The 144,179-nt window shown below is 36.5% G+C and overlaps 4 protein-coding genes across 6 annotated transcripts; 3 read left to right on the top strand and 1 right to left on the bottom strand.

The window, feature by feature from the left end:
- Positions 1-42,417: 42,417 nt before the first annotated feature.
- Positions 42,418-56,714, top strand: snx7 (sorting nexin 7). Of its 2 annotated transcripts, XM_066692587.1 has the most exons (10): positions 42,418-42,603; positions 44,100-44,282; positions 44,715-44,825; positions 45,045-45,209; positions 45,481-45,679; positions 45,868-46,067; positions 46,351-46,437; positions 47,097-47,201; positions 49,984-50,136; positions 55,032-56,714. In XM_066692587.1, the coding sequence occupies exons 1-10, from the start codon at positions 42,484-42,486 to the stop codon at positions 55,110-55,112; spliced, it is 1,404 nt and encodes a 467-aa protein (XP_066548684.1). In that variant the 5' UTR covers positions 42,418-42,483; the 3' UTR covers positions 55,113-56,714. The 2 variants fall into 2 exon arrangements, with proteins under 2 accessions (XP_066548684.1, XP_066548685.1); XM_066692588.1 differs by lacking the exon at positions 47,097-47,201.
- A 2,778-nt stretch (positions 56,715-59,492) lies between these two features.
- LOC136714939 (uncharacterized) lies at positions 59,493-64,746 on the top strand. The gene is made up of 2 exons (XM_066692584.1): positions 59,493-60,087; positions 62,851-64,746. The coding sequence occupies exons 1-2, from the start codon at positions 59,925-59,927 to the stop codon at positions 63,723-63,725; spliced, it is 1,038 nt and encodes a 345-aa protein (XP_066548681.1). The 5' UTR covers positions 59,493-59,924; the 3' UTR covers positions 63,726-64,746.
- A 106-nt stretch (positions 64,747-64,852) lies between these two features.
- Positions 64,853-118,627, bottom strand: LOC136714941 (phospholipid phosphatase-related protein type 5-like). Of its 2 annotated transcripts, XM_066692585.1 has the most exons (8): positions 118,402-118,627; positions 113,001-113,084; positions 94,562-94,750; positions 84,749-84,881; positions 81,570-81,820; positions 75,848-76,024; positions 72,627-72,761; positions 64,853-67,759 (listed from the first exon to the last, which is right to left on the bottom strand). In XM_066692585.1, the coding sequence occupies exons 2-8, from the start codon at positions 113,061-113,063 to the stop codon at positions 67,730-67,732; spliced, it is 978 nt and encodes a 325-aa protein (XP_066548682.1). In that variant the 5' UTR covers positions 113,064-113,084; positions 118,402-118,627; the 3' UTR covers positions 64,853-67,729. The 2 variants fall into 2 exon arrangements, with proteins under 2 accessions (XP_066548682.1, XP_066548683.1); XM_066692586.1 differs by lacking the exons at positions 113,001-113,084; positions 118,402-118,627 and having other exon boundaries at positions 94,562-95,082.
- Positions 118,628-121,930: 3,303 nt separating this feature from the next.
- plppr4a (phospholipid phosphatase related 4a) lies at positions 121,931-143,668 on the top strand. The gene is made up of 7 exons (XM_066692338.1): positions 121,931-122,563; positions 129,194-129,379; positions 134,203-134,332; positions 135,144-135,339; positions 137,132-137,189; positions 137,706-137,879; positions 139,146-143,668. Exons 1-7 carry the CDS (start codon positions 122,486-122,488, stop codon positions 140,490-140,492), a joined length of 2,169 nt encoding a protein of 722 aa, XP_066548435.1. The 5' UTR covers positions 121,931-122,485; the 3' UTR covers positions 140,493-143,668.
- Positions 143,669-144,179: the final 511 nt, after the last annotated feature.

The raw sequence follows: 144,179 nt of genomic DNA, 5'->3' as shown, positions 1-144,179 counted from the left end.
TAAAAGACTTGGCATTTCAGCATTCCACCGCTCACAGTTTTGTGCGGGTGTATGTGTGTGCCTGTTGTAATTATTCAAGTCAAATGCATTACTTCATTAGCAAATGTTATGCAGTCATTATAACTCTCTCAAGACTGTTGTAAAGGACATATTCCTTGGAATGTTATTGTTCTCATTTTTTCCACCACATTATAATGTTCCTGGTTTCATGGGGGGGTTTGCATTTGCATGGTAAACCCAGAAGAAATACAACCACTGCAAACCTTATTTATCAGCACACATAGAGATGATGGTCACATACACATAGACAAGAGGATATGGGCAAATTAACATATCCCTTTGTTTGCTGAATATAAGACAAACAGTTATGTTTTGGATCCAGTTTTTAATTATATACTACTAGAATACAGCCTCTAAAAGCAGTGCTCGGATTCAGAACACATGGAAATCGTTGAAAATGAAGAAGATGATATTTACAGCAGACATGCTAAATAATTTTTTTTACAACTTTACATCAATTGTGTGATTCTTTGCTTTACTTGTGTCAGTGGCACACAATATTAAAAAGAAAATGCAGTATTTGTTTTAGTTTATTGACAATTTATTATAATAATAAGTATGAACCACTCAAGATATTTCAGAAGATTGAGGAGGAAGGTTTTGATGTGTGTGTGTGTGTGTGTGTGTGTGTGTGTGTGCGCATTAATTGATGGGTAGTACGTGGAAGAGAATAAATGATTTGAACAGGTCTTTCAACAGGCATTTTTCCTGCTCAGACAGGACGCTGGGGCCCTCTGGCTGTCAGGCAAGAAGTAGCACACAGACGAAAGCCTGCCACGCACAAGACTTCTCCACCTTTGCCTATCAGGGATGTAAAATAAAATTAATATATGTGAAGTGAACATTGGCAATAAGCACGTTTTCCCAGACGGCGCTGAAATGTATTGAATTTCATTTTTTCATTTTGCATTTAGACGGGAAATATATTCCAATATCAAAATAACTACTGCTCTTTAGTTCCAAAACTCACAATCAGTGGTAGGATGATGTGTTATTGACAATACGAACGCTCTTGATTTACAAACTGTATTCTGTGTGCCGATATTTGGCAGCCTGGGTATAACAGTCCATGTCTTCAGTGCACCCCAAACTACTGTGCATCAAATGTATCAATGTGACCAGATGCATCCTATAGTAGCAGATTCCCAAAGGTATTATGTAAAATAAATAAGAGATAAGGACTGAAGAGGACCTATGTGGGATTAAAATAGTTAAATTAACATAAGTAATGTAATAATGCAGTACACTGTCATTTTTTGTAAACAGTGTGAATAATTTGGCTGTACAGATGTGTTCCTGAGCCAAGACCAAATATTTGCATCAATTACAACTTAAACTACCGTTTACCTTATCTGAACTGTAAACTACAGTCTACTGCAATTGCTTATGGCATAATAAACACGCTATGAACACTTAAGTATAATTTAAGGACACATTTATAAATGTTAACAACTAAATTGTGACAATAAGAATGAGTCAATGAAAGTCTTAAGTATGCGCTTACACTGTTAATACTCCTAATGTATTGAAACTTACGGACCATTTAAAATTGTAATTTGCAACCCCTGGAGTGGTACCAGCTATGCTGCCTGATACCATAGAGGAAGTATAAACACTCGCAATCAGCAAATAATGTCTGGAGAGCAATATCTGCGGAGGAATATGTAAATGACTTTGAATATAAAATAAATAAAAGAAAATGCATAGAAAATAAGTGTGTAAAAACATAGCTACCTCTGAGGCATTCCTGTCCTTCGGGACGGCATTGTTCTAGAATGCAATCTACAAAATGTAATAATATATACAGATTAAAGACTTTTTTTTTTTTTTGCATTAGGGGACTAATACGAGAATAGCATATGAAAGCTGTGTAAATGTTAGAATAACCTACCAATATATTCCTTCAGCAGAGCTCCTTCAATTCTGTCAGGGAGGGCTTTCTTTGAGAAGAAGGCTAAGGGCAGAAACAGCGTGATGTTATTTTGTATGGCTGACAAGGCCTTTCCAAAAGCACAAGCCCTTTCGTCTGATCAGTATGAACTACGAGGAATGAAAATTTGACATTGGGGACCCTTACAATGTAAATAATTTGCACTTTCATACCAATTATTTAAGAGTTATGAAGAATGATGGTTATGACTGGATGTAGAGTTCTGAATTTTCAATTTGTTGGCTAGGCGTGTGTGCAAAACCAACCAAGTGGGAAAATTTAAAAAATATATTATAATAATACAAACGTTATTTACATGTGCAATGATTGAGCTTAAAAAGCAGAGTTTAAAGCAAAGTATCAATTGAACATTTTAAATCGGGTATCTTTAGAAGATTAGAGAAGGAAACAATTGTTTTGCTACAACAAGTATACAACAAAAAGGACTCCTCTGCATAACTGAATGCATTTAGTGTCACGGTGTAGTGGGGAAAAAACTACGAACGCATTGTAAGTGTAATACTGACAGATTTTTGAGAGCATCACTCGAGTGCTTTCACCTATCAATTATGCAACATGTTTTGTCAAGCTACCTAACTGATCTCATATCTGTATATCTGTCAAGACTGACAAAGCAAAATTATTGCATGTCACTAAATATTTATGGTGAGTAAGCTTTAACCGGACAGGGTTTTTCCATATTATTTGTGTGTCCTGTCCGTAAATTGACCTACAGATTGACCTCCTGTTGCTGTTGTAAGTTGCACTACTCAGGGTAGCAGAGGCATTTCATTTCAGAGAGATTGCTCCCATAAATCAGAGCAACAAAATTAAAACCTGAAATGCTCCACGGAGGAGCCGCAGGAATGAGTAAAATATTGCCACTGTCGCTGAACAAAAGAAAGAAAGAAGGTGTAATTATAATTTGTAATGTTGCGAGAGAGCTCATAACAAATAGCAACTTTTATTGTCGTTCCTCGAAGTCTGAACTCCTGGTTGATTTTGATCTGTTGAATATGTATGCAATTATTAATTACTTAAATAAGCTGTACTAATGTTTGTTTAAATATTGTTGCAAAATAAATCCTAGACTCTTCGAATCATCTGATAAAATACATTTTAAAAGATAAGTTGAATATTTGGAGTGAAGTGCAAAAATACAAGTATATAAAATCATGATCTTACCTCGTTTGTTTTTCAAATCCACATCGCTTTTAAATCCATGTGTAAACCCTGTGATAGACAGGAGAGAAATTAAATGATGAAATGTAAATCTCAAGTCATATACTTTTCAGTTGTTTTTTTTTTGGTGGTGGTGGTGGTGTTTTTTCAACTTATTTGTATTCGGATAGGTTCTCACCACTCATGGTGTTGAAGATAAGCAAAGAAACAAGAGTGATACTTAAGGCCCACTTCATGTTAAATTTCTTCAGTACTTGTGTTGAATTGAGGCACAATAGTTCTCTATATATCTCTCACAGACCATAGACGTAGCAAATACATTTCCGTAGCATTAAAATTGCAACATGGAACTATATTGGAGATTCAAGAATCAATTCTTTGAGAGAGGGGAAAAAGGAAGCCTGAAGCCCACCTTCCAGTATTGATTACGGTTCCTTCTTACTTGATTCAAAGTGTCATCTCTCTAATAGTTGTTTTCTAGGATCAGTTTAGCTCTGTTTGTCCTCAGAAACATGCATTTTCCTTAACCACGTCTAATATTATTGTAATGAAAGGTTTCCATTTTAGTTAATTTCAACTTTTCCTTTTATTTACATTGGAAAAAGGACATGAATAAATTAATTTGAAAACACAACTAAAAACATTCCCTCCTATGTTTACATTTTAATATATTTGCCTGCAAATTTATAATGAACTGGGTAGATTTTCATAGATGTGTCTTTTCCATATACATTGCGGTAAAAGCTCAGTATAACAAGCCATAAGTACAGCTGATTTTCATGACTTAAACCATACTAGCCACTTCAATTATCTCTCCCTTAACACCTTGTTTGCATCAGTTGGCAGATCGGTTTTATAATGAGTTGTGAATGAAGCAAGTAGTGTATGAAATGGCACTATGGCACATTTATGCAATATATGTATATAATGCACCTTGTATTCAATACTATATGTATATCTTATGGATTTGCTATTTTAGCTATTCAAACAATAATAAATGAAGGATGGACTTCCCTAGAAATTGCAAATTACAGTTACATTACTTGAAGGATTTACGTGTTATTTTGTGACTTTCACTTCATGTAAACCTGCCATTTGCATCTGGATTTGATCAGAGCCAAAATTCAGAAACCACGTGGGAATGTCTGCATGTAATCAGAGACCCACATTCAGATCTCCTCTGCTCGAGATGTGATGGCCTTGTGTTTGCTCAAAGGTTGGGTGCAAGAATGTGTGGCACTCATGTGCACACGTTGGCTAATTGTACCTACAGATATTCAGAAAGATTTCATTGCTCCCAAGATCAGATACATCCTTATGAACTCAACCTCCTGAACCATCACATAACTCTATTATTTCCGATGAGATTGGTTCGGCAATCAATGCAGGAAGGATGCAGAATAGGATCACTGAATCAAAACAGTGTAAAAAAAAATCGCCAATAAGTAAAAAGCGATTTGAGTCTTGAATAGACGTTATTGACTAGGATGCTACTTGCGGTTTGTTGAACTATTGCAGGTCAGAACACATCTGTGTTTGCCCCGTTGCTACCTGTCAACCAAATAATTGTTCAGACACATTTTTAAACCATTGTGACACCGTGTTAGAATTAGAAAGACATATTTATTCCCTTTTCAGGTATTACTCTGTTGCAAGTTGTCAGCTTTAATAAGTGTAAAGAACTATAATCTTGCCGTTTTTTGTTTAAAATTAAAAGTTTGAAACCTGCATGTTTGAGTAATGGACAAAATATGGATTTGTTTGTTGAATTATTGAATATACCTGTATATCACTGTAAAATGTAGATTTAGCCCAAATGTTCCATCATTAAACCCCAAATAACCACACGCAAAAAGAAAATTTAAGAAAAGTGTTAATTTAATTTGCAGAACCTGCCATGGTAATTAATTGAACATGCCTTTGATGTGAGGGGGGAAAAAAACACCTTTTGGCATTCCCAAGATTTACCAGCATAAATTATATTTGTCAACACCCTTTTTTTTCTCAACACATCACTCATTTACAGTCCTAAGAAAAAACAAAAACAACAACTACACAATCCTATTTAATGGACGTTATTAAAAAGCTTTAATCTGAGAATATGGAGCACTCTGCTTTCCTGGAGACGAGCTCCCAAATCTTTCTCCCGATCGTCTCTAGCTCTGTCATGAACGCAGCTCCTAATTGATATTGCACGGCGGTGTTGTCATGATGATGTGAGCCTCTTTACTGTAACTCACTAGTGACTCATTCTCCTGAAGTGACAGAAACACGGCACCTGTGGGATTATCCTGCTATGATCATCGTTTACTGGAGTTGGACTGGCACGCATCCGCCTGAGTTGTTCTCTTATATCTCACATTTTTGGTTGCTTCAGAGGTGTGATTTTGTATTTCGCATGATTTCAGGCCGAAACGATACCTGACCTTCCCTCTGGCTTAACCTATATTGACATTTCCCTCGTTTCCCCTTATAGACCTCACTGAGAACTTCAAATGAGGTGTTTGTGTCTTAGTTTTTCCATCTGAATATCCCCATCAGACTGGATCATATCCTAATAAAACCAGGAATAACTGAATGATCTAAGTAAGTGTAAAATGGAAGCTCGTTGCAGCTGATGAAAACATTATAGCTGTATCAATACTTCGGTGTTAAACAGGGATCACAGTCACTCATTGTATTTGAATTGTACTGCATCATAAACACGTTGAACATTACTGCAGCCTGCAGATGTACATTTTAATAGTATATTGAAGGCAAACCCCAAGAATGAGGCTCCCATGCTCAGGCAGCTATCCTTTGTGATTGATTTTAATTGTTTTATCACTTCTAATTAAACATTTACGCCCACAGGCTTGCTATTGTTGTATTTAATTCCCCCTAAATGTAAGTCTCATAGCTAAGAAATCTGTATTATTGGCAATAAACATGGCGTGGCAATGAGAAAATAGGATCAAATTCCAAGTTTAGCATAAAAAGCTGAACTTGTGCATTATATGTGAAAGATTACTGTTGAGAAGGGGGGTGGATAATATAAAGGCTTAGTTATGTTTCTGGTGCCATAAAGAGAATAATGAGGCTAAATTACAGTATTACCACAGGATAAGAACGTGTTTAAAACCACTCCTCTATGTAGATGAAAGACTACATGTAATAATAATAATAATAATAATATGGTCTTAAGTAATGATGTTACGGTATTGTCATAATAGTAAGGTGTGAGTTCATGGGGTGCATGGATGTATGGTTTATTGTTTTTAATATTTTTTTTGATCCTATAGCATCTCCGTAGCCTTGACACAAGACACTTGCTTTATGTCCCTTACTGTGATCAAACAAAGCTAAAACTTGATGTATCTGTCACTCCACACTGCATGAGTTTTCCGTTTTTGTCTTTGTCTGCAGTTACATGATCCGACACAAAGCAACAGCATATAGGCCTTTAAACTGTCGGTTGGAGGGTTTAAAAAATAAAACAACAACGTGGAGCAACACTAAAAACTATCCGAGCCATATTTATCTGAGGATTTTTTATTTTTTATTTTTTTAAAGGGACGGCCTTGTCAAACGACCCCTAGGTGAAGTCAGTGTAAGTAAAACATCTACTAAATAACTGCAATCTATATTGTAATTAAAATCAATAATGCTAGCAGTCTTATTTGATTTTCCTTTTGGTCACTGTGTATCACCATTTTTCATCGTCAAATATGATCTTTCTAGACATTGTGCATCACGTTATAAGCTTACAGTAAGGAAGAAAATAGGTTTAACAAGGATGTCTGGTTTGTAAATCTGACATTTATAAATTAAGCTGAATCTCATGTTCCTGTGATCCCAGCCTAACAAAATATATTTTTTAGTAATATGCTTCAGCCTAGATATCTGTCGAAGTAAGTTTTCAGCCTCAGGAAGGATAGAAATGGAGATCCCTATAAAGGAAGACAACATACGCCACTAATGTTTTAACTTCGCTGTCAAAATTAAAAGTTATTTAGTGCGAAACCTATTCCACAAGACAAAGAGATGAACATTTACTGAAATAAAATGCACAGTAACTAATGATGGTGTAGAATCTGTGTAAATCGCTTCTATGTATGTAAGCATTTTAAAATGCGTCAATAAAGATACAATATTTCCATATTCAGCTGGCGCTCCTACCCTTTGGCATGTTAAAAAGACTTTTGGTTACTGGTAGAGTATTTATTTGGGTGAAGCTCTGTTGTCATTCCGATACGCGCCTGAAACGCTCGGTGTATATTACTCAGTTTCCACAGTCAAACAAAGTTGTTGTTTTTGTCACTTGAGAGCATTATTGGGGAGCGTTCTGTATCTCCTGGCACTAGACTGGTTGTCAGATTATTTAAAGCCTGCTTAAGCTTTTTCATTTATCAAAATGCACACCAAGATGAATGGGGAAGTGAACGTACCGCTTTCATGTTTAAACCAGAGTACCTTTTTCAGTTGACAAAGCACAACATGGTTCTAAACCACTGACAACAAGTGCTGAAGCAGCGGAAGAGTTTGTGATATGAAACGCATCACTCATTGCTGATTAAATGATGGGAGCTTTAGAGACCACAGGCGCTACAGTGGATATCATTTTACTGATAGCCGTACTCCATTTAATTGAATTAGTGAGGTGTGACTTATGAATGTGCAAATTAAGTTCTTATTTTTATGTTTTTAATGTAATATTTTTAGGTTGCCACAGTAAACATGTCCCAGAAAATAGAAACATATTTTCCATCAATCCCATAACATTTTATTCTCTTGAACCTCTGAATGGTCATGGAAAGCAAAGTTTCACTGTTAGACAAAAGCTCTGTATGTACATATTGATTATTTTTAAGTAAATAAAACATGCAAATATGGTGAGACATGCAATTGTGGTTATCTAATAATTCATGCATTTACTGTCTATTATTGCAATTATGTCAAACGCTAGTATTACAGCCTGTTTTGAGGTACGGCCTCCAAAAATAATCCACGCAGCATCATGGTGAGTGAAAGACCGCTCTTCAGACAATTCTATACCTTGTGAAAAGTGTATGGAGCTCCAAGGATAAGATCAGTTGAGATCTGTGGAGCTCATTGTGATGTAAAACCCTTTATGAAAGTGCCATAGAAAATGTGGGATGGTAGTCTGGGGATAGCACATGCTAAATAGACAAGCTTTTTATTGAGTTAGGCCAAGAGTCTCATGTCTTGGCGAATAACGTTTTAATTTCCGCAGCTGTCTCAGCAAAAGGCCTGTCTCCTGTTTGTGGACGGGTAGATAGCTGGGACAAAGTGAAGGCTGGCCTTAATAAGCCCAAGCGTCAGTGTGGGGTGTGAACTGACACACGCTGCTATGAGTGAGAAGGCCCAAGGCCATTTACAGCCAAACAGGTGAATAAACTATTGTTTATCAACAATCCTGTACTTCACCGGCAACCGGAGAAACTTTCTCAAGACCGACATCCTGACACTTAGATTGAGAATTGTGTCACTAGCTGGGAAAGCAATTCCACAGCAAATCTCTGCACAGCCTGCAGGGTTACACTTTAAAATAAGGTGGTGCGATTCCTCATTAAATCATATGCGAAGATCACAGGATTAACACATAATTACATGCATGTCCCCTGAGTTTTGATGCCAAGCACGTGAACCCTAACCCTTATCCTTACCATAAACCTAACCCTAAACCTGGGTAAATTGACCATGGTTGCGACCATCAGTGCAAAACCACAGTGTCAGAAATAAAGAAAGAGATGCGTATCATACCGAAAACCTAATTCAGCACCAAGTTCAATAAACATCTATTTCTGCGGAAGAAAGCAAGTCTATAATCCTGGAAACGCATTCTTCGCACAGATCCAAAAAAATCATGTTAATGAATTCCGGTTATTTAGAGAACTGTAATATCATTGTTCTGATTTTAGTTTAAAAGCTGTTAAACTGTAAAATACACCATAATGCTCCCAGGCTGCAGATGCTTCAGTCATTACTTGTTTCCCTGTGTTTTATTACAGCATGCGAGTCCCTTGCTAGTGTTATTCTTTTTAATATTTTATGCATCACAAATGTTCACGGCAACTGTGACCATCCACAATTCACAAAATGGAAAAGAATACTTTTTTTTTTTTTTTTCCCCAACATGCTTATACATTAATAATATTACAGGGCAATCTGATGTTTCAGGATGGAGAGTGAATTACTCATTTAAGAAGCATATACCGTTATCTGGCTTTATCTCTCTCTCAGTGTGGGGCTTAATGGCTCTGATTGTTTTCAAAATTACATTTAGACAGGATATTACTGTTACATGAGCTCTTTCAAACAATGCCATTTCCCTTGCTTACACAGTACATTACCCAGCAATGCTCATCTCTACAAACCCTTTACCAAAATAATTCTGAAATCTTATGGCTCCATGAACAATAGGAGTGTGATCTGTGATTTCAAAATGTATTTAAAAAGAAGTAATTCAAATCCTGCTACAAGTATGTTGCAAATGGGCTTATTTATTGGTTCCCTTAAAGCGTACCGTGAGAGATGTTATTCCATTATAACAAAATAATCATTAGTTAGAAAAAGATATGCATCAGTCATTATTCATTGTGTCCATCAGCATTAAAGGTTGGGCTTTTTGAAAATGGTGAGTTAAATGATACCGTGGCTAGACTATTATGAACAATATTTGCAGAGTGGCAGCTCTGTCTATCAAGGCGCACCGTTGATGGCAAATCATTTATGAGATGTTTTGCACGTTTTCAATGAAGGCTTTTGATTTTAAAGGTATTCAGCCCCAGTAATGGTAATCAATGTAGCCACTTCATGACTTCGCTCTGCATTATGGCTCATCCCGCACGTTGCCTAGGCTAGGCCGGCGCTGATTATTTAACAAAATGCATGCCTATTCAAACCCCGGGAAGGTTTTCAATGACAGCTCGCATGACAAAAGGTCAGAAGGAGGCTGGCCGGCGTTAATTAAGGGAAATTGGTGAATGTCAGAACTGTAAAGGTCACTCTTAATCTCCTGTTATTGTCTCTGTCACTGAATGCAACTGTTACGAACACCTAGTCATACAAAAATGTTTTTTCCTGCAATTTTATCAGGATTATGGGTGAATCATAATATTGAACTAGTACGATAAACAAAAATACAGATCCTTCAGTTCAGTGTGCTAGCAGGCCTAGTTCTGATTGCTGGGTATGAGTTTGAGGGGAAAACGTGCATCTTGTAAGCATTACACCCTGTTTTGGTTTTGTGTAAAATGAAAACGAAAATGAAAATCTTTAATAAGTAACATAAAGACACCTAACCAAAAAAAAAGCATATATTCAGTCATTATAGAACTGCAATGATATGCTGGAATTGCAGCAGTGAACCAGTTTGATAGCTGTGTTTCACAGGCATTTTAAAAGTCACTTTTCCATTCTCCATATCATTTTGAATGTTATGGTTCCTTATCCGTTTTGTTAAAACATCTTTATGGTGTCTCTAACAATTCTACCCAAATACTCACTGAACGTGTTGTAATTATATAGTTCTATATTGAAATCTATATCCTAAATATGAGTCCATGTGAAATATAATTAGAGTATGGCACCTATTTATCCAAAGTCAGTATTGAAAAAATAATTGCATAATTGTATTAAGTACGCCTCTGTACTCCGAGTAACCGAGTATTGCTAAGTCAGTTAGTGAGTTAATATTACAAATAATAGAGTAAAAGATGAGCTAGATAACATTAGTAATATCTTAAATCACAATTATAATAATGTAATACTCCAGTTAAGGAATTTGTGTGACTGTACAGTGTGTTCATTGTGCACTGCTCAGACACTGTGCTGTGCTAAAATGTATACTGCACTATATCTCTAAGGTCCCTGGTGTCCCTTCCTATTGATCATTAGCTTTTAATGTAAAGTGGATTTTAATATAATTTATTTTTGTTGAAGACTGTATGAGTGTTTATGGACGTTTATAAAAGTAATACAATTCTGCAATCCCTATTTTGCATAAAAAGTTATTTCTGCCTTTTAGTTATTTAAAAATCAGAGCTCAGATTATTAAAGTGTGATATTATTCTAGCATGCAAATATTACTGCTATGTATTGTGGTTCTCTATACATTAAATGTTGTGTATGTATGTGTATTTTTTGTTTGTCCTTTTAATGATACTGTTAGCTAGCTTTTGGCCTAGTCTACTAGTTATTTTAAAGTCCTGTAATTGATCTTTGAACTGATTACTTCTAACTGACTTAAAACATGTATTTATTTATTTCAAATATTTCTGGCATTAATTATGTTTTTTATAATAATAACAATGCCAGTTTCTGGTCATTAAAAGTGTTAAACAACCTTATTAAAATAAACTGTATACAAGAAAAGAGCTTAAATATGTCAGCATGAATATTTCAGAAATCTACAATTTCCTGGCATTCAACATAATTTGTATATTGCTTCTGCTTGATCTTGGTGATTCCCCACATTAGTGTATATTTAGAAATTTAAAAAGACCGTTTGTCTTTCGCAGTGTGCTTTAAACGTCTAATCAATGTACTACAGAACGATAAATAAACAGCCATCGCGGTACTAAATGAAATTCACAGCTAACACCCGACTCCTGCTCAGTGCATCAAGAATACAGTGAAATGACCTGCTTGTCAAGCAGAAAATGCATTTTGTCAAGTGATATCACTGTCTGCCCTGTCAGACGTTACATTTATTGGTTCTGAATGTGGCTGTATTGCAAGATCATGAAGTATTGTTTGATAGTACAGCTGGGTGCCCCAACAGCTCACAGACCAAGTATTAACTTGTCAAGCTTGCTGACAATTACACAATGCTGTAATACCAGCTGCTGTCCAGGCCTTCCCTGCTTCTTACTTGTAGAAATACAATTTACATTACAATTAAAACATTTCTAATGGATGCAGGTTGATGTTTCCTCTGCAGGGGGCTAATACAGCTCCCTCACAATCCCATATTAAATTATGTATTTGAATCTGCTTCTGCAATCGCTGGAGTCGTTTTTGATTTAATTGCTTAGACTTTATCGTTTACACTTTTCTCAACAGATTATATGAAATGAGTCGGTTATTTATTTATTTTTAAAACAGGTGAATCGAAGAAATGTTTAATACATTAATTAAGCATAATTGGCATTCTGAATATCATACATGGATTTGGTTAATTTTGCAGTGGTTTGCATTTGTTTCCAGGCTGCTTTTAAAACACGCACACACTGAATTGCCTTTTACACACAAGATCAAATCCCTTCACATACGTATTCAAGTTTCCACTGTATAAATGCCCACATTGGCGTACTCTCCAATTCCCAGCTTTGATCTGTAATTCAAATATTTGTATTTAATTTGGTGTAATTAGTAAATCTGTAAAATTTAAAGAGTGAATGCTTGGTTTAGCCTTCTTAAAATAACAGCCAATTATTCTATAAAATAATAATGGTAGTAACATCAGATTTAAAAAATATACTATTGAATTATTTCTGATCTGTTGTCAGTGCACAATAAATTACATAAAAATAAAGAAAATAACAATTGCCAATGAGAAAATCAAGATTAAACAATAGTGATAAGACGTTAAGGGGAAAAGTACAGTATATACAATAAGATGTTTTATTTATATTGTTCTTTGTCCTGCTAAGCATTTATAGTACTTTATGGTAGATGTATTTCTCATAATAAAACAATTATTGATTAGATTATGACAAATATGCTGAATTACAATCAATCTACCATTTTAATAACTAAGCATTTTCACCACACTGAATTGTTAATAAAACATACCTGGGAAAAGCAGGGTGCCTATCGATATACCAAACGCAAAGCACTGAAAAACTGTTCTATGAGTGTATGTTTAGGATCCCTGACTGGACAAGAGTCTGGTCTTAGGGGTGTCTTTAGCTAGGATGTTTCCACTGTGTCATATTTACACTTTACTTTGGGTCTCCTGGCTGTTTTAAAATCATTAATGTTTTTTAAATGCTCCAGTGCCTGCAAAGCTCATGGTGTACGCTGAACTGTAACACATCGCCTGCAGGGAGACAGATAAAGGAAGGAGCTGTAGGATTTTAAAATAAAATCAAAGACTGCCTTTACGAGTGCAGTGCAGATTTTCTGCCGTTATGAAAAGGAACTTCGAAAATCTCGCTTCTTGGTAGATCGGGACCACAAGGTGTCATGGACACCAGATAATGAAATTTCATGATGTGGCCAGAGATGAGTTCTCTGATACCATCTCTAAACCTAGACGTGTTTGCAGCTATCTTTGAATCTACTTGTTGTTGTTGTTCATGTATAGGAGATGAATCATATATTTGAAAAATATCAGACATGGTGAACAGGTGGACAAAAAAGTAATGGAAAATGCATTGTCAACATGAAGGGCAAAAATAAAAAATTGTTTGCAGTGCTTTCTGAATTAAATTTTTTTTAATTCAGCAGGCAAAGCAAGCAAAAACGATTACTATAAAGAGGAAAAGCGCAAAAGTCATCATGTTCACACCACGCATCCTCCTTTTTTAGCATGTTTAAATATAATCTTTCATGTCTCGGTGAAATAATTTCATAATTTCTCAGATAATAGACCGGAATACAAATTGTTGTGGATGTCATTCTAATTACTCTAAGCAAACATTTTCAGTCTGAGAGTCCAAATATAGGCAACAAACAAGCTATTTAATTGTATTCCATATACTGTCGCTTCTCCTATCATTCATTCACTCTTTAATTGCATCATTCTTTTGAGGACTTCACCAGCCTTTGCATTATATCCATATGTAGTGATGATGGTCAATATATTATCTCCAAACTCTGCCTCTCAAATTGGGAAGAAGACGACAGGGGGAAATGGTGATGTACTGCTTTTCAAACCCAGGGAGATCATGGGAAAAGAAGGAATGTGTTGCATTGGATTAATCAAATGTTAACAAGCTGCCAAGACTATAACATGAGAAACCCTGAGAGTTGTTAGTAAGTGGCATTGTTTAAAAAAAAAAAAAAACTGGAAGTGGACCAAGTGAATTGAGTCACCTGTAGAGATCTTTAAGAGCTGCGATGACAAACTATTCGATCCATTACACTGAAACCATTTGCCAAAGATAAATAGGCAGCTCTATTCATAGCAAAACAGAAATAAAATACTTTCATTTTAACCTCGAAAGCAACACTTATCGCGATGCTCATCAGAAACTATTGTTATTTAAAAATATATTTTTATGAAGACTGTTACCAATAGATTTTGAATGCACAACCGCTGTTAGGAGTTTGGAATTGAAAAATGGCTTGTCCTCTTTATATAATGGAATGTACCCCCACTCACACAAACGTAATGGTGTCTACAAATGGCAAAACCATCCATTACTATAGCACAGAGAGAAGAAAGGGAAAAGGCTTTCATTGAAGTCATATAAAACATAATTCAGCCTCTTGATCCGTGTTTACAGCCCTCAAAAAACCAGAGAGTATTTTGGTTGATGAAAATGTCCATTTGGTCGGAGGGAGAGGGAGTGACTGGCAGAGGCCCCCGTGAACTTTGTCCTCCTTCGGCTTCAAGACTGACGACGCCAAAGTCGGCGTACTGGTGTAAGCAGGCTACCCTGTTAAGTATGCAAAGCAGTACTGATAAGCACTTCATTTGGGTGAACTCAAAAGCCCATAACTGTGTCTCTTACATGCACTGTTAATCTTGCAATGACAAAATATTTCATTGATGAAGAACTAAAATGAATATTGGTAGTCTACATGAAGAGAGACCATGGCAGCTTGATAGTGCTTTAAATACAATGTTTATATTAAATACCTTTATTGGTCATACACCAAAATAATGCCTACTGAATTAATGTACACATAGCACAGGAATAACGCCTCCATATCTCGCATACATCCACTGAGTTCTGGTGTAAAAGCACATGGACACCAGTTAACTAGGGTTAGGGAACGTGTTACCAGAAAGTGCATGAAATATTCTGCTCTTCCTTTATTTTTGGTATTTTTTCCTTCTTCTACATTTAAATATACAAACTAAAATGAAATGCATTGCTTGCCTCATGATGAGATATGAGGAGAGAACAACATTTCTCCTGAGGAATGGAAGCAGCATCTCAACTCATACTCGCAACATAATATATTTCTTTGTGGAAATAAGGAAAAGGAAATGCATTATATTCAAACTACTATTGCATGTTTTTTTTTTAATTTAGCTGTCATCTTAGGAAAGTTGGTGCAAGGATTTCCAGTGCCTTTTAATAAGAGGATGAACAGATGAAAGTCATTTAAGATCATGACCAATATTACAAATATCACATTTTCATGTATAAATTCTCATTCAAATCAATTATTTAAATAATTTCCAAGGTAAAATAGTAAATAAGTATTATATTGTTTATCCCTTGAAACAAAGTTGTTTCTGTATTTGTCTGAATTATAATTATATATGACTGCAGATAAATTCGATTTAAAATGTCCTCTTACATTAGTGTTGCCATATTATATACTAATATAGTAATTTTAAAAGTATAACAATGCCATTTTGAATAGAAAAACGCACCTTTTTATAGTGTGAATGTATAGTCTGAAAAGGATTGTATAAGATGGACAGTCCTGAACCATGTCTGTGGTTGCTTTCCTTCATAACGTATGCACAGATATGCTCTCCTCATTTCCATCTGAGATAGCCCTGCGTTAGAAAGTGCACGGGGACGGATCAACTAATTGCAATAAACAGGAGTGGTGTTTTATGCAGTGGACACTTTAATAAGGAAAACGGTCCTAATTAGTGAGTGTAACTGATGTGACAGCGGCTTCCACAGAGTTCCTTATTCATCAATGGGGGGGCCGAAGCTTATGGCAGCTTTCTGATCATCTCCCTCACCGCAAGACCTGAAAGCACCTTCAAAACACTTTTCTCCCATTGATCTCCAGTCACTGCCTGACTGAGAGGCGAGCTCCTCTGCCAGGAACAAGATGGATAGGCCTGACGCTGTCATGAAAAATGCTCCCCTTTTAACAACCCAACATGTTCAGCAAAGGCAAGACTACAGATACATACAAGAAAAGTGCACCGTGATTCCTGCAAAGCTTTCAGTGTGGCAGCACTTTAAGATATCTGGGCTGTGCACTAAATGGATGCAGGCATGGCTTTGCAATATAGGACACAACTACTGGGCTGAGGGCAGGCAGGATTGCATGATTGTAACATGTTGCTGTGCCCAGTACATGGCTTGAATGCTGGGGAAATAATACAGCACTTCAGGAAAGAGAAACACATCTTCCAACTCGATAAAGCCTTGAAGTGGTCCTGGCAGGAGTTTGCAGAACACGGTTCATCTCTGATTAGAGAGTGCTTTAGACTCCCCTTTACACTGTGTTGGGCAAATGCTGTATCATTTATTTTCTTGATAGCCTAAAGCTGTGTTTTTATCAATTCACTCTTTGGGACGAGCTATTTTTTGAGCCAGGGAATATTTAATTATTTTAGATACCAGTATTTCAGTTTTCCAGAGACACAAAGCGAAAGTCATGAGCCACATCAAATTTTATTCCACATAAATAAATATAAAGATATACCCACACCTCTAAATTGGACTATTATACTTCACCCAAACCTTTTCAATATAGCCTTCTCTTACTCACAATCCAATGGGCCACCCACACAAAAGCGACTGTATCATTAAAAAACAGCCTTAATATTTAGATTAAGGATACCAATGTTAACCCTTTTCTTAATTATACTATTATTCTATGTCCCTTAAAACGTGCCATAACATTATCCAAACCCCTGCAATTGTATCCATAATCAAAACTCTGTTCTTAAATTTGATTTGGAGTGTCAAGGCTATATAAACCAATTTCAAATAGCTAAACTCATACCTACTCGACTCCTATCCTAACCTTATAATCCTTAACGCTAACTATGATCCCAAACTGTAACTGATAACACTTGCATCTTAATCTCGACACTTTCTCTAACAACTAACCATCATTCTGTGTTTTTACCCACTGTGTTTGAAACCTATCAAATGTGACCACTTCTGTTATCTCCGAAACTTCTGTCAGATAAGCGGTGGCAACTATAATGTATTGTTAATCCTTTCCTAGGCATCAGTCTTCTTCGGAGACTGTGGGCTTGTTTCACAGTCTTGGACTACCCAACATTATTTTAGGGAGAGTAGTCCAACACTAGTCCTAATCAAGGTCTGTGAAACCTGCTGTAAGAGTCATGACCTTTGAAATCTGCTAAACCAATAGCATAAGGTTAAACATAATTCTGACAGTAATTTGAGGAATAGAGAGTGATAGTTAGTCAATACAGTCTGCAATGAGTATTGTAGTCAATGTCCCATGGCAGGTCCGGTGTCCTCTCCAAGGCAAATTGTTAATCTTAACTAAACAAAAGGGTAATCTGATTTAATTTGGAGCTTCTTGTCCTATGAAAACGGCCACCTTTCCACGGGATTAAACAAAGCAAACTAAGTGCTGATGTTGGAATGGTAAATACCAATTTAGTTGACTAATAATTGTAATGCAGGTTGCATTTTGCTAAAAATGTACAAGCAAAACCCCAGTGGACATGTTGGGTCGCAGTGTTGCAGATTAACATAACGGAGACAACACCAACTTATGAATGTTCAGAAGTATGCTAATTAAAGCCCAAGTTTAAATCAATACCTCTGAGGAAACACTGCTACAAAATCTCCCCAAATTGCTATGCTCATACAAGGGGCTCATTATAGTAAGTCAGTGCTATCATTGTGTTACTGCTGAATTTGTTCTATTTACTGAAATCTCGCAATGGCCTGCTAATGCACTGCTTTAAATTTTAATGCTCTGTTCACACTCGAGGGTCCGGGGCCATCAAGCATATCCAAGCCAGATGCCCATCTCTCCCAAAGATGTAGAAGTATTACATTAGACAGTAAATCAACACGGCTTGTTAATTATTTAGGAAAACAAAGTGCTGTAGTCATAGACACTCCAGTGTGCAGCTGCAATGTTTAATCTACATAATGTATCTGGAAGAAGGAAAAGCATCCGTGTTAAGGCCTGTGTCTAAAGCCTCTCAGTGCAAACAGCAGTAACCTTTCATTTAAAAGCAGTCATAAGGTCGGACTCGCATTCAAAACCACGACTACTACTGCTACTACTAATTAAGAAGGAATTTTATAGACAGTATAGTAATTAATGTGTTGCTGTTGTGTATGTACTATATAGCTTCTCTTTACTACTGTAACCCAAATATAATGGTTGTTTTGTATGTAAACAAGTTCTACATTGAGTTATTGAAGTCCCTTGTATTTTAAATAGGTCTCAACATAATCAAGGTTGATGTCCCAAAGTAGTAGATAAATAGTGATTTAATGTAGGTATTTGTTCATATTAATTTGTTGTCTTTAAAAACCTACACGTATAGGGAACTCGAATAAAAATGTGTGTTTGTAAAAGCTGCTGGAATCACTACTGTTTGTTAAAATTATGCACACACGAATTTAGAAAAAAATAATAATAAGTGGGAGGATTTGGCATAAGGTCAAGAAATAATAGGGGAATGTGAGAATGTGTACTGCACAGCAGCCATAAGCCTAATTATTTAAATAAGCTCTTTTTTCCCTGGGAAGCACAGTGCTATGCAGTGTCTGGATACATGTAGCAGGATCCTTCTGTTCGCTAGCTTTTCCACGCTTGCCGTGACCTCTTCCTTCTGTCACTCATTAAAACAACACCGGCTAATTGAGAAAAAAATAAGGTGCAGTTTGTCTGCCTGAATGCATTATTACACTTTGTAAACTTATAAGTCTTTTAATGTGCAGCACACATTACCAGATGACACATGACCGTGTTCGCCCAACTTCCTCCACTCGGTTAAGTGTTAACTAATGCGATGCTTGAACCTACAGGATTCAGTCAAACGGATCGTACTCGACATAAAGCAGGCCACCTCTGTTCCTTAGTATGAAAATATATATATATATATTGTTTCAATGCATGAGGGATACTGTTATACTGCAGGATGTTTTAACCTTGTGTGTATTTGTATTTTAATATGAACGACACCATTTAACAACAGGGTTATAATTCAGAAAAAAAAAAACAGGATCAATGTACACAATTACAAGCAATCTTGTGTTTTGTTTGATTTTCCATCTGTATTTGTACATTTGTGTTATTAGTTCTAGACTGGATAGGATCCTTGGATCACTCGGTTATTAATGGACACCAAACAAGCATGATGGGGCGAATGGCCTAATCTCATTTGTAAACTTTGTTCTTATGTTCTTAGTTCAACTATTTGCCCTGTTCTCATTGCCCACATCACCATGTAGTAATTGGCACAAATCCAGTTTACTGTACTTTAGATTTATAACTTTAATTTAGAAATGTATACTGTATTTACAAAATATTTTGGAGGGCATTCTTTAATTTCTGCATTCTGTTTGATTCTGTCCTATTGTACAATTTAGTTTGGTAACATCATATCAGCATTACAATATACAGTAAATGCACAGCGACTTGCCAATATAGGTATTAAAATGTTCAGTTACTTCCATAAACTGTCATGTGAGTTATTATAATTATTATTTGTAAAGATAATGTATACCAAGTTAAACAATATTTCAAAACTAAGATAGCCTAGTGCAAACATTGAATTTCATACATTTAAATACTTTGTGCCAAATGATTTGTACTGTTTTAATTATTTGTATATAATCTGGTATAGTCTTGACAAACCATTCAAATAGCATTAGGACAGAGGGATGCAAAAAACTGTCCTATATTCACTGTAAATTCAAGAAGTACAATAAGTGTATTCCTACATTGAATGCAGCATACTGTGAACAATATATCATCCTACTACATTGTATGTACTGTAAATATGTGAAAGATAATGTAGATTCTATGGAAATATATTTGACTGTCAACTCCATCCTTTTGTTTTTACAGATGTATGCTATACTTACGAAATACAGCAAGCACACTGGAGAAACGAATCTGTTTCTATATGGATTGTAATGTGTATGCTCCATAGTTACAGCAATGCTTCTAAACAACTGGAATACAAGGGTCATATAACTATTTTATGGTTAGTAAACAAAGCCTTTCATTACCAAAAAATCTTCACATTGTCGGGTGAATACGCAGCACGCATAGATATGAGTGATAACTTTTTACGAATGTGTCGGAAAATAAGGAAACCTACTCCATTTACTTCATATTCCTGTAGGGTTACTTCTTAACCACATATGAAATTCCTCTTGGTATGTCTTCCTTGGATAGGAAACAAGCGCAATCTATAATGCATAGGCCTTTCTTTGTTAATAGGTTCATTTCAGAGCAGGAAAGAGGAAATGTCTGGCAGCTCCTTTAGGCCGGCACCATCCAGAGCTGACGACGTGACGGTTATTATAAAATACTGTTCAGTAGAAACAACTTAATCTAAACTCTGTCTAAGCAATTTTACAACTCGCTTTTCCCTTCATCGGCAGTCATTAGAATGCTAATATTTGATAATACAGCACAAGGAAAATGTTATAATCCCAAATCCCTTCAGAGAGCAACTTTCAAATACATACTTTTAAAAAATACTTGGTTTTAGCATATCACTGGAAAAAAAAACAGGCCAGCCGCAAGTTCACGACTTTGTCCAAGGTGAACAAAGTTGAAATAAACTCCAGATAACAAGCAGTACAGCATGTGTACCTGTTTATGATTATTTATGAGAAAAAATGTATTTAATAACTGCACCTTTAGCCCCTTTCCTTAAACTAAACAGAGCTGAAAAGAATAACACTTAAAAGTGCATTTTGCAAGCAAATAAAATGTTTAGATAGGCAATACATGGCATTTTTCATCTGTGATAATATTCAATGTGGTTTGACATTACTGTATATACACACACATACATACTTCTATCTGGAGAATACTTCAAAAAACAGATTTCACTGTTTATGCCTTTTTTCCTGCTCTGATTTAGTTTTCATCTGACCAACACTTTCAGCCCCCTTTTTATGATGTTCTGGGGTTGTAGCTGTGTGACATGTTTTTAATAAAAGCTGTATATTTTAACTTTCTCTGTTATTTGAATACACTTGATTTGTTTGCGTATATATGAGATCTGCAAAGGTGAAATTAAATATAAACTTATGTTTTCAGATTTATTTTTAGCTTCGCTCTCTTCTGCATTGACATTATTTTTCATTTCTCAAATTTTTCAGTGATTGGCTTGTATCTGTTTTTTTTTTTTTTGGTTACTTGAGACATTTAATTGGATTTCACAGGTTAAAGGTCTACATGCTGAAAGTTCAAGATAATTCTTTTTAATTAGTGGCAGCAATTAAATTGCACATGTTTTAGGGGAACGTGTCAATCCATGTGTGTGATCGCTGTCACCGACTCTATGATAGAAAGAGGTCGAGATACGCAAGCAGGAGCAACGTAATAAGAAACAATTTAAGGAGGGGGAGGTGTGTGGGGGTGTATGTGTGCGTTTGTGCTTGTGTAGCAGTGTGTAGGATTTGTAAGTGTTAGACAGAAAATGCCTAAAGAAAGGATCTACACTTTCGCAAACTTTTTGTGCATTTATTACATTTGAAGCCCTTAATACTATTAACACCTCCACAGACATCCACCATAACATAAATATAATGGCTCATAAAATCCTAAGGAGCCATCATTTGCATTTTGAATTTAACTCTTAGCATATAGTTAATGAGTTTTCTTGACTGTGTGTCTTTCCCAGAGCCTCCTGTGAATGTTCTGCTGTCTGTCTATTCACTACCGAGAGACAATAAACAAAAGACTAAGCAGTAACTAGGGGAGCAGTAATATTTGGTTTAATACTGTCAAAGGAAACATACTGTTTATTATAGAGGGACCTTTTCAGTCTAAAAATTAAGTTGCATTTAACTTTTTTTTTTTTTTTTTTTTTAAATAGTGGATTTCCCAGTCCGTTGTTTATATGGGCGTCTGTCACTGCAATCTGACGAGCCAAGAATAGGACATTTTTGCATTTCTGTTTGTTTGTTTTACCTGATGATTATTTTTCCTAAAGCTAAAACAGAAAAAGCATCCTGGCAGGGTTTCAAACGTTCTGGAAATGTTATTTCAAAAATGTTGAATTAATATTCATTCTGGAACACAATTCTGCAGGCTTTTGTTTGAGAAGTTAAACTTGGGTTCTGACTACTTGTGGTCATTAAAGATCCTATGGAATGGGATTTTTCAGTTTATATAAACCTATAGCTTACGCCAATACATTTTCCATCTAATTTTATAGGCAAAGTACTCCCCTTGTCTGCAATGTACTGCTAACATTGATGTGTGTATGTATGCATTTATGTTACAAGATGTATACTGCTGGTAAACAAACTGAAGTATAGGCATTGCTTTAACCATCTTCAGTGCATTCAAATGAACTTGTTTTCCTTGCACACAGTTTACAAAGACAAACATGGTTTTGCTTTGACAGAAACACCGACTGCTTTTACAAAGAACTGCGTATAATCGCGTATAATGTTTTCTCGGGTCGAATTTTCATGCAGAATTCAGGCAAAATCGTAAAACGTATTAAAAAAAATATATATATATGTAGTTATCTTCATCACTAAAATCTGTATCGCTTATTTTCAATTCTATATATATAATGTATATTCCCAGACAGAAAAGACCTACTCTGAATGTTTCCAAGGTAACAAACAGCTGACGAGCAAGCTGTGAACTGCTCTCTGTACTCGGGAGCTGCTGGAATTTGTGAGTGAGAGGGAGAGAGTGAAGGCAGACCGACAATAGAAGGAGGGGTGGACAGAGCCAAGGAATGCCACTGGGATTGAAATATCCATTTCGCATGAAGAAAGGCGTAGTGGGTTAGGAAGAGCTAGTGATCCCATAGTACAAGGAAGCCAGTGGCACAGTGGATGGAGAGAACAGGATGCTGTGACCAACGCAGTGAACTGGGACTCTCAAAATAAACGTCAGCCACACATCATGCTGTTTTCTGTGAATTCAGATGTAAAGCAGAAAATATCCAAATAAATCCAAGTATATCAAATGGTAATCTTTTTCTAGCTATGCATCTACATCATGTCTCCCCAGGCCTGATCCTGGAGGCTTGCATTCTAGCAGTGTTTCCAGATTTCTTCACGTTGCCAACACTGTCTGAACTGGGAAGAGCTTTTAAATGGGTTGCATTGAGACAATTATTACTGAGTTAGGTAGGTGCTCAGGTGTAATGAAAAACTGATGACACTGTGGCCCTCCGGGACCAGGACTAGGGATCCCTGATCTCTCTCTCTCTTTCTCCACATACACTCACCTAAAGGATTATTAGGAACACCATACTAATACTGTGTTTGACCCCCTTTCGCCTTCAGAACTGCCTTAATTCTACGTGGCATTGATTCAACAAGGTGCTGAAAGCATTCTTTAGAAATGTTGGCCCATATTGATAGGATAGCATCTTGCAGTTGATGGAGATTTGTGGGATGCACATCCAGGGCACGAAGCTCCCGTTCCACCACATCCCAAAGATGCTCTATTGGGTTGAGATCTGGTGACTGTGGGGGCCAGTTTAGTACAGTGAACTCATTGTCATGTTCAAGAAACCAATTTGAAATGATTCGACCTTTGTGACATGGTGCATTATCCTGCTGGAAGTAGTCATCAGAGGATGGGTACATGGTGGTCATAAAGGGATGGACATGGTCAGAAACAATGCTAAGGTAGGCCGTGGCATTTAAACCATGCCCAATTGGCACTAAGGGGCCTAAAGTGTGCCAAGAAAACATCCCCCACACCATTACACCACCACCACCAGCCTGCACAGTGGTAACAAGGCATGATGGATCCATGTTCTCATTCTGTTTACGCCAAATTCTGACTCTACCATCTGAATGTCTCAACAGAAATCGAGACTCATCAGACCAGGCAACATTTTTCCAGTCTTCAACTGTCCAATTTTGGTGAGCTTGTGCAAATTGTAGCCTCTTTTTCCTATTTGTAGTGGAGATGAGTGGTACCCGGTGGGGTCTTCTGCTGTTGTAGCCCATCCGCCTCAAGGTTGTACGTGTTGTAGCTTCACAAATGCTTTGCTGCATACCTCGGTTGTAACGAGTGGTTATTTCAGTCAAAGTTGCTCTTCTATCAGCTTGAATCAGTCGGCCCATTCTCCTCTGACCTCTAGCATCAACAAGGCATTTCCGCCCACAGGACTGCCGCATACTGGATGTTTTTCCCTTTTCACACCATTCTTTGTAAACCCTAGAAATGGTTGTGCGTGAAAATCCCAGTAACTGAGCAGATTGTGAAATACTCAGACCGGCCCGTCTGGCACCAACAACCATGCCACGCTCAAAATTGCTTAAATCACCTTTCTTTCCCATTCAGACATTCAGTTTGGAGTTCAGGAGATTGTCTTGACCAGGACCACACCCCTAAATGCATTGAAGCAACTGCCATGTGATTGGTTGGTTAGATAATTGCATTAATGAGAAATTGAACAGGTGTTCCTAATAATCCTTTAGGTGAGTGTATATACATACATATAGCATTAGTGAGAGAGAAGAAAGAACTGATAATTTCAGACTAAAATAAAACATTTAAGATATGCAACAGTTGTAAAATGTTTTTATTTGACAAAGTAAGTTTAAATAAATTGGCTGTGCTTTGATATCAACTGTTATCAATACAAATTTAGTTTGCATAGTTTCTTGCCATGGATGGAAAGATTGGTAGAATGAAGCACAAACCACGCTTTTCAACAGCAGCCTCAGATCTCCCAGCATTGGGCTTGAAAACACTAAAGATTGAACTCATTGATAATGCACCAAAATCCACCCACAAAAAAGTAAAAAGTGCTACTCCAATTTACGTATCTGTGCAGCTGTATTCTGTCAAAACTTATTCTAGTTTGTATCAAGTTGATCATGAACAAGACTCAAAGTGCTACGCCATTCTTTAGAAACACTTCTGTATATTCCCACTAAAACTGGCCTCCTTTGGCCCTCCAAAATAGTATATGTTGCTGAGTCTCAAATAACTAATTGTAAACTTTTAAAATGTAATTTTCTTTCTAATCATCACATTATTGCGCTTTACTGAATATACTAATGCACAATGCCTCAGTGTTTATGTAGCGCTATTGTTTCGTGTTTATGTAGCAGTGTAGTTGTGAATTGAAAATGGGCAATCCTGCTATATCCTCTCCTCCTCCCCCTCTTCTTTTCAGCAGAGTTCAGTAAAATCTATGTAGGGTGCAGTTTAATAATGAATCATGTTCACTTTCCTGAAAAACTAAATTAAATTTAAAATACTAATCAATAATAATGAAAAAAATGTTAGTATTTAGACTCAAAGGCACATCCTGGTAGCTGTACTACTAGTGTCTTAAATAAAAAACTGATTATTTATAGCTGCACTGTCTACTTGCTTCCATCAAATGCTAACCTTCAGTTTGTAGTTTGATTGACAGGTGGTTCAAAGTTTTGATATAATCTGGGCCTATGACTCTTTCTGGAGTATACCAATGATAAGATACATCATCTAGGCTTTTACTATAGCTCATCAAAGATGAATTCTCCCAGATTCCCCTGTGTTAGGGTGTGTATAATTCAATAGCCTTTTAAACAACACTATACTTCCATATTTGGGAATGTTGATAATAGTATTTTGTAAAACCAAATACAATAATATGCATTACCACTGGATATAATTGTCTGGTTTGGATAACACAAAGGTACTTGACGAATTGACGAAAAATTTAATAATCTTACAAAAATGACAAAATATGACATTCATTTGTAAAAGGTGTATAACCAGTGTCTCTATTTTATTATGGTTTTTACAACTCAGTTGTCTTCATAATTAGAAGCAGTGTGTTTGACAGCGAAGGGGAATTTGTAATTGTTTTCTCTCCCATTTATTCGTGTGACCAAGCATTCTTCTTTCCAGTGCACTGTGAGCTGCTATAGACTCAGAGTTGGCTGCGTTTTCTTAAGCACAGATTCTACAAAAATGATCGCTAGAGAGTTTTGACATAATTGGCTCTAATGCGTCCTACATTATCCATTTTAGAAGCTGCATTCAGAAACAGCCGCAATAAGGGATTTTCTAAAGACAGTCTGGTTTGCAACACTAATGGACCTAGCAGGAAGGAAATGCAATTTGAAAGAAGCTGATCTATGTAACCTATTGTTGAGGGGTAATGTTGATCTAATTATTAACTGTCAGTGATGGAACAGTAGTACGCAATGGCTTCCAGTTAGACAGCTTTTGGGACTCTGCCATGAAGTGAAATGGTGAGGTGAATGTACAGGATTCATGGGTTTTCTGCACACTATTGGCATGTACAACCGTCCTGTCTGGAACTTATTCATCTTAATATCCTTTGTCGTACATTAACAACATTGAGTCCCTGTGCCTTCGAGGAAGACACTTTCTATTAATTTTAAATATGATAGGGCGATACATGCGCCAATGCAATTTGTTAGGTGCAGATGAAAGCAAAGCCCATCTAAATCAATGGAACTTCTGTGTTGTGGAGCCAGAATGCAACCACAGCTTTGTGTGCAGTAAAATGCTAGTTGTTTATGTGACAAAAATATTGCAGAGTTGACCAGATTGCCAAAGCTCCTGCAGTGCAACAGAGACCCCTGTTGGCCAGAGAGGCCCTTGCGCCTATGAATACCTACTAAACCACTAAGAAGGAACTTTATGTAAAGCAGATTTGATGTGATTTCTGTCTTGTCATAAGGAGGCAATGAGATAAATGCCAAGACAGGAGGGAAATGATTCTTAATGGAGGATGGAGGTAAATGAGTCGCCCCAGTAGAAACTAATATTTTTGATTATACTGGTACAGAAATCTACGCCTGAAGTTTCTAGGATTATCACTGCACTGGTATTGTCAATAGCTTCACGTTTACTTTCGGGCTGGCTGTCCACATGGATATTATATTCTGCTCTCTGGGTTACGCCTGTATTTCTTCCTGTCTGTGTTGTGTACTTGTTACAGAAATTGCAGAGGGCAAAGTATATTTCTCATTCTGCTATCTTAAATGTACTGAAAATCGAGTACAATTTGGTTTGTCCTTTAGTTCCAATCTAAACATTTCAAAACACTGCAATATACAAATACAGATGCATTTTGCTTATTGTTTACAGGCATTATATATTGATGTTTTTTTAAATTAAATAATCTGTATAGCTACATAAAGAATAATTAAGTATTAATACTGATACTACTGCTGCTGCTAATACTGATACTAACAGTCAAATGATTCTGAGATGTTTTCTTTTATCAGTCTTTTTTTTTCACAATGGTATTGTTATAGCCCCAGTGACCCAGAGGAAAATCAGTGCTGTTCTTCACTGTGAATCTGAGTGGCAGCTGTTAACTCGTTGATATTGCAAGTGGTGACATTTTTAATCTTCCCTCTGATGACTGTCCATGTAATACAATAAGCCAGCTTCTGACATTAAACGGTGCTGAGGTTTTTATCACATCGTCATCATCAATATGTGTAGTGGAGTACCAGCTGTAAGTTTGTATACATTTCTGGTGAGAAAAGAATGACGGCTTGCATTAGTTTTACAGCTTACAATAAAAACTAAAGCAGCCACAGTATTTCTACTGTAGCAGTTAATGTTATAATAAAACCCCTCAGCCCCTGTAATATGTTATAAGGCCTACAATCAGGCCCTACTTAATGCACGGGCTTACTGGGGCTCGAGCCTGGGGGCCCGAGCCAGCAAAGGGTCCATGCACTTGGGAAAAATGTTACAAAGTATTATCTATCGATCGTCTTTGCTCAAGGTCGGATTGCTCTTGTGAGGCACGCAGCATGGTGTCTGTGCCGCCTGCCAACCTGCGATCCACTTGGGGGAGGGGCGGGGGCAGAGAGGTGCAGATGTTTGATCTGGGCAGTTTGATTTCCTTGTCAGGGTGGAAGAAGCCTGATACGAAAAAAAAAAAAAATGTATATGATTGTGATTGGTGTACGGTAATGCATCATTGTTACGGTCCAGTGGACATGCCATATTGTTCTTCAAAATCAGGGCAGTCAGGGAACGTTGACTCCATGATATACAGGGCTGGCTCATCCATTGAGCAAGTTTCCCTCTCCAAGTTTACTAACCTGTCAAAACTAAGGTCACGTCATACATGTCCTGCCTTCTGCAAGTAACCAATCAGACGCACAATATACATTCTGCCCCCGGAGCAGTTCTGTCCTAACAGAGTTGGTTTCCAAAACCTTGCTACTGATTTGGTCATTTACTTCTGCTTGAATATGGGACTAAACAGAGTGACAGTCCAGAGGGCCTTTGCCAAAAGCAGCGATCAGCTGTAAGAACTTCATCAGTAAACCGTGAAATATGAGTTAAATTTAAAAAAATAGAACAAAACTGCAAGGGCCTTGCTTCAGTTATTGCATAAAAGAAGCTTGCAATCTATGTTCCCAAATGTGGACATTGCATTTCTCATATATCTACAGCTCACCTGTGGTGATGCAACCCTGCAGGCGGAAGCTTGGACACTGGACTGGGGGATGGCATTTTAATTATATTATTGTGCCATAACGTTTGTATTCCATGTTTTCAGAAGATGTTGGAAGAAGACACTTAAAAGCATGCTACTGCTACTCTGAGCAGTACGGTGAGACCATTTGGACAAAAATGTTCAGGACTTAATTCTAGCACCTGTTTGAAATGTTTTATGTATGTATTGAAAGAAATGTAAGGGCAAAACATGTTAAAATATCAGCCAGCAGATCACGAGTTCATTCACTGTCACACGGATTTCGAGGCTGTATCTGGATGTGAGTAAGTCTCTTTTCTTACAGTGTATCTGTACCCTAGAAGCATATACAGTAACGAACTCACCGCAGATTGAATGTATATCTAATGTGTATCTAACGTTCGCATTTTGTAACCAAGTTTGGACGTATCATGTTTTCAATAATTGATGCATCTCTCTCTATATGGACTGAATGCAACTTTTAAGATACGAACACTGCATTGAGTGACACGGCTGTCAAAGAGGCTGTTGCGTAAACATACAGTATAATTGCAATTATTTTTATTTACATGAATAGGTAAAGCATGGAGACGTCTGGATGATATTTATGGAATATGTACAGGCATACGTGGTTGCATAACTTGCAAGCCAGTACATCCAGTGTATGAGGTTTGTGCATTGCACATTGGGTGGATTAAATAAATAAATACATTTACAATGAGGCATTGTACAATGCACATTTTTAGGATTGGAAACAAATATAATCTTTATGACAGATAATCTTCTTGTGTATAACCTTCACATTATACAAAGTGAAAGTGATAACTATACATGTTACATTGACACACACAGTACACAAAGCGGGCTCGGTGGGCAGTTGGATCGCACACACACAGCCGGACATATTGCAAGGTGTACTGTAAAGAGTATTTATGTATGGAAATGCAATTTAGACAATGGTAAAAGTGTAAATATATCTGTGTATCACGGCTGAAGAGTTGCAGAAATCCAGAGAGAGATGTACCTCCAATCAAAAGATTTTTATTACAAGCAGCTGCAAGGAAGAGGTTCAAGAGGCGGTCTCAAGATCAGTCAAACTACAGGCACTTGTATGCAGACCAGACAGGAGAGAAAGATAATAGGGCCACATGTCTGTCCTGTGATGAGTGTAAGTTCAGTTTCTGCCTGACAACTGCTCAGGAAGACCTATAGTCAAACCGGGGAGAATTAAGGCATACGTAATGTTTAATATAAGGGGGGTTTGTATGATGTATCAAGCCCAAATTGCTGGTGAAAACTGGTTCTTATCAGACTTATCAGACTGGGTGCTCAAGTCTGTGCTTTGTAGAATGAGTTGGAGATGCTGAGAAAAGTGAGTACCAAAGGTTTTTGGTGATTTGAGGTTGTATCTCACCCCTTAAGCGCATACCAGGGACAGAATTTCATTGTTTGCACTTCTTAACTCATTTGTACTAGGATGCTTTCTTGTATTTTGTACTAATTGTATTGACTGCCCTTTGGCACGTTTTAAAAATGCTTCTTGTGAAAACTGTTGCCAAGAAAATAAATCCTGGCCATCCGTGAGGCAGGGCTGGGGGCGTTATACCACGTTTTTAAGTCGATATATTATTTTGGGCGAACTGCAAAATACTTGCATCGTGAGTATCGAGTTTTTGTCCTTTTTAAGCAAAAGTATGTATCGCTGCAGACCCAGAGACGATGGGATGTGGGAGGAGTAACTGTCAATTGTTGTTGCATGCAGAAGGCAGGAGAAGAAATGAAAAGGAAGGAGCAAATGTGTCTGAGTGGTGTTACTATCAAATACTTTGCGTTATTGTTAGTAAATCCGTTGTTTTGAGATCGTTAATCAGGAGATGCAAATGCTTATGAAGTTGCATGTTATTTACAATTAGATGTGTTCGTGGAGTTAAGTTCTTGAACAACATTTTCTGATATACAAATCCATCACCCAATAAGAACAATCATGAATTATTTATTAATCATATGTATTTTGGGTTTTAAACAATGAAACTCCTATATTATCAATAACAAATGTTGCTTTTTCAAAGAGTTTTTTTCATTTAAAATGTTGCTGAAAAGCAGATATTCCTATAAAGAGATTTGGGCTTTGGCCGTGCAAAAATAAATCCTTGAATATCAAGTTTAAATCAATCTGGCTAATAAATTAAATTATATGGCGACAAGATAATACAATTTGTTCGAAATGACCTTTTCCGCATTCTGTGCATTACCAGTCTAGAATTCACATAGAGACCTGACCTTTGTAATATTATAATAATATTGTCTAATCTGGATAACTGTGGGAAAAAATGATTTTCAGTTTTGTACTAAAGGTTACATAAACCACATATTAAAATTTAATATTTCAAGGACATTTTGCATGTGTGAATCTAAATCACATTTAAATCCAGTGTTATCATGTGTATTTCAAGGTCAGCTTCAAAGACAGCTTTTGTGTGTATTTGTATGGCTTTGTATTAAATTGGGTGGTACCTAATTAGGACAAAAAGTGTATCTCTATATTACTGTACCATGTGCTGTTTTGATTTTCAGTTCGTCATTATTTTGGAAATACTCACTGGGATTACCTTGAATGGAATAAAATATTTAAAAGTGGATTAAAGGGTTATGTGTGTGTGTGTGTTTGTGTGTGTGTGTGTGTGTATGTATATATATACAGTGAGGGGGAAAAAAGTATTTGATCCCCTGCTGATTTTGTACGTTTGCCCACTGACAAAGAAATGATTAGTCTATAATTTTAATGGTAGGTGTATTTTAACAGTGAGAGACAGAATAACAACAAAAAAATCCAATTTCAAAAAAGTTATAAATTGATTTGCATGTTAATGAGGGAAATAAATATTTGATCCCCTATCAATCGGCATGATTTCTGGCTCCCAGGTGTCTCTTAAAGGGAGTGCTCCTAATCTCAGCTCGTTACCTGTATAAAAGACACCTGTCCACAGAAGCAATCAATCAATCAGATTCCAAACTCTCCACCATGGCCAAGACCAAAGAGCTGTCCAAGGATGTCAGGGAGAAGATTGTAGACCTACACAAGGCTGGAATGGGCTACAAGACCATCGCCAAGCAGCTTGGTGAGAAGGTGACAACAGTTGGTGCGATTATGATGGATGGAAGAAACACAAAATAACTGTCAGTCTCCCTCGGTCTGGGGCTCCATGCAAGATCTCACCTCGTGGAGTTTCAATGATCATGAGAACGGTGAGGAATCAGCCCAGAACTACACGGGAGGATCTTGTTAATTATCTCAAGGCAGCTGGGACCATAGTCACCAAGAAAACAATTGGTAGCACACTACGCCGTGAAGGACTGAAATCCTACAGCACCCGCAAGGTCCCCCTGCTCAAGAAAGCAAATGTACAGGCCCGTCTGAAGTTTGCCAATGAACATCTGAATGATTCAGAGGAGAACTGGGTGAAAGTGTTGTGGTCAGATGAGACCAAATTCGAGCTCTTTGGCATCAACTCAACTTGTTGTGTTTGGAGGAGGAGGAATGACCCCAAGAACACCATCCCCACCGTCAAACATGGAGGTGGAAACATTATGCTTTGGGGGTGTTTTTCTGCTAAGGGGACAGGAAAACTGCACTGCATCAAAGGGACGATGGACGGGGCCATGTACCGTCAAATCTTGGGTGAGAACCTCCTTCCCTCAGCCAGGGCATTGAAAATGGGTCGTGGATGGATATTCCAGCATGACAATGACCCAAAACACACAGCCAAGGCAACAACGGAGTGGCTCAAGAAGAAGCACATTAAGGTCCTGGAGTGGCCTAGCCAGTCTCCAGACCTTAATCCCATAGAAAATCTGTGGAGGGAGCTGAAGGTTCGAGTTGCCAAACGTCAGCCTCGAAACCTTAATGACTTGGAGAGGATCTGCAAAGAGGAGTGGGACAAAATCCCTGCTGAGATGTGTGCAAACCTGGTGGCCAACAACAAGAAACGTCTGACCTCTGTGATTGCCAACAAGGGTTTTGCCACCAAGTACTAAGTCGAAGGGGTCAAATACTTATTTCCCTCATTAACATGCAAATCAATTTATAACTTTTTTGAAATGTGTTTTTCTGGATTTTTTTGTTGTTATTCTGTCTCTCACTGTTAAAATACACCTACCATTAAAATTATAGACTGATCATTTCTTTGTCAGTGGGCAAACGTACAAAATCAGCAGGGGATCAAATACTTTTTTCCCTCACTAATATATATATATATATGTGTGTGTGTGTGTGTATATACACTCACCTAAAGGATTATTAGGAACACCTGTTCAATTTCTCATTAATGCAATTATCTAACCAACCAATCACATGGCAGTTGCTTCAATGCATTTAGGGGTGTGGTCCTGGTCAAGACAATCTCCTGAACTCCAAACTGAATGTCTGAATGGGAAAGAAAGGTGATTTAAGCAATTTTGAGCGTGGCATGGTTGTTGGTGCCAGACGGGCCGGTCTGAGTATTTCACAATCTGCTCAGTTACTGGGATTTTCACGCACAACCATTTCTAGGGTTTACAAAGAATGGTGTGAAAAGGGAAAAACATCCAGTATGCGGCAGTCCTGTGGGTGAAAATGCCTTGTTGATGCTAGAGGTCAGAGGAGAATGGGCCGACTGATTCAAGCTGATAGAAGAGCAACTTTGACTGAAATAACCACTCGTTACAACCGAGGTATGCAGCAAAGCATTTGTGAAGCCACAACACGTACAACCTTGAGGCGGATGGGCTACAACAGCAGAAGACCCCACCGGGTACCACTCATCTCCACTACAAATAGGAAAAAGAGGCTACAATTTGCACAAGCTCACCAAAATTGGACAGTTGAAGACTGGAAAAATGTTGCCTGGTCTGATGAGTCTCGATTTCTGTTGAGACATTCAGATGGTAGAGTCAGAATTTGGCGTAAACAGAATGAGAACATGGATCCATCATGCCTTGTTACCACTGTGCAGGCTGGTGGTGGTGGTGTAATGGTGTGGGGGATGTTTTCTTGGCACACTTTAGGCCCCCTAGTGCCAATTGGGCATCGTTTAAATGCCACGGCCTACCTGAGCATTGTTTCTGACCATGTCCATCCCTTTATGACCACCACGTACCCATCCTCTGATGGCTACTTCCAGCAGGATAATGCACCATGTCACAAAGGTCGAATCATTTCAAATTGGTTTCTTGAACATGACAATGAGTTCACTGTACTAAACTGGCCCCCACAGTCACCAGATCTCAACCCAATAGAGCATCTTTGGGATGTGGTGGAACGGGAGCTTCGTGCCCTGGATGTGCATCCCACAAATCTCCATCAACTGCAAGATGCTATCCTATCAATATGGGCCAACATTTCTAAAGAATGCTTTCAGCACCTTGTTGAATCAATGCCACGTAGAATTAAGGCAGTTCTGAAGGCGAAAGGGGGTCAAACACAGTATTAGTATGGTGTTCCTAATAATCCTTTAGGTGAGTGTATATATATATGTATATGTATGTATGTATATATATGTGTGTATGTATGTATGTTTGTATGTATGTTTGTATGTATGTGTATATATATATATATATATATATATATATATATATATATATATATATATATATATATATATATATATATATATATATATATAAATATAATCACCCTCACCTAAAGGATTATTAGGAACACCTGTTCAATTTCTCATTAATGCAATTATCTAACCAACCAATCACATGGCAGTTGCTTCAATGCATTTAGGGGTGTGGTCCTGGTCAAGACAATCTCCTGAACTCCAAACTGAATGTCTGAATGGGAAAGAAAGGTGATTTAAGCAATTTTGAGCGTGGCATGTTTGTTGGTGCCAGACGGGCCGGTCTGAGTATTTCACAATCTGCTCAGTTACTGGGTTTTTCACGCACAACCATTTCTAGGATTTACAAAGAATGGTGTGAAAAGGGAAAAACATCCAGTATGCGGCAGTCCTGTGGGCGAAAATGCCTTGTTGATGCTAGAGGTCAGAGGAGAATGGGCCGACTGATTCAAGCTGATAGAAGAGCAACTTTGACTGAAATAACCACTCGTTACAACCGAGGTATGCAGCAAAGCATTTGTGAAGCCACAACACGTACAACCTTGAGGCGGATGGGCTACAACAGCAGAAGACCCCACCGGGTACCACTCATCTCCACTACAAATAGGAAAAAGAGGCTACAATTTGCACAAGCGCACCAAAATTGGACAGTTGAAGACTGGAAAAATGTTGCCTGGTCTGATGAGTCTCGATTTCTGTTAAGACATTCAGATGGTAGAGTCAGAATTTGGCGTAAACAGAATGAGAACATGGATCCATCATGCCTTGTTACCACTGTGCAGGCTGGTGGTGGTGGTGTAATGGTGTGGGGGATGTTTTCTTGGCACACTTTAGGCCCCTTAGTGCCAATTGGGCATCGTTTAAATGCCACGGCCTACCTGAGCATTGTTTCTGACCATGTCCATCCCTTTATGACCACCATGTACCAATCCTCTGATGGCTACTTCCAGCAGGATAATGCACCATGTCACAAAGGTCGAATCATTTCAAATTGGTTTCTTGAACATGACAATGAGTTCACTGTACTAAACTGGCCCCCACAGTCACCAGATCTCAACCCAATAGAGCATCTTTGGGATGTGGTGGAACGGGAGCTTCGTGCCCTGGATGTGCATCCCACAAATCTCCATCAACTGCAAGATGCTATCCTATCAATATGGGCCAACATTTCTAAAGAATGCTTTCAGCACCTTGTTGAATCAATGCCACGTAGAATTAAGGCAGTTCTGAAGGCGAAAGGGGGTCAAACACAGTATTAGTATGGTGTTCCTAATAATCCTTTAGGTGAGTGTGTGTATATATATATATATATATATATATATATATAATGTTTCTTATATATTTCTTATGGGTGTAATAATATACACACATTGTTTATAACTCAATATTAATGTTATTTATAAATTAAATATGTTACATTACTGATATTGTATTTGCTGTCTGTCATATTGTCTCTGCTATGGAAAAGTAAGGACCAGACAAAAGCAGTTATTAAGTAACAATATTAGGTTCCATACATACACAATCATAGGATTGCAAAATATTATTACATGTATTATATAATTTAACATGAAACATTTGTTTATTTGTTTGTTTATTGTGTACCTTTTGAAAACACTTCAATCTATTTCCAAAATCTAATCAAAGTAAACTTTTTTCAAACAAGTAAACTAAAACTATTATTAAAATGTTTGGGTTAAGGGCTATAGGGAAAATAATGAGACCTGGAATATCCAATACTCCCTTTCTGCTGCTTCTACATGTTGTGGAAACTAAATTATGTAACCATACAATTATTGCTCTCTCTCTCATATTATTTATTTATTTATTTTTCTATTTTCTTCTGTACAACAGTGACATCTTTTGGTTATTCCGTGACTTAAACACATATAGATACTGTCAAACTACACACTGTGTCTAGAACATTTCATATTATTACATAATCTTATGTCAGACTACACATGCAATACATGATGTATATAACCTCACTTTATTTCTTTTTACAATGTGAAAATATCTGTATTTCTCCACAATAAACAGTCTTTAAATACTGTACACACAAAATAGTTTTGTAGAATAGTAGCATTGTGCATCATTCTTTACCTGCTCATATATGAATGTTTTAATTTACAACAGTGAAACCTTTTTGTAACCCATTACATTTTTTGGTTTAATTTTGGTGTTGCTTTTGTATCAGAATCATGATTATTTACCTGAATAAAAAACATGAAAAGTAGGGCTGTAATGCACGAAAATACAAAATAGTGCTGCTGTGATGACAAACTGCTTGTTCGAGGAAATGTAATATGTGGAAAAGACATTTAAAGAATGCAAAATAGACCTAGTGGCCCAAGCCTATTAGATTGAATGTTTTTTACATTGAGATATTTTGTATTGGAGAATGCCAAGACAAAAAGAAGAATGTTTCCAAATATTAGACGAGGGTGAAAAAATAAAATAACAAGATTGTTTATTTAACACAACAAATAACACCAATGTAAGCATTTCTCCAAATAACAGACTACTGTGTATGTATAATTTAGGAAATTAGGTAGAAAGTGCTACAATAAACATATCTGAGGGACTATTGATTCTCGATTCTGCCCTTGGACTATAAGAACATAAGAAAATGTACAAACGAGAGGAGGCCATTCGACCCATTGTGCTCGTTTGGTGTCCATTAATAACTAAGCGATCCAAGGATCCTCTCCAGTCTGTTTTTAAATGTAAATTTAAATGTCAGTTTTAAAATGTATTATTTTGAATTGCTATGTTTTAGCTAAATTGAATTTGTAATGATTGATGCCTTTGTACTTAACTGTATTTTTGCACTTTGTTTGCACTTATGTTGTAAGTCGCCCTGGATAAGGGCGTCTGCCAAGAAATAAAAATAATAATAATAATAATAAATGTTCACAAATTTTCAGCTTCTACCACATCGCTGTGGAGTTTGTTCCAGATTGTGACGACTCTCTGTGTAAAGAAGTGTCTCCTGTTTTCTGTTTTGAATGCCTTGAAGCCCAATTTCCATTTGTGTCCCCGGGTGCGTGTGTCCCTGCTGATCTGGAAAAGCTCCTCTGGATTGATGTGGTCGATGCCTTTCATGATTCTGGAGACTTGAATCAAGTCCCCATGTCGTTTCCTCTGTTCCAGGGTGAAAAGGTTCAGTTCCTCAGTCTCTCAGTAGGACATTCCTACAAGGATGTCTGGCATCTGCAAATTTGACAAGTTTGCTAACTATCCCAGAGTCCAGATCATGAATATAGATTAGAAAAAGCACAGGCCCTAGTACTGATCCCTGTGGAACTCCACTAACAACCTCACTCCAGTTAGAAGCAACTCCTCTAATCGACACCCTCTGTTTCCTACACATCAACCAGTTCATAATCCATCTACTTACATTACCCTGAAAGCCTACAGCTTCCAATTTGAGGATCAGTCTTTGGTGTGGAACCTTATCAAAAGCTTTCTGAGAATCTAAGTATATCATAAGTAGAATTATCATATCATATGCTTTTACATGATCTACAGCTGCAGTTGCATGTTCAAAAAATTCTAATCGACATGACATGATCTGCCTCGTCTAAACCCATGTTGACTATCTCCAAGAATATGGTTTTCATTAAGATGCTCCTCTATTTTCTGTCTAATCATTTTTTCCAACATTTTACAGGTGATGCAGGTGAGACTGATTGGTCTGTAAGTTTCTGGCTCAGTTTTGTCCCCTTTCTTGTGGATTGGTTTGACATTTGCTGTCTTCCAGTCAGTCGGCACATCCCCTGTCATTTGGAATATTTGAGTTAGCGGCCTTTAAATAATGTCCATCATTTCTTTAATTACTGTTGGAAATATACCATCTGGCCCAGGTGATTTGTTTGTTTTTAATTCTAGTCCCTTTAGTACCTCCTCCTCATTTATCCTGATCTCTCTTAGGGTTTGACTGCACTGGTTGTTAACCTGTGGCATGTTATAAAGGTATGTTTCTTTTGTAAATACCTCTGTGAAATACTCATTTAGAACATTTGCCACATCTTGTTCATTTTCCAAGATACTTCCATTTTTGTCCTTTATCTGTTTCACTTCCTCCTTTATTGTCCTCTTGCTGTTGCAGTATTGAAATAAAATATTTGCATTAGTTTTAGCTCCAATAGCTATGTTTCTTTTTATTTCCCTATTTGCCTTTCTGATCCCTTTCTTAAGATCTCTATGCAGTTCAGCATATTATTTGTAATTTGTTTCATCTCTATCCCTTTTGTATGCACTATACAACATTTTCTTTCTCTTGATATTTTTTGCATAATTCTAATAAACCAATTTGGCCAATGTTTTTGGTCCTCAATTTGCGAGGTTTGGTACAAACTTCACTCGCTCACAAACTCTAGCAGTAACATCCGTCTCCTGGTTTCTGTAGAAACCGTAAAAATCTATTTAAACTCAAAGAACTATTGATTTCTGTGGTTTGTTTATTTATTTATTTGTTTATTTATTTTCATATACCAACTTTACAACACTGAAGCTCACATGAAATAGCATAGTATCAGTGGAAGCTTGCCAAAGACAGAGTAACAGTGACAACTGGGGGAGGAGGGACATGTAAACACCCACACTGTTAAAAGACTAGCTATCGTTGAATGACTTGGTCTAATTTCAGAAATTGCACCATATCTTCCACCTTAATATTCATATAATGGGACATTGTTTCTTGTAAACTAAAGAGTTACTATGTGTGATTGATGAGGACAGAACAACAGTGCTCTAAACATCTTAAGGGGTGGGGGGTTGCTCCCTGCGTGTGACATAGTCTGACAAAGAGAGAAGTCTACAACCGAGTGCAGATTGTGACATTTATTTCTTTAGTAATCATTAAAAGCAGTTCTCCTGAATGCAATATAAAAACATTACATAATTTAATGCCAGTAAGGAAATAGAATGTTTTTTGATAATTACGTTTTCATAGAACTCTGTTCCGCTGACCTTTAAAACGGCACTGAGATTTGACATATTTGCAACAGATGGAAGCCAGAGGGATATTCAGGCATCATGAAGCATTGAACCTTACTGCTGGCAGTGAAACCCTATTCCTGGAGAGTTTTCCGTTTTTGGTTCCTGTCAACCTCTTAACCACTAAATTGGACTGATTGTTTGCTAATTGTTACAAATTACCCCTCCACTTGTTCAGATCTCAACTCGATTGTTTATTGTTACCTCTAAAGCCTGCAGAATAGTGTTTCTCTCCGAGCAGGGCTGTGTACTGGTGGTGTGAAGTGAATGGATAGAAATAACCATTTTGTCGAATTCAAGTTACAATATGTTGAAATTATCATTTCCCATAAACATTATCACTCTATTTTCAGAGACAAGACCGTTAAGGTGACCTTTGCTGCACTTCACTATCGATACATATTTAATTGGGCTGATCCAAACACATCCACTTAAATCCCAGAGGCCTCTATCACTGATTTAATTGTCAAATGGAAATCCTAGCATAACTTCTTATCAGTTTTGTCTTTTTTTTTTTTTTGTGTATACCAAAAAAAAAGTTGAAAGAATGAATTAGCCCAGCCAACATAAAAAAAAAAAGTTTTAAAAGGAATCTTCTGATTACCTGCCTTAATCTTAATTGTTTTTTTTTTTATTATTTGTACTTTATCAACTAATGTAATAATCTTCACTAAGGAAGTGAAATACTCTTTCCTGAATAACTCGAGATGCATGTAAAATATACAGGCCAAGAAATTGTGCGTGATTTCTGAAAAGCTGCAAGATCTCTACATAATTCATATTCCAAGAGAATTACTTCATTACTTCATTTTAACCTGCAGTTTTAGGTGAAACTATATTGATGCATAATGTTTGATTTCCTTTTAGAAAACATGCTTTGAATGTTTAGATAGTAGAATGGTCACAAATTGACATAAGTCCACTTCCCTCCCTTTTTAAGAACAGTCAACTGGCATTTATAATTCATTAGACCAACACGTTGCACAATAACTTATTTCAGCTAGTTAGCTTTAAGAATATAGAAGTGCCCAGATTGAATGCTGACAGTTGTATGGAGTATATGATGAGGGAGCACTGTGGGGGGCATTGGTGTGAACAGGGGGTTAAATTAGAGAGAGGTTCTTTTATAAGTGCATTGTATTTAAAGTCCTTTAGAAAAGTGCACTTTCAGATCATTAAAGCCAAGGCTTTTTCCAATATTAAGTCGGAGAAAGCGGTTGTGTAAACAGTTCATTGCTTTTCCCTATGTTTGAAAAACCTATAATTACATTAAACATTAAAAAGATATTGTCAGCGATTTACAACTGTAGAACTTACCCAAATATGCATTGGTTTGGCACACATTACATTATATTAAGAGACCGCACTATTTTTTTTAAAGAAAGCATAGATTTATAAATGTTATAAGACACTGAATATCTGAAATGCGACTCTAGTTCATGCATTAAAGTCTCATTTTATTTTCACATAAACCTAATTTAGATGTGGCTGTACCCGTGTGAAAACTACAACATTTATTTTGTAATTTTCAATATTTTAAGGGTTATTTCATCTACACCTGACGCATGCAAGGTACGGGGCTGTGGTTTTATGTATTTTACCAATATGCTTTAATTATGTTTTTTGACATTATCACTAGCTTGCATTAACATCTGACATTAATAAAATGTCAAGGATAAATATAGGGATTTACTACTGAGCGCAACCCATATTGCAGTGTACTCGAGAGGTCTGCAGCTCTGTTTTTGAAGCACAATGTCTTCTGTCTTTTTGGTCCTGATAAATTCTAATCTACTTAAACTGGACTACTCATTTGTTTAATTAGTAGGGATTAACATGTTTTTTGGGGTCTCTACCCCTGACACATCAGTTCATTGTGACCATGATAGCTTGCATGCGTGGAAGAACATGTTACAGTACTGCAGTGAACTGTTCAGTGTTCAGGAGGATGATATAATGTTGCATGGCATGTGCCCCAGGAGTACCACAAGGTGCGCCAAATTTAATTATTCCCCGTTGCACTGTTTGTTTCAGACTCCCAGACAAGGATGGGATTTCAGTCCAAGAAAAATTGATTCTTGATTCTGCTTCGTCCCAATTTGGGAATTGATTCTATCCTTGTAGAGTGGATATGATGTACCGGTACATGGTGTACCATGATATGTTTAGTACCATGGTAAACTTTCTTATGGGTGTCTACACAGGTATATTTTGTAGCCCCTATCCTGCTGCAAACTGTGGACAGACAATTCACTGAACGGTGCAAATAAAAATAGTCGTTTCATCATTCATTTGCAGGTCTGCAACTGATCAATCAGTTAATATAATTACACTGGAATAACTTTTTAATCCAAAATGTATGCTGTAAACAACCCCTCTCCCCCCCCCCCAAAAAAAACAAAACATAGGGGGGAATTCACAAGTTTTGAATAATTTTGATAATTACCAGTCTCTATTCCTCTGGTCAGTGTGTCATGTATGGCAGACTGTGTGTGTGTGTGTGTGTCAGCTTCTGCTTTGTCAATGGCAGTATCTGAAATGTTCAAACTGTTAATAACAGTGTTATAAATAAGTAATTGTGGATTATATCGTGTAAAAGAAAAAAAAGGCATAAGCAACCTGATGTGCATGATTAGAATAACTTTATGAAGTTACAAAGATGTGGTAGTTGTCAAACTAATAACAACAACAATAATAATGTTAATATAAGTAAGCTTCAGGAGCGTTTATTATTATTTTTAGTAGTAGTAGTATAATAGTAGTAGTCATAGTAGGTGTACTTCTCGGTGTTTTTTAAATAGTCTGAATTTGTTAAACGACTTGTACGTACATGGCCTGCAAACCACCATTGTATATTCTTCTTTAAATCGATGCAACAATAAAGAGTATAGAAACTAATAAGTAACTCAAACTCAAATGGTAGAACTCCCGCCCCCTCAAACTACACAGGTCGCGTTCATGTCGCTCAGAGGTCCGCAGTTCTGCGCAGCTCTGCGGTATTCCGCCAATGGGGTCGCGGCGATCCTGCAGATCTGCGCAGAGCTGCGGACATCTGCGCTGCACGACCGTGACCCGCGTTTCTTTCCTGTCTGTGGGATTTCCGGTGTTGCGCAGTGCGAGAGGTAGCCGAAATAAAGAAAGTCTGGGCGCAGAGAGAAGTTGGTGCTGTCTGGTGAAGTCCGGACCTCGCTGGCATGGACAGCCATCCCCTCCCAGAGCCCGGCGTCTGCGCCGCCCCGGCCCCCGCCGCCGCAGACCTGGCCGGGCAGATGCTGGAGCTGGATGAGGATGACGACTTGGAAGTTTTCAGTAAGGTAAACCAAATACAAAAAAGTTTATAGACAAGAGACTGGGAAACAGTGTAAACGGAGTATGGAGACTGAAGTGTTGCAGATCCGCGACGTGGTTCTACCTGGCAGCGACTATTGTATTGTTTTAATTCAATCCAACTTGTGCAGTTTGTTGCAAAAGTTGCTTTGGAAGAAATCAGGGTCATTTCTCATCGTGTGAACGGCTTCTCCGACCACAGGTTTATAAAAGAAAAGGCAGGAGGAGGGAATCAAATAGAAAAACAGCCCCAAGTGAGCCGCACTTTACTGGGTGTAAAGGTCATGACATGTTGTTTTCCGTGTAAAGAGTATCAATCCGCACAGGAGGGCCTGAGATCCAGCCGTGAGGAAATGTTTGATCATCCTCTCTTGCTCCGTAATGCTCCTACCCAGCAATAAGGTCATTTTGTTAAAGGGTAGGCGCGTCATCGTTTTGTTTTTACTTTCCACAAAAGCAAGATTACAAAAAACGGTTTCTAGTTGAGCTGATCCGGACTGTTAAACTTGTTCTGCAGGATTTGGGCTGTCTGGCACTTTTGGCAAACTGCACAATGTATATTTTTTCCGGATTGGACATGTCTGGCTGGTGGGATGCGGGTTTGATGTGCATCACCGGTGGGGGGGTGCAGGCTGCCTTTATTGTGAAAGGACAATGATTGAGCAGTGTCTGCAAAACAGAAGGCATGTGCTCAAAATGAAGTCTTTTGCATACCACACCTACTCTGGATTTGACTATAAAGAAAGCATCTTTTGTAGCAGTCAAACTTATGTAAAGATCAAAATGCTCCAGTGATTTGACTGGCCAAGTGATGACAACTAAACGTGGCTGCATAGATAGATGCATACAGTAACTAAATCAGCATTGGCGACTGGCTTTGGGAAAGTAAAGGATTTTTCCTGTTTTACCAAGTTAATAATTGTGAAACCTCACTATTGTGTGGAAACAAAATGTTGATAGGTTTAGTAATGCATGTTGACAAGCTCTTTTAGCATCAGTTTTGTGCAATGTGTGCACAAACTCAGAATATGATTTGGTTAATGTGTATAACATATTAACACTGTTTCCATTGCTCACAAAACTCAGTGACAACAACAAAATATTGTTCATGTATCTACTACTTTATGTGACAGAGGACACCAAAGATCTGCAATATTTGTGCTTTTAGGTCACTTTCAAAAACAACAATAATGGTTGCATCCTCACCTCAATCCTCAGGTTATTATAATTTTTTTTTAATCACCTGACAGTTCAGTACAATGGGTTGTTGTTTCCTTCTTGAAGGAAGGGTGTGCAGTGGGGGGCGTCATTACCTCATGAGTGAGTGTAGGGAAATGGCGACGAACAACTTAAGATAAAGGGTGCTGGAAAGAAGACGTCAAGACCTGCTAAAGTTAGATAAAACACTGCTGAGAACTATACTGTCCGTTCAGCAACTTTCTTCAGTATTTTTTTTTTAACATTTTCCTCCTCTTTTCATCAGGATGCCACACTGACTGATTGCAGTTCCTTCAATACCTCTATGCCAACATCCCCAGCATCCATGATTAATCAGTATAAATTTGAAGAGGAGCCAGATGCCAAAGACATATTCATCACAGTGGATAATCCCGAGAGTCATGTGACCGCCATAGAGACCTTTATTACATACAGGGTTTCAACTAAGGTAAAATCACAGCTTCTCCTTATTGTCTTGCTAACGTTGAGGCCTGTTTATTTAGATAGTGGAAGTGTTCCACCCAAATCCAAAATGTGGCTTTTCTGGTCCTGCTTTATGCAGGTAGGATAAGCGCATACTGCACATTTTTGTTGGATGTCTGTAATTACTATCTGTATTAGTTCTTAAAAGGTTGTATTCACTTTGTCATATAAACAGTGATCTCCTGTCTATTTGTATTAGATTTGTTTAATCAGTTATAATGAATCTGATTCTTATAACAAAACATTTGAAATCACTACCTTTTATGTAAGTTAGTTGGCATCACACACATTGTTCTATATAAACAAGTAAAAGCTGCATGGCAAATTTGAAAGGAAATTCACTTTTTAAAACTGATAAGACCTAATTCTCTGAATCTTTGTTGATTATTTTTTTCAGACCACTCGCAGTGAATTTGACTCCTGTGAATATGAAGTCCGTAGGCGTTATCAGGATTTCCTTTGGTTAAAAGGCAAACTTGAGGAGGCAAATCCTACTTTAATCATCCATGTAAGTACAGTGTTCTGAGTTTCCTTAACTGACTCGCACCAACAGTGTTGTACAGCAGTTTCCAAAAGCAAGTCTTTTGAGAGGCTTTTTTAAAATTCCATACATTCTCTATGAAATTTGGTCCTCAGTGTAATATGTGTTCATTATAGGGTATTTTACAAAGATGACATTCAAATAGTTTTATTATGATAAGTGACCTTTATGGACTTTTTCTTCTAGCCGCTGCCAGAGAAATTTGTGATGAAGGGAATGGTCGAGAGATTCAATGAAGATTTTATTGAGACTCGTAGGAAAGGCCTTCACAAGTTTTTAAACAGAATCGCAGATCACCCTATTCTTTCTTTTAATGAAGACTTCAAAGTTTTTCTCACAGCACAAGCCTGGGTAAGTTAATGAACTACAGCTTAAAATCATTATTGCTGTGTTTACATCATGCAGCTCATAATGATATCTCAATATGTGTTATAGAAAATGTTTGTTTCACAATTTTATTGGTAAATGTGTTTAAATTGTATACGTTTCTGAATCTGTACAGTTCTAAGTGATATCATATTTCTATATATATCATATTTCTTGACATGCTTTTGCCATCTTGTCTTCAGTAAATATGCAATATGCAGCACTTTTATCTTCTTACCATTTCACCGCTTTCCAGGAGCTTACTTCCCACAAGAAGCAGGGTCCTGGCTTCCTGAGCCGGATGGGGGACACCGTACGGGCAGTCGCGGCCTCCGTGCGCGGCGTCAAGAGCCGACCAGAGGAGTTCGACACGCTCAATGACTACGTAGAAGTTTTCGGCCAAAAAATGTCTGTGATGGATAAAATTGCACAGAGAGTTGTCAAAGAACAAAAAGGTATAGTGAGAACATATCACTACGTTAGATTCATTTAAAAAATAAAAACTTGGTGTATTTTAATTCTGTAGAAAAATGTTGTGATGGTGTTTTCATTCGCCATATATCATCCAAACTGTACTGATTATAACAGTTTTTAACCATATTATAAATCGAATTTGCACTCTTCACCAAGTACTTTATTGTAGAGTATCTGGAAGAGATGAAGGAGTATGGCCCAATTTACACTCTTTGGTCTGGGTCTGAAGAAGAGCTCGGGGAACCTCTGACAGCAGTTGCTAGCTGCGTTGACAAGTGCTGCAGAGAGGCTGAGGAGCACGTGAACTCGCTGTCTGAAAACCTGGTTCCCGTGCTCCACGAGTACGTTCTTTGTGCTGAGACTCTAAAGGTACGCAGGGTTGTATTCAATAGTTACGTGGATTTATTGCAGGAAGCCAAGCATTTTCTGTGTTTTAATAGGATGAAGGATTGTGATTAATTTTGTATGGTAAAATATTGCACATGAATGGTTTTATACCATCTTCATTTTCCCAATTGGCAGTTTTACCCTTGAACTGGCAGTTGTGCTCTGAGTGTCTTGATCTTTTCAGGGTAACAGCTTGATTCTCGCTATAAATAAATAAGCAGATTATAATGCTTCCTCACCTTGTTAACAAGCTCTCAGTTTTTAGGCGGTACTGAGAAGACGGGACAACATCCAAGCAGAATGCGAAGCTAAAAACGACGCTCTGGCAAGTAAGAGAACCGATAGAGACGCGGTAAGTACTTAATAGATTTTTCTGTTTTTTTTTGGCCCATCCGATTTAGACTGTAGTACTTATCATTTTTATGTACACTTTTTTTTCTATACAATAGGAGTTTCACCGTGTTTGGAAGTCAGTTCTAAGGATTATATAAATGTTATGCAAGAAACTTTTGATATTTAATGTAATATCAACAACATAAACACATTTTGGGGCTTTATAAGTGTTATCATGCAGATGCGTGCTTCCAAAGCAGAAGGTTGATAGAGGATTGGAATTGAAATGGAACTGCCACTTCTAAGCCATTGTTGGACATTTCCCATAATTAAAGTAGACGTAGGGCCTAATATTATTATTATTATTATTATTATTATTATTATTATTATTAATACTTTAAGTATATGCATCCCTATACATATTTCCACTTATTTCTATCCAAAGGTATTTCCATTTCTAATAATCCAAACTTGGACTCAAAAGAAGTGGAAGGAAACTTTTTTTTGTTATTATTATTTTTTAATATGCAGCTTATCAACGCTTTTGGGAAGTCATGTCAAAAAATGAACTTTAATAATTTACTATGTAGTGCTTTAGTATTTAATAGTTGTACACATACTGGTGTTAAGATTCCACACTGTAATCACAACAAATTAACACATCCACTGTGTCACTAGCTGACGGATTCTGATCTAAGCTTTGTGTTTGGGGGGTTCCTTGGCAAAAACCCTGAAGAAGCCAAACTGCAGAAAGAGCAGAGACTTGATGGTGAAATTGAAGAGGTACATTAACAGCACAGAAAGTACTGCTGAGCGGCTAGTCTTTGGCTTTGGCTTTCTTATGACAAGTTAACTTGAGATGGTAACATTTTAAATCTGTTCTTTCCAATCTGACAAGGGACTTAATTAAAATAAACCTCCATGCTTTTGACATCTGCGTGATGTGCCAGAGAACGTGGTAGGGTTACATTAGTAGTGGACATGGCTGTGGTGTTCCTTGCCACTGATGCTGTAATGCATGCAGCAATATGTTGTCTGTTCTGCTTCAACACGGCTCATGGTTTTCAAACAAATCATTGTACAATTCAGGAATAACCGCAAACAGGGTGACTGCTTCTTGTGAATAACAAACGTTGAATGGAAAAATTGTTCCATCAAAAAAAAAAAAAAAATGATTCATAACTTTTGTAATCTATTTTTAACTTGTTGATATTTATAGTTCAGTATTTTCTCAGTACTATAAAATGTTACCAGCTCATGAGGAAGAAAATGAGAACCCCATCGGTAAAACAGGGAGTCAAGCAAGAGAAATCCAAATTCAAATGTACGACTGACTTTTTTTCATGTACGATTATAATTTAAAGTAATGTATTTCATAAAATCTTCTAGGAACAAGGTGAAGTGCAAGCAGCACATGCATTTATCTTAAATTGGTGTTCCTTGTTTTTTTTTTAATTGAGTTACATTACAATTTGCACAGTAATATGTAAATGAGGTTCACCTATTGTATGTTGAGATGCATTTGATGTCAAACATGAAAATTTGGATTTGCGCTTCACTCCCGGCTCTTATATATGGGGCCCTTCTCATGACCAGTTCTAATGGAGGGGCTGTCCTACTTCCTTTAACATGGCTTTGCTTCCCTCGTCCTCGTGAGTTACTTTCAGGGTGTTTCACAGCAAGTACTTGACAATACTGTTTCTCCAGCACTGACTCATATTCTAATATCTCTAAACTTTGCTTCATATGTGTGTTTAAGCAAACATAAATACACATTTAAGCCAGTTTAAGCAAAACAATTGTGCAAGAGTTATTCTAGGTGTATGTTTGCAAACTGTTGTTCTAATACTTCTGAGGTGATATCTAGTTTAGATCTGTTTTGTATGAATGAATGTAATACTGTTGGCATCCATTAGATGGCAGCTAAGTTAAAGGTAAGTATTGAACACCCTAAACAATAAGCCCCAGTGTATTTTCACATACATGTTTAGCATTTGTTTACCTATACATTTTATTACACAGGTTCAGAAGTGAAAAATATATTTTCTAATATAAAATCCATTTCATTCCATTGACGCATATGAATGCTATTGATTTTTACATGCAATTTGTGAAGCCTGTTTCTCAGGAGATATTGACATTTGGAGATTTTCCCGGACTGTGTTACGACATTGTTACTAATGAACAGTCTTTTATATCACTGGGGGTATTGAAAATAGCCATATTGACCAATTGCAGGAGCAGAGCTTCTCTGTACTAGGAGAGTAAAGCCTTCTGTTCCACTTGACATATTGAGATAAACACTAAAAGCTTTGTGTTCAGTTTTAAATGGGTATTTTAAGCCCCTTTGTTTCATGTTGAGCACCTGGATGGGAAATAAGTAGCAGTTGGCGGCAGCATTCGGTAGTGATTGTTATAGCTGTTCATGAATGCCAAATGCAGATGATTTTCTCTTTATTTAGTTGGAAGAATTGCTGGTAGTATAGAGTGAATTTATGTAGTCAAATATTTACCTGTGAAATGGACCAGTCATCTAATATAAAGGTGGTTTTAGTATTCTTGAGATAAACACATTTGTTGGTACATTATAAAGTGTATAAAGATAAATTGGGGACCTATCAAGAAACTGCTTGATGAGTCAAACTGTGAGCATGGTGTCCTTAAGAGCCTCTTCTCTTTAGTTGGCAAATCATTATCCAGCCCTGTTTTTTGTCTTCATTCGTTGACGCCTCACCAACCTGACACTTTTGCTGAGGTGCGCCAGGACCGCACCTTTAACTGCTGTGCCATGTGGACTCAATCCAGACGTGTTTCACAGGAAGTCCTCTGTTTGGTCTGAATCTGTAACATTGAAGCCCTAATCTCCTGGCTTCAGCATCATGAATTAATGAATGAGCATTTTAGCGAGTTAAATATTTAATTTTAAGGATGTGTTCTAGGAGAAGATTGTTCCTTTATGAATTTAAAAAGCACCAACATTCATACGTATTAAATGTTAAACTTGATTTTGCCCTATTACATACTGTAATCTGTTTAAGCATTTATTTTGTATCATTCCATTGAATGTTTGGCATTGAATCCAGTTCTGTCTGGTCATGTGACTGTTTTGTGTGTTGCATTACACTTGCTACTGTATATTGGTGTTTCTACAAAGTGTAGCCTTTTGTTTTCTTTGATTAATCAATTTAAATTGTATAAATATTGCACTGGTTTTACAATCTATTTATTAGTAATGCAGTGCTAATTTCTTCTTCAGTATTATGATGGCACCTTTACTTAGCCAAGCAACAAATCATCTAAAGTAGGATGGTGCATATACTCTATTTCAGCAGAATGAGAGATTGTAATCTATTATCAAAGGATAAGACTAAGATGAGTCAAATGATTGCTAACATCACACATAATGCAGTCTTGTAGATTGTATGCTCTGTGGCATGACTACACTTATACCAGGTTAAGTATTCTGACTTTAAACTCTTGCAGTTTTGTTTTGTGACACACCTGTGCTTATTTTGATGTGTCAAAGAATTTCTACACCACTGTTCAGATTTTTTTTCTCTTTCAGCTCAAAGACGAAATTGAGAAGCTGGAAGACAAAGCTGAGTGTGCCAACACTGCTTTAAAAGTGGACTGGGAACGGTGGCACAGAAACATGCAAAGAGATATCAAATCTTCATTCCTGTACATGGCTGAAAGGAATGTTGACTATTATGAAAAGGTGAGATTATAGGAATTTATTTGCTAAGTTACTATATGCACTGTTTTGTCAGCATGCAGTTTTCAATGATTCCATGCTATATAAAAAAGAAAAAGATGATGATCATAATATAATAGTATAACCATAATATCATCTATCTCATCATTATGAAATATATTATGCTATACATTTTTGAACTGATGATGTTATTCACATGTAAAACATGTTATGTTGGAATGATCCGAATCACTCTTTACCATGTGTGACACTTATACGACTTCCTGGGAAAAAAAAAGAGATTACACCCTGGGTGCATATCTGTAGATGTTGTGTTGCCCCTGCAGTTTGTGTGTTCACCAGAAGAGGGATTCTCTTGTTGCATTTATTATCTGGGGGGGAAAAAATCAGGAAAAAAAAGGACAGTAACAAAATACTTGTTACTCTTGCATCTGACTGAGTCTTTATTGATGTTTTACTTCTTAATTAACCACACTTTTTTTGTTGTCTAAAGTCTGAACTTTTGTTTTTAATTTTGCGTGATTATCTATATGTATGAGTGAGGGGGAGGGGTGTAGCTGCATAGAACAAGTGCCAGGGTAGTTGGCAAATGGGAGCAAGGGGCAGACAAGCATTTGTTTGGACATGCAGCACCAATTTTTGTCCAGTTTGCATTATAAGCATGTCCAAAATCACTAAGGAGTTACTGTGTAAGGTAGAATAATAATTTATTGCAATCAAAAATTGCAGAGCTATAAAATATGCATCTGAAAAATGGTGAACTGAAAGATAATGTATGCGGAGTCACAAAGTTCTCTGGACAAAAACTGTATTCTTTATTTAATGGTCTTGAATCCCATATTGATATGCTTCAGCAATGAGGGATGTGTGAATTGCTGGTTAGCAATTGATAATTTAATGCTGGTTCCAGTGTTTAGATGTTTACAGCTACTGCAATAATATTTTCTAAAGGCTTTGCAATACAGGTAGCTATGGCTGAAGTCTTTAGCAATAAATAGCTGAAAGCATTTCATGATTTATGTAAGCTGATTTGACCCCAATAATGAGAAGCACAGAGCTGTTTGTGAAGAATCCTGGATTAGAGACATGGTTCACAGAATTCTTAAACCTCCAAGGAAATGCAATGCTTTCTGTATACCACTGTCATTGCAATAATGTGCCTTGCTTAGCTTGAAGAGAAGGCAGTGGCAGTGCGTTGCTTTGAGGTCATGGTGATGTGTGTACTGTGCCAGCACCACAATGTTAAGGACATAAATAAAACGCCCATCTCCATGTTGTTGTTTTTGCCGTTACTAGAACAGCTATAAAACCTACAGCATTTAACATGCTTAACATGTAAATGTTAAATGTGTAACCAATGAAGATTCATGAATATAATGCCATTTAAAGGTCTGATTGGGAGGTAGGTGTTGTCCACAATTTCCCTTATTGTACTACCGTGGCAAGCTGCTTTTCTCATTACTTTACTGTAGTACGTTACTGTAACTTCATTGTAAATCACTGTGCAGTGAAGCAGTTATGGCAGGTGATCGTTGTTGCTGGAATGACAGATGCGTCTCTGGTATAATGTCGATGTACATTGTTTCACTTGTACAGCTGAAAGGTTTTTAACTTTTCTTAGGGAATCTGTTATTTCTGCCAATCATTTGTTGGTGGTGGCACTATTTAAACAAAACATGGACAGATGAGACGAACATAACTAGCTACATTTCTGAAGAGTGGCCTGTAGTTTTAGTTAGTTATGTGTTAATAGGTGTCAGGATTACGGAATATAGATTAGACATTTAGTTGTTTGGTCAACCAGAATATTCTCATTGATACTTATTTGATTAAAATTCAAGCTTTGTACACAGATTTGCAATGTTGTTTTATAAGCATTGTATCCTGCATTTTCTACTTCTATATAAGATAGCAACTTCAGGGGATTGCCATGGAGACTCCATAGCAACAAGACTGTTGCCAGAAGATTGGGAATTTTAAAGAGAAGTGTCTCTTATTAAATACATGATTGTATAATACTGTTCACATTTTTGCTCTCAGGATTTGGTGTGTGTATGTATGTATGTGTATATATATATATATATATATATATATATATATATATATATATGTGTGTGTGTGTGTGTGTGTGTGTGTGTATATATATATAACACACACACACACATATGGTTGGAAGTATTCACACCCAGATATTAAAGATATATTTTTAGTATTTGGTGAACTCAAACCTGTGAATATTACAGTAGAAGTGACTTAAGATGGGGGGTGGGAGGTGGTGTAAAACCAAGAGAGGGGCAGTCAGAGCTGAGTCTGTGTGTTTTTTAGAAAGGTGTCAAAGAACTGCAAAGCCATAGATGTAGTTTACTCATCATAACTGATGTTTAGCCTCGGGAATTTTGGCATTTAAAAGACCACATGACCAAAATAATCTTCACAAAAAACCCTGCAGCTGATGGTCACAGATGGGACATTGTTAAACGATCTTCATGTTTAAGAAAAGGTTTAATAAAAGGTCTTTTCTGCAGTCGTGTTGATCAGCATTGAAAGTAATGCATTATGATTGTTTTATCCATAAAGGAGATCCTTTCAGTTTGGTATCCCCTTACATTAATTATCAACAGACTTCTGCTCAATACTGTTGAAATTCTGGGAGTTGAATGGTTTGGCTTTTGCATTGAGAAGTGTAATACTCTAATAGATTTATTTTGGCAGTAACACTGCATGTTGCACATGATATGGCCTTTAGAGACCGGTTTGCATGTATTTGGATGGGTTGGAAGCATTGCTGGTGTGATCCTGCTGTTAGATGGAGGTCAAGGAATAATTATCCAGTCTTCTGATCACACTCTGGATAATAATGCGACTGGTCCAGTTCATAAGTAGTTATGTTAGGGGCTGGAAATTCATAATGAAGACAAGGTACCGCTTCCAGCTGTGTGATTGTGCTCATTTAAAACTCCAAAACTGAATTGGTTTGACCAGCTGGTTATCCATATGGCCCTGGCACAGACATCATCAACCTATGGGAAGAGCTGCACAAATCCAGTGCTTATTTTTAATTTCACTAATGTGAAAAAATATGAAATTAGCAGTGGTTAAATTCTCTGAAAGCTTATATTGCAGTCATTGATGTGTAATGAACTTCAGTATAGGATGTATAGAGATTCTTCTGACAGTTAGTTTATTACATTTGCTATTTTAAATAGAAGCACACAGCACACACTTAAAATGTGTATATGTTTGGCCAAAAAAGCAAAGCAATGTCTTTATGGTCTGTTCTTAAGTGTTGTTCTTAAGAGATCTGCATCCTTAAACAAGAGGGGGCAGACTTTTAAAACCCCAAAATGCTGTTGTCAGTTTGTTGTATAGCTACTAAAACTTCTGGGATATGATAATCACTTATCGGACACATCAGGAAGTATGTCTAAAACTGCCATATGTAGGATTATTGATTTTATTTTAAAAAAATGTTAAACTTGCCTTATTCATAGGGACAGGTCATGTTGCTTCTAGTCAATTCTTGATCCGTCTAATCTCTTCACATGAATGTTTCTCACATTTTGACTGGACTGCTAGGACATTGTCAGAAAATGCCAATACAGATTGGGAAGTGTCATAAATATGTGCATAGCCTACATTGTAATGTCAAATCCTGCTGGCTTTAATTGAAGTCTAAATCTCAACAGCCCCAAGCTTAAGAAAAACAAATATCTCACTTCACTTGCAATGAAATAGTGCTTTTTGTGGGTTTTCACTGTGTTCACTGTATCAGCACTGATTTCAGTATCTAGAGAGGTTTAAGGGAATCATCTAGCAGTCTGTTATTTTTATTGCTTAGCAGAAACCCTTATGCAGGGACAATTCTTTTTATATGGGCTATTACAAATGTATTGCTTGGTTGAGTCTTCCAAAATCAGGCTTTTCTTTGAAAATTATTGCACAGATGGTAAAGCAAGACCTGTTCAGACTAGTCATAATTGGTCACCTTTTCTCCATATATGTGTGTGTACACTATTTTATATAATAATAATAATAATAATATGCAAAGCTGTAATAATTAGGGTTTGTTTCCCAGTGCCAATAGCCATTTAGCAGGCACTGTCAGAAGCATCAGTAAAGGTCAGTAGCAGAGTCACATCCTGTGCTACACTGCCATCTTGATTAAATCTTTATGACAGTCTGTCAGCTGCCGCATCTTTGAATTGCTTCAGGTCTGCTCGTGATTTGAGAGCTTCAGAAGAGCCTGAAAACTTGTGGCGTCGAGTCAGTGCAGTGGGCTCTGTATGAATATTAATCAGCGGCTTGCTAAGTGACAAATACCAAGCTCGGGGCTGACCTGAGCTTGTGAATGGAATTAGGTACTAAAACAAAAGTAGCTCCGTGCATTACTTGCATCAGGTATTAAAAGGACTGGATTTATTTTGGTGTCTGATAGATTTATTCTTATGACAGTATTTTAGTCCAGAAGAGACCTGTCATTACTAGTGAAGCCTGCTCATACTTATTATCTGAATTTGGTGCTCCCCAGTGGGTTTCCACCCTGGTATTAAATTTGAAACCATAACATAGCTTACACCCCCAGTGAACCCTTCAGATTCTGTTTTCAGTGTGAAAGATTGCAGTTTCAAAAAGCAAAACTTGGATCAGTATCATCTTGTTCAGCTTTATGAGGTGAATTAGACAAATGGGCCTATAGTTAATCAGATATTTGTCTCTTTGTGAAGGGGGAGGATAGTTGCATTGTTGCATGTATCTGGTATCATTTTAAAATACATTTTCTACACATTTCGGGATTGTTTTATTTACTTGTGGGGTTGTGGGGTCGGTGGGGGGATAAATGGAGAAAACAACATCCCATTTTAATAATTCCACCTGAATCTGTGTTTCTTATATTGCAGTGCCTTGCCATATGGGAGTCTTTCCTCGTTTCACATAAAAATGACCTTATTGCGGAGACAGGCAGAGAAGAGAATTGCTAGGATGGCCTCCAGCACCACAGCAACTGACCAAAGACGCATCCCCAGGTTACTTAAGGACATTTCTACTGGATTTTTTTTTTTTTTTTTTTCTCATTTATTTTATATTGTAATATTACAGATATGTTGGGAGAGATTTTTATAAATCCACCTCAGGGTATTCAACTGCCATGATGCATTTGATCAATATACTATTAGTTGCACATAGTGGGCCTTGTTCATAAATAATGGAACCCATAACTGCTTTATTAAAAGAAACGAAAAATCCAGTGTTTAACATATACACACACGGGATATTTCTATTGTTTAAGGTATAGACATTTTCAAGGAATTAAATATATATTATATATTTTTCACAATTTCACGAAATGCTTTTAATGAAAATTCGGATCATATTTTGAAAAAATAAATATAAAGTAACTGGTTAAATATTCTTTAAAAATATTCTTCATAAAATAAAATGCTAATTGCAAAAAAAAAAAGTAGGTCTCAAAACAAAACCAGGTCAGTGATTTAATTATTTCTGTTGTACTTTTAATCTAGTGATTTATTTGCCACTATTGATCTGTCCTTCTTTGCCAAAAGCTTTTTTTGATGCCATGAGGGGATTTTTCTCCTTGTTATCAGTGGTTCATAGACTTTTTTTTTTTTTTTTTTTTTTTTGTAATGACTTCCCAAGTGTGTGATGACCTGTGTTTGAAAAACTGATGTTATAAAATGACCTGTAAAATATATAAGGGTGGCATTAAAGGGAATATTTAATGTGTTCCCCTAAGAATGTATCATGAACATCTTTCAGTTCACACTAAATTAGATGAAAACAGATCAATCGCATTAGAATATATTATTTGCCTAAAGACTCTGCTGCTTTCAAGGACTTCTCTATCAAAACATCCACCACTTGTTATGCATCTCATTACTTGCTGCTCGCCCCCAGCAGAGTATACAGTGTAACCACAATGAGAGAGTGGAAACCAATGCATCATTCGGGGGGTTGACGAATGGCATTAATTGTCCAGGAGAATGACTAAAACGTCCCAACGTAAAATTATGAATAACATAGTTCAGCATTTTATTATAAATGTTTTTGAATATGAAACACCCAGAATATAGATGTTTTTCATGGTTGTACTAATAACCATATAATCAACCTATTACAGCCACATACTGCAGGAATGTGTATTCACATGTCATGCATTTTCCATTGTGGTGGAAACTCATGTATTCCTTCCCATTTGGCCCTTTCTGCAATGGCCATGTGTGCATATTCATCATCAGTGGAAGTAGAGCATGCCAGATTCCCAAAATAGGTTACTGACGTGACTTAATCACATTAAATATTGAACTGCTTGCTTTAAACTACTTGGAGGCCTTCAATTGTTGTATTTGCCAGTATTTCTAATTAGTGTTATATCTTTGCTTAGATGTGCCTCCTGTCGATTATAAAATGTTAATTCCCGTGTCCCTAGAAGGTGACAGCATTCTGTAATAACATTCATTGGTTTATTATTGGAATTCGACACACTAAGGTATCAACAGCGATCTTTATAAATGGTTCATTATGGGCTATATCAATAAATAAAATGTTTGTTTACAAATATAAAATGTTTTTCTTTTGTTCTTTCAATATTTTCAGTGTGTAAATTAAAAATTGTGTGCTGAAGCATTTACTAGGATTACAAGGACCTAATCCCTACGTATGCAAATTAATATTCTAACAGACGAAGCTTGATTTTAAATGATGGGTAGATAGAGTGGGGCAGTGCATTCTAAGACCATCGATCAACGGTAAACGGTAGTTTTCTATCTTACCTCGAACATTGAAACCACATTCCTCTAATTAAAAGACTGGACATTTTAAAAGCAAATAAGGAGCGCAAGGTGCTGCACGTACAAGCATTCACTGCTGGCGGACAATGTGCATTGAGAATATGTTGGGCAGTGTCTGTGATGGCAGCGCTGCATGTGGCTTCCATTATATCAGCTGTGCACAACCTAAATTAAAGGTCTGTAATGCTTTGTGTAAATACTTCCTGTCACCTGTGTTGACACCGAATAATTTCCCCACATTGCAGCATATTTCGTTACCATAACACGTCCTGGGATTAAACGGCACCTGTTAAATAAGAACCTGGAAGAGCAGCCGGTGCTCCCTAGCATTCAGGGAATTAAGGCGCTTGTAATGACTCCACGGAGAGAGAGGGGAGGATAAACAGTAAAAATAAAAAACAAACTCATTTCAGTTTCCGGAAGATGGGACAGAAGGAATAGCATCAAACATGAGGGAATAGGCCACGCTTTTACCCAACAGGGCCGTTAGCACTGTTTATTAGTACCAGTTAAACAATTACCTGATGTATTGTAGTAGCTTTTTGATTACATGCTTTGTAATTTCAATTATCTCGTTGCTTTGTTTCCTTCACACACTAATGAGAATTCCTATTATGAATACTTCTACTGATTTTAAACCAGAATCCAGTTTGGGAATAAAATATAAATGCATATATATACATGGATAGATGGAAAAATACCAATTGGCTCGCATGCATAAATTATTTTAATTTGCCTGGTGCTGGGGATGTTGGAAAAATAACCTTGGTTCTTCCTAAGTGCAGATAAGCCTGCAAGCTCTGCACGTCTCTTCCCTCAAGGACAGTTGTAAATGCAGAGCTTCATGCTTCCAAGCAAAAATAACATGTATTTATGTTTTCATTCTAGACAGTTCAAGTAATATTCTCCTATTTTCTCACACGTAATACATCCTATGACTTTTTAAAATATATGTATTTTCAAATCATGAGTTGATTTCCTTCTTTCATTTTCCATTAAACTGAATTGGTAAGTTAAAGCTTATGTCCTTAATTCCAGATCCACTTGGTCAGTTTAATATCTACATAAGTCTTGGCAGTCAATTAGGTAATCTGTAATCATAATAGACTGGACTGTGTTTTGTAAACTTCATGGTAGTTTTAAACCACATGATGCAATATTTGCAATACAGATAAACTGTCGTCAACTTTCCTGGAATTTAGAAATAAGTGTCACATTTTATATTATTACAATGTTCAGGTTCTGGAAATGTAAATACAAATAAAAACTATTTTGGCACACTTAGTATCGGAAATGCAGTCTGATTTATATGTTTTACAGTGACTAGCAAGAAATTCTTTCTCTGTCACTAATTAGTCATTCTTAGGTTTACATACCTTTCCATTGAAATCGTCAATCCTTTCTAACATCTTAATTTACATCAAGGAAGTGCCTTTGTCCCGTTAATAAACCGGTCCCGAGTTCCTGGTTACAGTTGTGTACCATAATAATTACTCATGAGGGAGGGAAATCCATGTGTAAATATCATAGCTTGATCATGTGACTAAACAGTCATCATATTCTGAGCTGCTCTTCACAGAACAAGCAATATGAAGGATAGACTATACCCAAGAAAGCTAAATCCTGCTAGAAACAGGTAATGGATTGTATTTTTCCTTCAGTCATATGCGTTAAACTTACAGCACTTACCATTTCAGGTTTTTGTTTCTCTTGAAGAAAGCGGTGTGAATATTCAGGTTCACTGAATCGTAAAGAACCTACATTCATTAAAAAAAGGATTGTTTGTGAGCTAACAAACATTTTTCTTTTTGTTGCATTGTTTTTGCTTTGCGTACATTTTGGTTATAATTATGGATGTTTTTTTGTGAAAAAGTAGTTTGCTACTTGCACCACAGTTCTGAACTTCTAACTTAGATGTTTTGTAGAATAACACCAACAACAACACTGTCTGATCTGCAACCAATTCCATTACAATGCAGAAGCTTGGAGCTGACGAGCCAAAAGGGAATATTTAAAGCAATATGATCTAGCCAGAAGGCTGTTGTTTTATTAAAATCTTTCAGCTTATAAGTTCCTATAGGAAGTATTTACCTCCCTTGGACTTTTCACATGTTGTTATATTTATTCTGATATACACAACCTTCTCCACACTTTCAATCTGGGAATATATATATATATATAAGTTGTGCACTCTACAACTATAGCTAAAGTAATATACATATGTTTATGTAGCTGTGCTTAGGAAAAGTATTTTTATAACAATCTCCACGAATCTCTGAAATGCTTCTGAACAGCAAGCCTCCACATCATTTTATCACATACCGTGTCACTGTGAAACTTCCATCTGGGTTTAGATAACACAGTATAGAAAGACTTTCATCATAGCTAAGTTTACTGTAAGCTACAGGAAGATTCAATCCAAACTGCCACACAAGTTTCTTGATTTCAACAATGTGAAATGTTTCTGTGTTTTGACAGTATTACTTGTGGCATTCATTTTATGTGGGATATATCTACTCTTAGACAGATAATCATTACTAAGATTTTTTTTTTTTTCTAACACATTAAGGGTAACTTTCGTATCAATGCTAATTTGAGGTGCTAAGGATGAAAAGTGCATTAATTTATAATATATGATGATGTTAATGATGTTAAAACAATTGAGATTTCAGTTTTTCAGGCTATACACATTAAGGACGGGTTTGTGGTTGCGAAGAACTCTCCGGTTATTTAGCACTTGATGACAAATGACTTTTTAATAAATTAAAATGTGATCATGTTTTTCGGAAAATACTTTCTAGTCAAGATATGCCCTACTAACATTCCACTGAACATTTAACATTATAAGGGCTTTATTTCAGTTAAGCGTGTTACTTATTATGATAAGCTCTAAAAATAAATATTATGTAGAGAGTTGGTGTTATGGTGCAGCAATCCAGGAACAAAACTATGAAGGGATAAAAGTACAGTGTCTCCTATCACACAATGCTCTGTATGTATGTGCGGTCATTAATTGTCAAAATATACGTCATTACAAAGCCTAATATCAATGTTTTTACTTCATTTGTAAAATATATTTGCAGAATTGAAGAAAAAGAGCATTTCTGTAGCGGTTGGCAAGTGTTTGATGAAGGTGACCACTCCATAGGTAAGGAAACGCAACGGCCCATTTGTCTTTTCTTTTTTCCAAAAATGTAAAGGTTGACTTCATGTTCTTTGTAAATACATACTGATAAAATTCCTTTTTGAGGCTAAAAATTTGAGGCCTGAACCAAATCAAAACTTCGGCCCACCTGCCAACATTTCTTAACACAAAGTACTTCATGTTGGATAAAAAGGAGATCTTTGTGTCAAACAAAAAGCCACCACCAAGTATTGCAATCGTATTTTTTGATTGGCGAACTCTGAACATTACACTCGCTATAGTAAGATTTTTTAACTTTGTAAAGTGTGTTTTTGCAATCCCTTGACCGTGAGAAAGGCAAGGAAATTATGACCATCTATACCAAATCCAGCTCCCTGACACAGATGGAATCCCTATCAGAGGCACTTAATGACTAAGCTCAGATTTGAAACATTAACCATAGAGAATTATTATTATTAATAAAAGCAATTTTAAATTATTATTATGGTTATGACAGTAGCATTCCGTACACGTCTAAATAACTACTTAGCATTCTCTCGAGGAGCCGTCTCGGCCAGTGTGTGCTCAGAGGATTTGTTACTCTTAGTAAGCAGCTGATGGAATGGAATTTGATGCAATAAAATAAAAATAAAAAACATGTATTATTATTGATTGATTTATTCATCTTTTTTGCAGCATATGCTGTACCTTTGAAAATCTATAGCTTACTTTAACTCCTGTGTAGGTTTTATTGCAACATTACAAGACAATTTATACTTTTTTTGTATTCACATTTCCCGATACCTCTGGAAGCCTGGCATTATTAAATATTACCCAACGAATTCATGAAAATTGTGCTCAGATTGTCATATTTGAGAGTATTGTTGTAAACTATATAGTACCATATAATATATAAACTAATTTTGCAAAGTCTAGGCAAGTGTTGGATTTGATTATTTCATCATGTTCAACTTGCTGTCGGCAAACTGGTGTCTTTAAGTGTCTGTACAAGGTGCACGTAATGAAAATGCTGAACACTAAGCAGTTCAGCATTTATATTTCACAATGGCTTGCTCCCAGCGTCTGCTTCGTGGCAGATGGTTCTCATGTTCTAAGTCTAAATTCCTGGGGAGCAGAGGATGAGAGTGGAAGGTGATTACTCTGATTGAGTTCACCATTACAAAGCCATCCTCTCCATCAGCCAACTCCTTTCATTGAGCAGCAGAACTCCCCTGTTCTGTTTGCAAATACAACTGTGTTTAGTGAATCACCAGGGAGAAACCCAACCAAAAGCACTCATAGCAAGCATACAACTGAGCTGTAATATTTCTCAGCTTCAACATATGATTTATGATTGGAGACGTCCATCAAACAATAGGCAAAGATTATAAACCTCCCACGTATGTCATTTACTTTTGAAATGGGAATGCAGTGTCTTTTTGTTAGTCTCATGGGGGCTCTTTTCATTTTTGTTTGCAGCTAGAACTATGGAGATATTCTAGATAATATATACAGAAGTTGTGATTTTTTTGAATATTTCCTTCTTTCTGAGCAAACTGAACAAATTGCAGTAAGATATCAGCAGAATATTACACTCACACACACAGATCTGTTTCATAGAGTGGAATGGATGTGATTATGAACTTGTGCACGAACTTGTAATTTACCTTACAGTTTACAGCAAAGTCACATTAAAACAGTGGTGTTAGTAAAAATGTATAGAAAAAGACTTCGTTTTTGAATACATGCAACATTATATACTAAAATTGTAACACGTTCATTGCAATTGTAAATTATCCATGAGGAACATAAATTACATGCAGCACTCTGGAATGTTCTTAAAGTGATTAGCTTTGCTCTTGAAAATAACTATCTTTTGGTTAATTTATTTTTATAGTACAGAATCAAATCTCGTTTGTGACCAAAAAATGCTAGTGTGAAAGAAAAAGTAAGGGTTAATGTCCACTGCAGGGAGTGAAATCGCTGCAGTGAGACAGAGATGTGTGCATTGTTTAAAATAATTGTAAATGTTCATTACCGCGCTGATTCTTTCCCTTATGTTTTTTTAATTTTTGGCTGCAACAGTAGGGGTCAATGCACTAGAGGGCAGCTGGAAGTATATTATTGATCTGCTTTTGCGGGGATGTAGTGGGATCTGACATTTATAGTTATTGCTTCTGATTAATCATAGCCTTGACAGAGCCAAAGCCAGCTCAGCAATTCTAATGTGCCTGCTTTGTAGCTCATATGAGCTAGAACAGAAACCGTGCCATAAAGCAGATCTATTGCTCGATGATAATTAAGAGTACAGATTTGGCATGGGAAATGTTACATCCATGCCTACATTTATAAATACATATTGGCACAATTCACCTGGAAATATCCACAGCCTTCACTTATGACAATGTTATAGAAGTGATTGGCTGAGTTAAATAAATGCCAGCAATTAAACTATAATTAAACTACACTTATTGAAAAATTATGTATTTTGGGATTTTGATTAACGTTGACAATTCATAAACGGAAGATTGCGCAGTGCAGTGAAGTTTGTCATGGTAACACATGGTACAACTGTAGGCTGTGAAAATAGAGAGTGCAGTTTTTTCTCTCCATGAAAAGCTATCTTGTGTGTAAATTATACAATTGTAAACATAGCTTTGTGCTCTGGGATATAAAGTGGACTTATTTAAATGTGTATAGAAAAGCATTTGGCTAGGAAACCATGACAGGATTAAAATACCTAATTTTACATTTAGTCTGCATTTAGTATTTTTTTATTTATTTCAGATGAGATTGAATTTCATGGAATACAAAAACCTAAACTGGTAGGGAAACTGAAATGCAGAAGCCTAGATGAGAACAACATCGTCATTTCACCTCACTTACTCACCTCGTGCACCGAAGCGGGGTCTCTCAGTGAAGAGCTTCAAACAACACGACCGTTCTTCCCAGTGATCCGCAGCTCCTGTCCGAAAACATTCAGCACCCTCAACAGTAAGCAGTTAAGGAACACCCCCAGCACTGGAATGGTAACCAATTCATTTCATTCATCATCATCTGTGGCTCCTAAAGAACAGAGCGGCAAAACCTGCAATAACCCTGCTTTCAATATCTCACAAGTGAAGCGGTTCATATCTTTGACGCACAGCGGCCTATCAACCCCATTTATGAAACGCGCCGCACAATCTACTATCAGCAGAGATTTTAAAGTGACTCCTCACCATCTCCTCTCTGCTGCTGATCACACACTTCAGCAGTTCAAGATGTCGAGTCCAAAGGAAACATCATCCACTGAGCAGCTGGACAGAAACCAAACGATGTGCTCCACTGACGAGGCCTGGCGAAAGGCTCGGTCAGGAATGGCTTTGCTAACAGATGATATTAGGGCACTGGGTAGAACCTCACAAAGACACATCTCAGTGCTTCTTGGAATGCATTTTAATGAAGGTTGCCAGGTGGAGAATTGCTTTACAAATAGTGTGTCAGGCTATCAAACCTCAAGTTACTGGAGTCCAAATTGCCAGAAAGGATTATCTAAACACAACCCTGATCTGCACTACTTTCAATTTGTGTCTTCACCTCGAAATCGACTGATGAGCAAGAGTTCTCATCCAAATGAAGACCTTCAACTTCTGCAGCGAGACAAAATTAAACGAAGCTGACAGAATTAATGGGTGACTGAAATGTTTCGTAGAGAGATCAAAGGAGCATGGAACAGGTCCCAGGACATGGCGCTGATAGGGGCAAATTGGGACTGTAGCCCATGGTAAGCAGCTGTTCTGAGTGCACAGGCATTGCCACTTGACAGAGCATGGGCACACTTGAGTAAGATGCAGTTTTTAGATGTATCGCTGAACCAGAACAAACTAGAACAATCTGATAGACAAAAAAACCTTGCTATCAGCCAGGCCAGAAATGATGCGATATCATCAAAGACATTCTCCTCTATGAAACGCATAAAGCATATAACAGAAATATGGATTCAATCATTTATATCCCTATACTAATAGACGCTACAGTTTATAGAGTTCTGTGCCAAGCCTGAGATGCACAAATTAACATTAATATTTGGTTAAATTGAACTATACATTTAATACTGGGATTGATGTTTATTCATTATTGCTATTTTTAAATTGTAAACATTTAAAACTGTGTGAACAGAACAGGCAGTTCCCAGACAACAGTTCTCTTGCGGCTCAGTTTTCTTGTTGTTTGATGTGTATCATTTTTCTTCCCATGACTGTTTTTACCTTTTGTGCAAGTGCTTGGTCTATATGAATAAGATACGCTTTTCTCTTAGAGATATAACAGATGGAGCCCCCAAAATTAATAAGTTACAGTTAAAATACAGCACACGTTTAGTAGAGCGAGTTCATTAAAGAAGTTAAGCACAGACTGAACAGAACTGGTTTGCTCAATATCTTAGCAACAACACCCTTACAGCTGGGTGTTTCTGAAACAAAGGATTAGGAAAATGAATCACTTAAAAGCTCAATTACTAGAAGCAATTAAGAGTTTCACTAGAACAAAAACCAGATTGCACAGTGTCAGGACTGAGAAATGCTAACCAAATCCTTATTGTAATTCTCACTCCAGACTTGTAGTCACACTGAACAAGATTGTTGACAACTCGTACCTAGGCAGGACTCATGGAAATATAAAATATTTATGTGTTTGACCATATTCTGAGAATCCTTTTGTTTTATATTCTTGTTATCATTACTACTGCTTTTATCTACAAACCACATATACACATTTACTTCTAGATTTAGTTTTTTATTCAAATAAGTCTTCAAACTATGTCATTTTTATTTCTTTTACAGTGTAAAAGGTCATGATTTATTAAATTAACAAGGAAAGGGAATAAATATAATATGTGGAGCAATATTAAAATGACAACAAAGCATGAATTAGAATATTAACAGTAACATTACCAAATCACTAGCTGTCTAGGTGACCCTGTAATGTTTGAAATCATTGAACAAAATTCACCATTTGATAATGCCAAAAAACAAACTCTAAAACTCTACATGTTATATGGATACTTCATTCAACGACACAAAATCATTAAAAGATGTACAACGTGTCAAGTCTGACAAATTCATTCAGTAGCTGTAATACAAAATACAATGGAAAAATAAAAGCTTTATTCACAGGTTAGGCAATAAAAAGCTGCCCATAGCCAATGACTGCCATTGGTACTCAACATTAAAATAAACTCACGTTTAAATGAATAGAAGTAATGATGGAGATGTAACCATTGAAAAAAGTACATACAAAATAAATCAGTGGTACATGACTGATGCTCATGGTATATTAAAACGCCTGTAGTGGCACCCTTTTATATCTGTTAAGGACTGAAATGCGATCGCATGTTCACTGCACAAAAACAACGAGGGACAAAGGGGAAGGATACATAATTACTGTAATTACATCTCTGATTTTGTAGCAGCATTTTTAGGGATATTGATCTTCATTCCGGGTGTTGTGAAGCAGCAATAGAGACGCTCTGAGTTGCATTCGGCATCTTTAAAAGTGCGGTCATAGCAATATTCTCAGGCCAATCAGCTGTTGGCTGGAGGAGTTTATTAAAGAGATAATATTATATGTCAAAATACCTCCTTGGGGAAGGTAAAGTGGAGAAGTAGCTGTATGTTCTGCTTTTGTGTAATGGATGGTGTCAAAACCACTAATGTTATTGCTATACAGGTTCGTGTTAGGGCAATACAATTTGCGTAAACAAACCGTATCTTGTGAATATCACATGCCAATCCGAACTACGGCACTACTGAATCTCTATAAACTGATTTCTTCTTCTACACAAGGGGTTAGTCTTAAAGCCTGGTGTATTGTTTCAGGACTGAATTGTACATTGAGGTATTGCTAAACGTCATAATGTTCATGATGATGCAATTCTCACAGGCCTCACTAAACCACAAAGTGATGGGACAATGAAAATACAGAACTAAATTTGACCGTTCTGGCAAACCAGGCCCCCGACCAAATCAAAACGCCATTAAAAACAGCGCCGCGCTTGACGGCAGGTTGCTATAATGCATTGAAATCATACTTCACGATCTCCAGGTGGGTCACAGTCTTGATTTGGTCTGAGCCTGAACGGGTGTAACGCTTGGATTGCATTTAAAAGGCCCCTGGTGATAAAGATAGCTGTAGAATTTGGTTGAGAAATAGCGTATGTTTTTATAGGCCTTCCCAAGGGTGAGGTTATGGACAGTGCATGACAGTTCTCTGAAATAATTATGAAATATCCCCTAGCCAAACTCGGATTTTTTTTGTAAGTCTATCATAAAACACATTTAAAAATGCTATAATACATAATAATAATAATAATTAATACAAAACCTGCCTCGTATGAAAAAGGTGGAATCTGGAAATGCAGTAATGCCTCAATTATCGTTTCCTAGTAACCTGTAATTTAAGAGAAAATTATAAATATGAAGATGCAAAGATGAATAAATGCATATAATAATAATAATTTGTATTATCGTCATTATTATTGTTTTTATGATTATCATAAAGTTCACTGGTGTCACATTTTGTCTCCTCAAAGACAGTGATCCACAGCAATGTAGCACAGCTAAGATTTATTCCTAATCACCCTGACAATAAAAAAAGCTACAGTGATACTATTACTGGAGGATGCACGGCTCGAATCTCTGACACAGTCATATATCCTCACAGTCTGCCCATGCAGTAAGTATATTATACGCTGGGAACTTTAATTTGCCTCCTCCAAACTAGAATTACATAGGATTTCCTCAAGCAAAAAAAAACTGATTGTCTACCGCAGCCAATCCTTCATTAATTCATGAGTGTTGGAAATAGATTTTCAAAGCTAGAGGCGTAAGTCATATCGCTATATCTGACAATGGTGGACGGTATCTATTGCAAAATAAAGTGCAAACCTCTTTCTTTGTGTCTCTTATCAACACTTCCAGGATCGGTGTTTCTCACTGTGATGTGTGACAAACGTTTTGTGGTTGTTTTTGTTTTGTCAGATTGGAAATATTTCGTAGATCCCATCTCCGTTTTTTTCTAATTATGACTGATATGCTTCACTTAAAGCGGTTTCCTGTGGGCACTTTAAATCTCATCATTATTTTCTAATTATCTGCATGAATGAGATGTATTTAACATGGGTTGAGGAAATATAGTGCACCCTGCACATTTGAATATTCATGTTGTTTTAAATTAAAGAAAGCAATAGTCTGTATGGTTTTAGTTGTGTATAACATGAGAAAAAGTAATGAGAAAATAAATCAACAAAGAAAAACATGTCAAAAGTGGAATTTTTTAACTATTTAAAAAAACAGTGCTGTCAGTTTCCTTCCATGAATTCAATTCTGCCCAGAAAAGTCAAGGTGCATGTGTGACTGATGGCAATATGTACACAAAAAACAAAACCCTCCTGGAGAGAAAGTATTACGTATGGTCCAGTACAAAACTACGGGGAAAAGGGGTTATTGTCTCTTTTAAATTCTTTGCCGTTTCCCATCTGGACTTGAGTAGCTTTTTCTACGGATGCGGTTGAAGCTACTGTGATCATGAACGGATAATCTCGGGATTAGAACTGCACTCTGACTACGATGACTGAACAGTGAATAGTGATGACGTCCAATGTGTCGAACAGGAGGCCGCTTCAACGTCATGTGACTTCAGCGAAGGCGATGTGATTCTGGAGAGCAAAGGAACAACGTTAGACATTCAGGTATGCATTCATAATGTATTTATTGAAAGCAGTGGGATAAAAAGTGCTTAGCATTATGTTGCCTGCTGGTCACATGCTGGTGACTATGAACACATATATACAGCTTATAGACTTTGTTTTGTTGTTGTTTGCTTTTTATATTCCATTTGATATCTACCTACTTTTCTTTAGAATAAATTATTTCTCTGAGGATTTTTTTTTTGTAATAAGACACAAAACCACAGGGATTAGCACAGAGTATCCTGCTTTGAAAATGTAGTTGCGATACATTTCCAGCAAGATGCTTTTCATTTCGATTTCTTATTTTACTATTCCCATTGATCTGTTAATTTCTTCCTTTATTCTTAACAATACACTATAAAATCATCTCAAATCGGGAAACTAAGTTTGAAGTGAGACTATACCTATACCAACTGTCAAAATGTTGTGTATAGACGCATGTAAGTGTAGATGAATTGGCTGCCATTCTGACTTGGACTGGTTCTGTAAGCTGCCATTAAGGAGGCCAAGCCCAGCACTGTATTGAACTACACCTTTGCCTGTGAAAAGCTGGAGATGTGACTGTACGGTTGATGGGTGATGGTGCTGTTGCCTTGGAATAACCCATCATAGCAAGGGAAGCAGTCATGCATTGCGTGTAGAAATATCTTTGCTACCTTGATAATCTTGTTCAACTGGCTCATAACCTTTGTCTGCTCCCCAAATCTGAAACCAAATGAGGCCCTGTGAGATGCAAATGAACCATTTACAAAGAAAGGTGAGCCCAAAATTGCATAAATATGCACAGTATAAATTAAGAAATCAGTACCAACACTTCAGGAAACATTCACAAGGGTCAGATTTCTGACCACTTAAGTACACTATTGTATTTCCACAGATTATGACAAATGTTGGCACCAGCTGTAAATACTCAAATCTTTTAAAATGTGTACAATATATATATTGCTATTAAATGAATATAAACAACAACATTGTATTTCAAAGCCTGAATCTGGGAATGTTCAACTGATGCAACTTTTCCATTGATGTATTTATTATTTTGAACATATAAATATGTAGAAATCACATTACAAGTGTTATATATGATTGTGAGGACAAAACTTGTCACAGTTTACATGACAGTCTTTCTAGTTTTAGAAAGCTCTGTGCACATGAGCTCAACAAAGAACTTCATGTATTTCCTCTGTACTGACAGTATTGGATTGGATGGTAACAAACCTTTGTATATCAATCTGCAACGCTCATAGATGTGGAAATGTTTGGGAACAGTTTCCTTCGGCGTTCGGATGACAAAACAATTATGTTCTTGATAGTAATGATGATACATTTGAGAATTAATCCAACAGAGGAATTGTGAAACAAATACTTGAGTCTTATATTGCTACCAATGCTATTCTGGGTTTGCATTGGTCTGATATTAAAAAGTGCTGGGAGGTGTATCCACTTTATTAACATAGACAAATATCGTACTAATATAGTAAAGTGTATGAAGTTGTTTGCTTATGAAATGATGCCTTCAGTTGACATTTTATGTGATTACACCTACAAATACTATTATTGCTTATATCTAACATTTGGCAAAAAGTAGTAACAACTGTTCAGCTTTACAATTTAATGCATACTTTTGACTTTGCATGCATTTAAGTTCCACACAAATAAATGAAAAAGCAAAATACAAATGCATGCTTATTTTTTCAGCAAAGTAAATGAGTATGTCACATTAAATCATTTTAAATACCATGCATTGAAAGTAACACAGCAAACTAGATTGTAAATTATTTACTTATTTTAATGTGAAAACCATACGCTCAAATGTCACTTATTTACAATGCAAGCTGTGTTTTGCAAATAGTGTTGCTGTTCGGTAATTGTATTATGCTAATTTAAAGACATGTTGAATAACAAAATGTGTTACCATTATGGACTAACTGATAAAAACATTATAAAATAGTCTTTTCTTCCCCATATGCTCTAAAACATAAATTAGTGTGCGTTACCCTTTAGAAATGCATTTAAAAACTCAAAGAAGCCGGCTAGATGTGTAAATGTCAAGCTAGCAAGGTGACTACCCTTGGAGGAGGTGGGTGGCAAAATTAGCTGACTACAGGTCATTCATGTAATGTAATGCACTGAAGATACTTTTAACTTATTTCTTGCTTCATCACAAGCATCTTTGAGCACTAATGTATATTCTAATATATAATGCACCATGTAGGTTTTTGTTCAAAATATGGGAAAAAATATATAAGTATATATCTCTCTATATCTATATCTATCATATAGATATATATCTATATATATCTATATATCTCTATATATCTATCTATATCTATATCTATATCTATATCTAGAGAGAGAGAGAGGAGATGGAATCACAGTGGAGATCTTCAAATAAGCAGAAGAGATGGAAGAAAGCCTTGCAAACCTTTTCTGTAAGTCTTGGAATAAAACTAATCACAGATAAATGGAGACACAGAACTGTCATCCTTTTCACAAGAAAAGAGACGAAGAGGATCTGAAGAACTATAAGCCCATGAATCTACATTCTGTCATATAAAAAACATTTAAAAACACATCACTTTCAAGATACTCTGGATTTCGCCCAACCAAGAAAACAAGCAGGATTGAGAAGTGGATAAAACATGATGGGTCATATTCAAGTTGTCTAAGGAGTATTAGAAAGATGTAGAGAATATGAGCTATCATTGGGCATGGGCTTTGTCCATTACAACATTGCATTTAATTCAATACAACTCTTTTAAATGTATCTACAACAATGCTACATCAATAATCTGACTCCACCAAAACACTGACAAGATCAAGATGTGCAAAGGAGTTCAGCAAAGAGACAATCTCTCCAAAACTCCTCATGGCAACACTTGTAGACGTGTTCATGACTTTGGACAGGGAAGATAAAGGAATCAAGATAAACGGAGATTACTAGAAAAACCTGTGATTTGTCAATGACATCGTTATCTTTGCAAAAACACTTGCACCTGCAGCTTTAAATTCAAGAACTCTAGGATGCAAGTAAGAAAACTGAACTCAAAATAAACTCGAGTAGTGTTCAACAACTTTGTTAAAACTAAACAAATTGTCTACCTTGGACAACAAATGGAGATGCAGATGCATTTTGAAGAGCGGCATGCTATTGAAGGGAAATCTACCCATTTGCATGAAGACAAAAGTATTTGATCAATGCATACTACCAGTGCTCACTTATGGCTCTGAAACCTGGTCACTGAATGCAAAAATGATACAGAAACTGGAAACAAAACAAAGTAGCATTGAAAGGTGCATGCTTGGAATAACAAGAAGAGACAGAAAAAAATATAAATGGATCCAAGAACAAGCAAAACTAACAATGTGACACCATTGAAAGATGTTCAAATGGCAATGGGCTGGAAACATTTCAAGAAGCCAACTATGGACAAAAGAAGCTACAGAATCCCAGGAGATGAAAAAGATGCACATAAAAGATGGGAAGATGAAATAAGAGGATTTGCTGGTGTGGAAAACAGATGCTGTACATCAAAACAAATGGAAACATCTTGGGGAGGCCTTCATCCAGCAGTGGATCGATTGAGGCTGATGAGATTATATATATGTGTGTGCGTGTGTCTATATGATGACAGTGAATGTCCTATTCTAGATGCACATCAGGTGTTGCCCTGGGCTGTGTTCAGCCAGTACAGATGAAGCAATTAAAATGACCCCAAAGATAATGGTAAAAACTATACAAGAATTTAAACAAGGATTTCCAAAGACTATTGCTACCAATGTTCAGAATCTGAAATCATGGTATAAATTCCTCTGAATGCGGTGATTGTCTTCTTTATTTTTGAATGTAAAATAATGCTGCTAGACTTGATCAAAAATAAATAACATATTGAATTAGGTTAATAATAAAACAAAACAAAAATAAAGCAATCAAACAAGGACTGCCAACTGCTCTGGATATAAACAAGAAGCAACTACTTTTACTAATCATTTTCTAGAGCCAATTGGTTTTTGTTACCCAAGGTGGGAATCATCAGATTAGATAGCCTATCACCTGGCCGAATTAAGTTGTGCATTACATCTAACCTCCAGAGTTTTGGCAGCCCTGAGTCCTTCACACAGGTGCGCAGTGTAGCGCACATACGTTTATTGCCTTGTGTCATGAAGATGTTCAAAGTGGTTAATCCCTGTCATCCAGGTAAAGAACCGGACGAGGCGCGCTTTAAAGGTGTTGGATTGAAGCGTCTCTTGCCCAGTGTCTCCACGCATGCGGTGCTGGGAAACCGGATGCACATTTTATATCAAGAGCAATACATGCTGATGTTTCCTAGAATATAAGGTTTACTCAAAACTAACATGAGGTTTTAGACATGCTCTTAAACATAATTGCATTGCAGTTTGACCATGATAATAAATATAGAATTGGCACTTTTTCTCAAGTGATACCCTATATCATTGCTCATGTTATAGCTCCACAAATGCTAAAAACATTATGTGTCTCCAAGAAAAGTAACAGCTGGTTTAGTGTTTTTTTATAACAAGCTTTATGCAATACCCAAATTATCTTATAGTATCTTTATACATAGACATATAGTAGGTATGGCAACATCCCAGGGCCTCAATGTTTGCCATTAAAAAAAAGCTGTCATTAAAATTACACTACATTACAGAACAATCAGCCCGACACGTGACCTAAATCAAGGAATGGTGACCAACAGACACAGAATGTACAGCTTAACCAAAACATGATGATGCATTTGCTGTCCCGACACTAAATTGTAAGCCAGTTTGCCTAAACACATTTTCAGAAACATTTGCACGAAATGCTGGTTACCTGCGAAGCCGTGTACTTCTCCAAGGGGCTCTCTACTCTCGGGAGGTTGAGCATAGGCATGTTGGCTAAGTTGTCAGGTTGTGGCTGTTCACTCAGCAGGAGCTTCCCTTTGAAGTTGTGAACCACACAAACCACCTTTAAAAGGACAAGTAAGAAAAGAATGTAAAGGTTTCTTGGAAGAACGAATGCATTTTCAATCTTGTGTGAACAAAAATGTGCTGAGGCAAGCAATGCATCTCATGAGCTTCTGCTGTTTTATTTCTCTCACATGGCCAACCCTGTCCTGGGCTGTGTGTTACTGTTTGCTCTGCTCACAACATCGGTTGTCATTAGGGAAAACTTGCTTCCGGAAGTGTGAACGGACTGTTAATTAGTGTAGTACAAAGCATATCATTCTACTGTAGAATATTTTCAGCTATTGTGATATTAATCATCTTTATCTAAGCGTAATTTATTATAATTTTAAAATCTACTGTCAGTCAGAACAGTTATACATTAGCATATTGCAAAAAAAACAAAAAACACAAGAGTAATGATGCACGTGAATGACAAAAACTGAAAGGGTTTGCTTGTACTTTTAAAGAACCATATACTATCAAAAGATCCATTCTAACCTCAGAGAAATCCCATAGGGGGGATAACATTTTAAAGGAAAATGATAAATGATAAATACCTTATTTCTCACAACACAGCATTTTACTTTTCAGATAGTAGTCTATATTTTCGAAAACATTTTTCCTACAGAGGTCAAACCACAAAGCAAAGACACCTAAAAGCCGATGATGAATTGAACAAGCCTTACATCACCATTTTGTTGTTTTACACTCATTCATATCTTGCCCGTTATCTCAATAAACTCTCTTTAATACTAAGCTTTAAGAAGATTGTCTCCCATTTATACAGTAGGCTTTCAGAGCCATTAAAATCACTTCAGGCTGTAACTACAGAATGTCATTTGTGATCTGATTTCAAACTCAACACAGTGCTAGAGATATCGATGTTTTCTCGTTTCCAAAGCACCCTTGCAAAGAAAACATTTCCTCACTGATGTTGTTTAAAATGAACTCGTATGTGTCCATTTATCATCAGCTATTCAAATAGTGGCATCTAATCATTGGTCTCCGATTTTTATCTGTTCGTGCTGCAAAATAATCAAGTTTAATTAAAGGAAAGTAATAATTTGCTATAGGCTATATAGCATGTCATACTGGTGATATTTCTTCAGATTTGATTAAACTATATCAACAATAGCAGTAAAAAAAAACAACACTGACACCTCACATTTTTTCCCTAATACTATGCATTTTAAAAGTCTAATTTATTTAAACCATATCAGACGACCAGTCCAAGAACTGGCCGGTAGAACTGAAGATTTTATGCCTTTGATTCTCTTAAAATCAACATTTTCAATTGCATTTTTAATTGAAGTATCATAACTAGCTGGCCCATTCTATATATACTATAATTCAGACCAATCTTACAGATAGCTGGAGGAGGCATATCTGGAGATTTAAACAGTGTCTTCTGCTTCAAGTTTACTTTTAAAACACCACTTCCCACATCGCTATAGGAAATGTACTTTACAGTCTTTGAGCACAAAGAGTGACAGTGATACCCCAATGACACGCCATGTAAATATCCTTCAAAATCAATTAGACAATGTTTGACAATCTTGCCCTGTGTTTAACTATTTGCAAAGAGTGAGACGTCTTATGCATTTTCACCCGAGAGCCACATAAGGAGTCCTCTCTCTTATTAAATGAAACAAATCCCCCCTGCAGTGCTGTGTCACTGCATTCTGCTTTTCTTCTGCTCTCCGGCAAATAGGTGTTCTAGTCCTGTCAGGATGCATTTCAGTTTCATCTTATCTGATGGTTCACTCTTTTTTTTTTTTTGTCCTTCAACATGGCTGTTCTGAATAAGATGCTGATTACCATCATTTCACAGCACTTTCCTAAAACTACGCCAAGAAGGCATGCTTGATTACAAAGATCGTATCAGTAGTGACATCTTATTGCTCATGTGTGTCTGTGTGTGTGTGTGTGTGTATTAATATAAATTAACTGTTTATAGTATATTCACTTCTTCAGTGCTGCTTTGCAATGGACTGAGAATCCCTGCTGTCCACCCTGTACTCGTTAAAAAAAAGGTTCTTGAAAATGGACAGAGCCTTGGATATTCTTCAGCTGTTAAAATAGATATTTTTTCAGTTTCAAAAATTCTCTTCTGCTGGGTAGTAAACAGTCTTCACAGTGTTACACATGCCAAAAACAAACCGAGCAGCTTCACCCCGGCACAGCTACCCATTGACATTCCAGCTGGGGCCGTGGAGATATTGTGCCGTCTGAGTACAGATGTTTCTTTATCACTTACAGTACCAAGACTTATGTAGCCTGTAGGCAGGCAATCTGCAGCAATTTAATTTATAGGCTAAATATAGTCCTAGTTACCACTAGTGTAAGAATCAAAAGCACCACTTAAGGTGATTAATCTGTACACCTTGTGGTAGACTTCAGGTTTTTTTTGTTTTTTTGTTTTTGTGATTCATATATAAATACTGTTAAATACTACTTCCATCTACCTTTTCACATTATTTTACATTACATTAATATGCCAAAGAAAGGCAGGAGATAGTTCCTGTGTTTACTTTTTATCTGTGCTACCCATCTTTTGTTCTGTTTGCAAATTGAAAATGTTTAATGTTATGCCATACGGGTCTTATTTATGCCTGAGCAAAACACAATCTATTCGATTAAAATCAACATTTTCATTGAAAAGGAGAAACTGATAGAAAAAACATCTAGTAAGAATCAATTTCCGAAACATTTAACTTTGTGAAAATAGTAAAGAAATTCAACTCCACAGGTACAATAACTACTGGCAAGTGAAAAGTTAATTGGCACTGTCCGTTGTCCTATTACAAAATCACTTAAGCAAACTTATATTAATGCCAGTGCTAAAATTAAAGAGGGTTGGTGTCCTCTACCTTAAATTGGTTATTTGGCGAGTTCATTAATCATTCACAGTACAGTTTAATGACTTAATTTCCCAGTATCATACTGTACACTGTAGTAATCTGAACATTACTTATGGGACATTTACAACCGTGTGTCATGTCTGAGTTGTAAATGCAGCTGGCAGTTTATTCCAGGTTTTGAAAAGCAAGATGTGAAGAGTAACACAACATATTTAAACAACAACAATAACACAGTGATGCTTACCAGAAACGTTGCTATCGCCACTCCTATAATGAATCCAGCAATTACGTCTGACCAGTGGTTTCGGTATTCAGCTACCCTGTTAATTCCAGTAAGGAAGGCCAGACACATCAGCCCCAGGGACAGCACGGGTTTTGCTAGTCTTGATCCTTTGGCTTTTACTGTACTGGTGATGTACATCTAGGAGAAGACGTGAGGTTCAATTGAATTACTTTTCAGTTCGAACATTCAACTAACTTGATTTTCTGTGCTTCGTGTTGTGCCGTGTCGTGTCTCGTTCAAAACCATGGCGTAATGACTTATTATGTACGTGGGTAAAATGGCACAGCAATAACAGGGAATCACCTTGGTTACACATCCAATATCAAGTCTGATCTTCAGTCCTATGGAAATGACTGACAAAAGAGGTTAAAGAAATCATAGATAGATAGATGGATAGATAGAATGAACATACAAGGATATACAAGAATATACAGGATGCCTGGTATATTGGGAAATCATATTCTAAATGATTACACCTTGAAGGCGAATTATGTATATATCATTATTTATTGTTCTCCATAAACTATGTAAAGAGAACTATATTAAACTCTGAGTGCATTGTTTATGCAGGAATAACAAAGTGAATATCCCTATGTAATTTAAAGTATTATCTCACTCATTGAGACAACTATTAGGAAACGCAATGCAACAGTTTTTAACTACCAGAGTATTTGTACCAGAAACAGACAGGTTTTATCAGCCACAGCCCCACTCCCTGCTATAGGCCACTGGGAGCAACTAGTACACATAGGGATGAGCTGAAGCTAAAATAGGGAAACTGAATGAAACAGAAAGGAACTACCTGAAGTGGAGAAGTCTATGAGCCATGGAGGACTGATATATGGTGTCTAACATACTGTGTTTAAAGGCTTTACATTTTTTTGGTGCTGAATTAATTTAGACAATCTGCCCACTGTGTTCTACAAACGTATAATCCCACAAAATTAATTATATATTTTTGTCTTTCAACAATTTTAGAAACGTACTTATTAACAAAAGACGGAAGAGAGATAATTATGCAGGGTTGTGTCTGAGAGTTGTCTCCGCTCTCACACAACAGCCGCAGGTGAGTGTCCCTGTGTTGCCGTGCTAACCTTTTTATCTTTGCAATAAACTTGCAAATGTTGCTTTATGCCTCAAGATCAGCTATTCAATTGACAGCTGAAATCTGCCTTTTGTGGATAAAGAGAGTTTAAAAAGTCAGCGTGTATCTGGCGCATTGCCCATGCCTGTCATATCAAAAGACCTCAGCTTGTTTCTAGTTCACATCCCAGTAGTCTCTTTTCTGTTTCCAGTGTATGATCTCCAGCGGACATGTCAGAGATTCATATCACTATTCTTTAACAGGTGTAAATGATCATGTATGTATTTCACTTTGACAAATGCAATGTTTATATACACTGCAGAGGTCCTATCTAAACTTACAAAAGGTGACATAAGAGCTTTAGGTATTGGTTAAAACTAAACACATACACTAACGTTTGTCCATTAAAATAACGGCTGATTTGTAATGGAATCTCTACATAGGCATACAGAGGCCCATTATCAGCAACCATCAGCCCTGTGTTCCAATGACATGTTGTGTTTGCTAATCTAAGTTTATCATTTTAAAAGGCTAATTGATCATTAGAAACCCCTTTTGCATTATGTTATCACGGCTGAAAACTGTTGTGCTGATTAAAGAAGCAATAAAACTGGCCTTTTTCAGACTAGTTGAATATCTGGAGCATCAGCAATTGTGGGTTCGATTACAGGCTCAAAATGGCCAGAAACAAAGAACTTTCTTCTGAAACTCGTCAAAAAAACCCAGTGTACTACTCCCTTCACAGAACAGCGCAAACTGGCGCTAACCAGAATAGAAAGAGGAGTGGGAGGCCCCGGTGCACAACTGAGGACAAATACATTAGAGTGTCTAGTTTGACAAACAGACGCCTCAGAGGTCCTCAACTGGCAGCTTCATTAAATAATACCTGCAAAACACCAGTCTCAACATCAACAGTGAAGAGGCGACTCTGGGATTCTGGCCTTCTAGGCAGAGTTGCAAAGAAAAAGACATATCTCAGACTGGTCAATAAAAGGAAAAGATTAAGATGGGTGAAAGAACACAGACACTGGACAGAGGAAGATTGGAAAAAAGTGTTATGGACAGAAGAATCTAAGTTTGAGGTGTTCGGATCAAAAGAAGAACATTCGTGAGATGCAGACCAAATGGAGGAGCTGGAGGAGTGCTTGATGCCATCTGTCAAGCATGGTGGAGGCAATGTGAAGGTCTGGGGATGTTTTGGTGGTGGTGAAGTGGGAGATTTGTACAGGGTAAAAGGGATCTTGAAGAAGGAAGGTTATCACTCCATTTTGCAACGCCATGCCATACCCTGTGGACGGCGCTTGATTGGAGCCAATTTCCTCCTACAACAGGACAATGACCCAAAGCACAGCTCCAAACTATGCAAGAACTATTTAGGGAAGAAGCAGTCCGCTGGTATTCGGTCTATAATGGAGTGGCCAGCACAGTCACCGGATCTCAACCCTATTGAGCTGTTGTGGGAGCAGCTTGACCTTTTGCTATGCAAGAAGTGCCCATCAAACCAATCCAACTTGTGGGAGGTGCTTCAGGAGGCATGGGGTGAAATCTCTTCAGATTACCTCAACAAATTGACAACAAGAATACCAAAGGTCTGCAAGGCTGTAATTGCTGTGAATGGAGGATTCTATGACAAAAGCAAAGTTTGAAGGACATAATTATTATTTAAATTAAAAATCATTATATATTAGATAACATTACTATATTTCCAATTTATTTTGCTATATTTCCTATTCAAATTAATTTAATGCATGTTTTCATGGAAAACAAGGAAATTGACCCCAAACTTTTAAACGGTAGTGTACATACATACATACACACACACACACACACACACACACACACACACAAATATACATAATAGAGGTAGATGTGTTTGTTCAAATTGCTAAAGGATTTTCATGTTAAAGCAGAAACACATCTAAAGGAATACACCTGCATTTTCACTTATTTCATACTTTCATTCATTCAATCATTTATTTCAAAGCACTTTGAAGCTTCAAATTCTGCCAGTTTTGTGACATGAAGGGTACTGACAAGCAGATGTTGCCCGGGACGGGAAGGACCATGAGATTAGTTTTGCGGACCATACACGGTTATTAGCTTTTGCATTAAAATACATACGTCCTGGCATTCCTCTCAACCGAAATAATGAACAGAGACAGACTTTCACATCTGGAAATGTATCATTTATGTCTTTGTCTTAGATATTACTGCCTGCTCCCAAAACAGCAACAAAGTGCACTTATTTGAAAATATCCTTCTGTAAGTGTTATTCCTTGAGGAAGCTTCAAATGTGCCTAGTTTTTAAGTGCTGCCATTTTCTAGTTTTCCTGTCATTGACAAACTCCTTTCATTACCAAATTATATCATTTAATTCAGCTCTGATAAACACATAATGAAACTTGTAGGCTTTTAAAACCTTCCCGGTCTAAAAGTGTAAATGTCTGAGTGTTTTTCCAATACGGAATTTAATTTTAACATATCCACATAATATACATATTTCAGTACATTGGTCTGGAATAAGGAAACATACACAGTTAATTAATAGTTTCTGCAGCAGGTGATATTACAAATATTTAAAAATGTGCTGGCATTGTGTTCACTTTTTTTATGAATTATAATAGCACCTAGTAGGTTAGAAGGGAGGCCAACACAAATCATTAGAATGACTGACCTACTTTAAACTTGATCTCTTTGGTTGATAAGGATCAATAGTGCATGTAAATATTGCCTGTTGGGCAAGAACTCAGACAGAACATTATGTGTCCAAGGAATATGAGATGGAAAAGAAAATACAGGTTTTTATTTTTCTAATATTAATTTCAAACAACATTATTAGGTAGTCTTTCTTTGAAATGGAAGCATCCAATCAAACTAATCTTTTCTATCTTCTATTTTTTCCAAACAAATGGTTGAGTGAGCAAATCTTCAAAAAGTATAAGCTCAGATTAAAATTAAATCTACTCACGTGGAAGATAAATACATCAAATTACACCCTAAAGCACTCATGTTAGAAACATATATTGCTATATTAGGATATGGCTGCAAAACTATGAAATTACAATAAAAAAAATTATAGTTAAATATGTTTTAGACTCACAAACACATACATACTCACTAGCCAAACATCATGAAATCTTGCATTAAATGGTGCTGGGCCATTTTTTCTAGTCACCACTTGGTATGCATAGTACTGTGTATCCCATTTCTCTAACAGTCCAGAAATGCTAAAGTACTGTATCAAATTCTTCAACCCAACTGTGTACATATCTAACATGACAAGTAGCAATCCTCTTTGGTGCAGACATGGTCAATACAATGTGTGCACTCTCCCTGTGTGTTAGTCATGCTGCAGGTGAACATACACAATAAACACTTGACGACATGGACTGTATGTTTTCTGGCATGTGTGTAAAATATATAGACTGAGATAAGAGATTAGTGAAATCATTAGTGTTAGTGAATTAACTATTTCAAGATACAGGATGCAAAGATGTATGACTGAATCTACCAGAAATATAGTAAGTATTCTTAAACTTCCAGCTTAATCAATTCATAATTCATCAGAGCAGTTCAATGCTGCCATTTTAATTACGGTATCTATTAACACCAGAAACATTCTGTTGAGTATACGGTACATAGTCAGTACATGCCACTAAGATTCAGTTTATAAACTGAATGATGTCCTCATCTGTCACCTAAAGCTACTTTGTGAACTAGCTAGCTTTTGAGATTGAGGAAGCATCATCTAGATAATCTTCCAAAAAGCATTAGGCCCACTATATATTGAGTTTAAGGGTTTAGTGTGTTCAGATTAATATTAACCCAGATTTTGTTAATAGTGTGTTCTTCTTTAATCACTACAGCACTATATTTTGCGGTTCATTTGTGTTTATAGTTTTATTACTAAAGCTTTTCTTTAAATTGGTCTTATGACATAAGCCTGATAACATTATGTAAACAAGAGACTTCGGTTATCACGCATTGTCCATTTATGAAATGGTCTTTGTGCATTCAGTCGGAATGCTTTCTAAACAGAAATCAGAAAAAACGAAATCCTCTTGCTCTTGATGTTACAGTATGACAGCAGAGAAGAAAGTTTTGACGTGTTAAAAAGTAAGTTATGCTTCACGATTCACTTACCAAGATTTAGGATCTCAGCTGAGGGTAAGGTCCTTAAAATAACAATAAAACTGGAATGAAATACTGAAGCAAGATTGCTCTGGGAATTGGGGATTGGAGCTTTAAATTGCTACGCAGACCTTAAAGAATAAGTTGATAAAGGCCTTTTATAGATAAAACAATATAATGGCAGACTTCCCTTAATTCAATAAAATCTGCCAAAGATATATCCTGGTCATGCAAATCGTATTTCAGGAGCAGATTGATGCGCCTTACCAGAAACAAACCTTTACAACTAAAAGCCCTGCACCATGCTGAGAGTGTGAAGCCAATAAATGTGTATCTATAAATTGTATGACAGATGGTGAGTAAGTGTAAAAACTTGATTGAAACTACACATTTAGGAGGACAAACAAACTAGTGTTTATTGTACATGACATGTTTGTAGACAGCAGTGAAAATATAGTTTCTACTCACAGCTAGGTAGAGAGCTGCATAAACGCTGAGAGCTGCCTCTTTCGACGGGAATGTTTTCCTGGCTCTTAAGATGTCGTCTTCATTGCCAGTGCATGCCTCCTGGTGGCTAATGAACCGAATGGCCTGCTGGCAGCCCAGGGCAGTGTAATTGGGTTTACAGACTGTGAGGAAATGAGGCGAGAGGTTCCCCGTCACCACTTGCCCGGCATTTACGAATATATCGGTGGCGAAAAGTCCAAATGCATAAACACCTGTAAAGAAACAACATATTAAGAACAGTTTGCATATGATTTGTATTATCTACTTATCTACTGCATTCATCAATGGATGTATGGAAGACCTGCTGTGATCACATGACACATGAAGATGGCAACTACCTACAATTTCAACACAGTAGGAATAAAATAGATCATTATTTCATAACAGTACATCACGATCAAACACTACGCCATACCAGCCTTCCACAGATGATTTTATTCTATTTAAAACGTGGAAAAAAATGTATCCAGAGAAATACACCCTAGCATGTGTATCTGTGTGTACAATATAGTATTAATTCCCATTATAATTACTTTGGAATACTTTCAACATATATGTAATCAAATCTACTAAATTACTTTCTAACAAGTACACTTGAAACTATCCTTTCCTGAATTAAACATCTTTTACTTTTACTGTTGCCGATTCCTTCTTTATTTAACAGTTGATTAAAAAGTCCAAATGAAAATGTTTATGTTGATGCAGTTTCCTCAACCTGACTTATTTTTCTTCTTACATTAATAGATATTTGAAGAGAAAAAGGTACTTACAGAATAGAGACTGCCTAAAACAGTTACGCTAACACTATTCACTGGATTTCAGTTAAACACATAACTCTAATTCAATTATTTTTGCTGTCTATAGAAAAAATCTGAGATTTCACATCAAATATCCCCAGCTGCCATTTTGATGTATGAACATTTATGGTGCATTATTTACATCCACAGCACGAGCTTTTGCAATAGCTGTCATCTTGTGCTTCTGTGTTGAAAGTCGCTGTAACACGGCAACTCCTTTTACAGTCTCTACATAGCAAATCCTTGATAAGTATCAATTTAATTACATAGATTATAGATTGTGTGACAAATTCACATTAAAAACATTTTGGGAAATGTTGCTTTAACCAGATCTTTGTATTCGTTTTCCCTCATCAAGCGCCCTTCGATCTCAATTACTGCTTTTAATAAAGGGCCAAAAAAACGATACCACGTTAATTAAAAAATGACAAATATCACTGGGGAAAGCAGAACGCTCATATATAAAGATGTGTTTGTTGCTGTGGTGCCTCCATGTAATTAACTTGAAAACCGTAAACTTGGTGAAATTACAATTAAACACCACATAGAATAAACATCTAATGGAATTAAATATATGCATTTATTTTTTCTTTCTACAATGCTTTTAAATGTATTCAATTTAATCCAAATGGCTCAGAAATACACTTGTTACATATCTGTGCTAGTTCTTTGTTGCCAGGTTGCATTAAGTGAATTTCACAACTTTGATTCTGGGGTTTGGAACTCCAGGACAAATGTAACCACAGTGGAGTGCGTTTCCTGAAGGTCATGTTTACCCCACAGTGTGTGTATTGGATGGTATTTCTGTATTTATATAATGAATAAGTATATAGAGATTATCTGTTATATATATATCTTCATCATCATCATCAGTCCCAAAGGGCTCCCAAAGATGTTTCCACGTCTCTTTTCCAGCTCACGTCAGCAAAGCTTCTTACTTCATCTTCTCTTCTCTTATGTGGTCTTCGTCTAGGTCTTTTATAATCTCTACTAAAACTACTTTTTGGGAAATGATTTACATATTTTCACCTTTTGATTGTCAAGATATGTCAAGGTTAAGGTTGGAAAAAGTGCCTGCTTTAAAGCTTGTGAAACTCCACTGGTATAGCTATTTCCAAAATTAAATGTAATAGTCTGAGTCATTATGCAAAATCTAAAGACTGTAGGTCACAAAACAAACAATTTAATTTGAAGCATTTCAAAAAGAACACACTGAAAAAACCTGCCTGACTTGAGAATGCCAGATGCAATTATCTGCTTGGGAAGATGATTGACGTGCAAAGTCCAACAGTGAAGAAGCCGACAGGTGTGGTACAGTAAAAGTATAACTCGCTCTGTGTCTTAGATGTTTTTGTAGGTTTATCTGAAATTGAACTCCAGTAAACATCCACTAATTCTCTGTGTAGAATCAAAGGCTATAACTTCTTTCAGGTTCATTTCAAACTGCACTGAAGGATTTATTTCCTCAAATGTACGTGCCCTCGGATATTGCTCCTCAGAGGGGAAAATATGTCACCTGGAGTGCTGTTAGTGGGCTATAATGTATACTTTCCCACATGTCAACCACTGACTAATGCCTTTGGAAAGAAACCCACCTGCTCTCAAAGAGGATGCAGAAGACTCACCTCACAAGAACCCGAATCAGAATGACTTATTACAGACTACAGAAAGGAGCAAGGTCATCACACTGCCCAAGGTATTCTCGATAATACATAACTTATTCAGATGCCGTTTCCTTGCTTGAGAAATGTTAAGTGATTTTTGAATAACAAATTCAAATGAAGTTTTAGATATTTCATGACATGGTATGAGACACAAAGTGGAGCAAAAATACAATCTTAAAGTGGGATCCTCGGTTCATAAAAGATCGAGTCCCTTGTGCAGGACATAATTAAGGATTAAACAGGATCAGAGAAATAATCCTTGTGGTATTCCCATCTGAGCCAAGTATTTAACAAAGGGAACAGGCTCTGGGGGACAGCAATGCATTACAGTATCCTGCATTGCATTGCAAATGTTTACATCCATTGCTTTGATTTTCGTTTAGTCAACTGCTCCCGATTTATCGGTTTCGGCGGACATGGTATCACAAGACCGAAATGTGTATTTGCCTGATTTACTCAACATTAAAATATTTTTTACAGTAAAACAGTGTATGTATGTGTATGTGTGTATATATGTGTGCAACAATTTGTAAGCTATGTTATAAGCAATACAGATGTATGGCGATCTGATACATTAGATTAACAAATCACGGGCTGAGATCAGTGTGTGTATGTGTGTACTGTATACTGTATATATAAATCACAAGTTAATGTTAATTAAAAACAAAATTCTTCATACCAAGAAACCTCACAGTTCTGCGCACCAATGGGTTGAGGTAACAGCAGTCGCCTGTTGCTATGGTCTTCTCTCGGTTATCAAAATCTTTTGTGGCATACTGCAGGAAAAATAGCACAGATTCTGTAACGATTATCTAAAGAAACAGAGAGAAAAGAATACAATAATTAAGTTATTGACCAATAAAACAGTAACATGATACAAGTAGTAGTATGTTTACACTTTGAAATGCATTGCAGAACAGATACCTGAGTGAAAACAAATCCTCGCCCACTATTAACTGCCACATGTGATCACACACTACTCGAACGGAGGGAATTACTTTGCAAACCCTTAAACGCTTAAACCTTGTGAGCCAACTCAAATTGATCTGTGAAATACTCTCTCATTGTATCATAGACTGCAGGAAGATCCTGGAAAATCACATTGCGAGTGATCGCATCGATAATGGGCTTAAGCATCGTTGACAGTTTGCAGCCGACTCATGAGCAAAGGAGAGAATGCACACATGGGGAACTTTCACACCCAGAGGCGACATTATACCTGCAACGTTGATAAGAAAGAAACGGTGACTATAGTACTATAATACAGAATGTTGTGTACCTATCTTTATTTAATTATATTACAATAGAAGATGCCAGTCCTGACTTTAAAACCTTAATTTATACCATCATAAGGGTGCATGGGATGAGTATAATGCAGACCATGGCACTTGTTATTTATTGTATCAGCTAAGCTGTACAAATTAATGTATTAATGTGAACAAATAAGTCTTTGACAGCTTCATACGCATTTGGTGAAAAACCCATTCTCTCCCCTGTGGGGGGTGTAAGTGTGGGTGATTAAACCACAGTGCGTGTGCCGGTGAAGAATATTAGTTTACGACTACTAAAACAAATCTGCTGATAAAGAGTAAACACTTTCAGACCTTTGAAACCACAGATGTGCTTTCAGACTGATACGGCGTAATGGCACTTTTTATGTGGGTAATTCATTATCCTTTTCCTGTCTTTCACTTGAAATGTATTTAGCTATGATTGGGCCAAACTGCTGCTCTGTTTTATTCATATTTTACTTCAGCACATCTGAGTTAAACCATTCCAGTTAAAAGGGTAGTCACACCATCTGAGTCAGTTTACATACATGGATGCTCAGGCCTTTTCCATGTATAATTGTTCCAGATGAAATTCCAGTTTATTAAATTATATACTCTGGTTTTTATGTTTTTTATGGAGGGTGAAATAACACTTGATTGGGCTTTCTTGAGCTTATATTACAGATTGTGCAAGTTAATTGTTTATTGCACCTTCGTGAATGTAAACATAATCAAATGATTAGTCTCTAATGCGAACCTTGTTCTGCTGATGATCATTTAGTGAAGACCCTAATATTGTTAAATGTTTGTTTTTTATTTAATAGCTTTAAATACATTTTAAGTAAAAAAGGAAATTAATACAAAAGCTAATTAAAAGGAAGCAAATAGTTGTACAATTTGCATACCTTACGGGGATAGAGGATAATCCGTTAAATTAAGGCCGGCACTCTTAATAAACAAAATTAGCTGGTTTTGTTTGTTTTGGTATAATTTTTATTTTGTTTATTTTTCTTACTGAAATGAGCCATGCTATTCATCCCGAAGGCAAACACAGATGTACAGTACACAGTGAACACAACCGAAAAGTCACTTTGGTTTTTCCTCGCAATATTCTAAGTGGGCTACCTAAAGCTCGCTCCTGGCCCTGTCATGATAACATGGTTAGCTGGAGGCGAGCAGCTGTGTTGGAGAAGAGGTGCACAGCCAGCAGGAAAGAGATGCTCTTTTGAAAAATCACAGTTGGGCTGTAGCCGGCCCAGTGCTGCCCGCGAGTCATCCTTTGCCACGTTTAATAAGGCCCATCATCCATCGGGATGAATGGGCCAATTTAAAAACAGTATATTCTATCATCAAACGCACATTGGCAGCTGAGGAATGTAGTTTGACTGGACTGGATATGAAAATGCTGCTTGATTTTACAAAGTATTGATTAAATATTGCTGTGGGTAACAGCGATGTGTTCGGGATTTGTGTTTTACCGACATCAAATAAGATCTCTAAGCTTTCAAGCAATTAGACTTGTGTGGTACGCAATGATTCAAAACGTGAACAGCAAACTGGCCTGAAACGATGAAGAATGTGAAAATTGCTTTTAAATCATTTGTGATATACTGACTGGCAATTTCCTTAAAGCTCTAAATGGGTTTAGTCATCTTTACTGCAGAACATGTGAAAATACACATCTCCAGTTATCATTATTTATTTTTTCAGATTCAATTATTTTCACACTGTACAATTCGTGCATGATTATAATTTAGCACGAGAATGTGGATATGAACACCTGTCTTTCTTGTTGTTTGTATTATTTCAGCAATACTTATGTACTTATGTACTGACCTGTGGATCAAAAATAAATTCCGTTAAAGTCTTTGAAATTAACAAGGGATTAATAGGTATTTGATTAGCATGTTCAGCATATAAACCGACAGCCAGGAAATATATGAGTAATATGCTTAGTGTTTTTCCACTTTGAATAATAATCATAAACGCATCTTATATGTAACGTATATTCATTATACACCCAATATTTTTAAAATGTTATTTGACAATTAAGGAGTTAATGGATAAAGTTAAAGGATTTATGACGCCAAAATCATATTTAACAAGCAACAAGCAAGGTAAACTACATCCTCTGATTATGTGTAGCAGGCCTCACTGGTACATTAGCCTGTTAGAGTGATGTCATGCCTCTAAATTTGGAAGAGCATTTAAATCACCTGTGCCAGGGGTTGGTCTTTCGGTGTAGAAGATTTGTCGCATTTTTTGGGGATGTGCTGGAGATGGCTGTTTGGTCTAACTGTACATAATAAATATGTCTGAAAAACATGACCTGAAAATATATGTCTTATTTCTTTTGAAAATGCATATAGATAGATGCTGTAGTATGTGTATACACAATGTCCTAGCTAATAACAGTAAGCAAACATCAAAACCAATCTCAATTTTGTATAGTATAATCAAGTTGGGTACATTATCATTATCTGAAATTGATATTTCTGAAGAAAACCTTTTTTTCCCCTAAATGATTGAGCTGTAGCCTGTACTATCTATATTACAAAATATAATTGTAGTCTTCTTCACTTCAATGTGAACGCACATCTGCAGCATGGCCAAATTAGACCTAAGAGATTCATTTATCGTGTGCATCTGTTGGGGAACTGAAGCAGCTCTTACAGGCCCTGTCCTGTCAGAACAAGGAAATCTGTTTCTGGTGGCAGGAAGCTCACTGCTTGGCTTGAAACATTTAACATTTTCCCTTTTATCTGTTAATGGGCTTACTTCACAGAGTTAACGTTCTCCAGTTAGTTGAGAATTAAGCAATAACAGTAACAATACTCCTTTACAGATCCAACAGTAGTTCTAGACAATTACATGAATAATACTTTGTCGCTACGCTCCCGAAATCAGACTGAAACAGCATTAGGCTTCACTATACCAAACAAAGGACAATCTGGGCTGAATAAATGAGGGCAATTAAAAGAATAAACTGCTCTGAAAGACTTGATTTTTTCATTGCACTCATTGCCTTATTTACAAACAGTGATTTCTACGTACCTCTGTTTTTCTCTATCCAAAGTGGTCAATCCGTATCCCTTCATCTAATGAATCTAAGCTCCCTTCTAAAGTCCCATATGGGCCTTGTAATGGTGTGAGATCTCAAACCCTTTATCACTGGTTTGTCAAAGCAGTTCATGTTTTTTTTCTGTAAAACAGCAACTTCACAATATAATGCAATGCTATCATCAAAGGCATATTATTGAGCAGAGGCAATTAAGGTATAGTGTGGTATAAATTGAGCATTTACAGAGAGTGAGGTCTAATTAAGCAATCACTTTAGATGTGCCATACATGATTTTTACAGGTTGAACAGGATATACACATTTTAAAGACTGAGTGCTCAAATGTATCCTTTTAGTGTAACCTATAAACACATGTTTCACAATATACAATAATTAACATGGAAAAGGAACAAGCTACATTAAAATAACCAATTTTCTAAAGTTTGTTTTTATAAAACAGGTTTTAAATATCATTTTTGGACAGAAGCTTTTTAAAATTTTACATTTCCTTTTATTCCTTAAAGGGGTACATTGACGCGACATATACAATATAATAATAACCGTGTCTGTAAAATAAAATTACAGACTAAAGTGTCATATATACACATTATACAGTTGACTGTAACAAACTTCAGTGAGTGTCATTTCTTTTAAATAAAATATTCTACTAGTGGATGTTACACACAATGTCTAGTTGGCATTTCTCCCTTAATAAAACATAGAATATAATTATAAATACTTTCAATAAATATAATTTATTATTTATACTTTTAGAAAAAAACAAAAAGTGCGCTAATGGATGGAAAAGTAGCACACACTCAAAAGAAGCTGCACGAGCTCCTATGGGTCTTCTGCGTCCCATGATTACCCATCACATCTTGCGCTATTTATGCACGTTCCACTGAAACTACATCAAGGGTTTAAGAGTCATCAGTGTGGGTGAGATTCACTGGCTCTTCCTAAATAATAGGATTCGTGGCCTTATGGACCATTAACGTCAAACAATATACATCTGTTGAGATACACTGCCAGCAATAGTTACACACTACACAACTCGCTGTCAATTGTCTGCCTTTTTACTGTCACTAAAAGGACTGTTAACAATTCAATACTCAGCTGAAAGCAAATGAGTCTAAAGTACTTAAAAATTTCTCACGAGACTGGACATAAGAGAAATGTGTGAATTAAAGATGAGGAATCTACTCCCAGGTCATCCTAATCTTCACAAACTATGGGTGGATATAAAATAACAAATCTAACATGGATTATTTATTTATTTAATTATGTACTCATTCTGATCCAAACCTAATACTTTATACAGCAGTGATTTCATAGCTCTCAATAATTAATAACCTATTACTCATGTATTTTTCTTAGGTCACCAGATAAGCATATTTAAATATTAATTACAGTATATGACTGCATTGCTTCTACTACAAAGCTAATTGTTATTATTTTAAAAAATAATAAGAAAAAAACTATAAGCTATATCATATGCTTGACAGATTTCAACACTGTTGCCTAGCTACTTTAAACATTTCAATGATTGTGTCTTTATAAAAGTGAACATTTTGAAAACCTACCCAAACCATGGTAAAATATACTATATATTCAGATATATCATTGTTGTGTATAACATGATTATACTAATTTCACTAATGTGTGTGTGTATACATTAATATTCCAACTGTAGGAAAGAGATCAAGTGGGATTTAATAGCAGCTATCCAATCGGTTTGTACATCTTGACATTAAAAACAATTGCTATGAAGTCATGCAACAGCCAAGGTTTAATTCCATAACATCAGTCAAACGATTTAATACAATAGTTAGATTTCAGACCATATAATTAACATAACATATCTGGAAAAGATCCACCTAAACCAAGATGAAAGGTTTCATTTTGTTTAGCTGCTTGTTAGTGATTATATAATTGTCTATGTACTAATAACAACCTTTTCCTTTTACTGATTGTATTATACTGTTATCCCTATTCCTAGAGTCACTAATTCCTGACAGAGCACAACACATCACACCCCTGCTTGATTAACCAACTAACCAAATCTAGAAAAGCAGGATCTCCTTGCTACAGTTAAATAAAATAGACACTTTATGAACATGAAATAAAAATGTATGTTAATTATCATAAGTTATTCAAACAGTAACTTAAAGATGAATTACATTTGAGTAATTTCTTCCAAGACATTAGTTACTGTAATGCTGAAGAGGCCATTATAAATTAACAATGGCTTCAGACAACTGAAACTATTTTACTGTTCTCACCTACTCCATAACATGAAAAGGAACAAACTTCAACTTGATGCACTTGACCTATTTACAGTAAATGTATTGTGTAAAATGTTTAAAGTGCAATAATTCTGCCTAATTCCGAGGTTAAGGAGACCTCAGTCAATTTTAAAAATGACACATTTATGAGGAGCTGGCAGAATTAAATTGACAGGCTGAGAATGCCTCCAGGTATCAATTATTAATGATATACTTTTATGTGAAGTGAAGGGTGCCAAATGAGTGTTTACATCTGCTTCCTAAAGAGTAAAGGTATGAATAATAAGTAGAGAAACCGAATGACATTCCTATATCAAACATGCCTCAGTTTTAATTAAATGATTTACCAATGTTTGAAATGTGCAGATATGAAAAAAAAAAAAAGACTTTGAAGCCAAGAATATCTGTAAGATCAAACATTGACAGAATCATTCTTATAAAGCCTATTAGGGTATTTATATCACTGGCACTTTTTGTTGGATCTTTCATTTTCAGGGAACAACCATCTCCCAGATCATCACTCTTATTCATGAGCAACAGAACTGGGGGCTCCAGCAGGGCGTCGTCTAACAGGGTTGTAGCTTCTGCAATTCTGTTTCCTCAACACCTCTACTGCTCCTCCTACTGAGGGGTTGGTTGGAAATGTTGGGACTCAATGGGTTAAACAATTAAAGTATCGTTTCACCAGGTAGCTAGTGGTGATGGGAAGAGTGATAAATGATGAACAACCAAACCATTCGATCTATTGGTTTCTGAAGTAGCTTGATGCTTCAAATCGAATAGTGCGACATGGTCTTTTGCATCATCTAGTGGAGGAAACCTAATTAGCTGCATTGTGGCAATGCTTCTTAATACACGTTTCTGAAAGATCAGTAATTATCCCAGAACAAAATCAGCTGTCTTGTCAGGTAAGCAGAAAACATAGTGAAATGATCCTGTAGTAGGGAATACTAATGCCAGCAGCACCCTTCCTGCCAAAGAAACTGATATTGTGTCCTCCCTCTTTAATGTTTATCCTGTAATTATGCACATATTTTGACATAATAATGTCGCACATTTCCTGAGTCAGACAGGTCTAACAAGTCCTTCATCTGTTAAATCTCCCAGCGCAGTCCATTTTATGATACAGTACCCCCAGTGCACACACAGGGCTGGGTGAGTCAATTGGTTTAAGCATGATGCTCAAACTCAGGGTCTGGTACTTGATCCATATCCACTCCCCTATGCTCAACCAACCAGTCTAGCCTAGCATGTTGAGTCACGGCCCTTTCCCCTAATGCTGGGGAAACCTGCACTGAGCGATAGATCATCATGGGTCAGCGATGGATAGGCAGTACATTTACACGCATGAAGTCATTGGACAGGTACTATGGTGTACAATATGCTTTAACAAAACTGATACCATCTCAAAATGTGAAAACATGTTCATGCAGACAATCATGAAGCAATTACATTAAGCTGGAATAAATAAAGACAAGGTTTGCATTTGAATTCTAGGAAGGGCTTACTAACAGACATTTCCTGATTTTCTATTTTCACTTTTGCTTTTATAAACTCCATAGTAGAAAATCTCCCATTATTCATATTGATTATATATGTCCAGACAGGAGCGAATGTCAGTCTCTTTTCGCGAGCCAGCACACATCCCTTCCCTGAGACACAGAATACAAGCATTTCCTTAGACGTGATCATTTACTGGCTTTAAGAGCTACTTCATGTAAATGTCTGTGACACTACTTTACTATCCAATTAGAATGCATCTTTGCAGCGCTCAACTTTTGCATGGCTTCGTTTAAGCAATTACCTGCATAAGACTACTGCCTACTACCTGTTATCAATGTTAAGCTGGATCAGTTATGTACAGTTATTCACTGTTCGGATTTGATCATTCAATATTACCCAAGCTAACCAGATTTTTAACAATCACCTATTAATCCATCAAATATGAATGGGATTTAAAAAAAAGAGATGCTGGATTACTGAACTGAGGCCAGTATAAGTGGAACCACTAACTATTCCTGCTCTAGAGCTATAAGCAAAGATTTCATGGACAATTCAAGAAAATGTTGTACAGTCCCATTCCATTATGTTCAGATTGTTTAGCTATAAAGCTATAAAAAAAGAACATCAATATATTAACAGATATGAAATGCATTGATTGAGTAATATAGGCCAAATTACTTTTTCATATATAAAGAAATAATGTAAATATGTAAATCACGGTGAACAACACAGGATGTAGAAAACATTAAACTGGTGTTCTATAATATATAAATCCTACTGGTTCTGTAAAGGCAGCCAAGTGTCCTTGCTAGTGTGCGTCTCTACCACAGTCTCCAGAATGTCAACTGTCTATTTCACCTGGTTGTTTAATGCATACAGTGAATGTACACTACAGATGGAATTTTACATGTGTGGGTTGCACTATGTGGGTGTCTTTGCAGACTGTTATTATACAGTTATATTTTTAGATCCTGCACTTAAATGTTGTGCATATTGAATATTTTAGACCTAATAAGATTCTCATCATTTCCTTTCTTACGTGGGTTTCTAATGCTATGAAATATATGGTATGAATAATTAGAATTGTGACATCCAAGGTGTATTTAAATTACAGATGCTGCCAAGTGAACTCAGACTGCACCTGCACATATTTTACATTTAGCAAAACACAACTGTATGCAGTTTGTTCCAACAAATTATGTGTGCTTGTCTAAATTCATTTTTCGCTGTCTGCACAGAATTTTAATATTTAATTCTCAAATACCACCATAATATGTAATGTATAAACTTGAGGTATGTTTTGCAAATGTGAATACATTGCAAGCAAGTTCAAAACAAACTTGCTTCTTGGTGGGGATCACCATTTAAGTCTAATAATGCATATTATCTCCTCCCCCAACATAGGCATCCCTGACAGACATTTTACTGTGTGCAAGCAACCTTTCAAGTACTGTACTTTCGACAATCAGTGGTGTGAGTATAGTAATTAAGCGCCTTCACATTTTGTGTCATGAATTCCATTAGGAAAATTAAAACCAACAGTAACAAATCAGTTCCCAGCAATGCAAACACCATTAATTAGACTTGGGTGTTAGATATGAGGATTGCATGTGGATTTATGAAAATACTCATACAATTCATATCATGCAATAATCAGATGGATATCAGTGTAGATATTTTGACCAGTTCATGCAGATTAACCATTTTTTGTTTTGGTTTGTTTTCTGCTGTGTTTATATATATATGGCATATATATATATAATTGTGGTGCACATTTTGGTGTTAATGAGGACAAAATCCCACGTGAAGGAAAATAATGCATCATCCTTCTATCATATATTTCAACATACAAACCAAAGGACCCTATACACGTTAGACTAGATCTATGAACATATTGGATGCAGAAACCCGAAGTCCACTACTTTGCAGCAGAAAGATTCACATTTACCAAAAAGAGAAAAAGAAACAACAATATTCTATCTACTCCACTTCAATTCAGCAGCAGCATCTTCCAGATTGCAGTTTTGTTCAGTCTAAGACCCATATGCATTTATGTATTTATATGTTTAAAAAACAAAATATCATTTTTGCACGATCTACAACTACAGCTGTATAAAAAGCATTGCAAAACGCATGAACAAAGTGTGCTATAAATACAGTAAAACATATGAATAAGAAGGGGGAAAAAAACTATGAAAGCAAAAGTGTGTGTGTGTGTGTGGTGGGGGGGTACTGAAATACTAAGTACAGCCTGTGCTGAATGGCATGTCAGGTTTGTCCATAGATATCCATGTATAGGACTCGGTAATCGATCGTTACCCGCAAGCACTACCCTCATAGTTCACAGTGTGTAAAGAGCACAATGGTAACTTACTACAAGAGTAGGTACTCCGGCCACCACTGCGTACAGGAGAGCTGGGGGGATGGCACTGGTGTCCTCGGGTCCCAGATAGGGCTTGGTGTAGGAGCTGTCATAGCAGAAAAAGCCCTGGACGTGCACGTTGAAAGTGTCGGTGTACTCGAAGTAATACGCCAGCATGACAGTCCCTGCCATGATCACCAGCTGAAAATAAAGCATGATCGTGCAAGAGAAAGGCAAGAACATTTAATCCACTGGCATCCAAAAAAAGAGACCCACCGCCTCTCCCCCCCAACTCCCTCCTAATGCAACCCGGGCATCATCGCTCCCTCCAGCTCCGCGCTGTTGCTGCATCCACTGCTCATGAGGAGGACTAATCCATAAAACATTGCATGATCCACAAATGTGCCGTCGCTGCTTAGGGGGCTGGAGCTAAATAGAGCACAGTGACTGAAATGCACATATATATAAAAAAACGCTGATATGGGTCCTCGACTGTGGGAGATTCGTACTGCAACCTACTACTACTTGTTCCCAGCTCGGATGATTGACACAGCGCCCAGCTCCGTCCCCTCAGCATCACTAAATGACTCCGTGCAAGCGGTCAGAGCAAGAGGTCTGTCCCTCTGCATCAGCACCATCACGCACTGGATTGGGTTCAAGGGTGCTAATGGCGATATTGTGAATCTATCCGAGTTGTTTTGTCATGGCATGGGAGTAGGATGCTGTTTGCATGCCACCAGACGTGTTATTAAGTGTGGACATTTTAATTGACACCTTTACAATTATAGCCTACGGACCAACCGTCCAGATGTGTAACAATATAGTATGTAAATAAGGTTACAGGGTAGCAGTGTGTGTATCAGCCTCAGGTCCACATATTTTATATATTAAGATTGTCTCAAGTGCCATTATGGTTTAGAGGCTAGACTTTATTCTCTGCCAGTATAGGGGTGGTTTACAAGCTCCAGTGGACAAGGTCATGAGCCAAAGTAAATGAAGTGCAAATGGTCAATAAAGCAATGACAATCATTTGTTTACAATAAAAAAGTGGATCTCTCCTTTCTGAAAGTGAAAGCTTCTTATCCTGACCTGGGAAGGCTGTCAAATATGACAAGCACTTTGCATTTGTTCAAGAGACTGAAATGGGAGTTGATAAACCATTGGATTGACAATAAACCCTTAAACTTGAGACGACTGAATGCCAAAATCAGATCTGATACAGGAACGGCAGTATGTAGGGGATAGCTGCCTTCAGCAAATATAATCTATACAGGTCATGAGTGACAGCTTTGTTAGAATCTCCAAACGTGTTTGCCTTGATGTGATTACCACCACGACAGAGGTGAATCACCGATCAAACCCTGGCTCTGCAATACCCACTCTATACATCAAAAACCTCTGACAGCCTTACCTGGAGAACCCTGTGTTCGGTGTGCTCACGAACACTTTGAAATTGAAAGAACATGTTTTGTGCAGCAAAAACATCCTCACAGGAAGGAGAGAGCAGCTACCCCCATGCCAGCTGACTCCACAGAACAACACACTTGTCCCCTGCAGCTGCATCTGTCCAAGCTCCCAAAGAACAAAACAGGAACACTGACTAACACAACCCTTACTCAAACTTGAGAGGACACCATTAATATTATTTATTATTTATGACCACTCAAGTTAATGAAAGTTGCTTCTCTTTCTTTCGTTCTTTCTCCTTCTCTTCTTGCTATTTTCCAGCATAGAATATTTTTCATAAAATATATTATGCAAATTGTATTCATGCACCATAAAGTGAATGCCATACATTCAAATTCCCTTATACTGCCGGATTTTATTTACATCTGTGTGTAGCACTAGGAATATAATTCGGGCCATTTGTTTTATTAAGAACAGAGAACATTTTAATTCACGGTTTGTCACAATTATATTTCTAAATTAAATATCAAAGACAGTAATTAACTGGGAAAAATTAATATAAAATGAAAGGAAACAGAGTGGAAAGAGACTGGTTGAAGTCAGAAGGCATTTAAGAAAGATCCCCTCAATCAATTCTGTGGTCTGTATGGACCCACTAACTTGACAAAACAGTTAGGTCCATAAATATTTGGACAGTGACACAATTGTCATAATTTTGGCTCTGTAAGCCACCACAATGGATTTGAAAGGAAACAATCAAGATGTGCTTTAAATGTAGACTTTCATCTTTAATTCAAGGGTAGTTACATCCAAATGTGGCTCAAAACTATTTAGACAAACTAACATAATCATACATTAAATTGTGAGTTTCAATACGTGGTGGCAAATCATTTGCAGTCAATGACTGCCTGAAGTCTGGAACCCATAGACATCACCAGATGCTGGGTTTCTTCCCTGGTGATGCTCTGCCAGGCCTGCACTGCAGCTGTCTTAGTTCCTGCTTGTTCTTGGGGCGTCAAATCCATTGTGTTTGCATACAGATCCAATCTGATGAAAATTATGTCACTGTCCAAATATTTATGGACCTAACTGTATACTAAAAATAACCCAAACAAATGCACCACAAATGCACATAAATTGGTATTCAACTTGAACTGGGGTCAGTTTTTCTGCACCAGAGTGTTGACTTTACCTGCACACATATAGCTAGTGGAAGAACAAGACACACTCTGTATTGATCTGAAGATGGGAAAAAACAGAGCAGAAACTAGGGGCTGGGCTCATGATAACAGGCTTAACTGTTCATATTGAGTAGATGTCAGAGGCCTTTGACTTTGAAGATAGGTACAGAACGATTTTGTGATAAGGGTAGTGAGGAGGTGGAGTGAATCAGTAGAGTTTAGTTAACTTCAGAGGAAGGAATGGACAAGACAAGCTTCCATTTGTAAGGTAACTAATGCCAATTTACACTCACCTAAAGGATTATTAGGAACACCATACTAATACTGTGTTTGACCCCCTTTCGCCTTCAGAACTGCCTTAATTCTACGTGGCATTGATTCAACAAGGTGCTGAAAGCATTCTTTAGAAATGTTGGCCCATATTGATAGGATAGCATCTTGCAGTTGATGGAGATTTGTGGGATGCACATCCAGGGCACGAAGCTCCCGTTCCACCACATCCCAAAGATGCTCTATTGGGTTGAGATCTGGTGACTGTGGGGGCCAGTTTAGTACAGTGAACTCATTGTCATGTTCAAGAAACCAATTTGAAATGATTCGACCTTTGTGACATGGTGCATTATCCTGCTGGAAGTAGCCATCAGAGGATGGGTACATGGTGGTCATAAAGGGATGGACATGGTCAGAAACAATGCTCAGGTAGGCCGTGGCATTTAAACGATGCCCAATTGGCACTAAGGGGCCTAAAGTGTGCCAAGAAAACATCCCCCACACCATTACACCACCACCACCAGCCTGCACAGTGGTAACAAGGCATGATGGATCCATGTTCTCATTCTGTTTACGCCAAATTCTGACTCTACCATCTGAATGTCTCAACAGAAATCGAGACTCATCAGACCAGGCAACATTTTTCCAGTCTTCAACTGTCCAATTTTGGTGAGCTTGTGCAAATTGTAGCCTCTTTCCTATTTGTAGTGGAGATGAGTGGTACCTGGTGGGGTCTTCTGCTGTTGTAGCCCATCCGCCTCAAGGTTGTACGTGTTGTGGCTTCACAAATGCTTTGCTGCATACCTCGGTTGTAACGAGTGATTATTTCAGTCAAAGTTGCTCTCCTATCAGCTTGAATCAGTCGGCCCATTCTCCTCTGACCTCTAGCATCAACAAGGCATTTTCGCCCACAGGACTGCCGCATACTGGATGTTTTTCCCTTTTCACACCATTCTTTGTAAACCCTAGAAATGGTTGTGCGTGAAAATCCCAGTAACTGAGCAGATTGTGAAATACTCAGAACGGCCCGTCTGGCACCAACAACCATGCCACGCTCAAAATTGCTTAAATCACCTTTCTTTCCCATTCAGACATTCAGTTTGGAGTTCAGGAGATTGTCTTGACCAGGACCACACCCCTAAATGCATTGAAGCAACTGCCATGTGATTGGTTGGTTAGATAATTGCATTAATGAGAAATTGAACAGGTGTTCCTAATAATCCTTTAGGTGAGTGTATATTGATTGTAAAGAGAAACCCTGACTTCTTAATTTGTTCTGTCCTAATTACATAATTATAAATATATATCTTAATCCACGCCTGTAATTTAGAAAATATTAGGACATTAACGTCCCTGATTTCAAACTGACAAACAGATATTAGCCAAAATACATGAAATAATTACTACTTATAGAAAGACAGATACACAAAATTAAATGGAAGTCTGAAAGGAAGTAGGCATCTCAGAACCTGCCTTTTGGCGTTAATGGGTCTGTCATCATGTTTTCAAGGTGTCTCTGAATTATCAGCACCTTTAGAACTAGGAAAATGTGTGATATTGCATCAATTAAGAGCTCAGGTGAAAGGAAACCTGAAGATACTGTGGCCTTCCAGGGCCTCTGTTTGGTACCTATGCTGTAAAATATTTAAGAACATGAACAACACAAATGTCTGTTTAAGAGTACAGATGAAAAGCTTTGAATGTCTGATCATGTTTGTTTTTAACATGATGCACTGATTCAATCAGAAAGATGAAAACTTGCTTAGATAGCTGAAATGAGTCCTAGAAACAATCATAATGTCAGACAACCAAGACGAAAAAAAACTCTTAATTTCAGGTTTCATCTGGTTCCCTGAAATCCTGAAAAATAAAAGGTCATTTGGAGCTGACAGCATTTTGAAACAAGATGTAGACCCCCATAAAATATTTATCTTCTAGTAATGGAGAACGTTTATTTCTTACCAACAACTGTTTTATGGTCCAAAAGGCATTCAAATACTTCAAGGATCACACAACTCCCAAGCTTATGTAAAATATCAGCAGTTTTAATTATATTTATTTCTATATTCCAGGAAAACAAACAGCACCCTGGTTAGCAATGGTAAAGTGTGTTCTTCTAATGACCACTGTGTGCTAGCTTCTGCAATGAGGTTAGGTTTAATTAGTGGGAAATAGAATATCTCGTCTGGCATCTTAAAAACTTTTTTAAGCTCTTTCCCCCTTGAGTGTCAGAGGTATTTGAGACTTCAAAAGAGATTCATCCTGCTAAATAATTCAAATTTGAGCTATGAACAAAGAAAAAGTTGCTCATGGGAGTTTGTGGTAAAGTAATAATAATTTTGAAGGCAAAAAAAAATAAAAATAAATGTTTTAGGCTTAAAGGTTTCCTAGCTGTCCCTGGAGGGAGTTTGGGTCTGATAGTAAGCAGGCATTCAGAACAGGCCAACACAGGTCAAGAGCAATTCAAGAACAAGGGAAATGCCACAGAAATCACTGTGTGAGAGAGAATGAATAAAGTCATGCAAAATACATTTATGATGTATTCTCTCAATTCCCATTGGCTAGATTTGGTTGCTACTGATAAGAAAGATCTATTACAACTGACTGGATTCTAGAGATAAGTCACGTAATGAAGGGACACAGTTCTATCTGCTCTCTTTTGACTAGTTTTATTTTCTAATGAGAGAATCGAGGGATTATTATTACGTATCAACCATATCCATATTTTTAAAATACGATTAAATAAACAGGTGTGAACCAGAACATGGCAAAAGACTTGGAGATGTTTTTTTCAATGGGATCAAAGCTAATGCATCTGAAACAATTAAAAATGGTTAAATCAAACTAAAGATTTACTTTTATTTCATAATATATAATGCACTCTCTCTCTACTCTATTTTTCATTAGAGATAACCAAAATATGGTGTTGCTGTCATTTTGTTATTCAAACTTTCTAGTTGTAAGGCTTTGTTTTGGGAGAATTTCTATTAACTTTAAAGATTACAGCATGTCAACTTAATTCTGCATTGAAAGAGCTATGAAATATTTGTCAGAACTATATCCCCTTGTGCGTTTGCTCAAATCCTAATTAAAATTCACAATTTTGATCTAATCAGATAGACTCTCTGGAAGTAATTAATAGAGCTTGGTCACGTTAGACCAACACTAATCAGGTATCAGGCTCCAACATATGGGAATGAAAAGAGAAAGCTGAAAATGAATAGAAATTGACAAGCATTTGCTTGATGCTTTGATAATACACATTTTGGGTGTGCATGACTGTGCGAGGCCAGAGTTTCATGGTTTGGTTCCGGCTCAGATCGGGTATTTGTTAGCGTAAAAATACCCAGATACGGGTACGCTAGTGTAAACAAGGCATAAATGACTAGATATTTGCGGCCCTTTCATATGTTTTAATATATACAGTATTTTGGATCTGAATAAAACAAGGGAAAACAGACTATAGAAAAAATAATTTCAAAATACAACTTGCAGTGAAACCGTATAGGTGCATAATATGCCATTCGACATATGACATTTTCAGTTTATATGGAGTTGGTCACCAGATCTTATTAAATCCAGGTATCTTTATTTAACCTTTGAGAATAGATCATATCAGTTTATTTTACCATTGGCAGAACAAAGGTGTACATAGTCTAAGCGAGTCTAAATAGTGCTACCACAGACATCATAAAGTATAGCATTCACAGCATGAAAACCTTTGACTTAATATAGGCCCCAGTTAAGCAGAACATCAGTCAGAACTAAAAAGCTGTTGCAAATCCGTTGCATAAAAAATGTTCAGATAGCATTGTAGTCTGCAACTGTAGCTATGGGCCCCTCATTGCAAATTTAAGTTTGGTAATTGACCAAAGGGGGCTTCTGCTTTATCTTTCCTTTCTAGCAGACTTCTCCTCTCTTGTGGATTGACATATTTGCAACTTTTTCCTCAGAGGCTGTGCGACTAATGAGGTGAAACTGATAATAAAAAAAGAGAGAAACTGAAAATAAGCATCATTCTGCATATGCCCCACTGTAACAAGCACTGAGATCATGCTGTTCCATAGGGATTAAAATGATCTGTAAACATGCAAAAAACCAAACATTTTAACCAGAAGGTAAACTGTTAAATCTGAAGAATATTTAAAAGAAAACAAAACCTTCAAGTTATTTTCCTTTTTGATATAATACACACAGTATTAACTAAATAAAAACCCAATTTAAATCAATGTAAAAACAAACAAACAAACAAGCAAAAATATATGAATGTCAATCACAGTGATTGGGAATTAGGTGTGAAACTGTGTACAGAGAAGAAATAGGAGGATTTGACACTGAAGTACATTTGAAAAAACTTTGATATAATCAAAAACAAATGTCACCAACTAAAGGCCCAGCAGGGGTGTATTTAGCTGAATGCTTTGGCACAATTGGAGTTCCTGGAAGGATTGTCACAAACACTACAATTGTCAAGTGTAGCAGATGTTATAATTAATACTTACACAAAACAAGCAACAGTGCGTCTAATTCTAGAGCATTCCTCTCGATGAGCAAGGCACACTACTGGGAACATTTATTTATTTATAATTTGTGTAATTAACACAAAAAATATGTACTTCATGTGACTGTATTGGTTAAAATGTTTTTACGTTTTATTTTTTATGATCAGCCTTATTTAATATATATAGCAACAAAGAAAAGAAAGTTCAGAAAATAATAATAATAATAATAATGTCACAATATATCGTTTGATCTCCCTGCAGAGGTGTTAGCTCGACATCATGCAATGCTGGAGTTCACCATGCGAGGGACAAGGTTGCTCAGCTGTTTTTGGCACTGATAACCAAGGTATGGGGACTTCAGAACTATCTAATCTCAAGAGAATTAATTAGTATGACTATTTAATTCCTTTAAACTGAAACCAAAGCAATGATGAAGTCATAGGCCCAATGCACTACTTAAATTAAACTGAGCTTCCTGGGTTTCAGAACTTAGTCATTATTTTAAACACTTAAACATACAGGTGTGACAATACATCACAGCATTGAAATAGTAATTGGCTATAAAATAAATATGTCTGTTAATTTACAGGGGAACAAATATTCTAATGATGTAACTGTTTTAATTCAATCTTCTATATTTAATATTTTTGAGCATTGCTTTCTGGAGAAACACTGCCAACACTCTTATCACGGAAATCCCTAACAAGTCCTCTTGGACAACATAATTATGCCATCCATCCATTAAACATGAGATATAGCTGGGCAGTTTATTTCTTCTGGTATGTGAATAGGGGCTCCTTCAAATGTTCCCAAACACTGGAATTATTTTAATCTTTCAAGATTTCATATAACACATTTTAAAGGAAAGACTTTAATATTACGATAAAATAACTATCGTAATGTATTTGTTGTTTTATAATTAGTTAGATCAACCTTCCACCAGTGTCGGGAGTATAGTTTGAAAATATATAGGATAATATCTAAGTCAGTGATACAAAGAAATAGAATACATTTACATAGATGAATCCAGAAAATCAGCCATGGAATATTATCTATTCCTTGGAACTTAGACTTATATGATAAAAGTATAATTTTGCAATTACACATCATATTTTGACAGTTCTTGACAGCAGTCATTCTGTAACTCTGGGCATTGTATTACAGCATGAAAAGGCTTACTGTACATTTATAAAGATATTTTTACCTAAACCAGCCCAAAGCTGTATATTGACCTAGATCTGGCCATCATGTGATTTCAGTTCAACAAAAAGATCACAAAAAGAGGACCCTGAACAGTTGTAAATGTTCTGTTAGGTTTTAAAATGCTAACTGAATTATCAAAGATGGCAAAGGGTAAGGAAATACTAAAATGAAAACGGCATAATTAAACATACACACACACGCGCATACTGCACATACACATTTATTTACTGTAAAAAGAAAAAAAAACATAATAGTCAGAGCACTTATACTTTTGATTTGATCATCACACATGAATAAATACTATTTATTATGAGGCAAACTAACAGAGAAAAACTTCAAAGCACCAGGCTTCAAGCAGCACAGGCTTATCTTGTGTGCTATGCTTCATAAGAAATTCATGCACTGTCTTCCTCATACCCCTGACGATTTGAAAGGAGCCTGTTAGCTTTTTGAATTAAAATGTTTGTGGCAGCCTGAAAAATAGTAACAGGGCAGGGGAAGATGTTAAACTGGCCATCTTCTGATCTGACTGTCAGTATTTGGGAATGTGTGCTACTGTGAATTATATATGACAAAATGTATAACATCTATTGTATTTAAGCTTATTTTGTACACCACCGTGTGTGATGTTTTAAAAAAAATAAAAAATAAATCTGTATTCCTATAAAAATTTGAGAGGTATTATTGGTTAATTTGTAAGGTATCACTTTCCCCACACAAATTAATTCAATATAGTTTAATTGAATTATCATTCCAATTACTCAATTTATTCCATTAGTTTTCGTATTATTCTTCTAATCATGAACTGATCATGAAAAGTCACAGGTTTAAAGCACTTTATAAGAGGCTGGAGACGGAAACCGGGAGCAGCCAATGAAAGTTGAGCTGATTGAAGGAAAAAGAAAAGGAAGAATAAACATGACAAGAGTATTTGATTTTCAGAAGTATTTATTCAAATACAAATAGTTGTTTTGGGGGTGGTTATTTAAAAATACTCATATAGATGGAAAATTATATTTTCAAATACAAACACCAATTAGCATCTGTAATTGACTCAGGTCTGTGCAAAATATCTGTACCTACAATGCGATGATAATGCTGCGTGATGGATATAACCTATGACAGCTGCTCACCTTCAGCTCTCACAGCAGAGAATACAGGCTATTGCCCTTGCCTCCCCAGCCATGCCTTCACCCACTTTCTCTATTCTCTCTGCTTTTTAGTTTGTCTGCACAGATGAACGCACAAACAGCAAGGGTGGCAAGCTCGTTAATGTCCAGGCCCATGTCTGTTTACTTTTTCTCTGGAATGGATATCTCACACGTGTTTCCACAGGACTGGGGAGTGTTAGAGATGCCCACGACAATGGATTTCAGATCAGTCGTTAAATGTGTGACTCCCTGTTCTTAAACGATCCTGTAGTGTGCACACCATCACGACACAAACAAATTCAGTGAAAGCCAATCTTTAAGCGTGTGCTGCCCACCGTTATCAAAATCAGTTCGGATTTTAAAATGTGTATCATGAGAATGTGAAGTTTGTACTGCCACTCCCATGATTTCAAACAATGTGAGTCGGGATGACAGTTATCATGCTCCAAAAATGTATACAACACCCAACACTACAGGAACACAAGAGGCTGAAAATATGAATGACTACCTCACTTGATTCCTCAGTCTTCTGAGTATTACAAATGATCCATTGTTCAGTGCTTTGATCAATAACATTTCTTTTTAAAGAGTTTGCAGAGGTGAAGTTGTGTAATGCACTCGTTGTACCGCTTCTGGAACAATGTATTCTGTCCTCAATCCCACAAAGAAGGATGTAGATATCTTGAAGAAAAGCAGAGAAAGGCAACTGCAATTATGCTAGGCTTAAGGCCATGGGTTACAATTACAGATCAAAAGAACTCAATCTATTTACTCTGTACATGATGGCTGAGGAAAAGATTGACTGAGGTCTTTCAAAGGTTACAGGAAACATATAAAGTGGAGTCCAGGCCTGATTTCAAACTCAGAATAGTGAATCCAGAAGGGAGAACTTTGCAATTGAATGGATAATTCATTCTATCTGATACTAAATACTTAGATATACTGTAACATTTTAACTTTTTGCTACGGGAGTCACCAGGGCACCCCTATTTAACCCCTCCACCCACCACGATCCCCACTGCTCTCAAGCAATGACTGGAACCAAAAGAACCAAACTTTAAAGTGGAAACACACAAAACATTTCCTGCTGACTGATGTAAATATAATTACAGTCTAGATCAATCTTATCAAGGCATTCCCTAGACTCATTACTTTTTAAATGATTAATATAAGCTCAGGTAGACATTTAAGAGTAAATCCTGCTCCTATATCATTTTTAGTGCATCAGTTAGTTAATGGCATAGACCTAAATTATAACCTATAGAGTAGAAAGTGGCATCTGACAATAAATAAAACCATGATAGGGCACAGGTTTGTAATTTACGATCTTTACAGGTAGGTCAAAGTTTTGATTTGGTCTAGCCCAAAGTTGTAGTGGTAATTTAAAAGATCTATTAAGAGTCCAGTTTGTGCTGTTAAAAATAAAGTTTTAAGTGTAATTTTGTTTTCAGAATAATATAATTCGTAACATTCATAATCAATAAAGTTCTTTCCTGGGACCTTCCAAACTGTGGAAGTGATGTTTGCAGATTCCTGTAGCAGAAACATTGGACATCTTCAAAACAATTCAGGAGCTGGCTTTTCTGAACGACATTTACAACTGAACTACGTAAAAACAGTTACAGTATAAGCTGGTGAGGGTTTACAATAGCATTATTATTATTATTATTATTATTATTATTATTATTATTATTAATAATAATAATAATAATAATAATAATAATAATATTATTATATTAATTTTTATCAATCAATAGGTTGTGAATACAACCCCAATTATCTGAAAAGGAGAATACTATCCAAGGGGGTGGGATACTGTGTACCCAAGTTGTTGTGAGTAGGGCCAGCAGCAAATCTTAAGGAAACCAATTTCGAGGCCATAGCCTACATGGAGGTGAGGCCTCAATTTACACACAATAAAACAAGAACATACCACATACCAGCAATCAACTCAAACCAAGAGCAGGGGCAACGGGACCAAGCTCTACTAGGAGATTAAAAAAACAGACTTAATAGGAAGCAAGGACCAAAAGGTTAATGCACACCACCAATCAGACCAAGCCAGGAGCAAAGGCTCCACTGAAAAACTGAAAACAAGACCAGGAGCAAGTGCCAAACACCACACTCAGCTGGAACAATATTCAGGCATGGGAGGGAGCAGATGACAGAAGCGACATCAAAGGCCAATAGCCTACCAGGATGTGGAGACAGCGACTGGCAGAGAGGTGCAAATCATGAAAAGAGTCGTGAGACAAAAAGCCGCTTCTCGACCACCAAACACAAAAACAGAGGCCGGGAGCATCTGCCACAGAGCATACTGAGGCTCAAATGAAGCCAGCAGCGGATTCTCAATAGAACATCCAGTCTACAAAACTGAAAACAATTGTAGGCGATCCTTCTCCCAGTTGACCCGCAGGCCAAACTCGTGGAGGTGGTCAAGAACAAGAGCTGTGTGGGTCACTACAGATGGTACAACAGCCAGACACTGCTGTGCATGTTCAGGGCCAAGTCAGGCCACGCACGGTGACCATCCACAGGTGGAAGCGTGTTGTCTGCACACGTGGCACAGCAGTGGAAGGAGGACTGAGAGGCCATACTTCCCAAAGGCTGCAAGGTCACCCAGCAAAAAGAGGCTCTGTACTGAACTAGTTAAAGCAGGCAGAGGGAGTGACAGTGCACAACAGCATATAGGCAGCTTTGAGAGTTCCCCATGGTAACGTGCAATGTCCAACCCCCCCATAGTTGTAGCTGTATTCTCGACTTGAAAAATAACTGCTAGTTTTCTTTCAAGGTGGGACATGCATACATGCCATAATCTTGTACAATAAAATGAAGGTGGTATTAACCAGACATTAATGGAAAATAAGCAGTTAAATATAGATTGACACAAATCTCTTCACAATTGAAATGCCATATTCATTTTACAAGACGGGAAAAAGCGACACTGAAATTCATTTTCTCAGAGTTAATCCTCTGATTATAAGGTTTGCTTTGTACTCGCCTCCTCACCGCTTTCTAGTTTGCATCAGGCTTTGTTTGTACTGTGGGCTTGTCACAAATGATAGAAGGAGCCCCTTGTTAAAAGAAACATTCATTTTTACTGTTACGCAGTTCATTAGAATGAAAAAGCCTTTTTGTCCATTTCTATAGACTTGATAAAGACTCCAACGTGTTTGTTGTTGTTGTTGTTTTTTTTGTGTGTTTTTAAGAAGAATTGAAGGAAAATTAATTGAGCCGTCAAAGCACAGAGGTCCACAGAATTAATACATTCATGTTTTCCAAAGTAAAATAAAATACATGTAATCTATGTATACAATTATTACAAGTAAGACTTTATATTGTATTTTCACATTAAGATACATTTAAACAAAATTATTTTAGATGGAAAAAATATATCCATTCTTATTTTAATCATGTGTAGCAAGAATTATATGATTAGCTCTTTTTCATGACTGTGGTTGGTTTTGTATTATTCTCTGTCAGCTTGGGTTCAGATATGCCCTTAAACTCTTACGGTTGACATTGCATCTGGGCAGTGTGTTCAAGCAGTTCTTGCAGAAATACTTCGCGTGTCAATGAATCTGACCAGAAAAACACATGCAGAGGAGGACAGTTGGAAATAAAACCCAGAACAAAAATGTGAGCAAGTAATTAACTCCTTTATGGTCTATGACATTTAAATCCATAACTATTAAATTCAATTAAATAGACTATTTTAAATGAACAATCTTGCTCAAAAGTGAGTTGTCACATTAACATGGTCATTAGTTGTATTGCCTGATTACTGTCAAGCTAAGATCAGAGATTCACCCTGGGCACAGTTGTAAGATTGAAGTCTAATCAGTCAGCCACTCCAGGAACTGATCCCTATATCACTGTAACTGTTCCAATATCTTTGAGCTCAACATTATTGCTGATCTGAGTCAAACAGAATTCTGGAGCTTTGATGAACACAATTTTAAAATCTCTATTCTAATCTGAATGCACTGTAATGTGTATGTTGTTAAATGAGAATGCTTATTTTGAAGCACAAAATACATAACGCCTATAATTCCAAAACTGTATTTAAATACAGGGGGTTCTCGAAAATCATAGAGGATGCGTACTTGAAGATCGTGATGAAATGCAAAACGACGAATTAAGGGGAATTAATATCCAAAAGAAATAATGGGAATATCCCTAGATGTGTTCCAACACTGCACAATAAATAAATGTACCCATCCAAATGTCTTTCAAACACCATAAACCACTCTTATAATGAATTACAACGATAATTGTACATAATAAATGTGTAACCATTACTGTATGACCTCAGTGAATGAACCTAACATAGTATTGCACCGTTTCTAAACACCAACAGAGAGTTTAAAAGAAAAAAAGTTCACTAACCGCACAGAATCACTGTTCACAGCTGTGAACACACGGCATTGTGGGATGATGGGAGTGTGAGTCTAGCAACAGTTACGATATTAAGATTTAGTGTAAAATACTTTGTACCTTCACGGTCTCCGTAGTTGGAGAAAGTAATAAGAATGGGAAGAGACAATAGGAGGAGATCACAAATGGAGAAGTAGTGAGGAGCATCTTGCTCTCAACTGCTCTGGTTGCGAGGACAGGTCACAAAAAACGACAATTAACGAAAAAGCGTCCTATATTTATTAGCGACGACTCTGCGAAACGACGAACAACGAGTCAGCGTATTGCAAGGGCCCCCTGTATATATTAAGAACATTAATGCAAACCTTAGGGTTAAATTAGATTATAATGACATAGATTAGAAACCCCAGGGTTATGTTCTCCACAAGACCTCCGGTATAGGAATGTTTTTTGGAGGAAAGAATACGAGGTAAAAAAAAGCCTGTACACATTTTTTTGTTAATTTGAGAACCAGAGGAAAATCATTGTCTTAAAAACTGAAAACATATGGGAATGAGTGACTCTCAATAAGAATGTTTTTTTCTAATGAAAATGTCAAAGCTAAGAAAGAGAACTGGATAGTTAAGTAAAATAAGTCTGCCTCTTTGGAGTACAAATTATTTCTTACACTTTTCTAGCTGCAATACATTTTAGTGTAATAGTAATGAACAGAATTGTCAAACATCATGCAACACAGCATTAAAAATGGAAACATTTAAATTATTATATGTCCATTAGTTTCCATTTAGCTGTTCTTTATCTATAGTACTTTCTGTCTTTTTTTCTGTTTTTTTGTTTTTTTTTGCATTTGACAGTTTTGATTGAGATTTTGAAGTGAGAGTGACTGATTAAATAATAAGAGAAGACTATTTCCTTGTTATTTGTTAAAGGATTATACAATCAACATTTTTTGTATGTTTTTTTTTTTTTTTTTTTTTTAAAGCTTCTCACCACAGGAAACAGGAAGAGGATGCAGTATAGCTGTGAAACAAACAGCACAATTTGTAAAAGCACTGAACTGGATTTTAAGAGGGCACTAAGAAATAAATACCAAAAATGGCACCCTCTAGTGGATCAGGAACCAGTGATTCAATGCATTTCTGACTAGTCTTAATAAACTTGGATTCATAAATCAGTCATAGAAACAAAACCAGAAAGAGACAGTAGAGAGTGTAGAAATATTACTGGGCATAACAGTCTTGTGCATACAATATTGATCTTAGATGACATTCTCTATTTAATATGATGTTAGCTATATTCAATGATGAGGAAAACATGAATCTGAACACGAAAGTAAGTAAGAGCTACCGCTGAACCTTTATAAACAAATATTTTCATATTTTAAGCAAGCCCTAAGCATGTTTCTAACCCACCAGTTCCTGGACATTTGTAATTCTCCAGGGAAATGGAAATGAATGTACCAAATATATATATATATATATCAATTAGGTATTTGATCTCGATATTTGTTGCTTGACTGAATAAGCACCAGAGCCTCAGCTAACTGTATGCAAATACATCTGTGGATTATACATGTGTACATACTATTATTCATGTTTGAATAGGATGTTTTAAAAAGCAAAATCCTTCAAAGACAGTTCGAATGACTGATATGCAAATGAATGGGAATCAGTAACATAGTAATTATGTTCAGGCATTTGATTTGAGGATTGTGTGCTACAGCAAACATAAACCACTGGTTTCCCTGGCCAAGGTCACCTTTATTTATTGGTCACCCAATACAATAGAGTAAAAAAAAAGAGAATTTGAATGAATGGGATACAAACAGCAATGTAAATTAAATCTAGATTACATAATGGCATTGCTATTAACCAGTATAATATTATTCAGACCTCTTCAAGTATTTATTTTTATAATCTTAGCGTTTGGTTAATGTTTTTTTTTTTTTTTTTAACATTTAGATAATTGTATGTCTTGAATATGACACTTCCCAAGAAAATTATACCTTAGGTGCATCCAATTATAATGAATTGTAGAAACAAACTCTAACATCAAATTGCACGACATTATTACCTTGTATTCTTCAAATTTTGTTAACAATATCAAACTTTAATTGAATGCTATTGGAGAGTATCTAGGCTCAATGTAGTCTCTGACATAAGGACAGAACATGTTGCATGCTTCAGGGGTGCCTTGCAGTCTAGCACAGCCTCATTATTCAAATACAATTAAGACTGAGGAGAACAGACCTCTCCGCATGTCCTCAATCTTAAAGAGCAGTTCACATTTTTGCAACAGATCTTCACAGAATATTAAGCGATGGAGTTAGAGACATATATTTGTCAGTGTTCTGTAGGGGGCCCTGTACATTTTATTAGATTGCAGCAAGTTTCCTTTATTGAGGATGTACAGTTGTCATGTACTAGATGTAATGTTAGACATGTCTATTCTTTGTGTTATTTAAATTGGCATGACAAACTTGTTACACTGGACAACAGTTCTTGAATTATTTGTAACCTCAGATCTGAACCATGGTCACCAGCAAAGCTCCAAGCACTATAGCCACTAAAATATTAATTAAGCAAATCTTTCTGTTGGAGCAAAACCCCACCTTTTAAAAATTAGTTTTGTGATTGAAATGACAACAAATGGATTAGGCAGTAACTTTGCTTCTTTAGTGCAGAGATATATTAAACCTACACAATATATGACACGTGCTATGGCAGTTACACTAAGCTTGATCACTTGAATACTAAAACACTGAAATCAGGTCCATCAGCAGAAAAATAGCACAAGGGGGCTGAGATTCTTCCTGATTTCTTATGTTCCTGCTTGGTTAAACCATAGCAATAAACTGTTTCTCATATAATATCAGATTAATAATAGAACAGAACATCAGTGCAAGTGTAACAGGCTACACAGTACAGAAATTATAACAAGCAACATTTGAGATTTAAATCTGTCTTTCAAAATAGAAATATATATTTTAAAAGGAAACAAGTTCATATAACAACTTGATGTGCACATAGTTATTGGATAAAACTGGAGACATTCCACTGTTATGATATTTGAGTTATAAAAACAATTGTGTTTTAACAAACCTATAGCTTTGAGAAATACATTATTATAATTAAATGACACTATGAACACGATCTATGAATATATATAGTCTGGAGTAGAATACAGCAATACAAGACATTTGACACATAGGTATTTTAATTGCTACTGAAATGCCAACTAGGATTATTTTCTTGGAGTAAAGGCTAAACCCATTTTGATAGCAGACCGCGGAGGATACAAAAACCTGTCAGAGAACACAGTGAAAAACTATTGGGACTTTCCTAGCTGCTCCCTGACTGCTGGTAATGCTGTATATGTCACGACAGGTATTCAGATTGGCAAACATATATGAATCAATTATGGCATTTTAGACAACGCTATGGAAAAAGTGTTCTTTCATTTCAACCGAACCACAAAGAAAATCCTATTTGTTATTTTTACTACTAATGAAAGGTGGAAAAATATAAATAAAATACAAGTTCAAACTCATGAAGACCTGCTAAAGTCTTTTTAAAGTGAAAATGAAATATTCTCTGTATATTTTGGTATTGTTTATTTGGGTTTGCACCACCTTTCAAATTTGTTGCTGGTCAAGATATCTTGCTTTTGAGCTTTAAATATATACACTACATCAATGTCAATATATGTACTGTATTTAAGCTGCTGATACAGGTTTTAAGGCATTCTTTGTCAGACCTCATTGGAAATTAACCATTTGTGTCCATAATATTGCCTGATACAAAGCTAGGTCTGCGTCTTTGTAAAATAGCTTCTCAGATGCTGAAAAACTCTTATTTAATGTGTTCTCTCACAGCTTGTTAAATCTTCCTCTTTCTATGGAAGTTGATTACTGTGTTACTACATTTATTATCATAGGGTAAATGGTAGTAGAACTAGTATGCTGCGTTTTTGCAGTTAAAATCACATTTCTCAATAATGCTGCTCATTGGTTAATTAAACGTGACAACTGCTCAGACCTCCACAGTTTAAGTCACAGAGGGATCTGTTCTCATTTGAGGAGCATTGGCACTTTCTGACAAAAAACAAAGTGCTCGTAGGACTGTTACATGATTAAAGCAAATTCCCAAGGTTGTTATTGAATTCCCTTGCAATTCCAAAGCACAATCATTAGACTGGAAAATATGATATTGTCATTGTTTTCACCTGGATCTGTTATTATTCCAGTTGAGTACCCTGGCATAAATAAGCAGAGATAGCAGTACATGTGAATCAGCTTTGTAACACAGTCTCCATATGAAAAAAACACAAGCACACACAAAATCATTGGACAATAACTTACCTCAACAAGAATAAAACAGTATATTATTCTATGGCTTTTGTGCACTTCCGGTTGTGGTGGCATTTTCTTTGTTAGTGTTATTGCCTAAAACAACAACAAAAACACAAATGTTATTTATTTATTTGTTTTAGGATTAGACTTTTAAGGTTCGATCTTGATGTCCACCTGTACAGTCCAGCTGTCACATTAGCAGAAAGAGAAGTAACAGAATACAAGACAAATTATAATCAAGTGTGAGAAAAATAACATGCTTCCTTCAACAAACTTGCTATGACAGTGTCAAGGGAGGGGTTGGAGGACTTTTACACATTTCAGTTGACTGATAATCTGATAAATGGTTTGTCTTTAATTAATGCAAAAAATAACCTCCATCACAGACATCTCTTTCTATAAAGCTGTTGAATTGCTATATCTAAGCCAGAATCATAAGAAGGAAAAAAGACCGGAAGAAAGGACAGAAGAAAACCTACAACAACCTCATATTCTCTGGCTTCATGGAACACACAGAAGACAGATTGCCCTGGGTGGTTTTTCTCATCTGTGGATATGTGGGTGTTTGGACATTTTGCATTTTCTGCACACAGCCAAATTTGGTTGCATATCCATTGTGACGATGCTAACATTGTGCCACTAGGTGGACCCTGCTGCTCAGAATCTCATGGTTATTCCTCCTGCTCAACCATAGGAGTATTTTATACACATATCATAATTATTAATCATAACAGTAAAATAATATAAATCCTACTACTAATAATAATAGTAATGTAAGTGAATTTATTTTAAAGAAAATAATTACATTTTCTCAGCTTGAACAAAAGTAAGCATTTTAGCAACAGCCTCATGTTATGAAAGGTGTAATTCTTCAAATGTATCACAAGATGGCAAAGATTACAATCCTGAACAACTGTTAGGGTGGTAAAAATAGTAGCGTTTCAAAATAAAATGAAAAAGACTGAAAGAAATTGTCACCTTTCCGAACCGTATGGAATGACAAAGTATTACAATTTGAAAATAAAGTTCCTGTTTTATTTTTTGTTACATTTGATTCAGTGTAGTTTCAGTTACATTAGATATTTCATAAGGGATACGTTCTGTATGACATGTAGAGTATTAGAGACATCTAGACAATATGATATTTGTCTCCAATTTCTGCTGAGGGCACCTACTTCACACAAAATAATAAACCAACCAAAATAGTTATTTGATATTATAAACATATCTGAAATACAAAACAAAAAGAAATTAACATCCAATTTTTGGGTGTGTATGCGTTACAGGGGTTTTCACATAGCAATTTGTACTTATGTTTTATTTCATCAGAATCACAACATTGTTGAGAAATGTTTGACATCGTGTTCCTACTTTCTCATGAAGCGATTTCATATTTACTCATTCCCGACATTCCCGCACTAATCATTGGTATTAACTGATTTCTTTACAGATGCATGTGTTGGAACAGGAAGGGTTAATATTTTTTCATGTCAAGGAGGAAAGTACAAATTTAGGCCACACTTTTATTCTTCCAAGGGGATTGAAACAATCAGGCCATTTTCTCTCCTTTGTATCCAATTTAAAAATGCCTTCATATGTATTAATAAAATCTGAAAAAAAAATATAAGTACGGAATCTAGCCTCTTAATATTTGACATAATGGGGTTTTATAATAAATATAAATTATTAGATAACTACATATAGTATACATTACATTTTACAAGTGAAACAAGTAACTTGGTTAAGATTGAAACACCACGTTCTTCAGCTGAACCTAATAAGTAGTATATAAATTGTATTTTAATGTAGTCATGTAAAGAGCAATGGCGCTGCAGTCTTATCTCAGTTAAATAATCTGCAATCGTTGCAGTTGTATCTAAGCTGAATCAGTGTTCAATAAACTCTAACAGGGTTATCACTGATTAAAAAATATTAACCTAGACCCAATCAAAACCGTGACCTACCCACAAATCACAAATTAGAAATAAGTACCCTGCCGCCTTACTAAAATAAACTCCATTATCAGATAGGTTTGTACTTTGAAATTCTACAGGTAGGTAAACATTTTGATTTTCTCTAAATGTAGTACATTGTGACATTTAAAAATCATACTTATGTTGCCCTTGACAAGGGAATACATTATTTAATGACAGATAATATTCATTTTGCAAGATATAACAATTTCTTAGGTGGTGCCAACATATTCATACAATGCTTCAGTCTGTTCTTTAAATCATACAGAAAATTTGCTTCTGCATAGCATTATACAAAATGAGACTAAAGAGCTTTCGCTTAGGAACAAACTACACTCACAAGCTGTTATAACAGATTCTAACTTTCAAAGCTCTTTTTGTATTCACAGACAGTGTGGTTGCCATGCCAGTAGTGCACAGGTAGGCTACACATTCAGCAACAGAAATGTGAAATACAAATGGTGGGCCTTGCTCTGAGTGAACAATTCAATAATTGAGAGGTCAGCTGGAAAGATACCCAGAAACCATTAGGATCCTCTAGGAGCATGGTTATTAACAAGATACATTAATGCATTTACTTTGATCAACAGGGTTAGGGAAAATGTGTTTCAATAAAAATGTATTGTATTACTCATCTGTACATACATCAACATCACTGATATTCAACAGAGAGAGTCCCACTGCTAAAAAGAAATCAAACAAAAGCAAAGCCCTGGCATGAAATCATTTAACCAGCTGCTTTTCTTGCAGTTGGCAGTTCTTGCTGTCATTACCCATTCTTCAAAGTTCACAGGCATGCAGTGGAAGGAATGAGGGACAGATGCATTATTTTGATATTCTTTAAGACTGCCTTTTGCCGTTACATCATTTGGCAGCTACTAATTATATCCTGACATGTACATCATTCTCACTGCTTAATTAAACATCCCACATTTTCCTGAAGACTACACAACTAAATAAATATATAAATAAAATGTCATAAAACATTGTTGATGCAGCCACTGGACTACAGCTGTAATAAAATCAGCCCTGGATTGACAGAAATAAGCTTTTCCATCATGCCATACATTTCATTCATTATTTTGTTTATTATACTGTAGAACTAGTCCCTGGAGTATTCTATTAAGACTGTAGTTTTTTATTAGCTCTGAGAATCATTTCCAGAATTTGACAGGTCATTCAGCATCAATTTAATTTACTTTACTAATGTTTTGTGCATTTGATTATTATATTCCTGTAAAAATAATTAATTATGTAAACTTGTACAATGTATTTACATAAATTACACAAACACAACATTGCCATATTTAGTTGAGTATGTGTTTACTGTTTTGATTTCAACTTTAAGGAGAAAAAATTATTTCCAGTTCAAAGTGATTGGTTTCTAGAATTGTTCCACTAAGGAAATCACACACTGCCAGACATTACAAATGTTTCTATTAATAGTCTCTAGTGCATCTTAGTAATCATAATATATGCTACTTATTCTTGATTCAAAGCCATAAATATGATTAGGCCCCAGACTTATATATTGGGCTTTCCTCCAAGATAAACCCTCATTTAATTGAGTTGGCAAATATAACCACAAGCATTCTAATATAGTTCTAGAACAGATTCCATTGAAAGAGCTGTGTTTACTGTGTTTCAATTCGATCTATGCAACCCTGTAAGTGTATGAAATAGACATTGTGTAATTAAAATATTGTTATAATTTGAATTTAACATGCATGGTTTCACAATTAGGGTTTTATATTGATGATTTTACTGACTTACAGCTTCTAGCAGGTTTTGTTTCAATTAATGTTCTTAAGACCAGGTGAAACCACCTTCCTACTATGTTCTTCCTAGCAAACCTTATAATTGGCTGTTAAATAAATATTGGGGGACAACTTTGTGCTCCGGTATAAAACTCCTTTATTTTCTTGTTGCAAGTTGACTATCCTGGAATGAATGTGGATATTTTTGAGTGATTAGTGTTGTTTATAGTAATGTTTTTGTTCAATACAAAGTTCAGAATCCATTAATAAGAAAAATGAGTTAGATAGTTTTGCAAAATACTAATAGTATTGGACTGGCTGGATACCACTGACAAAAAGCATGGTACAGTGATGAACATCCAGCAAGTACTTTAGTGAAGAAATTAGCAAAAAGAAACCACCCTGAATGTTGCCCACATCCATCAGTACTCTTCATGCATGCTCTCAGTGGTTGAGTATCCATACATGTGCAATCATTTTTACAAATAGGTGCTACACATTTGTAACCCTGAATTATGTACTTGTAATTTGCGTCTTACGTTTACGCTATCTGCTCCCAGTTTCTCTCCTAATATTGAGAGAATGGGTGGCATCAATGTTAGAAGTTTGAATAACTTGCTGTTGATTTCTCTTTTCCAGGATAGAAATATGCAGTTCTGTCTGTATTTGAAACAGATCTCAGACCTGGAATCATTACTGGGATCCTATAATGGAGTCCTTCTGTTACTCATTGACCCTTTCTTGCAAAGCAGTGGCCACAACACAATATGCTGGATGGGGCCATATAACAAATGTTTTAGCAACAGTCGCACATGGCCTCCCTTTGAATTCAATAGCTTTTCCAATAAAAACAAGCAATGTGTTTGATTTTGTATTTCCCCTCCCTGCAGCACCTCCCAAATAGGTCCATTACTGAATCAACCCAAATATCAGTTTTTTAAGTGGTGGGATGTTCTAGTATGAAATGGAATTGGCCATGTTTCATTGAAGTGTATTATGTGATAAGTTTGTCAATGACATCAGAGCCCAGGTAACTGTAGGCTAGAAAGAGCAGAAGTCTAAGCCTGACCCAATAGTATTTCCTTGCTTTACATTAAGTCAATGACTGCAACTTGACTTTATATTTAAATACAATATTAAAGGCAGATATTTGCAGAGGCATACAATCTGCAAACAATGTACTGTGGAGCCTTACTAGTTTTAGTCTTGTGAATAATGTAATAAAGGAAATGTGATACCTAGGGAGGTGTAGACAAACGTACACACGTTACCATTACACTCTATACTTAAATCATGTTCAATACACACGCTATACAGAATCTATATAAGCACAGCTGAATGAACAATAATTATAAGTAATGTATAGCATCGTTTACACTTTCTAATCTATACTTTGCAAGATGGAAAAGTTATTGTTTGTACATTTTAGATTGCCTCCCATTTTTGGCCACATAACCTGGATCAAAAGGCCACGTCCTTCGAGTATTTAAAAGCATTTACACCAGGAGACCAGTGCCATTCTTCAGTGGTGCATTGCTGTCTTTTCCCATTCTCGGCACGTATATACAAAAAGACGGACAAATGTAGCAAATAATCCTCCTATCCACTTCATGCACTTAATGGCTCTATGATGCAACTTTGTATATAAAGCTACACGAAGTGCAGAAGAAGAAGTCCTACCTTAGCCCGGCTGTACAGGAGCTGGCGGACGGTGCACCCGTTTTAAGAGCTGCCTGTTTCTGTCTCTGTCTTCTGTGTTTGGCTTCTTAATTCATATCTGTGCGGCAACTTAAACCTTAATTAGAAGAAAAAGAGCGGTATTGAGTTTCCACTGCTGTTTTTCTGGGTTTACAGGAGTTTATTAGTCTCTGGTAATTTTAACCATCACTTCATAGAGCGTGCAGTCAGTGCGCATGCGCCGCTCACAGCGTCCCTTTCCTGTAATGTGGTCCTGAAAGCGGAGTCTCTGTGCAGCAGTGGTTCTTCCCTTCCTCCCAGTAATGGGTATTTCCCATGGGAATCAGGTCTCTACAAGTGCAGTCCAGCTAACACATTCTCACAATGATGTCAGAGTACAAGTTTACAGAATCAATACAGATATATATATTTTTAAAGTTCAGTAGTTATTAGTTCAGAAGTTACTAAAACTTTTACAATCCTGTCTCATTGGGGGTAATTCTATAATTGTGGAATAATAATGCACTGGGGAGAGAGAGAGAGAGAGAGAGAGAGAGAGAGAGAGAGAGAGAGAGAGAGAGAGAGAGAGATTGTCTATTTCTTCAATGAACATTTGTTTTTCTATTTATTTTTTAAGACATCACATAGAACATATAATTGATAAAATTACCTTTATAACACAATGCCTACTATCAGTTAATCATAGGAGTCAGCTTTAATAATATGCCATTCACCATATAAAAAGCAGTGAAATATGGCCACAGATTTCACCACTTCTGCACAGGATGTCACTTAATATGCTGTAAATCATCATTGGTCAATTTGGCAGATGAGAATATATGAGAAAACCCACTGCACAGTAACAAAAACAAGAAGATATATTGCACTACTGACAACTTCTTCAGCACAAAATAATCAGCAATGCAGTCCTGCATGATAAAATTGGTCAACTTCCTTCAGTGTCTTGTTTCTTCACTGCTGTCTTATTTTATGTTCACAAGTGATATACACAATCAACTTTGTCACCAACACAGCTTCAAACTACGGCATTACCTTCTCTTATCTGGAGCTCCCAGGCATGTGGTTTGTGTTCCATTATGAACATCTCACCCATGTGAAGTAATTCATAAACAAAATAATTTATTTTGGCTGATGGTAAGAAGCATCTAATTTTGAGGAGTTTAAGCAAATGCAAAGCCATTGTGCATAATTAGACATTAACTTAGAGCACAAAATGTATCCAATACACAATTATTTCTTGGAGTTTAACTTGAATTCAGTTCACTCAGTCCCCATTCCCCCAGTGCAAGACACACTTTGGATATCAATTTAAACATACCTGTGGGATTCAAAGTAATTACAACCTCTATTAATATCTATAATGAATTCAGCTTTGATAACCTAGTTTAAGAGGGGGTGGTATAATATAATTAATTATAAAGGTTAAAGGTTATAGGTTATAGGTTTCACATGCAACTGCAGCTGTAGATCATGTGAAAGCATATGATATTATATACTTTTGATAAGGTTCCACACCAAAGACTGATCCTCAAATTGGAAGTTGTAGGCATTTAGGGTAATGTAAGTAGATGGATTATGAACTGGATTATGAACTGGTTGATGTATAGGAAACAGAGGGTGTCGATTAGAGGAGTTGCTTCTAACTAGAGTGAGGCTGTTAGTGGAGTTCCACAGGGATCAGTACTAGGGCCTTTGCTGTTTCTAATCTATATTAATGATCTGGACTCTGGGATAGTTAGCAAACTTGTCAAATTTGCAGATGATTCTAAAATAGGTGGTTCAGCAGATACAATCTTGGCAGCACAGGCTATTCAGAGGGACTTAGATAATATTCAGTTGTGGGCCGACACCTGGCAGATGAAATTCAATGTGGACAAGTGCAAGGTATTACATGCAGGTAACAAAAATGTCCACTATAATTACACTATGGGAGGTACAGATCTAGATGAAGTAATGCATGAGAAAGACTTAGGAGTCTATGTGGACTCCTCACTTTCTCCATCCAATAAAGCAATAAAAAAGGCAAACAGAGTGCTAGGGTATATTGTCAAAAGTGTAGAATTTAAAACAAGGGAAGTAATGTTAAGACTGTACATTGCGCTAGTTAGAGCTCATCTGGATACTGTGTACAGTTCTGGGCTCCACACTTCAAGAAAGATATCGCTGCTCTAGAGGCAGTTCAGAGGAGAGCAACCAGACTTATTCCAGGTCTGAAGGGAAAGTCCTACTCGGAGAGACTGAGGGAACTGAACCTTTTCACCCTGGAACAGAGGAGACTACGTGGGGACTTGATCCAAGTCTTCAAAATCATGAAAGGCATCGACCACATCAAACCAGAGGAGCTTTTCCAGATCAGCAGGGACACACGCACCCGGGGACACAAATGGAAATTGGGCTTCAAGGCATTCAAAACGGAAAACAGGAGACACTTCTTTACACAGAGAGTCGTCACAATCTGGAATAAACTACCCAGTGATGTGGTAGAAGCTGAAAGTTTGGGAACATTTAAAAACAGACTGGATAGGATCCTTGGATCACTTAGATATTAATGAACACCAAACGAGTACGATGGGTCGAATGGCCTCCTCTCGTTTGTAAACTTTCTTATGTTTCATTTATGTGTATTTCAAACACATGCTTTTCAGAAGGTGTATGATGAATTAACAAATAAGAACCCACATTTCTTCACTGTTCAACCCACTGACTTACCGTTTCAAACACTTTTTTTAGGCATAAACCAGCAAATGTTCAATTGGAAAGTCTAGTCCACGTTCCATTGCTGACCTTGTGGTTTGATATTGGTAGTTGCTTTACAAAACAAGAACACGTAGTTCAAAATCACTCTACTGCTGTCTGACTGTGGTGACACAACAGTGTTGGATGATATGATTGATCAAAGATAGACACGCTTGATTTTTTTAGCTTTTTGTTTAATTCTATGTGATTCGATATGATATAGATTTATTTTTATTACAATAAGTTGATATAATTACAATAAGAGGCATACCTGCGAAAGTAATTGCTGTTAAATTACAATGCATAATGTAAAGCATGCAATGCTAAAATGTTACATCTCAGCTTCAACTTTGGAACTTAAAATAGCTGACATGTTATAATTGTATAATTTTGGATTATGCTCTGCACATACCATGACTCACCACAAAACCTGGTGAGATAGTAATCAGAAAAGGTGCTTTATGAAATGCAAATGAATCAATGGCAAGGATTTCTAGTATTACATCTTTGCAATAATGGAAACTTTCAATGTTCTGAGCATGAATTTGAAAGTTGTTATATGGATTACTTAATAATGATGATGGTGGTGTTGATGCACATGATTTATAACAATGCTTATTTTATTTGGTTTATACTTTATTCAAATACAGATGCAATCATTTAAAATGCATTACACACCCAATTCATTTACAGCTTTCTCAGTATAATATTTATTCATAAAAATGTTTATAACAAAATCAGTATAATCTGTTTCTCTACTTAGCAAATTAGAAAATATGCGTTGGAAGCAGGACATGGACTCATTTTATAATTCAGTGATACTGTTTAATAAGCAGAAAACATCTTATAATTGATAATATTATCCATATTGACTGTGCATATTTGTGATGCATCGTGTGCTTCAACATATTGATAGTGTGTGTGTGTGTGTGTGGCAGTGTGTGTGTGTGGAAAAAAAGGTTTAACCCACTTCTGACGTCAGGTCGCTTGGTATTTTACCTTTGCGTTATCTTGCAACTCACAGCTCAGCAGGGAGATATCTATAACATATAGAGCAAACAGCAGCAATAAGGCAAATGCGGGACACAGGTTCCAGTGTGCCGTTATCCCTTTGCATTCAGCCTTCTTTAAACTAGCTTTTGGTATCTCTGGCATAGGAAACATTTGCTTAGTGGCTGTTGAGCCGCAGAGAAACCGCACAGTCCATCCGTAGCGACACTTGGGAATGGAGCACCAGCCGTAGTCGCTTGGTTTGCAAAGGCAAGATCGACTCGGATCTGTTCATCACTGCTCATTTCGTCCAAATAAGAAAGAGGTAGAAACATCCAACATGTCTGCAAAGGAGAGACAGAAAGCAAAGGTGACCAAAGACAGCGTTACCTTGCTGCCTTGCTTCTATTTCGTTGAGGTAGGTGTTTCTCCATTTAAGCATCTTCAACATGATGCGGATCTGTATCTATGGTGTAGCCTAGACAGGGATGATGTTCCCTGTATGACTGATAGAAGCTATACTTTGTAGAATGCAATGTATTTTGTATTAAGTCAGTAACCCTTTCACATCAAGCGTGGTTTGGTGGATTAAAGGGATTAACTGCTATTCAGTAACTAAGCTATATTTGTATGAGGATCACGTTTAATAGAATGTCTCCATAAGCACTGGTATTACATACCGGAGCTGCAGATTTGTATTAGTTTATTTATGCACTTAACACCCAAACTGGTCTATTTATTAGACAGGTGGTATAAAGCAGGACGAATTCTGTCTGTTTATAATGAATCGGTGGTTGATTTTAGCAGCCAGGTTGGAAAACTTGAGGAATGTGAAAGACTAGGTCTGATTCAGTTAGTTGTACTTATTAAAGGTGCAATTATGAATATCTCAGCCCTGTGTCATGCATGTTTACAAATTCGTTACAAAGTGGCAGACAGGAGATGTGCATGTATAATTGGACATGATATTCAAATCTAAAATAGACTCAATATCGTTTCATGATCATTTACCAGTTTGGGGGGTTTTGGGTTTTTTTATCGTCAGGTTTTGTATGGACTGTGAGCAAACGGTTGGTGTGTTTGCCATCAATGGTGCAGTTTTACCTTACCCCAAAAAGAGAAGCCTTACTGGGCTGCATGCATCCAGTTTTGAAGTAGAACATGAATAAACATAATTCCAGATTACATAATAATCTAATCATACAAATACTGTATATGTGACACATATTACCTGCTGTGTGTGTAATTGGAATCTAACATGCAAATGGGTCACTTGTAGAATAGTAATTCATTACATCCATCAAATGTATTACATTGTTGCATGAAGAAAGGCATTCATAATTAAAGCAGGGCATTTTAATTATGAAGTATTATCCAACATTCATTTTACTTATGTATTTCTCTCTATTCTGATGTTAAGTGGTGATAATTTCTCATGAAAAACTAAATTTTTAAACTTGCTTTCAACACAAGATTCCACTTATTCATTTAAAACAATTTGATTTATTGATTGATCGAATGTATACTTTCGAGTAACAAAATATGATTTCCATACAGCGACAGTTGTTAAAATAATGTTAAAATAACACAAAGTACCCTTCTATTATAAAATTGTATATATTTTTAACACAGATTTGTTGTGATATTATGTTTTTATTCGTTCATTTTAACACACACATGTCCTGTGTCTGTATTATCAGCATATTTTGTTGTTTTTGAGCATTTATCTGATTGGTTGTCCTTTCTTTAATTACTGCACAATTAAATGTAGGCCTAATATATTCTACTGAATGACATTAGTTTATGTTTAAGATACAGTATTTATATTTATTTAGAAAAGCAGTATTAAACCACAATTTCATTCTAATACTTTAAAATATAAAGCAATAAAAGCAGACCTATTATCTAATGTCCTTAAGTAAAAAAAGAAAGGTATAGGGTGAATGTGTATTACTTGTTAATATGCTGCCTCCACACTTTTCCAATAAGTTATCTATACAGGTAATGAGTAGAAGACTGTTGTTCGTGGAACAATATAACCTGCACCTGACCCTAATCCTAACCTTAACCATCTCTGAGAGGTTGTGTCAGGAATATGAGCCACACAGCAAAATCAGGTAGCAGAAGACAGGGTTCCTCCAATCCACAATTCAACAGGTTTAATTGGTCTCTCTATATTATTACTTATTCAAAACAAAAACTAACTTTTAAATTGATTTAATTAATTGAATGATTGGAACAGTTAACTTACAAGGAGTTCAGGACCTTTTAAGACTGGACCTTTTGAAGAATACTGGCAGTCAGAAAGCAGCTATGGTCTTAACTATATTTCATTTCTTTCTGGTGATGGAATACATATTAGGAAAGATATTAGCATTCATTCTTCCTGTCAGCACAACATGATGGAAAAGTAAAGAAAAATGATTCCTTGCATGACCCACAAATAATGGCTGGGTAATGAAATATATTTTCTGAAGAGATGCAAAGATTGGAAGAATATTCACTAATATAAATTAAGATGTTGAAGATTAGTATATGATTTGAATTAAATGTTCTAGTTTTGTCTATCACATCAAAACCTTATTGGGTACACTGCCCATTCAGTACAAATTCATGGATGTTTTGCTTTACCTGAGTAGTGTGACAGATTTCACCATATTGATGTATTCACATAACATATTTTGATAGTTTTACAATCCTGTAAGGAAGTGCAAACATATAAATAAAGAAATTGAGACTTTTGTGTAGTTTTCCTATTTACAGGCCAAAAGGATAAAGACAAATGCCAATGGTTTCTCCCCTAACATGGAGTAAAAGAAGACAATCTGTCAAAAATCTGTCTGGCCAGCTGAAGAATCAATGACCTATTTAGCCAATGACACCATATGATATTATGGGAATTAACTGGTTGCATTAGCAATTTATTTTATTCTGGGAAGACCAACTGAAAATAGAATGTGAAACAGTCTCCCCAGAAATATTTAATTGAACACTTTCAAGACGGAGCCCAATTTCACATTACAGCTCCTAGCAGGCTGCTGAACCAATTTGTGTACCTCGTGAATGATGACAAAAAATATATTTGGTTCCTTTGGCTACATTTTGACTAGTTTGTGCAATAATTGGTTCTGTTAAGTAATTCAAATGAGAAGGCCTGGTACTCCATGACTCAGGTTAGTTTGGTGCCAATCTATAAGCAATATTTAAAGTACTGTATTTAACATATCTTTGAGAACATAGGGTGCTCAGGCCACCAGGATAGAGACATATGGAAACTTCCATTAACTTTATATTCACATCTTAACAATGTTCCAATTTAAAACAACATGTGTTTTTAACAGTCTGTATATTAACTTTCTTTATAAACAACGTAAGTTCATTTTATAATTGAATTATTATATGGGAAATGCATCTAGCCGACTCAGATTTGCCTAGAGCTCTAGATTTAGAAAGAGGAAAAGTGTGTCATGGTTTCCATGTAATGAATCATAATTCAAACAAGTCTGTAAGCCACAGACGCTATTTGCTATAAAATATATATCACAAAAGTGGTGGTGGGTGTACATAAATGGTACAAGTGGGACATACTTTCGTAATAAGTGGAGACCTGTATCTTAACTTCGGTGACAAAAATAACCCAAAATGCATTATGGATTTCCAGGGGGAATGTTTACAACGGGACTGTGAATTTTGTAGATATAGTGTAGATGTATGGAAGAGAAGTAGACACTACTAAAAGGAAGAGAATTAGACCCTACAGACTGAAATTACACAAGTGCAGGACGTGTGGAGAAAGAAAGCAAATGGTGAAGAGATGCTATTACATCCCATATATTTCTGAAGTCATTGAGCAAGCCAAGGGTGCACTGCTAGTTGACTTTCTTGAACTGGATTGCTATATTTTTTTAATCAGTTCAATATGTGATGTATTCTACAATAACAATGGCTGCATTCTACTTAAACATGAATAGTGTCATGATATATGATAATGAGGCAAAGAAAGTTCTTTCCAGATATGTACTACTTTCCGCTTCTGTAAGTTTAGACCCTGTATCTGCTGCGACTAAAAATAAAACTCCGACCAAGAAATCTTCAATTTTTTATTCATTAATTATTGAAACTTCACTGTCACTAAAGAGTTTTTTTATGTTTGTAGTCAGTGGTAGTGAGGTACCAGGGGACAAATGCATGGTCTAAATATTAGGTAGCGGTACACTGTAAATAATTTTTTACTCTTGAAAGTACTTAGGTGCTGTTTTAAAATAAATTTGAGCAGTTGGTATTTATAATATTAATGGTAAACAGAGGTTTTCCTTTAAGTCATGGAAAAGAAATACTAAAGGGATCGATTAATTTTGAGAACATGCTTTCACTGTAAGCTCAGTGATGCAAGTCCATGTGAAGAATACAGATAACATGTGCAGCAGCTTATTATGTAAAATCTGTAGGGTACTTTATTATTGAGGTGGCACAACTGACCTATATTTCTGTCCAAATACAAACGGCTGGGAAATGTTTGTATAATACGCCATGGAATGATCTGAAACCTAATTTTAAGATGGGGAGGGAAATTATAATTTTAACAAATGAGTCATATTGAATTCATGTCATGCCCATGATCATTTTACCCAATAAATGCATGAGCTCAAATGTTTCTGCACTAATCACGGTTTTGTGGCCACTTTAATAATGTAAAAAAATAGAACACTGCAATAAAACATCAACAAGAAAATGACAACAGTTATTAATGGTCACATCTTCCCTACATTAGACACGACTACAAAACATTTGAGCCCGCTGTCTCATTGTAGATGCATATATGAAATGTAATATTAATAGGAGAAGTTATACCTTATTTATATTACTCTTGTGTAAATGAAATAGAGGACAGTAGTAAGATAACCAGGGGAAAGGGCACTCCTATTCATCTGATAGCTGGTAGCAGAATCTCATCAAACCATTACATGAAGTATCTCAGTGAGTCAGACTCTACAACCTTCTTGGCTTGTTTATTCTAGACTCACACAACTCCTTACGAAAAGCATGGCTCCTGATTCCAGTATGAAAAGCTCGTGCTCTTTATTCCCAATGGTGTCCTAGGGTCCTCATTTAATTGCTGAAGTAACCACCTGACTTGAGTATACTCATTACTTTTTTAGATATTTAATATCTGAAGAGAATATCTTAGTAATCGCCTTTGTTCATGACTAAATTAATTCTTCCTTGAGCTCTTCTTAATTGTATCCTCCATGTGATGTGGTGTCTAGCACTGAAAGGGTATGACAATTGAGTTTGTAGTAATCTTTTTAATATCCATTTTCTTCGGATGAGGATATTTCTGCATCAACATAAACACCTAAATACTTGCTCTCAGCTGTTTCTCTAATTCATTAGCATTCATTAGAGATTTATAATGTACATTCCCACTATCTGCATGAATGTATTTTCAACATTAAATGACTTTCTTCAGGTGTCTACCCAGTTGTGAATAGTTTCTTCAGTCATTATGTATTTGTTTTGATGGTGTACACTTTGTATGTATCATTAACACATGTAAAATGGCTCTCCATCTACATTGTTAATACAACCCAGGAAGAGCAGTGTGTGTAAAACAGATCCCTGTGGTGTTCTCAATCCAGGTGGATACATTGAGACATGATCTTTCTGTGTCATGGATACACTCTGACACTGATGGCTGTTAGTGGATATTTTAATGACACCTTTTGAAATTGTGTTGATGAAAATCTTAATCGGTTATTCAATTGTTGCAATCTTTTCTTCCCATGAGTGAATGACACATTACAACTGGAAATGACTGTAATGCAAAATAGTAGCACTCAAATGGGGGAAAATGTCTCTTCTGTCATGGGCCATTGTAAACATTTTTACTAACGATGCAGCAGGAATGATAATACACTGAATGCATCAGATCTGTCAAGGTTTCTTTCTCCAAAGTTGATTCAGTGTTATATTCATTGACAAGAGAAAAGGGCAGTATTTCTTAGAATATTCAATTTCATCAGTGATTTGACATTTGACATTGACTGATCAAGATATTTTGTACGTTTCTCTTGTTTTTTATTTATTTATTCAAAATATTATTCTTATCAATGGATGCAGAATGTGCTTGTTGAACAGCTTGTGTTACAGGTACAAGCAATTTATACATACGTAAGTGTTTTTTTAATTATTTATTATTTGTATTGTGCTTTTTGACCTTTGAAGTCAAAAAGATCTCTGAACATGATTCATTTTAAAAGAAAACAGGTACTAATACTCAGTAATATTTTCTGGGCAGATTGTGCTTTTAGGATGAAATGTTGAATTACCAGTCACCTTTGCCGATTCTGCTCAGTATGAGTCAATTAGACATCTAACCTCAAGGGACCTCTCTCAGTTTCATAAAGCAAACAAACACTGCAGATCGATTGCGTCCTACATATCAAACAACCCAAAGTAAATACAGAAATACTGCATTAAGATGCGGACAGCGAAATCAGCGAGCAGTATATGGGTCACTGAGGCAGTATGTGACAGTGAATTTGAAAACCTAAGCAATCCTGTAGAACAATGCAAATCAGACCTTGAAAAAGGGCTGCGTTAGCCCCGGTGTCCAATATTTTGGTTCTTCCCTCATCAAACCCCCTCCCCCTCGAATATATTTTGCTGTTACTAAGAAGGAAAATGTAATATCTAGCAACAGCTGTCTCTTAGGAAACCAGGCACTCCATGCACTCTAAGATAATTGCTTAGCTGTGCACTGGGAAGTTTAGCACCAGAGTGGAAAATCAGCACAATACATATCAGAGTTGGCAAGATTCTCTGAATAAGTAATTTGCTTTTATAATTAATATATTTTGTTTTAATTGTTCTGCTGGCATTCCAATACACATTCAATTTTAAAGTCTAATACATTTAGGTACAGGCAAATGATCTTCAATAAGTCTACACACTGTGACTTTAAGACATGATAAATTGTTCTCCACAAAGGAGAGCAACCTAAATACATATTTTTTGTACTGAACCCTTGTGTGTTTTTTCTTTTCAGCTGCCTATCCTGGCCTCCTCAGTTGTCAGCCTGTATTTCCTGGAGCTGACAGATGTTTTTAAACCAGTGCGCTCTGGGTACAACTGCAACGACCGCAGCCTGAGCATGCCCTACATCGAGCCCACTCATGAAGTGATTCCTTTGCTCATGCTACTAAGCCTGGCCTTCGCTGGACCTGCAGCCACGGTCAGTCACACTCCACCCTGATCTGGATATGGTCGTAACATGAAGAGTTGTGTGTTTACATGGTTTGGTCTAAAAGTGCATGACCTTTCAGATTCCTACAGATGAAACTCATAGGGAGAGGACTGTAACAGATTCCAACATAGAGGAAGAGTTTTTAACCATGATGTCACTCCAATGGTGTACTACCTTCTCCACCCATAAACGTTGGCCTTTGGGTACAGCTCGTTTCTCCCTTTCTTTATTAGACAGCTTGTGGTGTAGAGATGGACCTGTGTGATTCAAGTGACTATAAATACTTAGGAATAATAGATGTTTTGTAATGTTACACTATATTGCCAAATGTATTAGGAACAACAACAGACAACTTTGAAAAGGCCACTGCAGTCATGGCATCCTAAAAATAAAATACTCTGAATTTGTCTCGAACCTCATTACTGGTGGGAGGTCTTTTTTTTTTTTATCCTTTTATAATTAAGATAGCGGAGAAGACCAAACGTAGCAGTAAATAGAAAATAGCAGTTTAAACTTTTTTGTCTGTCTGTTTTGCTTGGCAGACAGAGGACAATGGAAGTAAAAAAAAGAAAGCAAATTAAACTGGGGTGTCTGAGTGAGAAAGCTTGATGTAGATGCAAAGAATATAAAGATGTGTCTGTAATTGGGAGCAATTATCCAATCTAGTCTGCCAACCGCTCTGCAGCAATTACTTCCAATTATCTGAGAAATGGTTTAGTAAATAAGTTCCACATAGGAAAATAACTCCCTTTAGAAAATATTTTTCTGATTAAATTCAAGTTTATTTACTTTTTACAATATTTATTTCCATTCCATCCCTTTATTATATTACATTTTATTAAGATTTGCACAGAACTGCAGGTACAATACATCAGAAAGAGACAAGCACACCATCCTAAAAAGAGACTGATTAAGAGAGATGATTAAGGTGGCTAAATCTGAAGCACTTTCAATCTACAGTACTGAAAAGAAATACATTTTGACAGCTACCCTAATTCAGTTCACAGTTACTTCTATCACGCCTCCTCCGCATTTGAACCACTAACAAGTTTGTGTGTGTATTCACTAACAGCTTTCTAAAATTCTAGGAGTTTTGGGGGGTTTACATGTATCCCAAAAATAGGGGAGTAGAAACCAGGTTAAATCTGGTAACACATGTGGCCTATAAATAGGTGTTTGTCTTTACATCTGTATCTGCTGTATTTTGCTTAGGTTACACTTCCTATATGGTCTTTTATAAATACAAATTAATTAATGATACTGTAGCTGTACTGCTTTCTAAGAGGACTTCCTTAAACCTTCACAGTTAAAACGCACATCATTGTCTAGTATAGTATGTTGGCATTTTCTTTTTAATTCTCATAGCATCTCATAGGCTTAATTTTTCCAGTTTCCTGTCATGTTGTGTCTCTGTTGCAGACTCGTTTTTTTGTGCTGTCAGCTTAAATTGTGCTGTGGCCTTCCCAGGGCGATCTCTAAACATCACTTGGAGAGTGTTTTTTCTCTGTGGATGTGTGCGTCTTTCAATATTCGTAGCTGTACATCCACCAACAGGATTGCTGACCATGTGTAAATAATTTTATTGTTAGGGCTTTTTTTTTTTTTATGTGAGTGTGACTTCAGCTGAAAGTGAAAGTGAAATTATATTTAACTACCTGTCAATATTGTGTAGGTGATGTATGTAGATAATACTTATGGTAAAGAATTGTAGAATACTTGTTTTTTTAGGGTCCTTTCATCTGCATTCATCCATCTATATATACACCGATCAGCCATAACATTATGACCACCTGCCTAATATTGTGTAGGTCCCCCTTTTGCCGCCAAAACAGCCCTGACCCATCGAGGCATGGACTCCACCAGACCTCTGAAGGTGTGCTGTGGTATCTGGCACCAAGACATTAGCAGCAGATCCTTTAAGTCCTGTAAGTTGCGAGGTGGGGCCTCCATGGATCGGACTTGTTTGTCCAGCACATCCCACAGATGCTCGATTGGATTGAGATCTGGGGAATTTGGAGGCCAAGTCAACACCTTGAACTCGTGATTCATCAGACCAAGCCACCTTCTTCCATTGCTCCGTGGTACAGTTCTGATGCTCACGTGCCCATTGTAGGCGCTTTCGGCAGTGGACAGGGGTCAGCATGAGCACCCTGACTGGTCTGCGGCTACGCAGCCCCATACGCAACAAACTGTGATGCACTGTGTGTTCTGACACCTTTCTATCAGAACCAGCATTCACTTCTTCAGCAATTTGAGCTACAGTAGCTCGTCTGTTGGATCAGACACACGGGCCAGCCTTCGCTCCCCACGTGCATCAATGAGACTTGGCCGCCCATGACCCTGTCGCCGGTTCAACGCTTTTCCTTCCTTGGACTACTTTTGATAGGTACTGACCACTGCAGACCGTGAACACCCCACAAGAGCTGCAGTTTTGGAGATGCTCTGACCCAGTCATCTAGCCATCACAATTTGGCCCTTGTCAAAGTCGCTCAGATCCTTAAGCTTGCCCATTTTTCCTACTTCTAACACATCAACTTTGAGGACAAAATGTTCACTTGCTGTCTAATATATCCCACCCACTGACAGGAGCCATGATAATGAGATTATCTGTGTTATTCACTTCACCTGTCAGTGGTCATAATGTTATGGCTGATCGGTGTATAGTGCCAAATTCTGATTAGCTCACCAATAATGTTGTGCTTGTTTCCAGTCCAATGGCCTTGATCTCACAATATATTCACCAGAATTCTCAAAGATGTACAATTCAAATGTATACACAATGATGTTTCTAAACTTGTGTGCTGTACCCATCGTACTTTATAAAAATGGCTTAAAAGGACACTGTAGACCATTCACAAGGAATGCCCAGAATTCATAAACAGAGTTATTAGTCATCAACTTCACCTCCTAGCAACAACAAAAAACGTTTGAAGGGGCTTCAAACAGCTCCAATGGAAAATTCTACTTTATTAATTGTGAAATGTTTGTCATAAAAGCAGTCCTTGCATAATGATGTCTGTCAAATTCCATCCAATACAACTTTTAAATCCTCCATTTAATTAGTAATTTTGATTCACTAATGTAATAATCTGGAAACTTTACTGCTTACCTGGCCTGTTTCCTGCATTAATTTGACATTCACCTTATTTTTTGTGCAAGTATTAATCCATCCCTGTTATGGACACCTCATTATCTTTTTTGTCTGTTTCAATTAAAAATGATTGCTGTGAATATAATCTGCCAGTTTAACTAATTATTAATCCAAGTGTCCATTCTGCTGCCTCTAATGAAAAGTATGCACAGTATTCTCTCCAGTAGGACAGGCAGCCTTTGTGATTCACAATTTATAAATATTCATTCAAATATGGATTTAAAATGTGTTGCAGAATTTCAGAAGGTGTAGATTCTAAGGTGACGTATCTTAAATGGAAGGTCCCTTACTTTAGCTCGGTGCTCAGTAATTTGCTGTTGATTTTTACTGGTAGATATAATATTGAGGTATCCTCGGCAATAAATATGATTGTAACCTTGGAGATCTGGGGAGCGGAATGAAGGACCAGTGGGTAACTTCCTGTCCCACCATGCTGCCAGTTGTCCTTTTTAATAGAATGAATATGATCTGGAGAAGCTGCTGAGCGACTGAACTCAGGAGGGGATGCTTATGCATGAGCGATCTCTGTGTGACCTCGCTGGGCTCAGATTCAGGTCGTTATGCAGTCATACACTGATCCAACACCAGCTGAGTTTCATAACACCAGAACCAGAAGAAGCTGAGGACAAGTGTAGTGCTCACTGGTGGTCCCTGGAGAGATCAGAAAGTTGGCACCACTAAGCTGTACACTTGTGATCTCCTGAAACAGGAGTTAATATACAGTGTTGTGTACATTGGGTGGTTCAGTGTGTTTGAGCACAGTGTTTAAAGCAAGTCCAGGGTCCACTCCCACAAACACATTACCCTTTGGGGCCAGTGTGGTTAGTCATAGCCCCTTCCTACAGTGATGACCTTTATCCATGACTGGACTGAGAGTGCTTGACTATATTGATGATGTTTATGTGTATATGTATGTGTGTGTGTGTGTGTGTGTGTGTGTGTGTGTGTGTGATTATTAAAAAATATTTCAAAAAAATTGAAAGGCAGCAGGAATCCTGATTGTGTTCATACATTAACGCTTTTGTTGTGGAAGCTTTGTTCAGCTTATTGTAGAGAGAGCTTTAGCCAACACTAGTTATCTAGGACATGACTGTTAATGTTATTTAAACTAGAGTATTCTAAGACGAGTGGTAATTGAGGTCTATGAAACCACCCCTAAGAATACTTTTCTATCTAGCACAGTCCCAGTTTCCCTTACCAATCATGGTAGAGAACTGCACTGTATATAGCTGCTTATTTTGTTCTGTGAAATATGTATCAGTACAGACTGTTAAGCATGATAAATACACAAAGCATGGCAAAGGTTATCTTTTACATGTATTAATAGTATGAGTCACACTAATTTTAAGGAAAGATAGGATTGTTTTTTCCACCTTGGGTTGGCTACACTTCACTTCATAATTATCAAGTGTTTTAACTGCCTGTAGCATAGGGCTAACTTCAGTTACTCTTTAGGTGATGTTATTAGCAAGCCTTAGTAGCTGGTGAGACCATATTATGTTGAAGAGATATGAGAATCGTAGGGGTTAGTGATGTTAATAAGAAACACATATTGGAGCTGTGGATATGGGTTTCCTCTCCAAGTGTTGATCTTCCTTGTCCACAGTAAATGCTCACAAAGCTGAGCTGTACAATAATAATGTCAATTATCTGTCTCCAGATTATGATTGGAGAGGGTATTCTCTACTGTTGCCTGTCAAGGAGACGAAATGGGGTTGGCACAGAGGCAAATATCAATGCTGCAGGATGCAACTTCAACTCTTATATTCGACGAGCTGTCAGGTTTGTTGGTAGGTCTTAATTTTCATATGTCATGTAAGTGTATGGATTTTTTTTCCTACCAAAAATGGTAGGAAATCTAAATCCATCTTGATAAAACTAAATATTGTGCAGTGCCCTCATGATTTATGTTCGCCAGGAAATTATATGTTTATCTGTCTAACTAATTATCTGCTTTTAATTATCTATCTTTGAAACAATGACAGCCTCTTCTTGTCAATGTAAGCTTAAATATTTGCATGGCATGTGTCTATCTGATGATGTGTTACTGTACTTGCTAAATATGTTATTCACTGAGTATAATTTCAATGTGGCTTGTAGGCTGAGAGCTTGAATATAAAATACTTTTTCTCTCTCCTCATCTAACCTGCAGTTTGTGCTGCTCACATGTTCCTTCTGTTGGCAGCCAGGCTCAGGAACATCTGCCTAAAGGAATGCTGAGATTTATACTTTAAACTAATAGTGTTTACATTTGGGAAAAAATCTTCAAAGCTTCAGTATATTCACATAATACTTTGACCTTTTTTCTGGTTATAACTCCTAACAGATACAGTACAATGCACTGTTCTTGGTTCTTTCTTTTTTATAAAGCATTCCTCTTGCCATAGTTTTAAATTGAATTTTGGGAGGAGGACTACCCCTTAGTGAAGCGAGTGAAGGTCAGAATAAATTATTCACCTTCTATGTATGGTTTTTTGGGTTGTCTGAACTCTTAAACTTCACAATAATAAGTTCATTGTTTTCTCTTATTTATCAAATCTCTTCAGCCCTGTCAATTTACTTACTCACTTATCTATCTTGTATCTTATTGTTTCCTGCTAGGGGTTCATGTGTTCGGGCTCTGTGCCACTGCTCTCATCACTGATATTATCCAGTTGTCAACTGGCTACCATGCACCTTATTTTCTGACGGTTTGCAAGCCCAATTACACCACACTGAACACGTCCTGCGATGAGAACTCGTTTATTGTAGAGGACATTTGCTCAGGAGTAGACTCTGCTATTATCAATGCCGGCAGGTAAATTACTCTAATCTTGGTATTATAATACTTTAATGTCTTATCTGCTTCCTTATCTCAGATGTCTCTAAGAAAGAAAATGTATTTTTATCTACAGATAGGATTATGAAATTTTGCAGGAAGGCACAGTGCAGGGAGATTCACAAAACTTCATTTTTAGTCATAATCACCATTTGTCCTATCATATATTCATCTTCGTAAATATCATCCCAGGCCTGATTCACCGAGAATAGTTTTACATATGCAAGCTATATTAGCACATGCTTATTTCAAAATTCCTAACAGTCACTGCTACAATTCATTACATTCACATACATTGTAGGTTAAAAACAGTCTGAAGTCTTAAAGCACACTGCAGAACACATTTTGTGTGTTTCTGTTTTGTTCTTTTGTTTCAATAATTCATGTTTTTGGGCTGTATTTTATTTTTTTTCTACTGGTTAGCATTGCACTATGAATAATATGGGCTTTGCAGTCATTCCACACACATCAGGTTGAAGGATTTCAAAACCAGGTCATAGCTTCTAAATTTAACCTATCAATGACACAAGAAAGAACAGACTGACAGGTGCTACATGTCACATTTATGTTGTTGACCATCTTGTTATTTTTCTTCCTTTATTCTCTGTCAATGAGCACCTATTAAAGGTAAAGGCTTTGCAAACGGACTGGGCAGAAATTAATACAACAGACCATTAGAAATCTATCAATTAAAAACAGTGTGCAAATAAAGAGTATTTTATGTAAATTCAGTGACAGTATAATGCAAGGAAATAAACACCTCCCTTCTTGTAAGTGTGTTTTTGTTGTCATCTGTCCATTGAAAACATAGTTTGTAAAGGCGACTTCAGAGCATTATTCTAGTGTGTGTGAGAATCACTATGAAGCTTCATAAGAGAGTCTGAAAACATCCCAATTATGGGAATACACAAATCTGTAAATGTCATTTGTCAGCCCACACAAAGCTGAGCTCCAGTGCACTTATGAAGCATCCTGCAGTACAGCAGTCTACTCTCTGGTTTTGTGTGTCCATATAATAAAGTATGTATATTGTAGTATATATTATCTGTATACATACATATAATATATACAGATAGATACAAAGCCAGAGCTCTGTAAACATACAAACATAATTCCTTGGCTAGGATTGTTTTTAAGAAATAATAATGAGTATAAAATTGTAAATAAGGTATGATATTAATAATGTAAATATAATAAGAATAAGAGTAATAATATTAAAAACTCCTCAGTAACTCCCTGTGCACAAATCAATATGTATCTATGTATGTATGTATTTATTGTATAATTAAACAATAATATAACAAAAATGTGCACTGAATTATTTATTTTAGATGTTTGTTTTTAAGTTTAAAACATTTAGCTGAAATAAACTGAATTCAAGTAATTGTTCTTGCTTTATATTCTATTTATTCAGTTATTTTCAGTAAATGCTGCATGTTTGTCCTTAGCAGCATTGCACAATTTAATGGAGACTCTTAAGTTAGTTCCAGTTTTATGTCTAAATATATTAGTTACTCAACTACATATTCTATCAATAAAAAACATAACTTTTTCAAAAATTACTTTCCATACCCCAATGGATAAATAGCAATTTTAATAAACTCAGGATTAAGTCCAAGAAAAACATTTGGGGAAATGTTAAGGTGCCTAGTTCACAGAAAATGAGTTTAGTAAAGCAGTATAAATCAGAGTTATTGCTACTCCTCTGCAGGTTGGAGTATCATGCACACTGGTAGATCTCTAGAGTTATCCCAATCTCCTTCCTTTGCAGAAAATCTTTCCCCTCCCAGCATGCAACACTGGCAGCATTTGCAGCTGTGTACGTCTCTGTAAGTAATGCAGCCCCCTGTTTATTGTCTTACAACACAAGAAGTGTCTCACTAAACACTTCCATCTAATCTGAGAATAATCTTTATGTTAATATTGTGTTCTCTTCTGATGTGCATTTCAGTAGAGACTCTTGTCACTGACAGCCCTGTTGTGAAATGCATTTAGATAGAAGTTGCATTTTACAGACAGCTGCAAACTCCAAATGGTTTATGCCATCATTTGAAATGTAGCCACTAAATATACTATATTTATATTGATGTGAATAAGTATGAATTGTATTTTTGGTATATATTTAAATCCATTTGGTAGACCTGCAAAATAGAAAAGCTTAATGCAATTCATTGGAATAATTTTAATTTGCAATGTAAAATAAATGCTCCTAAACTTCAATCAGCTAAGAAGGAATGTATAAAAGCAGGAAATTAAAATAAAACTTTCAAAAGTACATATTTTACAGACAAGGTCGTAGCATTTCCATACTATTTTCTGTCTAATATTCTTGGGTTTTCTTTCAGATGTATTTCAATGCCACCTTGACAGACTCCTCGAAGCTCCTGAAACCGCTGTTGGTTTTCTCCTTTATAATCTGTGCCATTATCTGTGGGCTGACACGGATCATCCAGTATAAGAACCATCCTATTGACGTCTACTGTGGCTTTCTGATCGGGGGAGGAATAGCAGTGTATTTAGTGAGTAAGAAATATTGATTTATGTAGCAGTCAAAAGTCTTCACTCCTGTCCCGTTTCATGTCATTTTCGTCAGCTGCAATCTCTACAGTTTCATCCAAGTAACTTAAATTGATACGGAACAATACACAAAACAGAGTGTTTTACTTCCGCCTAAGGCATTTATACCACCTACGTGTTGTATTCCACTTCTAGGCTGTGAATAGAAGATGAATTGAATTGTGTGTTGTTTTTCTCAGAAACGTATGACCCATGTATGGGAGCTAAAGCCTGCAACAGCTCAGAGCCATATCTGGGATTTCAGTTTAAAATGTAAAATGCTTTTGATTTCTGCTTAATTAATGGACAATTACATTTCTGTTTTATCAGAGCTCCATAAAGCATGTCTGAATTTAAAAATCTCTGAAGCATTTTCATGATGTGTTTTCCACCATGCTAAACTGAGTCAACAGGATTGGGATCAAATTATGTATTGTTGTTGACATGTTTGTATGTTATATATATGTTATATTGTATGTTTTCTAAATTAATACGGGTCCTTTAAACTGAACAGTCTTAATTACCTTACTTAAATTACGAATTGCTGTAAATTGACAAACTTTTCTAGAACTAAGCATGTGTCACTTGGTTTTTAGCGAGTGACAGAATGTCTGTTTTTTTAATGTGTAAAACATATGAACAGAGAAGTTCAACCTTTAAAAAAAACATAAAAATGTAATGAAATACACTCCCTCTCACGCACACTCCCACACTCATGCACATTCACAGAAACATTTTCTTCCATGTACAAAAGCCCATGGCTATATTCATCATTCATTAGTCCCATGACAGTAATAAAGTCTGACCACTGTATTTTCACTGACCCTGTGACATTCAAAATGAAATCACTAGATGTTTAGTGCCAGACTGGATTAGAAGACAACTACAACAAATACTCTTTACCAGAAAACCACGCTCCATGTTTGTGAGGCAGATTTCTTATGTTTATATGTTAGTGTATGAATTGTGATTTAATTATTTATAAATCTTTCATTTCATTTGTATACATAACATAATCAATATCCAATACACACTAGACATTTGCTAAAAAACTTAAACCCATGGCAGCTATAGTACAATTTAAAACAAGGGTACTGGGGTGCATGTTTTACAATTAGATTTCTTATGGGAACAAAACAAAATAGCTTGTTGAATTGAAAATGGAAAATTCTGTGTTATCTTGCCTACATATAAAAAGGATTTGGATGTTTATCTTGTCTCGTTTCTAGGGACTTTATGCTGTAGGCAACTTCCAACCAAGTGAGGATAAAAGCAGCCAACAAAACCAGCTCAGAGAACCTCTAAGGTCTCTAACAGATCTCAGCCAGGACACGAACAGACACCTACAAAGCAAGAATGGAAGCAGTAGTGACGGCCTATCCTCTCATCATTCGGAGAGCATCCTTAACCGTAACCACCGAGAGACGGGCTCGCTGACCAATCTGAAGAGAGCCAGTGCTGACGTGGAGATCATCACCCCGAGGAGCCCGATGGGCAAAGAGAACATGGTGACCTTCAGCAACACCCTACCTAGGGTCCATACCCCAGCTGTGGAGGAAGCTGCGAGAAGAAATGCCACCATCCACGCTTCCATGGATTCAGCCCGCTCCAAGCAACTGCTCTCACAATGGAAAAACAAGAACGAGAGCCGGAAACTGTCCTTGCAGGTCATGGAGACAGAGGCTGGACACTCTCCTCAGAGAGCCATAGAAATGAGGTCGAGCTCAGAGCCCTCAAGGGTAGGTGTCAACGGGGAACACCAAGGTCCAGCGAGCCAGTACTTGAAACTTGGACCTGGCAGCACTACCTTACCCAGTAGCAACAGTGGCATTGCTGGTGGGGCTCGAGTGTCTATCCAGTCACGGCCCGGGTCTTCACAACTGGTCCACATTCCAGAAGAAACACAGGAGAACGTCAACACATCTCCCAAGAGCAGCTCGGCTAGGTCAAAGTGGCTGAAGGTAGCAGAAAAGAGCGGAGCCTGCAGAACTAACAACCAGCCCCGGATCATGCAGGTAATTGCCATGTCTAAGCAACAGGGAATGCTCCAGAGTAGTCCAAAGAGCTCAGACGGCAGTACTGTCAGCTGCACGGGATCAATAAGATACAAAACGCTGACGGATCAGGAACCGGGCAACATTGTCAGGGTGGAGGCCCACCCCGAAAACAACAGGCCAGTGGTTCAGCCTCCATCCGGTGACGGGACCGGTTCATGGAAATGGAAAGCTCAGGAGAAAAGCAGCCTCCGCCAGTCGTACGAGCTGAACGATCTGAACAGAGACTCAGAGAGTTGCGAGTCCCTAAAAGATAGCTACTGCTCTGCTGACAGAATGAGAAGCATCCCTGACAGCAGCAGCGAACACCACCATCATCTCCACGGGATCACGACCATCAGAGTGACACCAGTGGAGGGGAGCGAGGCTGCCTCTGAGACCCTATCCATAGCCTCAAGCCGTGACTCTACTCTCAGGAGAAAAGGCAACATCATTCTAATCCCTGAAAGAGGCAACAGCCCAGAAAACACCAGAAACATCTTTTACAAAGGGACATCACCGACCCGAGCTTTCAAGGAGTGAGGTGTCCCAATGTGTGGCCTTGTTCACTGGATTTACATGAAAAGATATAAATGAAGCTTGCCCTCCTGGGTTTCTCCACAGTACTCACAGGTCTTCTGTATATGCCAGTCCATTGTCCATCACCATAACAGGATAAATATTGCTTTTTTTTTTTTAAAGTAAAATAAAAAAGCTGTATTGTGCATGATATTCAGAGATTTTATAAACACAAGAAAGCACAAAGTCTGGTGTATTGTGAAGATATTTACGACGTATTTCATACGAAAGTTCATTTTTCACACTCGTGAATTTGATATCCATATGAACACCCTGACAAAGAACTCCTCTTAAAATGTGCCAAATTTTTAAGACAGTCACAGCTGAATTTTTATGCACATAGAAATAAAGTCTTTTGAATTGTAAGCTTTTTCCAAGATAATCTTTCGTACGTAACATTATTCCCTTTTTGAAATGTCACGATATTTATGCTTATTGCACTTAACATAATCACCACAAGGTGCTCTTCAAAAAGAGTTTCATATCATTGAAAATGATTAAAAAATAACAGATTTCTATATTTTTTGCAATGTAAATATTTGTATAACTGGTGCTATACCACCACCTTAGTCAGATTCTGTCATTGCTTATCACTAAAATCAATATATGATATATGATGAAAATAAAAATGTGCTTATTTTAGCTTATTGTCATAGATCTATAGTAGGGGATCATTTAGGTTTGCAATTATGAGGAATTGGTTTTTATTTCAATGTAATATAATGCGATAAACTGGTCATTTACAGTGATGATAATTGGTTCTGAAACTGTGCAGACCTTGAATATATAATTATAACATTTTGTTGTTGTGAGGAGGTAGTGTTGAAGTCCATATGTGCATATCACATTTAATAAACTATGAAATTCAAAAATAAACACAACAAAGTGCTCTTCACTGGCAATATAATTTACAGTAGGGATGAATATAAATTATTTATATTAGATTAAATTTGCCTTTAAGTCTGCTCAAGCAAGAGAACCTTTATTAATTTGTTCATTTATTTATTTGATTAAACAAAAGTTTCAAATACATAAACATACTATCAGCATTTTGTTTTGTTTTTTAAATAAAACCCATGCTTATTTAGGTGCATATGTTTTGTATATTTAAAAATAGCTTAAAGACTTAACATTATAGTGCAATACTAATTCAAAGTGATTTCCTTTTAAATAGCTACCCAAAGAAAATGTTTTCTCTCGGCAACAGCATCAGAAAATTAATTGTAGTCACAACATATGATACACAACCATTGTACAATATGCATTACATGATTTTGGATTAATTTAAATATGTACAAAATCCTACACTGACATCTTTGTTTGTTTTTTCTGTAAATCATTATCATGAATTTGCATCATGGTTTATTCAGTCAGTATTAATGTGTGTGGGAAAGAAAGTGGTGCAAAGTACCACCATTTGGTACATCCTTGTTGATGCTTCTTTTCCCAGCGTGATATTTGTAAAGTAAACAAGAGTCAGTCATGTACCATAAAAGAATCTTACAGTTGTTTTATGTATTCTTAAGAAGGTAATTTTATTGTAAAACTCTGCCTTAGCGCATCCTCATTCTGTGCAGCTAGCTGCTCACTTTATGTACAGTTTTGCAGTTCAGTAGGCACTGTGGAGTCAAGTGGTGACACGTTATCAACTAAAATAATTAACTCATTCTAGTTATTGTTTATTTCAAGGAAATGTTGCTAAAATGTAGACGCAGGTGGCATAACACTGGTCGGCTCTTAGATTTTCAAGGTCGTCTATTGCAGTCTACAAAACTGAAATGTATAGACATCTAAGAGTGCAGAGGTTTTATATCTAACGTTATTAGCTTGGAACCTTTTATCTCCTTGACCTTTGAGCATCATTCTTATACATGTCAAAATAAAACTATGGATTTTATTAACAAATAATTGATTATTTGTTAATAACATTTTTAAATTATTAATATTAAAGTGTAGATTTAATTTTTAATCTATGAATATGACATTATTACACTTAAGTTTAAAACTTCGCAGAGGCCCAAATATATTTATTGTAATTCTATGCTACTGTTATTTAAATAAATTCAGAGAGAAAATAAGGTTTGAGGAATGTATCCTACTAATTAGAGCTTTGTTGTATCTATGTTTGGGAAAGTTAGATAGATTACTTTAAAGGAATCCATTATTTAGCTCAAATTGATAACATTATTTTTGTGATTAATGACTATTAAGAGTAACATATTTTATCATTATTTTTTAATATACAGTATATGTGCCAAAGGGTATTTCAAAGGCAGCAAGACAAGAACATTTGTTATTTTATAGTATGCCTGTATTCTGGTTTATTCTATGATTAGTTTAAACTGTCATTACATGTGCATGGTGATTTGATAATTTAACAAAATGCTTTTTTGTAAATTATGCCTTTATTTGGCATTGATTGGAACATTAATTTATACTTACATTTGAATAAACTGTTCAAATGTTTAATCTTTGTACCACTGTAAATAAATGTGTTACTTGCCAGATATAATACATGTAGCTTAAGTATTATTGATGATAACACAAATACAAAGGGAATCCCTTGACATACTTTAGCAGAACAGCTGTATGCATGTAAAGTGGAGGAAACATGGAAATATGTATATATTGTAGGACAATGTTATGCAATGTTTTGCCAGTGAACATCTGTATAATGTTACCTTCTGTCGGTCAGTAAAGTTTGTGAATCAATCAATGCTTCTGTAAGTAAGCACTGTAGTGTATTAAACACAATCATGTGAAAACATCCAGGAACTTAACAGGAAATCCAGCCCTGTCCCAATATTACAATATCCATTGTCTTTAACAGAAGATCTGGCAGGGTTTGTTTAAGAAAATTGTGCATTGTCTGAATATTGAAATAAATGTTTGCTATTAAAATGAAAAGGGATTTACGCTTTTTCATTATCAATGTATGGTCTTGTATTACCGTGGTCAGAGCTGTTGATCAATGGTAATCTATGCTTTGTAATGTACACAATCAACTATGAAATATCAAAACTTGTATTGCAATTTCACACACAATTTTCAAAGTATTTGTATTCCATGTGTTTGATATTATTGATTCAACTTAAAATGCTCTATACCCCACAGCATAGTCTCCAGTTAGGAAAATCTGTATTACTACTGTGTCTGTGCAAGAGTGTATGCATCTTTTTATCTGAGATGCAGATCAATTAACTCTGATAAGACTTTTAAATCTAAATGTAAATATGCATGCATATTTGTTTGAAATATATATTAACCAGATACAGTTTCACTTCCAACTTTAATAATCTACTTTCACTAACCAGAGGCTAACATGAGAGGGACCTAATGAAATTTCAGCTTAGCATATAGTATTATCAGGGAGACATATTTTGTGTTCAATCGGTCTGTATAAAACAATGATTTCTCTGAGTATTAGGGCCTGTTCAGTTGACTGGCCTCTTTCTTTCTTATGTCTGTGGTGTCCCAATTTTCAGATGATTGTATACAAATGAACAAAAGCCTTCTTATTCTATTTTTAACCACATTTTTGGCAAATTGCTTATACTGCTTCATGGTCGTTTTATGCCAAGTTTAATGTTGCTACGTTAATTAAACACCATCTTATAAATAAATACAAATGGGAAAACTGTTTTTCGCTAG

Source organism: Amia ocellicauda, chromosome 19 (assembly GCF_036373705.1).
Source record: "Amia ocellicauda isolate fAmiCal2 chromosome 19, fAmiCal2.hap1, whole genome shotgun sequence".
Lineage (NCBI taxonomy): Eukaryota > Metazoa > Chordata > Actinopteri > Amiiformes > Amiidae > Amia > Amia ocellicauda.
Note: the sequence above shows the minus strand (reverse complement) of the source record. Positions and strands in the feature narration are given on the sequence as shown.

Bases quoted from the DNA above. Each gene is read 5' to 3' on its own strand.
- LOC136714939 (XM_066692584.1), top strand. From the start codon at position 59,925: ATGCTCTGTATGTATGTGCGGTCATTAATTGTCAAAATATACGTCATT. The intron at 60,088-62,850 runs GTAAGGAAACGC...TATTTATTTCAG, and splicing joins TGAAGGTGACCACTCCATAG to ATGAGATTGAATTTCATGGA.
- snx7 (XM_066692587.1), top strand. From the start codon at position 42,484: ATGGACAGCCATCCCCTCCCAGAGCCCGGCGTCTGCGCCGCCCCGGCC. The intron at 46,068-46,350 runs GTACGCAGGGTT...CTCAGTTTTTAG, and splicing joins TTTGTGCTGAGACTCTAAAG to GCGGTACTGAGAAGACGGGA. The intron at 47,202-49,983 runs GTACATTAACAG...TTTCTCTTTCAG, and splicing joins TTGATGGTGAAATTGAAGAG to CTCAAAGACGAAATTGAGAA.
- plppr4a (XM_066692338.1), top strand. From the start codon at position 122,486: ATGTCTGCAAAGGAGAGACAGAAAGCAAAGGTGACCAAAGACAGCGTT. The intron at 137,190-137,705 runs GTAAGTAATGCA...GTTTTCTTTCAG, and splicing joins TTGCAGCTGTGTACGTCTCT to ATGTATTTCAATGCCACCTT. The intron at 137,880-139,145 runs GTGAGTAAGAAA...TCTCGTTTCTAG, and splicing joins GAGGAATAGCAGTGTATTTA to GGACTTTATGCTGTAGGCAA.
- LOC136714941 (XM_066692585.1), bottom strand. From the start codon at position 113,063: ATGCCACCACAACCGGAAGTGCACAAAAGCCATAGAATAATATACTGT. The intron at 94,751-113,000 runs GTAAGTTATTGT...CTTTATTTTCAG, and splicing joins ACTGTTTTATTCTTGTTGAG to CTGGTGATCATGGCAGGGAC. The intron at 67,760-72,626 runs GTAACCAGCATT...TTTGCTCTCCAG, and splicing joins AGAAGTACACGGCTTCGCAG to AATCACATCGCCTTCGCTGA.